This window comes from Delphinus delphis, chromosome 5, assembly GCF_949987515.2.
Source record: "Delphinus delphis chromosome 5, mDelDel1.2, whole genome shotgun sequence".
NCBI lineage: Eukaryota > Metazoa > Chordata > Mammalia > Artiodactyla > Delphinidae > Delphinus > Delphinus delphis.
Genome location: NC_082687.1, coordinates 121,207,301 through 121,351,479, shown reverse-complemented (window position 1 = coordinate 121,351,479; position 144,179 = coordinate 121,207,301). Strand labels below are relative to the sequence as shown.

At 40.5% G+C, this 144,179-nt stretch overlaps 2 long non-coding RNA genes across 4 annotated transcripts; one reads left to right on the top strand and one right to left on the bottom strand.

Moving 5' to 3' along the window:
* Positions 1 to 40,225: 40,225 nt before the first annotated feature.
* Positions 40,226 to 106,903, bottom strand: LOC132426151 (uncharacterized). 3 transcript variants are annotated; one of them, XR_009519615.1, is made up of 3 exons: positions 106,806 to 106,903; positions 100,934 to 101,030; positions 40,226 to 40,459 (listed from the first exon to the last, which is right to left on the bottom strand). It is a non-coding gene; the product is annotated as an uncharacterized lncRNA (long non-coding RNA). The 3 variants fall into 3 exon arrangements; XR_009519614.1 differs by lacking the exon at positions 40,226 to 40,459 and adding an exon at positions 74,635 to 74,770; XR_009519613.1 differs by lacking the exon at positions 40,226 to 40,459 and adding an exon at positions 90,138 to 90,459.
* A 9,141-nt stretch (positions 106,904 to 116,044) lies between these two features.
* On the top strand, positions 116,045 to 117,467 carry LOC132425598 (uncharacterized). Its single transcript, XR_009519464.1, has 3 exons — positions 116,045 to 116,135; positions 116,537 to 116,741; positions 116,833 to 117,467. It is a non-coding gene; the product is annotated as an uncharacterized lncRNA (long non-coding RNA).
* The last annotated feature ends 26,712 nt before the right edge of the window (positions 117,468 to 144,179 follow it).

Sequence of the window (144,179 nt, the reverse complement as noted above, 5' to 3'; positions counted from 1 at the left end):
TGATTTGGTCCAAGAAAAATGGAAAAGTATATAATGCAATTTCTAGTCAGTTCAAGAGGTTTTCATCCAAGAGAAATATGTATATCTCCACACAGATTTCTTTGCTAGTGCAAAAAAGAGAGAGAAAGAAAGTAAACATTTGTTAGTGATGGCCCGTAACAAAATGTTTTTCTTAAAGGTAAATTCAGTTTCTGTGTCTATTACAGAAGAGTCTGTAGACTGGCACAGAAATCTCAGTGAACTCATTGGAAGCCAATTATTGAGTCAAACAAGAAATAGCAAAATATGATGCAATCCATTGCAGAAACCACAGAAAAGGCAGAAAGATGAATGGATTCTGGTCCATCCAAGAAAAGAATTTATTAATGTAGAAGAGAGAAACCTGAATCTAATCCTCAAACGTATGCATATCAAAATATATATATCTCTAATGCCTGTTACTAGGAGTACAAGTTAAAAAGAAAAGTTTAAAATATTTCCCAATATTTTACTTGTGTGTAAATAAGAACTAATTTCTTAGTGGTAAGAACAATGATTTGAGATATAACGGGAACTGTGATTGGCTTCCAGGCTTACAATTAGATAGCTGTACAATAAAGCTTATATCTTTTAACTCAATCAGCTAGTCAGAAATGCAACTCTCCATTTATCGGATGTCTAAAATGTGACGCTGTTCAAAATAACATAGATTCTGAAGAAAACAAAACAAAAGTAGCCCCTCTCTGATGCAGCCTACACACAGTTTGAGGGAAGAGAGCTGCACATTGAACAAACAGTATCATCAATGAATATATGATCATTAAGAGGTACACAAGAAGAAGAGAAAAGGAAGCAAGAGAGGAAGTGATGCTTAATTTGAAACTTGATATGAGGAGTTAGTTAGGCAAAGGGTAAGTAAAAAGTACATTGCAGGCAGCAGGAATTGTATGGACAAAGCCTGTGAGCCTGAAAAGAGGTGTGTTTTAAGAACCCAATGAAGGTAGAGAGAGGTTGACACAGAGGGGTTGGAGAGGGTAGGTCAGGGTCATGTGCTAAGTAGTTCAGAGGATATTCAAAGAACATGAATAACCATCGAAGGTTTTTAATGATGGGAAGACCCGGTAATGGGCACCTTCTGTAGCTCTCCTCAAAACTCCAAAGTGTCCTTAAAATCCAAACTCCTTAATGTGACCTAGGTAGTATAGCATAATTAGAAAATATTGTAACACGAAAAAAATGTCCTAGGACCAACTGCAGTGGAAGTAAAAATAGTCCATTTTTTCCCCTATAGCTGGTATCCTGCCAGTAGTGAAATATGTGTATCCAGTAGGGGAGGGAGAATGTGCTATTAGGAAACCATCTGGTAGCTATATTCCCCATTAGAAAATCAGAACATGAAAAACACAAACATCATAATAGAAACAAAACAAAACAAAAAGAGCAAAGCACATAAAGAGAATTCACAGAAGAGGAAATTCAAATGTAATAAACTTACGAAAAAGGGTTCAACCTCATTAATAATCAAAGAAAAGCAAAATAGAGCAGAACAAGAGGCCTTCGGGCATCTCAGATTGACCGTTTAGATTGGCCAAACCTTTTCAGATGTTTAAGTGCTGTTACATGTGTGGTGGAACTGACACTCCCATGCATTGCTGGTCTGGGATGCAAATTAGTAAAACCTGCCTGGAAAGCAAACCGGCAATGCATGTTATGATCCCTAAAATATTCAGTGTTTCTAAGAGTCTATCCAAGAAAATAGTAAAGAGATATGTGATTTTTTAAATTTAAAAGTTCAATGTAGTATTTATTTTAGTGAAACACGAGGAACCTAAAATTGCAAATGTTTGACTATCAGGTTAATGAAATACTAAAAAATGGAATATCATGCAGCCAAAAAAAATCATAACTGAGAAAAAACTGAGAAAAAAATGTTCAGATAAAGGATTAATCTCCAAAATATACAAACAGCCCATGGAGCTCAATATCAAAAAAACAATCCAGATAAAAAATGGGCAGAAGACCTAAACAGACATTTCACCAAGGAAGACATGCAGATGGCCAAGAAGCCCATGAAAAGATGCTCAACATCACTAATTATTAGAGAAATGCAAATCAAAACTACAATGAGGTATCACCTCACACCCGTTAGAATGGCCATTATCAAAAAATCTAGAAACAATAAATGCTGGAAAGGGTGTGGTGAAAAGGGAACCCTCCTGCACTGTTGGTGGGAATGTAAATTGATACAACCACTATGGAAAACAGTATGGAGGTTCCTCAAAAAACTAAAAATAGAACTACCATATGACCCAGAAATCCCACTACTGGGCATACACCCTGAGAAAACCATAATTCAAAAAGAGTCATGTACCACAATGTTCATTGCAGCTCTATTTACAATAGGCAGGACATGGAAGCAACCTAAACGTCCATCGACAGATGAACGGATAAAGAAGATGTGGCACATATATACAATGGAATATTACTCAGCCATAAAAAGAAACGAAATTGAGTTATTTGTAGTGAGGTGGATGGACCTAGAGTCTGTCATACAGAGTGAACTAAGTCAGAAAGAGAAAAACAAATACCGTACACTAGCGCATATATATGGAATCTAAAAAAAAAAAAATGGTACTGATGAACCTAGTTGCAGGGCAGGAATAAAGATGTAGCCATAGAGAATGGACTTGAGGACACGGGGTGGAAGGGGGAAGCTGGGGGGAAGTGAGAGTATCATCCACATACATACACTACTGAATGTAAAGCAGTTAGCTAATGGGAAGCAGCAGCATAGCACAGGGATATCAGCTCGGTGCTTTTTGATGACCTAGAGGGGTAGGATAAGGAGGGTGGGAGGGAGGCGCAAGAGGGAGGGGATATGGGGACATATGGGGACATATGCATATGGCTGATTCACTTTGTTGTACAACAGAAACTAACACAGTATTGTGAAGCAATTATACTCCAATAAAGACCTATTTAAAAAAAAACAAAAAAAAACAGTATTGTACCGGCACAGACATCTATATGATAGACATATAGATCAATGGAATGGAATTGAGTTTCCAGAAATAAACTCATGCATTTATGGCCAAAAAAAACAAAAATTGTTGAAGCTTGTTTTGTAGCCCAACGTGTGGCTAGTTTTTATAAATGTTCTATGTCTGTTTAAAAAGCTGTATGCTGCTTGCAAAGAGACTTATCAGTTTTCTCTAAAAATGTCTTTATTTTATCTTCATTTTTGAATGATAGTTTTCACAGGATATAGAATTCTAGCTTGGCAGTTGTTATCTCAGAAGATAGAATTCCACCCAGCTAGTGTGTATTCAAGTTTCACGCCTACCTAAGGGTTGCCTGTAGCTACAAATTCTCAGATTTTTTTTTCAGTATCAATATTTGAGACAGATAGTTTTTCTTGAAGCTCCTTTCTGTTCGGGAGTCGAGGAAGACAAGGAAGCCTGTATGTATTCATCTGCATTCATATGGAACAGCCCTTTAGTATCTCAACTTTATGGACACCCTCCTGTTAGTGAACTTGAGTAAGCCCTGGGCTTTGACCTCCATCCCCGGAGCTCAGGATCAGTAATATCTTCAAGTAAATATCTTCAGGGTAGAAGCCATCTTCACTGCTGTGCTTGCATTTGAGTTCCTGTTTCTACTCAGTACCTGCCCTAAATACCCTCTTATGTGCCAGCACATGGACGCATTCAAGAGTATTTTTATTCAGCATTTTAAGTTGTTTTCAGAGGAAGGATTTATTCTGGTTCCTAGAATATCATGTTAGAGAAAAAAATTGTTTCTAATCAGCTTTCAGTGCCCTGATTTTAATATGAATAGACAACCAAAAATCATCAGACGTTTGAAGAAAGTATCTATCATGAAAGATGTAGACAGATTAAAAAAACAGGGGAAAAAAGCAACCTGGAAAAACAGTAGCAGTACAGGCAGCAAAAGAAAACTTCCAAGCTGTTAATATGCTTAGAAACATAAGAAAAGATGTTATATCCATGAAACAAAATCAGTTGAAACAGGTACATCCACAGAACCTAAAAGATGTTGGAGAAAATTTTAAATCTGATAGTAAAAATGAAAATCCTAATAGATATGTTAGAATATAAAGTTGATGAAATCTCTCAGAAAAATAAATTTAAAAAAATAAATGACAGAGAGACTCTGAGACAGAAAATAAGAAGAAAGATAAGAAAATCAGAGGAGCAGTCTAAGAGAATCACTATCCAACTAATAGGAGTTTCAGAAATAGAGAACAAAGAAAATTTACCAAAAGTAAAGCACATGATTCTTCAGATTAAAATATTCCTCTGGGTGCCCAGCAAAACATACAAAACCGATATACCTTAAGACGTATTCTCATAGAATTTTAGCAGACTGAGGACAAAGATTTGGCAGGGGAGGGGGTGAGACACATCAAAAACAAAGAATCTAGAGTTATAATAGCTTCAGAATTCTCTGTTGTAACACTGGAAGCTAGAAGATGGAACAATGGCATCAAATTTTCGAAAAGACAATTATTTCCAACCTAGACTTCTATGCTAAACTCTCAGTAAAGTATGAGGCTGAAATAAAAATATTTTCCAACATACTAGGTCTCAAAATATGTACCTTTCGTGCATCCTTTTCCTAACAGGTACTGAAAACTGTTTTAACAAAAACAAGAGAGTACACCAAGAAAGAGGAAGATGTGGTTTCCAGGAAACAAGATTCTCTAACAACACAGAGAATCAAAGAGAATGATGGTGAGTAATCGCAAATAAGTGCAGTGCCACGAGCCCAGAAAGATTCTCCAAGAAGATGAATTCCATCTATCGTATGTTAGACGATATAGAAAGAGGAATTAGAAAAATGCCCCGAGTCTGTAGTTGATAAGAACGCAGAAAACCAACACAATTGTTAACTCCACAGAAAATAGAAAGCAAGCAAGAAAGAGTAATCATAAAAGATTGCATGGCTCAGTTAGAAATAGCATTTATATATTCATAAGAACGTAAACTCCCGATATAGACCTATGCAAAATTTTATATAACTGTATTGAAAAAATATATAGGACCAAAGTGGGTGTGTGTATGTGGCCGGGGTTTGTGAGAGAGAGTTAAAGTCTCCTCGCTCCGAGAGGGAAATAACAGACAAGGCCAAAACCTGCAATATCAAGAAGCAGCAATAGAAATGTGTCATTTGAAGATGTGGAAATAAATACAAAGAATCAGCTTACTTTGTGGAAAACAATGGCCTCTGAGAAGGGACAAACCGAGGGAAAGTTCAGGAGGCCAATGGTTTTGTGTAACAAAATTCATAGAAAAATGGACTCTGTAAACATCATAATTTTGATGAAAAAAATAAAAGTTAGGAAGATTCGGCCACTATTTTATTTGGGTCTATAATACAGGACACCCAAGCAGTACACGATATAAATAAGATTTAAATACTTTTATTATTCTTCCATTTTCCAGATTAAAACCAATCTAAGGCAACCCCTATGCCAGGACACCTGTATCACAAGGAGCTCAGGTTACCCTGGAAAAAGGGAGGAAAATGAGAAGTGTTGCCACATTTCTCTTGGCTTGAGCAGCCCCTCCTGACATGCTGCCATGAGGCATATGATGATGCATTGCTGGGTCCTTACGCCTGACACCACAGTGTTTATGAGAAATATACAGGGTTTTCCTTTCATAGTGATGTACCAGAATTTTGCCAAGGAAAGGCACTTTTCACCCACTTTGGGCGTCATCATCTCTTTCTCACAGTTTATACCTTTATATGAAACTTCCCTTCTACCACGTTAGAGGTTGTTCTTACCCTATTGTCCTCAAAAATATGTTTCTCACCCACTCCCTCACCCTGATACGACCACCACACGGCATTAGTGAAGCTTTGTGCATAGTTCAGGGGAAGGAGGGTGACAATGCTCTCTGGCGTTTACTCTCCACAAATCATTTCATATGTTTCATATTTAAGGAGGTTGGACTCAATCACTCATTCAATCTTGTAAAGCTCTGCTATGTTCTGGTGCCAGAGCCCATAATTACCATAAAACAGGTTGATTTCAGGCCGAATTGCACTGGAAAATGACATTTTGCATTTTTATTGGCACTTTGAAGAGAACATATTCTTCTCCAGTTATTGTACTTTTAACACATTAAAATACTGAGAAATCGTCTTTCCATATGTATTATAAGAAAAAATATTCAAAATTTAAGATTTATGCTCGTCTCTTATAATTTTATTAGCATTCTAAGCAAGTTCAATGCCCATCAGACCTAGGTCTAGTTATTTTTATTGATGCCATGTAGACAAGCCTTAATCAAAACCACTAGCAAAACTACTATGTCTCCTCTGCTTCTGCCAGAAAATTGGCAGAAAATTCTCATTTAAAGCTTGCAAGAAAAACCCAGAGGAAGCTTGCAGAAATCCTTTATGCTATATTTCCCAGCAACAGAATAGTTTCCTGCCTTTGAAACTCAATTAATTTTACTTCACCAAAAGTGTGAAAACCAGGTGGCACCTAAGAATCCCATCCCTACTCTGGTTGATCCTTATAAAAATAACACCATGATATTTTGCAACAAACAGTATAAACCCCTTTTGGCCACCCTAGGAAACATGATGTCAGAGACCATGAATATGGAATATTGATTTTCCCTTTAAGCGTGAAAAGAAGAAACTTGCCTACAGCCTAAATCTCTCTGTTCTGTGTACTTCACCAAGAAAATAGTTATTCTGCTGCCTAAGGTGCTATCATACCCTTTGTGTTCCAAGCTTTCCTGGGAGTTCTGTTCCCATAAGAGATGCTTTAGTAAGTTCAAGCCACATTTTGAAAGAAAATTCCTCCAGTGACCACGTAAGCTCCTACCTGCCCCTAAACTCCATCTAATTTCTGGGCACATCTGGGAGGGACCTTATCCTTCTCCAGAGAAACCCAGTTACTGTTTCTTTTGTGGGCTTAGAAGAGAAAGCTGTTGGGTTTCGTTTTTCCTTTACGCGTGTTCAATTAATATGGCTCTAACTAGGCCAGTCCCTCAAGAGGCCTGAGTCGAAGAGAAATTATGAAGGCGTCTGGCAGCAACATCAGCTTTTGTAAATCTGAGAATTATCTCGGTTTTCCTTGGTTCAGCGAGAGCCAAAGTTTCATCCACACTTTGTTCTACTACCATGTTGGATCGGTAGCGATAGAACCACAAAGCAAGCCAACATAATAAGCGGAGTTCAGAATTCTTTCAGCAGGTTGGTTAGAGAAACTATGTTTCGGGAGTCTTCAGGGTTTCTCCGGAAAGCCCAGGGAAGTCCAATGGCTGCTCAGATTCCCTTTGAGGGTTAACGGCAGCGCCACGTCAAGAACCCAGTTCTCTCACCTCCCTTCACCGTGTCAGCACTACACTACGACCCTTAGGTGCTGAATTGGGCGAGTCAGAGTAGATCTGTTGCAATCGGATATGGGGCCGGACTCACAGGAAAGGACTGAGTTAGAGGTAGAAGTTCAGAGACACTCAAAGGAAGGTTGCAGCCACTGACTTTCCCAAAGGGGAAAATGTGAATAGGGTACATTTACTACGAAAAAGAGTAGACTTAAAATTTGTCGTTTTGACCGTTTGTGAATAAACCTGAAGGTCCAAGATACATGGTGATTTGACATTTTGCTAAGATTGGAAGATTAACTGGTCTGAGCCTCGCCTCAAGCCTAGCATGCATACCTTAGCAAAACTTTTATGTCCTACGTTTCTCCTCCACACAAAGTAAAGCTCGTAATTTTTTTTTTTTTTTAAGAAGAGAAAGTCAACTAGTTGTGTGAGGGAGAAAATAAAGCAAAAGTAAACATATCTAAAAAAATGATGTCCTTTAAAGGAAACATGAGACAAAGTACATATTGTCGAACTTGAAATGAACAGGCTGATATCATTTAATCAATTAATCAACAAAAAAGTATTATTTGAGTTCCTAATGCATGCCTGGGCTAAGATGTAGGGGGACAGCTGTGAACACCTAAGACACAGTTCATGTCCCCAGTGAATTACAAATAACCAATTTCAAACAAGATGCCTGTTCTAAAAGAGGAGTACCAGGTGCCTCGGGACCATATCACCAAGGAGACTGACATTGTCCTGCAGGTCAGAGAATACCTACCTAAATGGGTGACATTGAAGCTAAGACCTGTACTCTACATGGAAATAAGACAGTCATCAACTTGTTTCAGTATATGCCTAGTCAGCCCCAAAAATTACATTTTATGGAGAAAGTAGCATATCTTAGAAGTCTTTGCAAATTTAAGGATTCTCAAAGTTCTAGAAGGGTTGATCCCTCAAAAGTGTTAATGATAGAACAGCTGAGGGCTGATGCCTGAGACCCCTGTTAGGAGACGAGATGATGAAGATGATGCAGAGATACAGAAGAAATGTGGCCGGAGAGACGGAGGAGGTGAACAATGGTACAAAACACTTCAAGGGGGTTAAGAAGAATAAGAAAAGAGAAACGAGGATGTGTTAGAGATCTTCAGGAGGGTGGTTTGAGGGGAATGGAGGGGTGATGTGATGGCAAGGGCTTAAGAAGGGGTTAGGTGGACGGGAAACAGAGAGAGCCAATAAATGACTTCACTCTTTCCAAGTTGTAGCACGTGTTCACCCTGCCGCACTTCAAGGACCTGAAATCCTACTATTTGCAGGAAATTGTTTTTAATAGGAAGAAGAGAAGAGGAACGCTCTTGTTTGCTTTTCCTCAAACATCATCACAAACTGTCACTAAACGTCAGCATATTCTAAACATTTAACATCTTATTTATTCAGCATTTATTTCACACCATCAGATGCTTTTAGTTGGACAGCAAACTGAGAAAATATTTGTGGTTCGGAGCTATTGATGATAAAATCAATAAAATCACTACTATTCGGGACAATCCAGGAAAACTTAGTAACATAGAGCCTTAAAAGAATGCTGCCTTCAAAGCTGAGCGAGCTCTGCCTCTCACTGTTTGGTCAAGTAGCCCCACTGTTTCCCACACTCAATCTGCTCTGCCTTCACAGCTCTTGGCTTGGTCACTCTCTCCTCTGCTCAAAACATTTCAGGTTTCCTTTATCTACACAAAACAGCGAGCATGTCTTAGCTTATCCTAAAGGGTCCTCTACAATACAGTCTCAGCCAACTTTCCAAAATTACCTTTTAAAAATCTTCCACTTCTGTCCAACTGACCTACTCCCTATTTCTTGTGCCATTCCCTCCTGAACAAAAGCCAGTGTCCTCCCTTGTGTGGACATGTTTCTATTGGATGCCTCTGCCTTGCGCCCTCCATTTGACCATAATTGAGAGAATACAGCTAAAGTATTTATTATAGCGTCCGGCAATAGTGGGTACTCGATACATTTTCTTTCCTATTTTCCCTTCAATAGGCATTTATTAATGAACTGTGAACAACCGATTAGCTGGTTTCTATTGTGTCCTGTATGTCTTGCATGATTTTTTTTTGTCTGCTTATCCTTTTTCAGATTTTGTCCTTTTTTTTTAGTTCAAGATTCCTAGAAGTAGAAATCTGTTTACTGCCATCGTAAAGCCAGCACTTTGAAATTTTAGTCACCCCATAAATACTTCTGGATGACGATGATAGCTCATTTTCTTTAAATGAGTTAGTATATACAATGCATGCAATTAATTGAATTATGAATTTATTACCTATCATAGGATCGGCAGACCAGTAAGTCAGAGGATTAAATTTATGCTGTCCATATAAATATGATTCCACAAGAAAGTACACTTTTAATGTATTTGTTAAAAGTCAATGCCATCTCCCAATAACTTTCCTGTTTCATTCTATTTCATGTCATTATGAAAATTATGCTCAGGCTTCAAAAATATTCTAAACTTTTTAAAGTCACTATTTTTAAAATCTAATATCAAATACAAGTTAGTGACATGCAAAATAGCCACCTCTGCAACAGTTTAGGCAAATCCTATTTTCCACACAATAAAATATGCCTCTGTACCTTAAAGAACAAATGTAAAATCTCTCCTTTTTAGTTTTCCAATACGCTCCATTTTCTGCAAACACTGTGGTCTTATTTCTCTAAGTGGCTACATAACAATGACATAAACATTCCTAACCCACATTTATTATGGAGTAGCACCATTTTCCACACTAAAAGTAACTGCTAGTAAATTTGTGCAAAATTCAGTGATTGCTTCCAAAACTTTTTGTCAACATTTTTCAACTGCTCTGTTTCATGACCATAAAGTTTGAACCAAAGACATTTGGAAAGAAACTGAAACCATGTGAATCAAAGAAGATGGGAACAAGAATAATGAAAGTTGACTTATGTGAAACCCACAAATCTCTCCTAGTTTTAACCCAAAGAGTCATGTAAGATGACTGCTTTCCTCTCCAACCCCTCCATTCCCCGCCCCCCAGCACACCACAACACCCCTACCAGTAGATTTTGCTGTTTTATGTGATTGCTACTGGACTGAAAATTCTTACCTTTATCCCAACTTTTGAGAAAATGAGGAAACACTAACCACCTGGTCTAATAATTACCAGTTCCAAAGAATGATATCCTTTGCAGAGGGTGCCCAATTATTATTGATTAAGTCTACCAACTCCTACTGAGGGGATTACTTTTTCTTGAACATTAGCAAATCCTGCCTCTATCTACACAACACCACAAACCAGTTAATAAGAAAATTCAAACACTTAAAAGCTATTTTGTCCATGTAGTGGTATGCAAACGGTTTTTGGTTTCAGGAGGTTTTGTTCTCTTTTCTCTTCATTTCAAATATTTTTTTTTTTCCACTGAATTGACCCTGAATGGGGTATCATGTAGACACAGATTAGGTCAATAGAAAGTGAGTATCTTTTTGAAGGTCACACAAATAACGGATAGAATTCAGATAGCAAGGCAATAGCAAGTACAGGGGTGAGGGAGGCTACTCTCCACAGAGCACTGCATAACAAACAAGAAATAGGAGTCAAGAATCTTATCCTCAAGGAATTTAACTGGGGAGATAGAGCACGTAAAACCATGACGGGTCTCAACCCTGTTACCCTTGTCTGTTTGACTTTGGGCTTGTCACGTCACCTCTGTGGGCCTTCACGTTAACCTTACCTGTAAAAGTGATAGAGTGGGATTTAATCAATCCAAGTTTAACTCAAGAACAGGGACTAGGAGGCAAAATGTAAGGGGGTGCCCAAAAAATGCAATAATCAGGATAAATAATCGTTTATGTGATTTTGTTAATGAACAAACTATGCCCCAAAGCCTACCCGCCTTTTTTTTAAATAAAGTTTTGTTGGAATCAGGGCCAGAATCAGGGTGAAGTGAGTGAGGCAGAGTTGTTCAAATGCAGGGTCAGATCCTGTCTTTATTGAAAATTTCCACACCGTGTTTATCAAGGGTTTTTTTTTTCTTTGCACTAATTTTGATTTTTTTAAATATTGCATTAAAATAGCATTTATCTTTATTACTGAGGTTTTTGAAACTCTGTTAAATTTTGTGCCTGAGATGAAGGGCTCACTCACTTTACCTTAAATCCAGCCCTTTGAGACTCTAAGAAATACTAAAAATAAAATACTAGGAAAAATATGAAATGCATACATAATAAATTATTGAAATCATTGGCCAGCAAGTACCTTTAGTATCTAATAGATACACATTTTATCTTAAACATACAAATTCCACAAGCAGCCTGATACTATAAAAGCTCAAAGCAGGAAAATTATCTCTACAGGCAGAATGGCAATATATGAAAAAATTTTTATTCATAAAATACTGACAAATCCAGAAGCTAGTGCTTGGTTTTCTTCCCCTCATGGTATGGCTGGGCTGTGTTTAGTCTGGCCATTCCATTTCATAGCCAAATCTCTGCATGTTAGAAAATGCAGACTGAGACACCTCAGCTTCCACCTACTGCTTAGTATTGTTGACCTGAAATAAACAGACTACCAGATATTTCTCCTGCAAAGATGGGTTTATTCAGGATCAACAGAGAATTGCAACTCATGGTCTGCAACCATGGCGAGCCACATGCAAGTCCCCACGTGGCAAGGGCAGGAGAACACTTTCATAGGGAGGAAAAGGAAGTTGGGAGGGTTATAGTAAAGCAGGGTCCATGGTTTTTCATTGGCTGATTCCTTGCCAGGAAAGAAAAGGAGTCTTTCTTCTTCTTCTTGGGCTCTGCTATCATCACAGGGTGTGAGAGCTCCTCATTCTATTTAGTTGGGGTTTCTGTTTATTATTTTTTTTTATAGTATGTTGAGAAGAATAGTCTTTTTAGAAAGGTACAAATAGTGTCAAGTATATCTTTTTTTAAAATTTTATTTATATATTTTATTTTTGGCTGTGTTGGGTCTTCGGTGCTGTGCACTGGCTTTCTCTAGTTGTGGCGAGCAGGGGCTACTCTTCATTGCGGTGCATGGGCTTCCCATTGCAATGGCTTCTCTTGTTATGGAGCATGGGCTCTAGGCGTGCGGGCTTCAGTAGTTGCAGCACACTGGCTCAGTAGTTGTGGCTCATGGGCTCTAGAGCGCAGGCTCAGCAGTTGTGGCACACGGGCTTAGTTGCTCTGTGGCATGTGGGAACTTCCCAGACCAGGGATCGAACCCGTGTCCCCTGCATGGGCAGGCAGATTCTTAACCACTGCTCCACCAGGAAAGTCCCTCAAGTATATCCTAAGTTGAATTTCTCGCCTTTCTTAAAAGGCAAACCCTTCCTTGACTCCTTAGAAATGCCTGATTTCGCTGGTTTTGCTTCTGTCCAGAGCTAGCTTTCCCACCCTGCATAGGCCTGTCTCACAGGCCATACCTGTGAAACTGGTCCACTCAGAAGTCAGTAAAGCATGAACTCTAAGGCCTAACTTAACGGAGGTGTCATGCTCACACTGGAGGGATGGGGAAGCATGGGGTTTGTGAGATGTGAGATGTAGAGCTCTTGAGAACACTGTGTATTTCCCCTTTATATTGATACATGCAAGGCCCCAACTGGTATTTCCCTCTTTTAATTCATCTACCATAGGTATAAGTCCCCTGATGTACAGTTCAAGGTTAAAGAGAGTAGCTTGAATTAGTATTTACTTACTGCATAAACAAAATCAACTCCTGTTGGAATTATAAGCAGTAGAGCATTACCATCAAAATTACAACAGCTTCTAACGAACAAACAAGCATGTGTGAGAACTTACAGAAACCCTCATCTCTAAACACAGTTGAGGGAGAATTAAGGGGAACAGTGTCAGAGCAGATCAGATTGAAACCCCACATCTTGTCACAACAAGAGAGAAAATGTGAACATGTCCTAAATAAAACAGTGTATCTCTTTATTTATTGATTTATTGATGCTTCTTCAGTTGCCATTTTCTTTTTACCTTCTAAATATCTGAAAAGCAGATAATGAAAGAGGTAGAGTGAATAAAGAAGTGGCTGGAGTATATCTAGTTATTGCCAATAGCTATCTTCCAACCTCTTGCTCAACCACAAGTCCAAATATTGGAACAATAATTATCTAGTATTTCATTAGTATACTCTAACACAAATCCCCTGCAAAACTTACAAAGAGTGGAAGGTGAAATAAAATCTTCTTCAAAAACAATTACCATTTCACCTCCTAAAAGATAATTCTTCTATCATGTACAGCTCTCAAGTTCAATCATCCTTACTTTTCCAACCTTACTAAGGTTTATCCTAAGAAATCTTTAGATCAGAAAAATAGTCATCAGTCCCCAGAGAGATAATTAATGAAAACTAAAACATTTTACCTGAGGATACACAGACCTATAACTTTCTGTAAATTTATCTTAATTTTACCCCAATGTTTGTCTTAGATATTAATATAATTTCATGCTTTTTATCTTTATGAATATCTATATGAACCTAGTGAAAAAAGAAAAATTATGGGAAAGGTAATGCATTTGTTTATGATCCTGCTGTAATTATTTTAAATGTCCTTAAAAAGCTTTCCACAACCTAAATGTCCATCAATAGAGGACTTATTGAATAACTATGGAACATCTATTCCATGGAATACTATGCAGCTACAAAAAGGAATGAGGTTGATCTCTGCATATTATTAGTCAGTGATTTCCAGAATACATTATTAAGTAAGACCAAAAAAAGGAGGAAAGTGTGTAGAGTGTATTACTGCTCATCTAAGAAAGGGTAGATATAAATATATTCACATTCCTGAAATAAAAGATGAAGGCTTAAATTATAATTTTTTAAATAAAAACTGATAAGGGAATAGAATTAAGGAGATATGGCACGAAGCTAAATTTTTTTTAATATACTGTGTTTTGGGGCTATGACTCTGGGGCCACATAAATACATAATTATAAAATGAAACTACAGTTTAAAAAATTGCTAAAAATAAAAGGAAACAAACAAATAGAAATTTGCATCCTTTTTTGACAAAACTACACAGAAACTATTTAAAATAACCCTGTAACACAATAGTATATCATCAGTGATGGAGACTCTAGGAATAAACATATAAACATGCAAAAATGAAACCAAAGGTGAGTGCACCTTTTCAATAATAATTTCATTGCTGGTAGGTTGCTATTGTTATCCTGAAATTATTATGTGTGTATCGTGGAATAAAAGAAACCAGTAGTTATACTGGTGTCATTGAGAAGAAACTAGATTTTCAATTTTAAAATATAAATAAAAAGCCCAATCAGAGGCAACCCTGTAGCCCTGATTTTAAATTGCATGTATCAGGATGAACTCACAATGCAGGGTTTTGTTTTTTTTTAATCTAGATTTCTAACTCTGTTTTTTTAAAGTCTAGAAACAATGACCAACCAAATAGCAATGATCACCATAGTACCTAGATTATATGTTCTTGAAATACCATTGACCACTAAATGGAACCAGAGCATCTTAGAAAATGGCTAATTTCAGATATGAGGCATCATATGTCCAAGATGATCCTGAAATACCTGATCGCACACCAGAACGCCGTAACACTATCAGAGACTCGTAGGATCGTAGCAAGAGTGCTCAGGAGATAGTCTGAATAAACCCCCTCTGGCCAAGGATGAACCAATTTGAGCATAAACAAGAATAACTACAATAAATTAAAATGCAAATTATGACTACATAACAACAACAAAAAACACATGAGGATGAGGACGCATCACTTTTGGAGAATGCTAAGGAAACAATTTATTATTTTGACAGCTGATAATAGAGAGTAAGAATTAAAGAATTTTTCTGTCTTTTCTGTATAAACTGAAACTCATAGTAGCAACATAGCTGTTAAGAGGAAGTTTCTCTTTACAAAAATATTCCAGCTAATAAGTAAAGAAAAAAAGAATAGAATAATAGCATTATCATTTTGCAGCCTTTAATGAATTAGTGGGTCTGCAGCTATACTATCCAATATGGTAGCTACTAGACACAAGTGGCTATTTACATTTCAATTTACAGTAATTAAAATTTTTTAAATTAAAGACTCAGTTTCTCAATCACATTAGCCACATTTAAGAGCTACATGTGGCTAGTGACTACTGTATTAAGATATAGAACAGATATGGAGCATGTAGTACAGATATAGAACATATATGTACTGATATGGAACACTTCCATCACCACAGAAATTTCTGTTGGAAAGTCTACTCTACCCCTCAATGAACTTCAATTGCTATGAGACACTGAGTGACAGAAGTACACAATAGCACCTTGCAAAATATTAACAATGACAATGTTCTTCAACTGCTAGACAATGAACTTCAATTGCTACCAGATATTGAGTGACAGAAGTACACAATAGCACCTTGCAAAAAAACAAAAGAATAAAAACAAAAAAAGAACAACAACAACAAATAAAACCTGAATAAAATGAAGCCTCTGGATCTAACTACCAATTTCCTGTATTTACAGGAAACACAGGGGACAGAGGAATGAGTTACACAACACTATGGGGATCCAGTCGGCAAATTCCAGACCGTGGAACCCTGCTCAGAACAAATGATGCACTTTTCTTAACAAAAATAATACCCAAGAAAACGGATGGAGGAGGAAACAAATCTCATAAATTCCATGAAATGTAAGAAACATATCAAACAAAATTACAATCCATAGCCCTCATTAAAAGCCTGTTTCAAACAGACTGTAAAATAAATAATTACAAATTCTAAAACAAGCGTGGAAATTTGAACACTGACTGGATATTTGCTGATATTAAGGAACTATTGCTAACTTTGGGCATGCTTAAAAATAGGGATATTTGAAGCATCCTTACCTTTTAGGTACACACTGAAACACCGATGAAGTGATACAATGCTTGGACTTTGCTTCAAAGTGATCTGGATGTGGGACCTTGGGGAAGTAATAAATAAAACAAGATTAGCTGTGACTTGTTTGTTGGAGCTGGATGATGGGTACGTGGAAGCTCATTATATTTTTCTCTCTACTTTTGTGTATGTTTGAAATTTTCTATAATACAGACTTAAAATTTTTCATTGTGTCAGCCAATTATAATCCACTGTCATATAAAATCTGCTAATTACAGAGGAACTAGCAGAAATATTTAACCGTTCCTCATCTGTGATGAAACAATTTATACTCCAATGTACATTCCAAATCTTGGTAAAGCTCATTGCAACACAAACCTCCAATACAGGATGCTTAAACTTTAGATTAAGTATAAGATTTTTTTTTTTGCAAACAACAAATGAAAATATTTGTCTTAATTAAAACGTTTCTCAGTTAAAAGAAAAAAAAAAAGTTAGACATCACTCAATATGACACCAGTAGGGGGAGATAGATGCTGGATTTCCTCTGAAATTTTTTTTCAAAAAATAACCTAAATTCAATATGATAGTCTGGATTATTTGGGGGTTGAGGGGGTGAGGAGAGAACATTCTCCTGGGTTTTCAGTAAAAAGCATGTCTCCACCCTCAATTCTTTTCCCTTCATTTCCAAGAAAGGAATTGCTGTTCACTCTGCATCATTACAATCCATTTGCTAGCCTAAATACATGTTCAAATTACGGTAATAACACTGTCCAAACTGTCCTTCTGCCACTTTTATCTCTTTAATGGACTTCCTAGATGTTATTTAAGTGTTTTTCAAGTACCCCTTTTACTCTCCCATGTGTAATGCTAACGTTACATTTGGCTCAAACTAGTACTCTAGTAAATAATGTCATTCATCTATGCAATTATCTCTTGAATGTCTACTATGTGCAGGGTACTACGGTCAGAGCTGGAATTATCATGAAGAACAAGAATTAATTTCTACCCTCAAATAGTTTACAGTTTAGTAGGAGAGCACAGTACACAGTAGGATAAAATAGGGGAGTACAGGATTGTATGGGAGCCCATGGAAGGGCAGTTAACCCATTTGGAGAAAGACTTCCCAAATGGAACATACACCTACATCTTTCATTTATTCATCAATTTGTTTAATTACTCAACATACACTGATTTTATCCACCCAATACATGCGTATCGAGCATCTTTTATGAACAAGATATAGTGTCCTCTTGATTCAGACCTCCATAAACTTTTCCTGCTCAGGATACACCATCTTTGACAGAGTGTACCTGCCTGTAACAATATTTTCAATATAAATTCTTCCTTCTGCTAGAAAACCCCAGTGGTATTCATATATTACTTCTGGGAATTGTGACCTAATTTTTAAAAAAATTTTATGTTAGACGCTTATATAAAACTAACCGGATACACTCTTTCTTTACTGATCACACAATTTCTTATGTTCTTTAACCAATTCATTTAAAATATTCTTCTTATAGTATGGTACTGGCACAAAAACAGAAATATAGATCAATGGAACAGGATAGAAAGCCCAGAGATAAACCCACACATATATGGCCACCTTATCTTTGATAAAGGAGGCAAGAATATACAATGGAGAAAAGACAGCCTCTTCAATACATAGTACTGGGAAAACTGGTCAGCTACATGTAAAAGAATGAAATTAGAACACTCCCTAACACCATACACAAAAATAAACTCAAAATTGATTAAAGACCTAAATATGGGCTTCCCTGGTGGCGCAGTGGTTGAGAGTCCACCTGCCGATGCAGGGGACATGGGTTCGTGCCCCGGTCCAGGAAGATCCCACACGCCGCGGAGCGGCTGGGCCCGTGATCCACGGCCGTTGAGCCTGTGCGTCTGGAGCCTGTGGAGGAGGCACAGCAACAGGGGTGCGGAGGAGAGCAGAGGAGAGCATAGCAACAGGAGTGCGGAGGGCAAAGCAGAGAGAATCCCGGACAAAGGATCAGTGCCGACCAGCACTCACCAGCCCGAGAGGCTTGTCTGCTCACCCCCCGGGGCAGGCGGGGCTGGGAGTTGAGGCTCAGGCTTCGGTCGGAGCGCCGGGAGAGGACTGGGGTTGGCGGCGTGAACACAGCCTGCAGGGGTTTAGTGCACCACGGCTAGCCGGGAGGGAGTCCGGGGAAAAGTCTGGACCTGCCGAAGAGTCAAGAGACTTTTTCTTCCCTCTTTGTTTCCTGGTGCGCGAGGAGAGGGGATTAAGAGCGCTGCTTAAAGGAGCTCCAGAGACGGGCGCGAGCCGCGGCTAAAAGCGCGGACCCCAGAGACGGGCATGAGACGCTAAGGCTGCTGCTGCCGCCACCAAGAAGCCTGTATGCGAGCACAGGTCACTCTCCACACCTACCTTCTAGGGAGCCTGTGCAGCCCGCCACTGCCACGGTCCCGGGATCCAGCAACAACTCCCCCGGGAGAACACACGCCGCGCCTCAGGCTCATGCAACGTCACGCCGGCCTCCGACGCCGCAGGCCCGCGCCGCACGCAGTGCCCCTCCCTCCTCCTGCCCTGAGTGAGCCAGAGCCCCCGAAGCAGCGGCTCCTTTAACCCCGTCCTGTCTGAGCGAAGAACAGACGCCCTCCGGAGACCTACACGCAGAGGCGGGGCCAAATCCAAAGCTGAGCCTCTGGGAGCTGTGAGAACAAAGAAAAGAAAGGGAAATCCCTCCCAGCAGCCTCAGGAGCAGCGGATTAAAGCTCCACAATCAACCTGATGTACCCTGCATCTGTGGAATACATGAATAGACAACGAATCATCCCAAATTGAGGAGGTGGACTTCGAGGGCAAGATTTATGATTTTTTCCCCTTTTCCTCTTTTTGTGACTCTGTATGTGTATGCTTCTGTGTGAGATTTTGTCTGTATAGCTTAGCTTCCACCATTTGTCCTAGGGTTCTATCTGTTCGTTATTTTTTTATTATTATTTTTTAAAATTTTTTTCTTAATAATTATTTTTTTATTTTAATAACTTTATTACATTTTATTTTACTTTATTTTATTTTACTTTATCTTCTTTCTTTCTTTTTTCCTTCCTTCCCTCCTTCCTTCCTTCCTCCCTCCTGCCCTCCCTCCCTCCCTCCCTCCCTTCTTTCTTTCTTTCTTTCTACTTCTACTAATTCTTTCTTTCTACTTTTTCTCCCTTTTATTCTGAGCTGTGTGGATGAAAGGCTCTTGGTGCTCCAGCCAGCAGTCAGTGCTGTGCCTCTGAGGTGGGAGAGCCAACTTCAGGACACCGGTCCACAAGAGACCTCCCAGCTCCACATAATATCAAACGGCGAAAATCTCCCAGAGATCTCCATCTCAAAACCAGCACCAAGCTTCACTCAACGACCTGCAAGCTACAATGCTGGACATCCTATGCCAAACAACTAGCAAGACAGGAACACAACCCCACCCATTAGCAGAGAGGCTGCCTAAAATCATAATAAGTCCACAGACACCCCAAAACACACCAACAGACGTGGACCTGCCCACAAGAAAGACAAGATCCATCCTCATCCACCAGAACACGGGCACTAGTCCCCTCCACCAGGAAGCCTACCCAACCCACTGAACCAACCTTAGCCACTGGGGACAGACACTAAGAACAACGGGAACTACGAACCTGCAGCCTACAAAAAGGAGACCCCAAACACAGTAAGATAAGCAAAATGAGAAGACAGAAAAACACACAGCAGATGAAGGAGCGAGATAAAAACCCACCAGACCTAAAAAATGAAGAGGAAATAGGCAGTCTACCTGAAAAAGAATTCAGAATAATGATAGTAAAGATGATCCAAAATCTTGGAAATAGAATAGACAAAATGCAAGAAACATTTAACAAGGACCTAGAACAACTAAAGATGAAACACACAACGATGAACAAAACAATAAATGAAATGAAAAATACTCTAGATGGGATCAATAGCAGAATAACTGAGGCAGAAGAACGGATAAGTGACCTGGAAGATAAAATAGTGGAAATAACTACTGCAGAGCAGAATAAAGAAAAAAGAATGAAAAGAACTGAGGACAGTCTCGGAGACCTCTGGGACAATATTAAACGCACCAACATTCGAATTATAGGGGTTCCAGAAGAAGAGAAAAAGAAAGGGACTGAGAAAATATTTGAAGAGATTACAGTTGAAAACTTCCCTAATATGGGAAAGGAAATAGTTAATCAAGTCCAGGAAGCACAGAGAGTCCCATACAGGATAAATCCAAGGAGAAATATGCCAAGACACATATTAATCAAACTGTCAAAAATTAAATACAAAGAAAACATATTAAAAGCAGCAAGAGAAAAACAACAAATAACACACAAGAGAATCCCCATAAGGCTAACACCTGATCTTTCAGCAAAAACTCTGCAAGCCAGAAGGGACTGGCAAGACATATTTAAAGTGATGAAGGAGAAAAACCTGCAACCAAGGTTACTCTACCCAGCAAGGATCTCAGTCAGATTTGATGGAGAAATTAAAACCTTTACAGACAAGCAAAAGCTGAGAGAGTTCAGCACCACCAAACCATCTTTACAACAACTGCTAAAGGAACTTCTCTAGGCAAGAAACACAAGAGAAGGAAAAGACCTACAATAACGAACCCAAAACAATTAAGAAAATGGGAACAGGAACATACATATCGATAATTACCTTAAATGTAAATGGACTAAATGCTCCCACCAAAAGACACAGATTAGCTGAATGGATACAAAAACAAGACCCATATATTTGCTGTCTACAAGAGACCCACTTCAGACCTAGAGACACATACAGACTGAAAGTAAGGGAATGGAAAAAGATATCCCATGCAAATGGAAACCAAAAGAAAGCTAGAGTAGCAATTCTCATATCAGACAAAATAGACTTTAAAATAAAGACTATTACAAAAGACAAAGAAGGACACTACATAATGATCAAGGGATTGAACCAAGAAGAAGATATAACAATTGTAAATATTTATGCACCCAACATAGGAGCACCTCGATACATAAGGCAAATACTAACAGCCATAAAAGGGGAAATTGACAGTAACACATTCATAGTAGGGGACTTTAACACCCCACATTCACCAATGGACAGATCATCCAAAATGAAAATAAATAAGGAAACACAAACTTTAAATGATACATTAAACAAGATGGACTTAATTGATATTTATAGGACATTCCATCCAAAAACAACAGAATACACATTTCTCTCAACTGCTCATGGAACATTCTCCAGGATAGATCATATCTTGGGTCACAAATCAAGCCTTGGTAAATTTAAGAAAATTGAAATTGTATCAAGTATCGTTTCCAGCCACAACGCTATGAGACTAGATATCAATTATAGGAAAAGATCTGTAAAAAATACAAACACGTGGAGGCTAAACAATACACTACTTAATAACAAAGTGATCACTGAAGAAATCAAAGAGGAAATAAATGACAATGGAGACACGAAGACCCAAAATCTATGGGATGCAGCAGAAGCAGTTCTAAGAGGGAAGTTTATAGCAACACAACCCTACCTTAAGAAACAGGAAACATCTCGAATAAACAACCTAACCTTGCACCTAAAGCAATTAGAGGAATAAGAACAAAAAAACCGCAAAGTTAGAAGAAGGAAAGAAATCATAAAGATCAGATCAGAAATAAATGAAAAAGAAATGAAGGAAACGATAGCAAAGATCAATAAAACTAAAAGCTGGTTCTTTGAGAATATAAACAAAATTGATAAACCATTAGCCAGACTCATCAAGAAAAAAGGGAGAAGACTCAAATCAATAGTATTAGAAATGAAAAAGGAGAAGTAACAACTGACACTGAAGAAATACAAACGATCATGAGAGATTACTACAAGCAACTCTGTGCCAATAAAATGGACAACCTGGAAGAAATGGAAAAATTCTTAGAAATGCACAACCTGTCAAGACTAAATCAGGAAGAAATAGAAAATATGAACAGAACAATCACAAGCACTGAAATTGAAACTGTGATTAAAAATCTTCCAACAGGGCTTCCCTGGTGGCACAGTGGTTGAGAGTCCGCCTGCCGATGCAGGGGACACGGGTTCGTGCCCCGGTCTGGGAAGATCCCACATGCCGCGGAGTGGCTGGGCCCGTGAGCTATGGCCGCTGAGCCTGCACGTCCAGAGCCTGTGTTCTGCAACGGGAGAGGCCACAACAGTGAGAGGCCCACATACCACAAAAACAAAAACAAAAACATCTTCCAACAAATAAAAGCCCAGGACCAGATGGCTTCACCGGAGAATTCTATCAAACACTTAGAGAAGAGCTAACATCTATTCTCCTCAAACTCTTCCAAAATATGGCAGAGGGAGGAACACACCCAAACTCATTCTATGAGGCCACCATCACGTTGATACCGAAACCAGACAAGGATGTCACAAAGAAAGAAAACTACAGGCCAGCATCACTGATGAACATAGATGCAAAAATCCTCAACAAAATACTAGCAAACAGAATCCAACAGCACATTAAAAGGATCATACACCATGATCAAGTGGAGTTTATTCCAGGAATGCAAGGATTCTTTAATAAATGCAAATCAATCAATATGATAAACCATATTAACAAATTGAAGGAGAAAAACCATATGATCATCTCAATAGATGCAGAGAAAGCTTTTGACAAAATTCAACACCTATTTATGATAAAAACCCTGGAGAAAGTAGGCATAGAGGGAACTTTCCTCAACATAATAAAGGCCATATATGACAAACCCACAGCCAACATTGTCCTCAACGGTGAAAAACTGAAAGCATTTCCACTAAGATCAAGAAGCTAATCAACAGGACAATGTTGCCCACTCTCACCACTCTTATTCAACATAGTTTTGGAAGTTTTAGCCACAGCAATCAGAGAAGAAAAGGAAATAAAAGGAATCCAAATCAGAAAAGAAGAAATAAAGCTGTCACAGTTTGCAGATGACATGATACTATACATAGAGAATCCTAAAGATGCCACCAGAAAACTACTAGAGCTAATCAATGAATTTGGTAAAGTAGCAGGATACAAAATTAATGCACAGAAATCTCTTGCATTCCTATACACTAATGATGAAAAATCTGAAAGTGAAATCAAGAAAACACTCCCATTTACCATTGCAACAAAAAGAATAAAATACCTAGGAATAAACCTACCTAGGGAGACAAAAGACCTGTATGCAGAGAATTATAAGACACTGATGAAAGAAATTAAAGATGATACAAATAGATGGAGAGATATACCATGTTCTTGGATTGGAAGAATCAACATTTTGAAAATGACTCTGCTACCCAAAGCAATCTACAGATTCAATGCAATCCCTATCAAACTACCACTGGTATTTTTCACAGAACTGGAACAAAAAATTTCACAATTTGTATGGAAACACAAAAAACCCGAATAGCCAAAGCTATCTTGAGAACAAAAAATGGAGCTGGAGGAATCAGGCTCCCTGACTTCAGACTATACTACAAAGCTACAGTAATCAAGACAGTATGGTACTGGCACAGAAACAGAAAGATAGATTAATGGAACAGGATAGAAAGCCCAGAGATAAACCCATGCACATATGGTCACCTTATCTTTGATAAAGAAGGCAGGAATGTACAGTGGAGAAAGGACAGCCTCTTCAATAAGTGGTGCTGGGAAAACTGGACAGGTACATGTAAAAGTAAGAGATTAGATCACTCCCTAACACCATACACAAAAATAAGCTCAAAATGGATTAAAGACCTAAATGTAAGGCCAGAAACTATCAAACTCTTAGAGTAAAATATAGGCAGAACACTCTATGACATAAATCACAGCAAGATCCTTTTTGATCCACCTCCTAGAGAAATGGAAATAAAAACAAAAATAAACAAATGGGACCTAATGAAACTTAAAATCTTTTGCATAGCAAAGGAAACCATAAACAAGACCAAAAGACAACCCTCAGAATGGGAGAAAATATTTGCAAATGAAGCAACTGACAAAGGATTAGTCTCCAAAATTTATAAGCAGCTCATGCAGCTCAATAACAAAAAAACAAACAACCCAATCCAAAAATGGGCAGGAGACCTAAATAGACATTTCTCCAAAGAAGATGTACAGACTGCCAACAAACACATGAAAGAATGCTCAACATCATTAATCATTAGAGAAATGCAAATCAAAACTACAATGAGATGTCATCTCACACCAGTCAGAATGGCCACCATCAAAAAATCTAGAAACAATAAATGCTGGGGAGGGTGTGGAGAGAAGGGAACCCTCTTGCACTGTTGGTGGGAATGTAAATTGATACAGCCACTGTGGAGAACAGTATGGAGGTTCCTTATAGAACTGCAAATAGAACTACCATATGACCCAGCAATCCCACTACTGGGCATATACCCTGAGAAAACCATAATTCAAAGAGTCATGTACCAAAATGTTCATTGCAGCTCTATTTACAATAGCCCGGAGATGGAAACAACCTGTGTCCATCATCGGATGAATGGATAAAGAAGATGTGGCACATATATACAATGGAATGTTACTCAGCCATAAAATAAACGAAACTGAGCTATTTGTAATGAGGTGGATGGATCTAGAATCTGTCATACAGAGTGAAGTAAGTCAGAAAGAGAAAGACAAATACCATATGCTAACACATATATATGGAATTTAAGAAAAAAAGAATGGTTTTGAAGAACCTAGGGGCAGGACAGGAATAAAGATGCAGACATAGAGAATGGACTTGAGGACATGGGGAGGGGGAAGGGTAAGCTGGGACGAAGTGAGAGAGTAGCATGGACATTTATACACTACCAAATGTAAAATAGATAGCTAGTGGGAAGCAGTTGCATAGCACAGGGAAATCAGCTTGGTGCTTTGTGACCACCCAGAGGGGTGGGATAGGGAGGGTGGGAGAGAGACACAAGAGGGAGGAGATATGGGGATGTATGTATACGTATAGCTGATTCATTTTGTTATACAGCAGAAACTAACACACCACTGTAAAGCAGTTATACTCCAATAAAGACGTTAAAAAACAAAACTAATATTCTCATTGTCAATACCTTAACTCCACAGAAAAGACTTTTCTGTTACAGTTCTTCTGCACTAAACCTGACTTAATTAGCATGGTCACCTCATGGTCAGTAAGGGGAAATTTTCTTTTCAAGGAATTACATCCCTTGGGTTATGGCCTTTTACCACGTTCTGGTATTCCTAAGTATTATCCCCTCCTCCACCCTAGCCTCAGTCCAACACAGGCACATCACTAACGTGCACATAGTCTTTCTATTTTGTGAGGAAATTTGAGTTGCAGAGTAGCCCCTACTTGGCAACAGTCTTGAGTATTCAGAAAGTTCCACAAGGGGCTCTCTTGTACTACTTTTCTTTTATGTCCCCAAAGGCTCCTCTTTCTAGACTTCTAACTTAGTCTCATCTCCCTCCTTCCCTAGGTCCAAGCTGATATTTCACTCTGAGATTTTAGAGGGAGTGAGCAAGGGATCTTTACCCATTTGGCCCCAGACCTACCATTTCACTTCAAGTCAAAATGGCGTCTGAGCAGCTCACCACCGCAGCCTGGGCCAGCATCTCCCTGAGTTGTCTTGTTAAGGAGTCTTTCATTAGCCTTTCATGTGCTTCTGGGCATAAAGCCCTACACTCAGTTTTCCTCTCTCCAAATTCGTTTCCCTCATACCCCTCTTCCTGATTTCGGTTCATAATCTGCCCTTGCTCTCAGTGATGTCAGCCTTCCATTATGGAGTATGCCCATCTCTCAAGCCTCCACCTCTCGGTTTCACTGACATGCCCTCTTATCTTCTCACAGGTCTGTCCTCCGAGCTCTTGAACCTGCTGATCTAGTCTGTAGGTCGCCTCCTCGGACAGACGGTCCTCTTAGTTAGGTTCCCAGATACTCCTTCTCTTGCATAACTTCCAGCAACCACCAGACAACAACTATTTAAGAGGGGTGATTTTCTCTTCCAAAGACCACGCCTCTGAACTTTTTCCTTTCACTCTGGCCGTTCACCACACCCAGCCTGTCTACTGGGATCTAGCACGCACAGCCCCTTCAAGTGTGCAACTGTTTTTACTACAATAAAAAGGACTGTTAGGATTCAAACTATATCCAGATGCGTGAAGTCACAAGTATACGGTTCCGTGCGACTTGGCCTGGCAGAGGTTGACAGCGTTAGCCTCTTCCAAGGCCTCTCTGCATTTCCACCATCGTTGTCTCAGGAAACTCTCCTAGCTCTGATCTTTGGGGCTCACTATCCCCACTGGTTTCTTCTATTTTCACTCCCTGCTGCAGGTCCTGGCATTCCCTGGAATTGTTGGGTCCTTTTCTGCCTTTACTTTAAGGCCGTTGCTCAGCCTTAGGTCATAACTGTCCTTCTCAGATCATATACACTTAGGAGCACCCATATTATTGGTGGTTCACTCCTGGTTCCTTCTGACCTTTGCTCTTCATTTCAACAGAGATCTATTCACTTTCCATCAGTTCATACTGAGACTCTGTCTCACCTCGCTCTCTCCCTCTCCCTTAACTTTTTATTTTTCCTAAAACCTTCACGCTTATTTGCAACTCTGCTGCCAGCATCCCTAACCTCTTGGATGCAAAGTCACCAGGGTCAAACCAGACACATCAGCATAATGAACTTTCAACCAACCTCACTCCTAAATTCTGATCAGGAATCTGACTGTACTAATATTGTTTTGACCCTAATTACATGTGTTCTTCCAAGAGTCTATCTCCATTTTATCACACCTAGTTCATAAATCACAGTGTTTTGAAGGGAAGTATATTTTGATTTTTTAAATTATTTTTGAGAATTCCTTTGCTGTACTTTCATTATGGTGATCTGGGTACTTGGTGTAAATATACTGTAGTTATGCATATTTATTTGGAATAGATAAAGAAAAACAAACAAACCCCGTGGGTCAAAGTCGGCTGTTGCGCATCAGAACCACCTGTGGATCATTTGTAAGATGAAAAAGCTCTGCCTCTCCATCCTCCCAGGGATGCAGACTCAGGAACACCTTGGGGAACCTAGAGCCACTGATGTGATTCCTGAGACAGTGCCATCAATAGGCACAATGAAGATGTGAACTAACGTAAGTGCTAAGATGGGCCTTCTGTGATTTTGCTTTGCCCTCCTGTTGCCTCTCCTCCAAGAAATGCACTTCACATGTTTTTTCCCACTGCTTCCGAGTCCCATCCTGATGTTCCAACGTAAACTAATTTTTTTGATGTGAGTAAATGACCTACTACCCTTTGCCAAAGGGAAAGAAAGTGTGGAGGGGTGTCTACCCTCAGTGCTTACATTCTGTTTTGTCATGCGAATGCAGCTCCTGGGAGGTGTGAGCGCTTCTCTCTGCACTGGATGGCCCTTTAACTTATTACTCATCTGATAGTCTTCTTACGGTAGGGATGGCTGAACCAGGATTGAAAAAAGTGCTGGGGGGAAGGGATCCCCGGCGAGAATGGAAGCAAAGAAAGTTACCAAAGGCCTAACTGGTTCACAGCACGTTTAGTGCACAACCACTTCTTCTTGTCTAGGGAATGTCAGACACCTGTAGCCCTTGACATCTTCTATGGTCAAACTTACCAGCCCTTCATTTAATTTAAGAGTCTGAGTTTATCAGAGAGAAAGGAAGGGGCAGACCTCGTTTCTTTATGCATTTGTCAGGTCCAATTTCTCATTATTCTACTCCTTATCACCCCTATTTTTATCAATTTCTTTCTATGTCATTTGCAGAGAGCAAAAGAGGGAGAACCTCTCTCTCTTTAAGAAATAACAAGGGATCTCAACTAATTATGCCTGTCATGTGACAGGTAATCTTGTTCTATTTTGAGCTTGGCTGTTGGATGGCTGGGGGTTCTGACATTGCTGATGATTTCTAGGTAATTTACATTCTCTGCAAGTTGGGGAAGTTACTCCCTAAACACTTGAGAAAGTACGGGTTAGAGAGGCCTAGAGCAACCAATCTGGTTTAATCCTAGCCTCATCTAACCATCTATGTGACCCAAGGGAAGCCCTATGTGCCTGAGACGCAACTGACCCCTCTATAAAATGGAGATAGAGACCTCCGTAAAAGGTGGGGAGGATTTTACACAATGTCCATTAAGCACCTAGCATAGTTCCTATCTCATGGTCATTCACAAGATTATTATTATTCTCTACAACTCTTAAATGTCAGCAAAAGTCTTTGAGACTCCTACAGGACCAGCACCGTATGCCATGACATTTTAGAAATAAAAGAGATTTGTCAGTAAATATATCGATGGCTCATAGATGAGCACTTCAAATAATCCATCACACAGCCACATCACTCCCTATCGTGCTGTCAAAGAGCTCTTATCAAGCAAGAGGATGAGTCATGCAAAAGATACCAGATACACTGAACCATCTTACACGACTACCCTGTTTTATTTTTACCACTGGACTATTTGTCAGACTGAACGTTTTGTTTTCTGTTATTACTTACAGCTGGTCCAGGAGAAGGAAGAAAGGAACCGTCTTCCTTTAAAAGCTGAAACTTTAACTTGCACCTAATTTTTAACAGAAAGCAAGAAAACATCATTTATCTTCTCAGACTCCACTTCGGTGCACCCCACTTGTCTGAAGGACCCCTTGCCACCATCATCCAGAGATCATGGACCTAGAGTTAGGAGAGAAGAAATCTCCCTAATAGCAGACGTGCCTGGATACAAAAGAAGGGTATATTATAAGTGGCATTCATCCATTTATTTCCGAGTAAATAATCCCCCAGAAACTGGGAGGAAAAAAGTTAACCTACATTCTTTTACTTTACAACATGGTTCCAGATAAGGTTTTTTGTTTTATTTTTTATAAATAAAATGTTCTTAACTGCGTTTCAGTAACAGCATTCATTTGTATGGTTTAAAATATTGATGTTTAGGATAAAACTGATATTTCTATTAATTTCCATCTGTTAGTTGGTTTCGTGAAGGTTTCTTCTAGTTCTAAAATCCTTTAAGGCCTTAGAAATGACTCTTGATACAATTTCTTTGTATTGTCCAGCATGTTAAATCTTCAGGGAGGCCCTTCTCTCTGTCCTGAGAGAAGCTCGTTGGGAAGGAGGTGCTGTGTCGCCCAGAGAGGATCACCTACTGGTAATGATCAGAATAGTAACACCCATGCAAGGAGCACCTAATGCACCAGGCTAAGCATGTTACATCTAGTTGTATATTTACTCCTTCAAACACCCTGTAAAACAGGTTTTCATTTCCACAGGTTACAAGAGAGGCTTCAAGAGATTCATTAAGCTGCTGCAGGTCACAATTTGGTAAAATCTGGAACTAGGAAAATCTGTATCTCCCTGGCTCCAAACCTGTGTTCTTTTCTTTCTGTCAGACCACCTAGAATAAAAAGTAAAATGTGTAACTATTACGCCACTTGACGGCTTTAGAATATAAGAAGCTGCGAAAGGCAAGGTCTACCCGTAGTGAATCAGGGACAGAGCCTGGGGGTTGGACACTAGCGTCCCCAAGCGTTCAAGAGCCATGTTTTGATTGACCTTCACAATGTTCGACTTCAATTCAAATTAAAAATTGCCAACATTTAAAACTATGCAGAATTCACATAAAAATCAGGATTGGGGAACTTCTACTGACAAACCAGAATATCTGGCAAAACTCTCCACATTCCCACATGGTAACTTCGGGGGCAGCTGAGCAGCAGATGCCTTTTCCGACAGACCACTCCCTCCCCTAGACTGCAGCCGACTTAGCTTGTGTGCCTGAGCCCTAGGGCTTTTGAGCTTGTGACCCTACCCCCCAACCCCGCCTCCTTTTCTCCATGGCACTCAGTCTAGAGAAACTAGAAGGGTAAAATGTTCTCAAACTTCGTAAACATACAGTGTGTCAAAAGCTATAAGAAAGGAGGTAACTTGTACCTTTTCCTCAATGGTTTCCTCTTGGGGAAGACCCAGAGATTGTGAAGGTTTTGAGAACAGCCTAGAGCTTTCAATTAAAATGGTTTTGTCTTTGGTTGCTACCGGAATAAACCTGTAAGCAGACAGCTGTTTTATGCCAGCTAAAATTCTAGTCTTGGGTGGGATGGCAGAGGTTTATGACTTCAGATGAGAAACAGGCGGGAACAGATTATATTCCTATGCCAAGTTTCTCCCTTTATTGCCATGGAAGCAAGAAGACAAATGCAGAAAGGGGAAAGCTTTGCTAGACCCGTGTTTCACTGAGATTTTCTGCTAGGCATCAGCAGCTGCACAAGATTTTGCAAACACTTTTACAGGAAAATCATGGCTATAGAAAACCTCTAAAATTAAAACAGAGCTGGAAAAGAATGAAGACCATGCATTTGTCTTTAAACTCAGAAGTGGAACCCCTGGGATTTCGTATTCTATAACAAGACTGGAAACATTATTAACGTTAATAAATAAACATCTGGATTGACTTGCAGTCTAAATTTAAGTGTCCAAAATATTTTGGCTCTATTATAACTATACTGCATTTTCCTAAATTTTCCAATGTTTCTTCTGTCCTCAGCTTACACTTGATTTTCTTCTGACTCTTTTAACTCAGGTCTTGTTTTCCATGAAAATAGACCTTGTTATATAAATGTTTAAACACCAAAGGTCCACAAAAAGATACAGAATTGGTTTTGATTTCATCCCTGTATTTGCACAATGTGGGTCTTTAACACGCTCATGTCCTTTTAATTGGAACCATGGGATCACACCATTTGCTTCTCTTTCATTGATCTAACACTTTGTGCTATATCTAATTCTAAGAGAGCCGAATTTTACCAACAAAATTTTCATTGAGCTAAAATTAAAACTCAAGGTCATTATGAAGCTATCTGTTAGTTCCATTCTTTAATGTAAAATTTAGCCAGTTGTTAGCTCAGTTTTGGACAGTATAAGGGGGAAAACATGTAAAATATGGTGGCATAAACCAGATTAAGGCGTACGCATCGCCAAGTTTCACTTGGATCCTCCAAAAGCAAGAGTCCACGTGAAAGTGAAGGTCAGCAAAACACATCTCCACCAAGAAAAGTGCAATAAAACCAATGCAGAATTAAAATAAGCCAGCTACAGAGAATCCTCCTCATAAACCCAGTGCTTAGACTTGATCAGTTCCTCACCACCTTCATTTGAGTGTTGGTCTCAGGTCCCCGGGCTGCTGTTACTGCCTTGAGCCTTTTTCTCGTTGTAAGCCAAGGGGTTGCTATGCAGAGTCCCAATGCATGGAACCAGAGTTAATCATTCACAGGCCCTTTTGCCTGAAATAAGATGCTTTTCATTTCCCTTGGCTTATGTGAATAATGAAAAAAGAAAACAAACAAAGGAGATAACTGCACTATGTTAAAAGATAATCCCTTAGCATAACTATTGTCTAGAAGGCTGAGCACCAGGGGCAGGCAAAAATCCAGTCTGCATTCAGTGACTACGGTGACATTTATTTATAAGAGATTATGCCATGACAGAGCTTCAAGTCATTTAGAAATACTCCTATTCCCCAAGGCCTCCGCTATATTTATATGCAGGATCCCATATTATTTTTCCTGCTGTTATGGCAACAAAGATTTCAATGTTTACAGAGCTATCAAGTTCTGACAGGCCAAGCTGGGGACTTTGCATCACTGGCTCGAATGAAAATGGAGCAAGGGACCCGGGGAGCCAGCACAAGCTCGTCTGTCTGAACACCGAATACCTGAGCAGAAGGGAGGTACAAAGCAGACAAACTGTGCTAATCAGCCCGCAGGGCCACTCTCCCCAGGGGAGTTTGCCTTCAGGATCCTGCGGTTTCGGGGATACATTACGAAGTACCTGAACCTAGTAAGTCACGAAACCCGAAAGAAAAGCAAACCCCCAAATTCCTACTACAGTTTTGTACTCTGCATGGATATTTAAAGCTCTTTTAAATATGGGATGATAGGGTCCAGTATTAGACCTCTGGGGTAGTGGAAGAGGAAATGAAAATGCAGTGGGTGAAGAAACTTTCTCTGTGCCCACTTTTTGTTTTTAACTACACAGTGGAGAGCATCCCTGCTTACCTTCACACCGCGTTTAATCATTGCCCATGGCTTGGGAGTTTCTAGAATACTCCAGTGCTGGGGCTAATTACCGTATGGAGCCGGCTATAAAAATGTCCTAGAAATACTTGTATCTATCTCACAGACAAGGTTTTCTTGAGAACTTGCCACCTGCCCCATGGAAATAACTGTGTGTAAATGGGACCTCATGGTCTGAGGTTCTCTGCCTCAGAATGAGTTGCTCTTTGGAGTGGACCCAAACTCCTCCATACTCTGTGACTGAGACACTGGACTAGAAATCATGAAAACACAAGTCCTTCCAAACACGCTCCTTGGATATCTTGGTTCTAGTGGAAGCAGGAAATAAAAGTCACAAGCGTAGCCTCGGATGCAATCAGCCACCACTTTCCAGGCCTAGATGTGGACCAGGAAAACAATATCAAGTCACAGTGAAACGGAGCAAGAAGTTCTAGGCCAAGTTCCTTTCTTTTTTTCTTTTCTTTGTGTATGTGTGTTCATAAGGGTATTGGTGTTTATTTGCTTACAAAAGTGTAGGATGGACTTCACAAACGTGTCGAAACTTTTTTTTTTTAATTTGAGGTTTTGTTCTGTTTAAAATTGTAAATAGCAGGAAATATGCATAGTCCCTAATGCTTAAGATGAACATGGCAAGAAATAATAAACTGAGACTTATCATATAATATTGGACGGGTGAAAAAAACTGTTTCCATGATACAGACTTTCAACTTACATAAAATAAATGTTAAAGTATGGAGGAAAAGGTATTAATAATAATTGCGATAAATGCCTCTATATGTCTTTCTTGATAAACTAGAGCTAGAAATGAGTGATGTATGGTCTTTCCCTTTGGAAGGGCTGCTTCCCAAGGCCATTGTAAAGACTAGTTGGAAAGCCTGGGAGAGGAGAGCAGGGCTTTGAGCTCTAATAGACATCAGGCCATCCAGTGGTAGCAACGTGACCACTATTTGCAATTCCTGTTGCCATCAGTGACTTGGCTTTTCTTTCTTCATGAACTAATTTTGCTCATAGTTTGCTCCCTTGGGATCCTGGCCCCCAGACAAGATTATCTGTGGCTGGGCTTCTCAGCAGTCAGAGATTAAAGGATACTGTTTGAAGCTGTGCTTCAGCGTGTCTCTCTGTTTCTTCTGGTCAACCCACTTCAGTCTACCCCACAGCAGCAGGAAAGGCAGCTCATGTTATCATCTTCATGATCACAACAGTCTTCGTCATCATCAAGAAAAGAATTTATTACAAACACAGTTAATGGCCCAGATCTCATTCCTAAGTACTCTTTCAAGATAATTATTTAACCGTGAGTCTTACCATGAGCTCTGCAAACGTACTATTCCTTCGTTTAACAAATATTTCTTAGCCCCTAATTTACGTGTGGCTCTGTACAATACCCTAGAAGTGCGGTGATATGCAAGATAAACAAGGTCTTTGCTTGGACTGAGCTTAAATTTTATGGGGAAACAGTAAATAAACACAAGTAAATCAACCAGCAATACAACTGTTAGCATCAAATATGATAAAAAGGAAATTAAGAGGCTATTACAGTAGAAATCATGGAATATCTTCATATATTGGGTGCTTAAGAACTTCTTCCCTGATTGACATTTAAGAAGGGACATGTTGGATATGAAAACAGTTCTGAAACTAAACACACTGGAAGCGTTCCGCTGATGGTAAACCTAATGATGTTTGGGGCTCTCAGTGACTCTACTTAAAAAGTCAAATAAAATATTTCTGGTACATTTTAAATCTCTCAGTCTTCTGGAAGACCCAATAGGATGACCTGGGGGAAACCTTATGTCTTAGTTTTAGCTTGATACTACATTGTTAACTAATTCCATCTGTTGGCTTCTTGTGGAATTTTGGCTGCCACAACAAAACCAAGATCTTCCTTTAACGAAGGAAGATATAGAAAAGGGTTTTAACGTGGCAGATTAATGAGGGATTTTTCCTTAGTATCTGTCCTAAATTTATTTGCAAAATAAACTATGTATGGTTCATATATACAATTTACTAGTGCGAACATCTTGCACTTTCATCAGATTTTTAAAGGGTTCTGTGACCCAAAAGAAGGACATGGCCACTCAGACAGAATGGATCTAAAGCAGTCCATTGATCTGGAATCTTTCAAAGAGTTGAGTTTTTCTATCCAGGCCTTCAGCTGATTGGATGAGGCCCACCTGTATTACAGAAAGCAATCTGCTTTACTCAAAATCCACCAATTTAAATTTTAATCTCATCCAAAAACAACCTCACAGAAAAATTCAGAATAATGTTTGACAAAATATCTGGAACCATGGCCTAGAAAACTGACACATAAAATTAACCATTACAAGGTATATACTGCATCCTGAAAGGCAGAGGCCCATACTCACAAGGTATCATTTCAAAGCTGATGCCTTAGCTATACCTATAAGAGACGATACCAAAGTTTTATCAGGCTGAAGCTTCTGGGTGATGGATGATGTAGTATGTGGTAGGATGGGGTACCATGGTCATTTATCTTTTGCTACACCTCCTTTTCTGTAAGGTGGGTCCCTTGGTTCAAAGAAATGTCATGCCAGATTTCATGTCGATAAATCAGATAGTCTGTGAGCCCTTGGATAGCAGAAAAGCTGAGGAACTGCAGGCAGGAAAGAATATCCATACCTGGAAATACATGCAAATCCTAGTCACAACAGATCACTGCCCTCTCCATGACACAAAGTGTCCAATGTAAATAACTTGCCACTAAGAGGCTTGTTGGCTTCCTTGAGGGATAGCATTACATTTGGGGCTCAGCATCGTATTATATTAGGAGTCTCTTCTGCTGACAAGTTGCACATTCAGCAGCAGTAGCTAGGAGAACATATGCTTTTTGTCTCTGCCACCATGTCTACCCAGTTCATGGGCACATTTTGGTAGCCAAAGACAAGACACCGGGGTAGCCAAAGGCAAAGGATGGCTGGCTTCTCCTGGATGAATCATCCTATCCACCTGCTGCTCTACCATTGGATGGTCTCTGGTGGGCATTAACATGCAATAGGAAGACTGCTTTGTGCCCACTCCCATTAAATCCACCCAACTGCCTCTCACCCGATCTCCTTGTCCCCAATCTTCCAATCTTGCTGCTTTCAAACTCCTGACTAAATAGGCAAACCAATCTCCACTACCTGGGAGTTTGTATATATCCTTACATTGGGCTACTCTTCTCTCCACACAAAAGGGATAACAAGCTACCCTGCCTGGAGTCCTGCCCACGGGAAGAATTTCTTTCCGCCACTGTCCTTCTGGGCCACCCAAGAATAGGCTCAACTGAACTAACGTACTGAGCTGACCTATCTGTGAACCAAGCTCAGGATTTTTTCTTCTTCTAGCAGTTGATTATGGAGCTGAAGGTGTAAACAAAGGGAGAAGCATCGGTGCCATGGGGGTAGGTGACATGGGGATTTGAACCACCTATTTGTCAGAATTACATGTGCCTTTAGGACCTGCTGGCACCTGATTCTGGATATACCACTTTCATTGTACAATGGATTGTTGCTGGGCCCACCTAAACTTACGACCTAGTGGGTCTGAAAGCAGCCAACTCAGGATGGGCAGCTCTGGTCGGGTAGTCATTTGATGTCCTGTGTTTAGATGGCCAGTACCTACCAGATCCAGTAGCAGATCAGCAGCTGCTTCGTGAATGGTGTATAGTACTCAGTTGTAGATGGCTTCTCCAGAAACTTGGGTTCTGCCCTGTGATTCTTCTACTAGAACTTGCCAGAGACTCCATATAGTGTCTATATTAGTGTCGTGTAGGATATATAATGTATATTTATATTCAAATATGTATATTCAAATGCTAATCTCATCTGGAAACACCCTTACAGAGATACCCAGAAATAATGTTTAATCTGGCATCCCATGGCCAGTCAAGTTGACATATAAAATTAGCCATCATGAGTCTACCCCTTGTCAGCTTGGCAGTCATACATTTCTCCTTAAACCATACTTAATCTCCAAATAAAGACAATAACAAAATCACATTTCTGCCCAACATGATACAACTATCCGGCCTACAACCAAAAACATACTAATCTCTTCCCTAGAAGAAAGACGTAAAGTCCTTCAGTGATGCTTGCTCTTTCCTTGACATCCTATAACTTAAATGCTATGAGGTAAAATTAACAATACTTAAATACTGTGATATAAAATCAACACATCTTATATTACATAACAAAGGAGTAAGAGAGAAAAGAAAACAAAGGTCGTAGCTGGTATTTATAACGACCTTCTTCCACTATCCATTCTGTATTCCCTTTGCCTTCAGCAAGCACCTCAGCTGATCATAGTTCTTTACCTGGTGGGGTGACCCAAGCCTTCATTCCTGAAGGATCTGGGCTCTTGGTAGTCCTGCCTGGGTCGGGTCGTTGTATTTTTCCATTGACCTTAATCACTAGGCACGGTAATACTAAGAGATGTCCTAAGGGATCTCCTGTATCCCAGACACACTCTTCCTTACCTTCACTGTGGAGTAGTAGTCCAATTTCCTCTTGGTAATCAGGATCAATCACCCCAGCCAGCACAGTAACTCCCTTCTTTGTCTGTTGATTCAGAGGCATCGGGAGCCCACAGTGGCTGGGCAGCGATCTTAACTTACAGTTCAATGGAACCATTGTTGTGTCTCCTGGTGGAATCATTCCTCCCTCTGGAGCTAAGAACTTTAGGCCAGCAGAGCATACAGTTGCAGAAACAGGAGGCAAAAATTTTGCTAGTGGGTCACTAGATATAGTTGTAAGTGGTACCACTCCCATTTCCACTCCTTGATTCCTGGACCTGTGAATCCTGCCTATTGGAGAAACAGCAACATATACTGGACACCGATTCGGAGCTTATACAGCCTTCTGGAGGACCTTGCCCCAAACCTGAAAGGTACTTCCACCTAGTTGATGCTGTAACAGAGTCTTCAAAAGGCCATTTCACCATTCTTTCAAACCAGCTGCTACAGGATGGCAGAGAACATGGTAAGACCAAGGAATTCCACGAACATGGGCCCATTGCTGCACTTCTTTTGCTTGTGAAGTAAAGTCCTAGCATGTCCCAAACTGGTGGAGCCTTAAAACCTTTACTGGAATGACAGGCTCCTGAATCTTTGTAGAGTTTCTCTCAATCTCTGGAGTACATGTGTCTTCCCAGGGCATCCCAAGTACTTGCCACTTCCTGCTTAGGTATGATTAACTGCCGTCACCAGTATACAGGACCAAAGTGGTATTTTGTGGAATGACCAGAAGATCAAGGTCCCTTCAAGCTACATTGTGACAGAGCAGGAGAGTTAACTTGGGCCTAGGGCAAGCCTGTGAATATACCCCATTGTCCACCCTGGCGAACTGTCTCTGATCCTCATTCATAACAGGTATTGGAAAGAAAACGTTTTCCTGTTCAACAGCCGCATACTACAAATGAGAAGCAGCGGTAATCTGTTCTAGGAAAAATACCACATGCAGCATAGCAGCCACACTGGGGATGCCACTAGGTTACGTTTCTTCTAGTCCACAGCCACCTGCCGTGATTCATCTGATATATGCAGGAAGGAAAATGATGTGTTAAATGGGGATAGAATGGGGTTGCCCATCTATGCTGGTTTCATTAAGTCTTCGAGGATGGTGCTAATCGCTGCCAATTCACACAGGAGTTGGGGGACAGAATTATTTTTGATTTACCATCTTGGCCTGCGTGACCTCCACTTGGTCTTTGCTACTACAATAGCTCTTACTCCACAGATTAGGGAACCAACGTGGGTCTTCTACCAGATGCTAAATATGTCCACCCTGATTATTCAGTCAGGAAATTGGAAAATGACTACCAGATGAGCCCAGAGGCCCACTGGACCCAATTTGAGTTGGTTCCATTGACCACCTGACCTCTATTCTCCCTCACTGTGACAGACAAGGCATGAGAGTGTTCAGGTTTCCCAAGGACAGTGTCTTATCAAATCCTCTATCCATCAGCCGTGTAAAATGTGTGTATTCCCCAGAATGTGAGACAAACATTCATGAGCAAATAACTTATTAAGAAAGTACCCTCAGTTTCCACTCCTGGGTATATACCTGAAAAAAAACAAAAACGCCAATTCAAAAAGATACATGCACCCCAATGTATACAGCAGCATTATTTACAATTGCCAAGACATGGAAAACACTTAAGTGTCCATCAACAGATGAATGGATATAGAAGATGTGGTATATATATGTATATGTGGTATATATATGTATATATATGTATACAAGAAATAATTATGAAGAATAATTATTGGCAAAGTAGTTAATAATATAAGATATACATTATATATATATATATATATATATATATATATATAAAATGGAATACTGCTCAGCTACAAAAAAGAATGAAATTCTGCCATTTGCAGCAACGTGAATGGACTTGGAGGACATTATGCTGGGTAAAATAAGTCAGACAAATAAAGACAAATGCTGCATGATGTCATATGTGGAATCTAAAAAGTACAACAAACTAGCAAATATAACATAAAAGAAGCAGACTCACAGATATAGAGAACAAACTAGTGGTTACCAGTGGCGGGGTAGCGGGTGGGTGCAATATAGGGGTGGGGGGTGAAGGGTACAAATTATTGGGTGTAACATAGGCTCAAGGATGTACTGTACAACACGGGGAATATAGCCAATATTTTGTAATAGCTGCAAATGGAAAGTAGCCTTTAAAAATTGTAAAAAAAAATAAAAATAAAAAAGTTAAAGTGCCCTCAGAAAGAACTGCAAGGGGACTGGCAGAAGTAGAATGAAGAAACGGAAGAAGTGGAGGAGATGTGTAATTGCAGGCAAAATCCCAGCCTTGGACTAGTCTAACAGGAGAGCTTTCAAGTGGAAAATTATGACTGATGTATCCAGATGGGAGGCAAGGGGGCTGGCCTGTCATATTCCTACATCAGTCAGTCACTGGTTAAATGCCACTGGGGGCAGGAGGAAGAGGGTCAGTGTAAGCTTCTGGACACCTCTGCTCTCTTGAAGTGGAGGCTTTGTGGCAGTCTTCTAAAGAGAGCTGCAGGTGTGGCTTCTTAGCAGCCAATGCACACACAGGCCAGGGAGGGTGGAACACAAACGAAAATACAAGAGAGCCAGCAGTTTCCAGTGACGCATGAGCTATATCCACTACAGTAGTTAAAGGAGCAGACAATGGCCAAAGGGCAAGAAAAGGAGAAAAGGATGAAAAGGACAAAAACCTGGTGAAGAGGAAAAGTTAAGATAGGGAATGCTACGTCAGTGTAAACGGACGACCTAAGACAAAAGGAGAAGTGAGATCGGATCCCGATAGTCCAGAACGTTCACATCTCCCCTCCGCTTTCCCCAGCTGCTACAGACATGCCTGTGCCCCTCTCCCCTCCCCCGCACATACAACCCCTTAGAAAAATTAGCAATCAAACAAGCACTGGCACTGTATTATCCCATTAAACTTGTTTCATTGGTTTACTTGCATCTAAAGAGGAAACACTTCCTCAGTAGCATAGCAGAAACCCTGGTTTTCGGAAACTGAGTGGCCTTGTGCAAGTTGTTTAACCTCTTCAAGACTTGATCACATATTTTTAAATGCGGATAATAATACCCACAATACAAAGATTTCTGTAGATTAATTTTTTAAATCTACCAAGAAATTGCTAGCACAATGCCAGGCATACGATAAGTACTAAATAAACAATAGTTTCCTTCTTCCTTCAGATATGTTCCCAAACTAGACTGCACTTTTTTTCTGAAATTCTTGAGGACAACTGGATTCTTGGTGTTACAGTCCTAGCCTATCAAAAAAACAAAAAAACAAAGCCTGAGGAGTGCAATCTGGTATAACGCTGGCAGATCTCGCAAAAAGAAAGAACGCGTGGTTTTCCTTTAGTTCAGTTTCTATAATGAGAAAAGGCATACTTTTATAGAGTATTTGAACAGATAGAAGTGACTTACATTTTAAATAGGTAAAGCTGATTTCTTGTATGATTGTGTGTCGTAACCTCTGATATTTTAGACTGTTACCGTTGTTTTCCATTTGGACGTCAGGATGCTAAGTTTCAGCACATAAATGTCTAGGAAAGAGGTCTTGTAAAGTGTGGAGACGTGAGGCTGCTCTGACAATCTTCCCTAGGAATCTGTATTTCTATCTTAGTTAAGTATCTAAGTATCCGTTAGCAGTGAAGCAATGGTCCCATCTATAAAATCAGTCCTGAGAGAAAAAAAAGAGAAAGCACGTGACAAGGAGATGAAAAGTAAAAGTGTAAAAGACATACGGGGGGAAGGAACAGAGGAAATTGTGTGAATGAATAAGAAATAATTATGAAGAATAATTATTGGCAAAGTAGTTAATAATATAAGATATACAATTCAACTTACTACTTGTAATTTCTAATCTCAAAATCAGTCTGCCAGGGTGGATGAATGGATGGGTGGTAGATGGACGGAGAGATAGGCATGGATATTAAAGATATAACCATTGATGAATAGCTGTTGAAATGAATTATTAAGGGGGAACATATTCCAAATTTCTAAACGGTTATGCACTACAGTTCCCAGATGGAGGCTTTATTTTTCCATGTGTCTTTGTCATTTTCCTTCTCTGTATGACCACCTGGCACCCTTTTGTTCCCCAGCCTGGCCCCATAAGAATGCAAGTTGCTTAGCAACTGATCCATCCACTCAAGTGTCTCAAGGAAATAACCCCTGCTCCTAGGATGGGGCATGATCCGAGTTATTATAGTAAGCTCTAGTGTTTACACCTAAGCCCGAAGAGATAATCCTTGTTCACGGTATTTCCATTGCACTCTATGAAAACCCATGTACAAGCCAAAAAAGGTAAGTGAGAGCTACATAACCTGTTTTTTCTTTCAAGAACTATTAATTTGACAGTATATGAATAGGTGCTGGTGCAAGTTGGTTGAATGCTGAAATATTCCATGGTCAGACATAACCAGGAAAATGTCTGGACATTTGTAGGCAACCAACATGACAATGATTAGGTGTTTCCAATACCGTCACTAACAGATACCACTTAATCCATAAAATGCAATTGAAGTGCTGTAGTTTTGTTTGGAATCTTCAGCCTTTCCAACCCAAATCTTACAAACACAAATATATATACACACGTACACTTCGAGCTGAAGTTGCTGTTTTTCATACTTTTAGAAAACGCAGTAAAGCACACAGAGGAAAGTGGTATGTTGGCATTTGTTTCAAAGGTTTGAGGGCTCATGAGCTAGAGACAGAGGTGTTCTCTTCAAGAGCTACAGGCACGGAAAACGGAAAGCATCCATTTGTTTATATGGACATATTTATTAGCCAAAAGTACATAAATCTGCACAGCAAGACACAAGAGGATGACTTAGAATGCTTCTGTCCCATTACAAAACAAATTATGTTTTACTATCCTGGAAGGAAAGCTCCCACACATAGCACAAGGGCCAGTCTCACCCCATTATACACATTACAATTAAAACATTGTCTATAAACTTATTCTTTCCCTTAAGACGCATGTTACTACGTGCAGGAACTCCTTATAAGATAATTATTCTCTTTCACCAAAAGTTAAGCATTAAGACTCTCATATATCAAGCTTTCTTACAGCAAAGTACATATATCCTTATTATTTATTGTTGGTTTTTTTTCAAGCACAAGGGATTGAGTGAATAAAGCTCTACAAAAGCTTGTCCAAAACTAATGGATGCACAGAAGTATGGGGTCACTTGGAGGCAGTCTCCAGAAGTGATGTGATGAAGTTCTATTTTGGGAGGAGTAATTGTTTTATTTTTTATTTTATTTTTAACTAGGATGCAACAATGAAGTTTCCCTTATATTCCACGTGAGTAATATGATCCCGGTTCACCCAGAATCTAACAGAATCAGGACATTTCCGAGAAACCAAAAAGATTAGCATTTCCATGTACTATTAATAGAAGTATAATTCGATGTAAACTTTTTGAAGGAAATTTGTCAATATACATCAACTTTTTCAATATGCACATATTTTAATCTAGTAATTCTCTTTCTAGGAGTTGACACCTAGCAAAATTGGATACTAATAAAAAGCTGCAAAGATGTCCACACAAAGTAGTTTACAATAACAAAAGGGAACAAATTATAAGTGTAATAGATTTGTTCAGGCATTCATTCAACAGTTTTTTTTGCACATACACCATACTTCTGGGGCTATAGCAGTAAGTTAAAAAGTTATCTGCTTCCATGGAGCTTACATACAATGAGGGAAACACAATAAAAATCATATACAATTTATGAAAAAGACAGGAGCTGTTGATGCGATTGCTGAGGGGTATAAGAGAGGATTAGAGGGTGAATTCGAAGATCGTGGCCTGAGTAAATGAGTGAACAGCACTGGTGAATCTTGAAGACAGAAAATATCACTTCATCCCACCCGATGCTGTGTCCCCAGGAGACAGGGGTAATGAAAACCTCAGACAAGTTTGAGGGGGATCTAAAGAAAGAGGAAATGTGTGCCTAACTTCAGGGAAGCTGGCGGAAACAAGCTCCATAAGGAGGGTGATGAACAAAAGTGGAAAGGAGCACAATAGAGGTCAGCGGGTGCCCACGGAGGACAGAAGAAGGCTGTGGACGGAAGTCTGCTCCCCACTAGTGTCCTTGCACAGGAATAAAGACAGAAAGGACACCTGGACCGTGCTTGCCCCTGGAATGCCTGAATATCATTGAACTGACAGTTTACCAGAAATAAACCAGATCTACCATTCAGAATAAAGGCCCCAAAGAGACTAGATTAAGTTACAGAAAATTAATATTACTCCTTTTCTCTCCTTCCTTTCTTCCTTCCTTCTTTTCTTCCTTTCTTCCTTCCTTCTTTCCTTTTTCTTTTTTTTTTTTCTGTCTTTTTGCATGGCTGAGTTGGAGGCTGATAAATCTCTACCAAAAATATAAAATCCAAATGTCCTCTGGGTGCTCTAGCTTGCAGGCCCCAGGAGGGACCTGTTCAACAATTATCGCCTAAGACAAGAGTAAACAAATGTTGGCGAGGATGTGGAGAAAAGGGAACACGTGCACTGCTGGTGGGAAGGTAAACTGATACAGCCACTATGGAGAACAGTATGAAGGTTCCTCAAGAAATTGAAACTTGAACTACCATATGATCCAGTAATCCCACTTCTGGGTATTTAACCAAAGGAAACAAGACCATTATCTCAAAGATATATCTGTACTTCCATGTTTATAACAGCATTATTATTCACAATAGCCAAGTTATGGAAGCAAGAAATGTCCACCAACAGATGAATTGATCAAGAAAATATTATATATATATATATATATATATATATATATATATATATCACATTATTCAGTCTTTAAAAAGAAAATTCTGTGATTTTCAACAAAATGGTTGAAACTGGAGAACATTATGTTAAGTGAAATAAGCCAGACAGATAAAGACAAATACTTCATGGTATCATTTCTATGTGGAATCTTTAAAAAAACTCATAGAAACAGAGAGTAGAAAAGTGGTTGCCAGGGACTGGGGGGGTGGAAATAGGGATATATTGGTAACCTGGTATAAACGTCCAGTTTTAAGGTAAGGTCTGAAGAGCTAATGTATAATATGGTGACTACAGTTGATAACACTGTATTGTATAACTACAATTTGTTAAGACTGTAGAACTTAAATGTTCTCACCAGCAAAAACAGGGAGGAGGTAAATATGTGAGGTGACGGATGTGTTAATTAACTCAATATTGGGGAATCCCTTCAAAATGTGTACATATATCATCACATTATACATTTTATATATCTTACAATTTTATTTGTCAAGTATACCTTAATAAAGCTGGAAGTGTGGAGAGAAAGAAAGAAAGAGAGAGAGAGAGAGAGAAAGGAAGGAAGGAAGGAAGGAAGGAAGGAAGGAAGGAAGGAAGAAAGGAAGGAAGGAAGGAAGAAAGAAAGAAAGAAAGGAGGGAGGGAGGAAAAAAGGAAAGAAGGAAAGAATCCCTTAACCCTCTAACTCTTCAGGATCAACAGTTGTACTTCCAAGTAGTAAAATTTAAGCCCATGCCCATCTGAGTCTTTGGGAATTCCCAAGGAGGTGGCACCATGACACCAATGTCTATGCAGCCCTCTGCCCTGGTTGCTGCCCTCACCACACTGCACCACTGATCCCTTGCCCTTGACCCATCCAATCCAGTCTCAGTAGGGCAGTGTCAGTGCTCAGTTGTCTGTGTGCTTCTGATAAGGCAATGTTGGAATAGGAGGGAACTTTCATGACTCAATACCTGAAAAAAAAATAGACTGATTCATACTAGGAAAGTGTCAACATCCTCAACACAAACTATAAGGTGCTTCTGCTTCTAGAGGATTTTCCCTACTTCTTCAGTATATAGAACGTCTATGGTGAGAGGGGTAAATTTTAGGCTGTAATAGGTTAACAGAAATTCTCCCAAAAGACACCCCAGTGTTTTGGCTCCAGCTCTATCCTCACCTACTATGAGGCAAGACCTTGCCCCAAGGTCAGATGTGCCTCCACTTATACATTAGAAAAGTGGGATTTTGATTTCTCAGTAAATCACTAGTAGAGTTAGCGACCATGAACAAATCCCTCAGAACCCCCGTTTCTGCAGAGCCAGAAACATCTGCAAAGATGAATACCAGAATGACCCACATCTGTCTTAGCAGTCAGGCTTCCTGGTACTTCACAACGGATTCTCAGAAGTTTTTGGAAAGGAAAGGAAAATGGAGCCTGATGGAACACCATCTTGAAAACAGCCTTTGAGCCGTAAAAGCCCTGGAAGTTATGCCAATAACAGGCCTAAAGACTAAACACAATTAATTACAGTTTTGAAAGTCACAGACCCCAGTTCCCTCACCCAACTGTCAAAGACTTGGCTTTCCTAACCTTCTGAGAGAAAATGTGAAAAGTTCTCAAAATCTTAGTTTTTATTTCTGAGTTGATTACTCTAAAATCTCATCACCAAAAATAGAAAAGCATGAATGCTAGAATAGTATAGGTGAGTTGCACATCTTCCAATAACTCTGATTGCATTTTCACTCACCACGTATTTACAATTTGTAATTTTGTGCCAGATGATTCCTTTAGAAGGAAACAGATGATTATATAATCACTAAACCCTTTTTCCAACCTAGTATGAGATGTTCAACCACTTTAAGTTTATTTGGGGTGGGGTGGGGATATTTTTTTGGATTGATATTTGCTCTGTGCATAGCGTAACATTCTTTAAGCAGAACTTTCCACATGTTTGTTTCTGAGGTCCTGAAAAAGTAGAAAATAAGATTTGAAAAAGGTATCATAGGACACAGCTATCAGGAATCCAAAAATCACTTTGTACATATGTAGCACAATTTTTATAAGTATTCAGTCATATAGTCTGGTCGATGTTATAAGACTTTGTAAACAGTACAACCATTGGAAAGTTATGTGCTGTTGTGTGGTCTTCATCACAGCTGTAATAAGTTGCATATAGGTATTTTTTGTTTGTTTGTTGATTTGTTCTTTTCTATCTCAGCTCTAACTTTTCATTTAAAGCCAAATAAGGACATCGAATTAAAACATTAACTTAAGAGACAGATCAGGCAGGAAATTCCAAAGTTAAGTTTCCCATTGTAATTTTAACTTTCCCATGATACACATTTTCCTCACTGGTTCGCATCTTGCATGTGCAGCTTTGTATAAAGAGCCAGATTCTGACCTCAGTCACACTCGTTTTATTTTTACTGAAAATGTAAGAGGGAGCAATGAAGAATCCAAGGAGGGCCAGAGGTCAGTAGACTGGAAAGCAAATGCTGAAGAAGAAGGTTGTGGGAAGCAGGCGAATATGGGCGGCTGGAAAAGGAAATACAAGGTGCAGGTGGAGTTGTGTTAGTGGACGCACAACTGCATGTCAAGATTTCTTAATATGCATGTCTTCACATACTTCTTTTCAAATATCTGTTAAACAACAATTAAAACCACATTATTTTTTTATTTATATAGAACTTGAGCGTTTGGTTCTCTTTGATTTCACCTCTTGCTTTATAAATCTTCCAACCAGTCATTAACTGCTTGTAAAGCCCTGGCACCTCATATATTGTCACTTAATTATGTTATGCTACAGTGGGCTTCCTAGGAGGCAAAAATTCTACACAAAAACACTTATAAAGAAAGCCAGGGCAGACGGCCTGACTAAGCCAGTAAGAATAAAAAATTGTTGCTGACAAGGGAATAGAATTGACAACTAAAGCTTTCTGAACCAAAGGGGAAAATGAATAGCAAGACATTTGAATTGTTGAAGGAAAGGATGTTTCAGATCTAGGCTAGGGGGAGGAACAGATCATAAAACTGGAAATAGAAGATTAACCACTAAGCCTGCTCAGAATGAATCATAAAGAGAGAAAAGGGATTATTAGCCCAAAGGATCTAGGCAGGAAGGGCCCAGGGCAAAGTCTCCTGGTGCATCCTGCCTTCAAATCTAAGATGTTGAAAACTGTACCCTGTTGGAAGAAGGGCTTCATTGCTGTGAGCCTGCCCAAGACATGAGGGAATAAGAAGGACTGGAGAAAAGACAGATTCAAATCACAGGGCACTATTAAATTGAAAAAACTATGATCATTTCCGTGATAACACTCAATGCTGGTGAAGATGTGGTAAAACTAGCACCCACATATTACTGGGGGCAGCATCAGTTGGGACAATTCCTTTGAAAATTAATTAAATAGCATATATCCAGAACCATAAAACTACTATTAGCTTTAATATAGAATGTCCTTTTTTGGTCATTTATCTTAAAGAAATACCTTAAGATACAGAAATATAGAAAAACCTCTGTTCATAGAAATAGTTAAGACAATACTATATATAAAGTTTTAAATGGAAACTAATTAAGTATGCAATAATAAAAGACAACTTAAGTATAATATTGTTGTATATACACTCAATGAAATAAAAAGTGACCATAAAATCATGATTATTGAAGTATACAGAAGTATGAAGTACTTCTGAAGTAAGTATGAAATACTCCTGCCCCCCCAAAACAAATTGTTGAACTTTAATCAAGCTTTTAGACAAAATTTCCAATTTACAGGAAATACCAGTTGTGAGGAACAACTTAAACTGTCCATAAGTAGGCAATCCAGAATTATCAAAAATTGACCCAATTTCTTCAATAATTCAGTGATCCTGGAGTAAGCAGGGTAAAGGTTCATCTTCTAGAGCCCAATGTCCAACAGAACTCTCTGCAATGATGGAAATGTTCTCATATGGCAATCGCTAGACGTGTGTAACTACCGAGCACTTGAAATGTGGCCAGTGTGACTTATGATCTGAATGTCTTAATGTCAGTTAATGTTAATTAATTTAAAATTTAAAAGCCACTTGTGGTCAGTGGCTACCATTTTGGATGACACAGTTTTAGATTAAAAACATTTAAGAGACACACAACCATATGCAATGTGTGGATTTTATTGGATTCTGAAAGCTACAAACCAATTTAGAATGACCTATCTGAGTCTTTGGGGGAAATTTGAATATGGCCTGAATTAGATGTTAGTTTTGTTCATTTTGATAAAGGTATTGTGGTTACGGTGACGTGGAAAATTATTTGGGAGACCCATGTTGAAATGTTTATGGATGAAATGGCAAAATATCACAATGTCTGGGATTTGCTTTAAGATGCTTCCACCAGAGAGAGAGAAAAGAGAGAGATGAAGCAATTGTGACAAAATGTGGATAATTGTTTAATCTGGGTGAGAGGTGTGCAGGGTTAATTATATTTTCCTCTTCTGTGTGTGTGTGTGTGCTTGAAATACTTTCAAAATAACAATTTCTAAAACACATAATTACATGGAAAATTCTTATAAATAATATTAAATGAAAAGACAGAATACAAACTCGCCCATTCAGTTGATGTTGCAAGTAATCTATTAAGATATTCAGATTTACAAATGATTTTACTTCTATTTACTTCTATGATTTTACTTCTATTTAATCTATTAAGATATTCAGATTTACAAATGATTTTACTTCTATTTCAGTGAAGAGGTAGAATATAGTCAACATATTAGGAAATGCTTATAGGAATATTTAGAACATGGTTAAGCAAACGTCCATTAAGAATGGCAGGAAAGAGTAGTTTGCGAGTCACTGTTACTAACACATACACAAACCCATACATGCTCATACACAAAAGAGGCTGGATGGAAATACACCATATAGTTTATTCCACAGTGGTGGTTTTGTTCACGTGATTGAACTGAGTAAAGAACAGAAAAATTTTTGGATCATGGTTCTGTTACTTTTAAAATGAGATTAAAGCCACATTCAAAATAAACTTTTTAAAAAGTAAGATCTATGGTTTACTACATGGAATTATTCTTAATAGCCCCAAAACCTTTTTCTGCCAAGACTCAAATCCATGCCTCCACACTTCACTGTCTTTTAAGTGTTTTCAGTGGCATGTAAATAGAATAAAATAAAGACATTCACAAACATTTGCAACTGTAATGTGAAGAGAAAATTTAATGTAATGTGAAGAGAAAGGGGCAATTTATTCTGCCTTAGAAGTGGAATAAATTTCTCCCTTCTTCTGACTTCAACAATAATATTTAGTATTATTTAATAATTAACTAACCGTCATTTTTAATATTTGCATTTATATAGCATATAATATACTGAACACAGTGAGGTGCTGTTTTAAGCACTTTATTTATTATTTATAGTAACTCTCACGACAACCCTTTCCGTAATGGGATATTACTGGCCCCATTTTGAAGCCGTTGACACAGAGCTTTAGAGACACAGAGAAGTTAAGTAGCAAGTAAGTAGTGGAACCAAGATTTAAACCCAAGAATTCTGCTCCAGAGTCCATCCTTTTAAACACTGTACCACGTGAGCTCAGGAAAGAGCTCTACTGCCTTTTTTCATTTACAAGGAGAATCAAATATCTTTGTCTCTCACTGCAACCCACCCTCCCCTTTGCAAGCCAGGGAGCTAAGGACCTTCTGGCATCTTATGAAAAGCAAAGGTAGTGGAGTCAAAGAGACATTAGCTTGCTATTATCCAACTTACATCTGAATCAAATTCCCTCTCAGCGCTTGTAACTAAACTTCCCCTTCATGGGTGATCATTCTCATATTCTCACCCTCAATGAGCCCAGGCTGTCCTTGACAGGTCAGTTCAGGTGATGCAACAGAGCAGACCAGCTTCTTGAATATGCTGGTTGCAGTGGTTTGTTTAGAAATAAAGTACTAATTTCAAACCTGGTCGTGCAATAGATATTTCGCATGTGGTGATTTTATAAGAACACCTTAAGTCAACCTCACTGAGAAGAAAGGTTTTTGGCTGACTCTGTTTTCTCAATAACTGAAGTTCAGTCCTTGAAGGAGACCCAATTCTTTTAGGTACATCTTTTTAAAGGATAGGAAGCAGAACACTGCCTTGTTAGACAAAGTATGTGGAATATACTACAATCTTATCTTATTACTGAGGTCATTTTATAACAAAATATGCAGCATTGCAGCATATTACCAATTCTTGGATTAGAGAGACACACGGGGTATTTCAGCCCTACCTTGCATGGTCTTGGGCAGTTGTGTTTTTGAGTTCCCATACCTGTCTCTTGTCACAGTTTTCTGGTGTCCTCAATGGAGCTTATCAATCGACATTCTTACTGTTCTTTCCCTAGCAGTCATCCCTCACCTTCTAACTTCCAGCTTCTAATTTGCTGTGGTTTTGAAAACCATTGATGTCACAAGCATGAATCTGTGAATGTACTAATGTACTAGTGAATTTATGAATGTGTGTATACATATCTCTTTCTACAAAGGATTTGTGACAGCTTTTTTAAATTATGCAATGAAAAATGTAATGATTTTTGAGGGAATTTGAACAAAAGGAAAATAAGAATAGGCAAATAATAAAGCCAAGAGTCAGTAACATGCACAGATTGCCTTACAGTTGCTGGCACTAGGTAGCAAGTAGAGTTCTAAGCTTCCTGCAAGCAAAAGCAAGGATGGAAAGGTGATCAATTAGTTACAGGTTTACAACCATCAGAAAGTAAAAACAAGCCAGCTATATTAAAAAAATGCTACCACTCTTTTTTTTTTTTTTTTTTGCGGTACGTGGGCCTCTCACTGTTGTGGCCTCTCCCGTTGCGGAGCACAGGCTCCGGACGCGCAGGCTCAGCGGCCATGGCTCACGGGCCCAGCCGCTCTGCAGCATGTGGGATCTTCCCGGACCGGGGCACGAACCCGTGTCCCCTGCATCGGCAGGCAGACTCTCAACCACTGCGCCACCAGGGAAGCCCAAAAAAATGCTACCACTCTTGACATGAAGACCGAAGAGAATTTTTCTCATGGTGTTCATAATAAGGATGATGTAAGATAGAATAGATACCATCTTCAATGGTATTCTGACAGTTGCTAGTATAATACATTTCAAAAAGTGTTTCTTTTAAAAAGCCCTTAATATACGCCAAAAGCAAATACCCAAGCAAAAAACCGTGTCAAGTAAGAGTGAAAGCAATTGGACTAAGCAACTATGAGATTCTTAGTTAGGAACAGGCAAAAATTTTAATATGTGAACTTTATGGTAACTATTTTCCTTGATCAAACATTGCGGGCACCTGCTTCCTGATTGATGGCCATGTTCCAGGTACATAGGTTTATAAACATTTATACATGTTTTATGGGGAAATCTATTTCTTTTAGGTACTATCTAGTTAGAAACCATTAAATACCCCCGGGCATTAGATTTAGTTAATTCTTAATTCCAGCCTTGCTGCTATCTTCATTCTATTTAAAGGGACAAACAAGTCTTATTTGAACCCTCTTTACCGTCGTCAGCTTCCAAATGTTCAATAAAAAGATAAGATTGCCAGATTTTTAAAGAAAATTTCTAAACGTGTAAATTAGCAAGGTGAATTGAATAGACATACTCTCACACACTAACTAAAAGATATTCTTTCATTTTGAATCCTTCTCTGAAGTGAATTTAATCAAAGTTTATTCAGTGATTTTCAAAGCAAATCCACCAGCCCACTTTACTTTCCATTTAGGTCCCTAACAACAGGATTTGAGGACTGTTCCTTACTTTCATTCTTTACTTGTGCAGTGCCTACTGTATGTAGAGAATGTTTGCAAGTTTGGACTCTGAACAACACAATGAATTCCCTCTACCATGCCACAACACAATTGCTCAGCTATCAAGTAAAGCTTTTTTATCCTGCTGAGTTCAAAGTTCAAAATTTATTTCTTAGCTTAATGCAAGGCTAGTGCAAGTGTGTTTAATATATTCATTCTAAATGCCATCAGAGGACGGTGGTGTCAACATTTTGGCTTTGTTTGGACAGCTTTTGTGCAAGTGCAAACACTGAGTGTATGAAATCTAATGAGATTAGGCGCTTACTGCAAAATTAAAGGCAGGCGACTAGACTTCAAAGATATTACCGCAGCGCAAATTCCTTACTATATTTCTTAGGCCATTTCAGCAAACTAAAGTTTGAGAATCACCTTTACCAAAAGATTTTCTTCATAGCAACCCTTTAATAGAACATTTGATATTAAATACCTCCTAAAGGGTACATGATTTTTTTTTTAGCTTTTTTTTTTTAACCCTCATTAAAAAGCACTACAGTTAAGGTGGATGAAATTGAATCAAGACAAGTAAGAATTAACCAAAAGCTCTTTTACAGACCCAGAACTAAACATAACTCCTTTAAAAGCTGTGGATTTTGAGTGTGGTTTTGTTAGGTTTTGTTTTTGCAGAAATATAGAAAACAGCAAAAGAAATTTGACCCCATCACGTGATAATGAATCTTCTCATTTTTTTCAGCATAATTTACATTTTAAAAGGGCTTACTATGTCCCATGCACTGTTCTAAGTGATTTGTATGTATTAAATTAATTCAGCCACTACCTTATGAGACTGTTAATATTATTAGTCTCAATTTACAGATTAGAAAACTGAAGCTTACTGAAATTTAACTGTGGTTTATTATGCTAAAATAATAGACCCAGGGTAGAGTAGTAGACCTATGCTGAAACACTGAGCAAGAAAGAACCTTGCATCTAATCACAAGTATTTTTAACTTCGAACAAGAGATACAAAGGGCCCTCCAAAAAAGTGACAAGAAACAAACCCATATTACCCAAGAATCAGCGCTCCTGGACATAAATCAGGTTATACAAAGGGGTGTGCAAACTTCCTTATGGCATTCCAGGGATAACGTGGTTAGGAAGAAGGAAAAAACCAGAGAACAGCTATAAGCCTTCTTGCTTGCAGGGGAAACAGAGGAGGAACAGAGAGACAGATTGAAGAGAGTTCTGCTGCTACCCGTGTCTCCAATGTAACAAACCACCAAGCATCCAGAACTGCAATGGGAGTAAGAGGCTGGCTGGAGGAAATGAAGGTTGGGAGAAAGCAATAACTTCAGTTTCGGGACATAACTATTAGGTTGAATCATATAAAATAGTTCTTTGACCGTTTTTCATCTACTTTGGTTGCGTGGTACAACCAAAGGTTTTGAGAGATCCAAATGGCGAGGTTTCCGATAACAGTGTATTACTCTGGATATATGTCTGTTACAGTAAGAGCTGCATATATGGATTTATGAGTCACCGAGACATGGCAGATGACTTGAAGCCGTGTCAGACGTTGTATTTCCTAGGGTAGAAAACAAAGAGGATGGCCAGGGATACTCACAGTTTGAAGAGAGAAAGAAATCAGTAACATGTGAGGATAAATAAGAAACTCTGCCATCACTAATGTTAGGCCAGAAGTGATTAACATTTCGAAAGGTAAAATCAGAAGCAAAAACTTTGGGCACAGACAAAAGATGACGATGGTATAAGGGATTTCTGTCAAATGGCAGATTGTAAGGGCTGGGGGTATGAAGGGTGGATAGTAGGGAAATATGTAGGTATAAAATGTATACATGCATTCCATGAGCTTACTCTTAGGAGGGAGATAAATATGCTTTTTTCTTTCTTAATGAGATGACATTATAAATAAGAAAGTGTGGAGATTGCTTGGTACTTTCTCGAAGACAAAAGAGACCCAGGTATTTTTTTTTTTTTTTTTTTTTTGCGGTACGCGTGCCTCTCACTGTTGTGGCCTCTCCCGTTGCAGAGCACAGGCTCCAGACACGCAGGCTCAGCGACCATGGCTCACGGGCCCAGCCGCTCCGCGGCATGTGGGATCTTCCCGGACCGGGGCACGAACCCGTGTCCCCTGCATCGGCAGACGGACTCTCAGCCACTGTGCCACCAGGGAAGCCCGACAGTGGTATTTTAAAACATAATACCAGACGCCCATTAAACTACAACTCCCAGCCCCCAGAAGGCAGAGGCAACATATCCTGTCACCTCCATGTGAAACGATCATGTTCTTACCTGGACAGGAAAACACATTCTTCACCTCTAGGCCCACCAAAACATCAAATATTTAATTATTTCACAGCTCTCTACTGCAGCTTCTCAGATGATGTTCAAATACCTCATAAGACTGAACTAGCAGCTGGGAGACATAACTGAGGAAGCAATGACCCTCCAGCCAGGAGATGAGAATGATCAAGCTCAAGATGCCAGGCCCTATAGGTGCACATCTAGTTACAGAATCCAAGGTCATTGCAAAAGGACTGTTGCATTTTAACTTGAAAAAAAAATGGATGAGTGGATTCTGCCCAGTTTGCCTGAAAACAAAGCACCTGCCCCCAAATGAAGAAGTACCCCACAAAGATAAAGTTCTCTTTTCTTCCAATGAGAACAAAGAATTGTAACTCTACCATATTTTTGGTATATCCTTATAGCAACACTATATTTAAGTGTAACCGGATTACACCTAAAGACTGTTAAAGGTTAACTGTCATCAACCAGAAAACTATTATTATTCTTGTTGTTTCCCACCTTTGAGCTCCCCCAATAGCTTAGGCTGGCTGAAATGTCCAATACTGCAACAATTTCTTTCAAGAATTCCAAAGCCTTTTTAAAACCAGAGGTTATTTTTTCTTCTCATTAGCAGAAGGGAAATCCTGTCCTTTAGTCAAAACCACAGAAAAGTATTTGGTGGATCACCATGAAACACAAGAAAAAAAAATGTAATGATTTCTCATCTTCAGAAATTACTTAGCATTTTGCTTACAGTTCAACTCAGAGAGAATTCTTTGCAGAAGAGCATAGGACAAGAGGTATATTTTCTCAGATTAACAGATGGAGGGGTGGGGGGGGATGCATACCACTCGTGTGTGTGTGTGTGTGTGTGTGTGTGTGTGTGTGTGTGTGATTTAAAGGAAGTCTCACTTTCACAGGAAAACCACCCGCGGTACTAATGATGATGACTCTGACCCACCAGGTTGGCAGCTGGGTGCCGATTCCTGGGAAACCAGTCTCTGTGGTTCACCTCACTCTCTGATAATGACAGGCCCTTGCCTTACTCTCAACCCTGAGAAAGAAAAAAGTCAACACTCTAAAAATAAGAAGAAAGAAAAGGGGAGTGAAGTTCTTGCCAATGCTAGTAACCAGGAGGTCTAGAAAGAGGCCACTGGATACCCTGCTATTTATTGCCCATTTCCACCCATAGGAAGCTGAGCTGAGAGCTTGCCAAAGGGAAAGAAAAAATGAAAATGTTCTCCATCCTTCCTGTTTACATTAATAGAACAGAGTCACGTACAGCATTCCAGCTCTATTATTTTCCCCTTCTACACAGAGCAGCTTTTTTAGGTCAAAGTTTTTAAGAAAAAAAATGTTAAATAATATCTTCAAGTTTTAAAACCCTACCTTTCCTGTATCTTATACTTTCTTCTATTACTCAGTTGAATTTATAGAAATAAAAGGTTGCTTTCATCACCTTATCTAAGGGGCCATGTTTGCTTATTTTAATGAATATAAGTTAAACAATTAGAAGTTCCCCGAGTCCACTGTTCCAGAGTGAACCAGCTAGTTAATGAAACTGAGTTTACACTTTTAAAGAAACTTCTTCCCAAAGGAAAAATAAGGTCAAATTCCTAGGATAAGAAACCATAAGAAATGTAACTTCACTGCCCAAGCCAGGGGTTTGAGGAAAGCTCAACCCAATCCCCTAAATCATTATATCTTTAAAACAAAGAAAGTAAACACTGTTACTGATGCACAATTATTTGTAGAAATTTATAAATTATAAATTTCTGAGTAGAAATTTTACCACATGGAAGGATTCCCCTAAAAACAAAAGAATTTGACTTATTATAGACTGTAAAGCCTACAGAGAGATGGAGTGCTATCATGGGGGGCTTCCCAAAACTTTTTGTATATACAGTATAATTTCCCCCAGAGTCTCAGGGCTCAGCCTTGCAGCCTTTTAGTCAGGTGCTGCACAGCATCTAGATCCTTGCTTCTAGAGGCTTTCACCACCCTGTTCCCTCAGCCTGGGTAGACCTTTCCTTCCCCCTTACCACTCCCTTGGCTTCTCCAACCCCTCTTGTCACTTCCTCAGAAAATTCTCCTTTGCCTCTCAGACTATATTAAATCCCAGGCTGCCCTGCCCTCACCTCCCTCCACCCCCCGCCATTCTTTGCTCTCATGCACTCTCACTTAGGGTCCAGAGCCCTTAAAACATTTGTGATAAATTAGTTCTTTGTGTAATCATGTAGTTAATGGCTATGTAATTTTTATGTAACGCCTGCCTTCTGCTCTTAATAAGCTCCCACGCAGCAGGGGCTGTATCTTGCTTGGTTATTGCTTGAGCATAATAGAGACACTCAGTGAAGTGTTCTGAATGAGGGACTGAAGTTTTGAGCAAAATATTCATTACGATTCTATCAACTCCGTATCCTTTTCAATTTTCCGGAAGCCCTAGAGAATAGGGTTGGGAATACTTCATCAGAAATCATCCTGTCTGAAGCAATAACATGAAAAAAGGAAAACAGGGCTTCCCTGGTGGTGCAGTGGTTGAGAGTCCGCCTGCCGATGCAGGGAACACGGGTTCGTGCCCCGGTCCGGGAAGATCCCACATGCCGCAGAGCGGCTGGGCCCGTGAGCCATGGCCGCTGAGCCTGCGCATCCGGTGCCTGTGCTCCGCAACAGGAGAGGCCACAACAGTGAGAGGCCCGCGTACGGCAAAAAGAAAAAGAAAAAAGGAAAACAGTCCATGAATCTCTGACCTGTGGAAAAACAGGATGGCCAATAAAATAAACCTTCCTGAACAGAGGGCCACTGATTGGGATGGATGATAAAGCTACAAATGCAAGTTGGGGGTGGGAGGGTCAGCTTATGGAGAGTTAAATTCAGGCTTGAATGTAAACAAGCAAAAGTGTCTGCATAATAAAGTGACATGATAAAGTTGTGAGGTTTTTCCAGAGGTCAAATACAATATTGACTCAAGGGGTAGAGATTAAAGGCAGCAACCCATTAGGAAACTAAAATAGTCTAAGTTTGAGGCAAATAAGAACCTCAGTGATGGTGGCAGGTGTGGAAATGGGAAATAAAGACTGGATTATGAGAGATCATGAAAGAAAGACTGATAAGACCTGGTGAGGGAAGAGGGTGCAAAGTTCCTAGAGACATCAAGCCTGGGTGCCAGGGAGTGGGGATCCAGCACACAGAGGTCTTCCCTCCGTTCTCAACTCCCTGGGTAACCTTGAACAAGTCACTTAACCTCTTCAGCCTCATCTAATTAATGAAAAGATTGGACTAGATGATCAGCAACATTTCACATTCTCTGAAATCAGCTATTCACGGAAACCAGGGGACAGCAAGGGTCCTGGGCTGGGAAACAAAAGATTTGTGTTTCACCTTAGCTATGTTGAGCCCAAGGTAAAGTGAGACAGCCAGAAAAAGATCTCCATCAGGCAGCTGGGAATACAGGACAGATGAGCCCGGAAGGAAAGCAGGCTGGAGACACCGAGTTAAGAGTCAGGCGCCTCAAGTTTTAGTTGAGGTGATGGGAGTGAAGAAAGCCGCAGAGGAAGATTTTGAAGAGACAGGAGAAAGTACCCAGCTCAGACCCTCTCTAGTCCTAGGAACCTCAATCTCAGGTCACTTGTGGCCATAAGTCTCTCCCGGGGGTTAAAGGGTTCATTTCTGCTCCAGGAATGGAAAGGTCAGGACAGGTCTTCTGAGCCCACTGTACACTTGGACCTGGTTTAATTCAGACAGGTAGTCAACTGTAACCCCTAAGTAAGGTGGGGTAGGGGGAAGAGGTAAGAGCTTGCACACCCTATTGGTCCTGTAGCAAGTGGAGAATCCCTGAAGTTGTGTTGCCAACGCAAAAGGGCTCTGTGGCCTTCAGTGCTCTCCACCAAAAAGCCAGTGAGCCATTGCGCCTTCTCGCTCCTGATGCCCCTGCCTGGGACCACTTCAGAGTGACCCAGCGGCACACCCGACCGTGGGGGAACAGCGGTGCGCGCACAGCATTCCCGCAATGCCGAAGGGGCAGTTCTGGGAAGAGAATCCTGGTCCTCTGCCTTTCAATCCAATTCTCTTTTCCAGTAATCATCCCGCCTATTAAAACCATATGTGCTACACCTTAAAATTCCCATTGCCCTTAGCTGTGAATAGGGTTTCATTGTCCGCTGCCATCCTACCAGAGAGGGAGCATTGTGCACTTTGACAAAACTCGCACCCTCGAGCAGCTGAGGGCTCAGTTGCCTCCAGTGATCCGCAGGCAGGCGATCATTGCCAAGGGCATGCTTGTATATTGGTTCTCCTTGAATTGAATATAGGAATATTGTTGCTATGTGGCCCGAGCCAAACAGTCCAAGTCACCTGACATCCTCCGTCCAACATCTAGGAGTCATCAAACTTAATTTCCCCTTTGTGCAATAAAACACCAAGAGGAAGTTTTAATAGATTGTATTATGTAACGGTTCTATAAAAATAGCAGGCCAGCACTGGAGCACTTCCTTCCTGGGGCCCAGTAACCTATGCTGAAAGGATACACACTGGTTGCCCAGGCAACCATGAGAGATGACACTAGGGAAAAAAACAGCAACAAAAGGACCATTTTTTGGCTCAGTCAAATGAGGTCTGGCTTCAAGCTTGTGATACAGTGAATACAGACAGCCCAGCACAGAGAGAGGGAACCAGTTAACAATTCTACTCAGGCACCAGTAGCCTTGCAAAGCGGCCCCTGCTTTCATTTTTTCTTTTTTTTTTTTTTTCCCTCTTGTTTCTTTAAAGAGAAAAAAAAAAAAAAGCCTTCCCCTAGTAATTTTTTTTTTAACTTAAAAAAGCAAAATCTTTGAGTGGAGTTGAATTGTAGCAGTCAGTAAACAATGATTATACTATTTTTTCTTTCTCTTCCCAGGGGCTTAAAAAATAATTCCAATGACATGCAATTGTCTTTTCTCCTAGATTCTTGGGGATTTGATCATGAAGGAAACAACTAGTTTAGTGGCAGTAACCCTTATAAACAACCTCTAAATAAAAAAATAAATCAAGGACACTCAAGGAATAATGCATGATAAAAGTGAGAACCATTTCTGGAATCCCTCTTCACAGTAGACATCAAAGGACTGTTTTAACAGACTATAATCTCCTCTCTCCTGCTGTACTGAATTAGAACCCCTACATTTTATTAGCATCATTATCATCATCATGATTGCCTCGAAAAATGGACTGCCGTTTTCATTTCAGAAAATTGATTTTCCCAATATAATGAGACTAGTGGCAGAAGGTTCGTAAACTCCTGACATGCACCTAAACGTTTTTCCTCTTACACAGAGGAAATGGACCCTGAGGGATTTACAAACATGATTTGGAACCTCTGGAAAATAAAACCAAGGATGAATCAAATGGGATTAAGTTCAGATTTCTAATATAAAGCAACATCAATAGTTCTTTCAAAATGATTCTTGAAATCAGTGCTCATAAATATGTAATGCACTTTTTATCCAAAAGACCTGTTTAAATCCTCATATAGTAAATGATTTATTTCAAGATTAGGCACTCAGCACAAAGCAGGCACCCTCTGATCAAGTGGGAATAAAAATCTGTGAAAGCGAGTGGTAAAGCATTATGTAAATGTAAACGGCTGTGATGATGATTATCCTGTGAACTGGTATGTTTGAAGGAAGAAAACCAAAAAAAAAAAAAAAAACCAGCTATGTATTCTTCAGAAAAATATTCACTATCTGTCCTTTCTTTTCAGGCTCTGTTCCTACCTCTTGCTGCCTTTCAACTCATTAATTCAAACCCTTGCAGCGCCTTTTAATCATCTGCCTATTGGCAATTAACTAATTTTAAGACTGTCTTTACAAACCAAAGGGAAATGGAGATTTAGAAATTATTCACTTATTTTTATCAATGTATGTTGCCAAACTGGAGATTTTTGTCTCCGAAGGGTAGGATTTGAGGCAAAATTCCAATCCTTCCCCATAAAGTTGGTTGAATCATCTCTATTTACTACATCTGGGCTCTCCTCAGGATGGATTTAGAGACAGATTAATCTTTAAACATCAGATGCTGTTGAAACACAAAACAGCCTTTATTATCAAAGTTGCAAACTTCAGGCTTAAGTCTTTTAAGACCCGAGACCCTGTATCTTTGGAGAAAACATATGCAGAATGCATGTGCCTTAAGTTACTTAGCCTTATTTTCCTTTTGTGCTAAGGGTTTTGAAATCAACAGGATTAAGTTGCAGATAGTTGGGTTTTATCCAGATCTTTATTTCTGACTCTAAAAAAGGATTGAAGAAGGCTTTGATGAAATGGACATAGAGTTAGCATTCAATAGGGCCTCAACTCCAGGGGAGAAGCCTGACTTCGAGGAAACAGAACAGTATATGTTGCTTGATTTTCTGGTCCGTGATTTCAATTCACTGATGCTTAAGCACATGCCACAAAATAAAGTGTACAGGAGTTACAAATCTTGGTATATGCCGTTAAATCCATAAATCCTTTTCAGTTATTGAAGAAATACTAAATAACATGAAGCTAGGATAAGTATTTCCCAAGCTTCAGGTTTTCAATTTAGCGTCTCCTCTGATTGCTTCCTGAATGGACTACGTCAACATGAATAATGATGTTAATCATATGGCCATTCCTTTCAGAGGTTACAGAATCTACAGTACTCTACGTGTATTTATCTAGGAGGAAAAGGACATCATAAAGTATGAGATAAAGCGCTAATGTTCATTGAAGCTTGCTGTACGCAAGGCTGTTCTGCCTTGTAGGAGTTTACAGTGTAGATTTGGGTTTGGCACATAAACTCATACAAAGATAACTTCCACTACTAGGCACTCGGTAAGCCCTAAAGAAGTACTACAGCTAACAAATGCCAGAGGAGCTTTTCGGGTAACAGAGATCTCTGTGGGCTGGACGGACCAGGGAAGGCTGAGAAAAAGATAGAATCTAAGCAAATAAAGAGTCGTGAGAATGGGAAAGGACAACATACTAACAAAGGGGCCCAGATACTCACACTCATGGCATACTCAAAGCACTATGGGGAGACAGAAGGTGTGGAGGTGAAAATACAGGCCTTGAGGGAGACAAAGGCAGGAAATAGCATTAGTTGAGTTTATAGGAAAGAAAACGTAGACCATTCACCATGTAATACTGAGCTCCAAGGAAACTGAGAAATCATTTTCATGTAATTTGGGGCAAGAGTCTTAACCTGTGCTTGCCTCAGTTTCCTTGTCTAGAAGACGGAGTTAATAACAGTCATAATGACACTATCTTATAATGCATTAAACAAATATTGGTTGTCATCTTACCCAGGCCCCTCAGCTTACATTTTCATTTCATTTCATATACCATTTCTGTGTTGATTTAATCAGTCTCAACGTGCCATGTCTACGCAGTGAGGCTAGTACCCCCGAATCCAGCCCACAACGTGTCCTCTTTAAAAGGAATTGAAGGCAGTAAATTCTCCCCACTGGCCGGGAGGAGAGAAGAGGCCCTGAGAGAACAGGGATCCAGTTTCCCAGAAAGATCACACCATTTACCCACTGAGGTTCTGATCCAAGGGTGGCCATGGGAGAAAAGCATCATGGCATCAGATCAGAGGGAACGCCCACCAGCACCTCGTCTCCCCGCGGCCAGCCAGCTCTCTGACTTACAGTTTGAGGTTGCTGATCAAATAGACCAAAGGCAGTGGATGCCTGGAACACGGACTCCCGCGTCTCGGGCTCCTCCAATGGCTCTGACAGCAGTAAAGTTACTCATTTTCCAACCTTGGCACCCTGTCAAGGGCCCCCAACAAGAGAGGAGACGCCCCTTTGCCCATTTCTTTCAGAGCATCTTGATTTTTTAGTAATGCCTCTCTCATCCCTGGAGCACATCAAGCCACAGACTCATGGAACCGCTTCCTTGCAACCCACTTCTTTTTGTTTACTTAAAGATTGTTTTCGTGACTTTTAAAAAGCCATGCTTGCATCTGGGATTTGTAATTCTAAGTCAGAGAAAGACAGTTGTTATGTATTGTTTAAAAGTTGTTTAATAAAAAGGAATTTCTTTGAAAACATCAGGCCAAGCTTATGATGTAAATTTACTGTCTGTAAATTTACAGTGTAGTGACAGAAACTATAACACAGTATGTTAATTGATCAGTGTTGTAAGAAACGTTCACTACAGCAATGAAAGAGTATATGGTGTTTTGTTTAAAAGATATTAACTCAAGATGAGAAATAAGATGTTTTTCTTTGGGGTAATTTTCCCTTTTATGGTTTTTTTTTTCTTTTTGTCCATCTATATTTGCTAACTTTTCCATAACAAATATAAATGTCTTACATAATTAGAAAAGAAAAAGCAAATAAGATGTTGATAATACGACTTCAGACTACCCAGCAGGTGATCTTCAACTGAAAATTAGAAATTAATCCTGGCCTTTGGCAACGGTTCTTTAGAAAAGGAAGTGACATTTCAAAGGAGCACTTCTCTTGATGCACCGAGTCCGCAGTCTAGATTTCCATATGGCTCAAGCAAAAAGACAGCAGGAGACAGTAAGGTCTTTCAGAGACCTCACCTTGGTTCTGCATTACGTAAATGCTACCTAAGACTTTCTTTTTTCTTAATTTATTTGGTTGTACCAAGTCTTAGTTGAAGCACGCAGGCTCCTTGTTGTGGCATGCGAACTCAGTTGCAGCATGCACGTGGGATCTAGTTCCCTGACCAGGGATCGAACCTGGGCCGCCTGCATTGGGAACGTGGAGTCTTAACCACTGCGCCACCAGGGAAGTCATTCTACCTAAGACTTTTCGTCATATAAAAGCAAATCCTGGGACTTAAAACCTAAAATGCTCCCTAGCATTGGGGAGAAACCACTTGGCATAGTCCTCTATTCAGTGAAACATGTACTGAGGATCTATGCTGATCATTGTAGGGAAAGGAGGGCAGAAAACACAGCCCTCATTCTGAAACCAAGGAGGCTATGTCATAGAAGGGCAGATAAAACATGAACTGTACCATGAGAAAATGGCCCCATGACACAAGGTAAGACCATGATTAGTGCCATTCCCAGATGACTCTGGGCCTCGTTCTTCTGAGCACTTGGTGGGATTGTTCCTCCCTGCCTCTTTGAAGTTAGCTGGGGCATGAGATTTGCTTTGGCTATTGAAATGCATATCACTTCTGAGCAGCAGCTCTAAGAACTAATGCACAACTCACTCCATCCCCTTCCTCTTGCCACATTGACTGTGCTATTCCAGTTAGTGACAGTTCCAGCAATATGAACATTCAAGGTCCCTGAATGTGAACATTGTAGAGCAGAGTTCCTGCCAGCCTGATATGGACACGGAGTGTGAGCAAGAAATAAAATTTTGTGGTTTTAAAACACTAAGATTGGGCTTCCCCGGTGGCACAGTGGTTAAGGATCTGCCTGCCGATGCAGGGGACATGGGTTCGAGCCCTGGTCTGGGAAGATCCCACATTACGTGGAGCATCGAAGCCCATGCGCCACAACTACTGAGCCTGCGTTCTAGAGCCCGTGCTCTAGAGCTCGCGAGCCACAAGTACTGAGACCTCGTGCCACAACTACTGAGCCCTCGTGCCACAACTACTGAAGCCCGCACGCCTAGAGCCCGGCTCCGCAACAAGAGAGGCCACCGCAATAAGAAACCTGTGCACTGCAGCGAAGAGTAGCCCCCACTCGCCGCAAGTAGAGAAAGCCTGCGCGTAGCAACAAAGACGCAACTCAGCCAAAAACAAATAAATTTTTTTTTAAAAAAACAAAAGACACTAAGATTTGGGTTTGGTTTTTCCGGTAAAATAACCTCACTCCTCCTGATTAATGCACAGTTAATTGTCACACCAATTCTGTTAGTTACTCTTATTATCTCCATGTTACAACTTTAGGAACTGAGCCATAAAGAAAAGAAGCTTCCCCATGGGAGGTCAAATGGGGATAGTTCCGAACCATAACCCATTTCATATTTAAGGAAACTGAGCCTTATATATTAAATGGGCTGCCAAAGGTCACACAGACAATAAGTAAAAGGGTCATAGTCAAACCGGTTCTCTTCTCAGTGCCTCAAAGTAAGTGGTAAGGGCCAAATGATTGGTTTAACAAGAGGTGGCCTAAGTAAGAAAGACCTCTAGACCTCAGAAATACGGCAGCTTTAGAAAAGAACTAGGATCTGAACTGGAGTCAGAATGGTCAAGTTTATTAAGCAGTGAACAGGCAGGAGAAACAGCGTCACGCCCAGGTAGAGATGTAGGGAGACCACTTGGCAACACTGGATCCAGGTCCCGATATAGGGGTGGTGGTAGAGGATTCTGAAAAGGCAATCTGGAGACAGATTATATAAATCCTTCAGTGCCGTCCTTAGGAGTTTTGACCTATTTGCTGGCAACCGGGAGACACTGGATGACTTAAGGGAAGTGGTGGTTCAGTATATTAATTTACCAGTTAACCATTCAAGTGATACGTTTGAAGGGCCTGAATAGCATTTTAGCTTTTGCAATAGAGAGGAGAAGATCAATCTAATATACTTCATGGAGGAGGAATCCCAGGACCAGGCTAGTTGACTGATTAGAGGAGAGGCAGATGGGAATGAGTATGTAAATATCTGTGTTGAGTGGAATGCTGCTTTATAATTGCACCCATGGGGAATTTACTTAAATATCTAAGGCTATAAATTTACCAGATTCATCTATTTCACTAGCAGCTCAGACCTAGGAATTCTAGAAAAACAGACTGTAGGCATGGGTTTTCATGAAAGATTGGCTTGCCACTTACTACTTGTGTGACCTGGGAAACTTGGTTAAAGTTTTACAGATCTCAGTTACTGCATCTTTAAAATAGACGTAGTAAGACCACCTCAAGGGATTAAATACACAAGTACATATAAGGACCCTGCAAGGTTCCTGGTTCATAGCAGGCAACCAATAAACATCAGTTTCTTTCATTAGCATTCCAAACTAGATGGAGGTCCATACTGTTATCCAACATTGTTTAATACTCCCTAAGAACCCACAATGTGGATTTTATAAATCTTGACTCAGCTAAACTACTTTGCAAAATTCTACTCATTTTTCTTAACTTATTTTTTTTTTCTAAAATCTCTTACTATTAACTTACTATGACTATTTATACTTTAAAAATGGAAAAGTTTAGACATCATGGTAAAGTTGCTCCTTGACAACTTGGTGACATAGAAAGAACTGAATTAAGAACTACAAAAGGTCATTAAGCCTTTCTCCAGTTTAGAGGATATTCCACAACAGACATTGACCATCCTGAGCAGAATGAGGACCTAGAAGAGGCTAGAAGTCCTACAGCTTCCTTCAGCCACACATTCAAGACTAACAATACGGGGCTTCCCTGGTGGCGCAGTGGTTGAGAGTCCGCCTGCCGATGCAGGGCACGCGGGTTCCTGCCCCGGTCCAGGAAGATACCACATGCCGCGGAGTGGCTGGGCCCATGAGCCATGGCCGCTGAGCCTGCGCGTACGGGAGCCTGTGCTCAGCAACGGGAGAGGCCACAACAGTGAGAGGCCCGCGTACCACCAAAAAAAAAAAAAAAAAAAGACTAACAATACTTCACTGTGAAAGATCAATCTCTCTCCAATATTTATGATAACCTATTACTGCCACCTCTTTCCCCAGCCCTGATGCACATTAAGTTGGGCAGAGAAATGTTTAAAAGAGTGGTGGTCACACCATAGCAAAGGCAGCTAATACTCTGATCCACTACCATATTATCACACACAAAACCTCTTTCCAAGGAAGTGGTGTCTGGGGAAGACAGCCTTTCAACAGGAGAGACATACCTCCTGGAACATACTAAAACGCCTGTGCTAGAGAGTGAGTTCAGGCTTACATGTACTGAACATTAAGTAAATATACATTGTAAATATCTTGTTTTCCTATGCATTTTATTATTTCTCATAATAACATCAATAAATAGCTGCTATCCATGTTTTAGACACTATTTTTAGCACTTACAAAGTAAACATACTTTTAAATTCTTTGGTATTGTAGGAAGGATTTCCAGAAATTATGCTGACCCTAGCACTGTATGTTGCTCTGTTGTATCAAGTATAACTTTCTCAAAGCCTTGAGAAGTTCTCAGTTTCTAGGGCTACAGCATAAAAGAGCGCCAAGAAATATTACAAGCTTAATTCATTTTTGAGCGATCAGTTGACATGGAGGTAAATAATTTTGCTAACACAATAATTTACAATAATTAAATAAGTTTATAATAATTTTATAACACAAATTCCCTGGCCAAATAAAATAAAATAAATAAATACCTCAAATACATTTCCATGCCTGAAGTTAAAAAGGCAACCAACCGCTATGGTGCATGCACCCAGAGATTCACTCACTGTGTGCATCTTACATCTTAGAACTGAGCTGCAATCTTGGTGCTGAGCTGCAATCTTGGTGCTGAGCTGCAATCTTAGTGCTGAGCTGCAATCTTGGTGCTGAGCTGCAATCTTGGTGGTGAGCTGCAATCTTAGAGCTGAGCTGCAATCTTAGTGCTGAGCTGCAGTCTTAGAGCTGAGCTGCAATCTTAGAGCTGAGTTGCAGTCTTAGAGCTGAGCTGCAGTCTTAGAACTGAGCTGCAATCTTGGTGGTGAGCTGCAATCTTAGAGCTGAGCTGTACTCTTGGTGCTGAGCTGCAATCTTGGTGCTGAGCTGCAGTCTTAGAGCTGAGCTGCAATCTTGGGGCTGAGCTGCAGTCTTAGAGCTGAGCTGCAATCTTGGTGCTGAGCTGCAGTCTTAGTGCTGAGCTGCAGTCTTAGAGCTGAGCTGCAGTCTTAGAGCTGAGTTGCAGTCTTAGAGCTGAGCTGCAGTCTTAGAGCTGAGCTGCAATCTTGGTGCTGAGCTGCAGTCTTAGAGCTGAGCTGCAATCTTAGAGCTGAGTTGCAGTCTTAGAGCTGAGCTGCAGTCTTAGAGCTGAGCTGCAATCTTGGTGCTGAGCTGCAGTCTTAGAGCTGAGCTGCAGTCTTGGTGCTGAGCTGCAGTCTTAGAGCTGAGCTGCAATCTTGGGGCTGAGCTGCAATCTTGGTGCTGAGCTGCAGTCTTAGTGCTGAGCTGCAATCTTAGTGCTGAGCTGCAATCTTGGTGCTGAGCTGCAATCTTGGTGCTGAGCTGCAATCTTAGAGCTGAGCTGCAATCTTAGTGCTGAGCTGCAATCTTGGTGCTGAGCTGCAATCTTGGTGCTGAGCTGCAGTCTTGGTGCTGAGCTGCACTCTTGGTGCTGAGCTGCAGTCTTAGAGCTGAGCTGCACTCTTAGTGCTGAACTGCAGTCTTAGAGCTGAGCTGCAATCTTGGTGCTGAGCTGCAATCTTAGTGCTGAGCTGCAATCTTGATGCTGAGTTGCAGTCTTAGAGCTGAGCTGCAATCTTGGTGCTGAGCTGCAGTCTTAGAGCTGAGCTGCACTCTTGGTGCTGAGCTGCAATCTTAGTGCTGAGCTGCACTCTTGGTGCTGAGCTGCAATCTTAGAGCTCAGCTGCAGTCTTAGAGCTGAGCTGCAATCTTAGAGCTGAGCTGCAATCTTGGTGCTGAGCTGCAATCTTGGTGCTGAGCTGCAATCTCATCTTTCCTCAGCACAACAACGTTTTCTTCCCTAGACCCCGACGTGTTGAAGAATAAAGAATCAGGTCACCATTTCCTCTGAATACCAAAATTTCACAGCCTAGCCACTCTTGTTCACTGTGGTCCAAAACACAGTTAGAAATATGCAGCAAATTTTATCAGCATTTCACTCAGACATTAGTCTCCTCACTACTTAAAAGAATGAAACTGTCTTAACCTGGAATTCACATGACAGGAAAAACAAAACAGTTCTGAATAGCCAAGCGAGTTATCCAATATCCTTATTTAAAAACAACAGCAACAACAGCAATAGTTAGGGAATCTAGTTAATGCAGGTAAGAGCATATTCTTTAAATTGTAAGATTCTTTTGCATAAACCAATTGCAGTTTAATGAGGTTTCCCTGTAGTTCATTTCCAGTGAGTTTATTATAAAAGAACATCTGCACTATTCCTACTTTTTAAGAATCCAATCGTTCTTATCTCTATCAAGTTAGTTGTTTGTTATCATAAGTTTACCACTTTTTTATTAAAGATAATTGCAATAGAATTATTTCTTGAGAAAGGGAATAGGAAAAAATTAAATCCCAGGAGGAAAAAAGATTCTATCTGACTAACAGCATTATTATTAATAAAGCATGCAACAAGGAAACCAGAAAACATCTTGTTAATTAGAACTGCTCTCGAGTAAGAATTTTCCAAAGGATGTCATAGGCCTCAGTCATGACTGGTTCTTAAATTATATATGTTTACATGCACTGTGGTATTTTTTTAAAGTTTACTAATAACCCAAAAAGCTCTGGGCGCATATACAAAAAATAATTTTTTAAATACCACAATTAAATTAGATTCTGTGGTTAAAAAAAGAAAATCTAAACCTTAAACTACCCCATAAAAGAGGAGGAAAGAAAAAATAACCCCACTGGATAGTCACAGAATGCCAAACCAAAACTAGATACTTTTGTCCCATGCCCCAGATGTCAAAAAACTTGGGATGAAAACAACCACAACCAGCCCTCATGCCACCTTCTATACCCAGCCACACTGCTGGCACACAAACCCCGCATGTGATGTTCCAGTGATAACCATATGTATACATCTGGTCAACTGCTTTCCAAACATAGGAATGACCTATAGACTTTATTCCATCTTTTCTGAGGAGAGAGGCAACATCCAGCTCTGAAACCACAAACCACACCCTAGCCACTTCCTAGCCTCAAACCCGCTGGCCAGCAAAACCTTTGGGAAATGGGCCAAACGGCTATGGAAACCGTACAACTTCAATGTTCTCTTCTGGTCCAGTCATTTACCAGAACTCTAACCCAGTAGCAAAATGCACTGGTTTGAGTCTCAGCATTTTTTGCTTTCCGTCTTCCACCCTCTGGTAGAGATGCTAAAGAGCAATCAAATCTCCAAGAGGCTGCCAGCCAGATAACAACACTGTCCCTCAGATAGTCCAGAGGTAACTGGGGCTTCTGGAGACAACAAAGGACATAAGCACACAGGATCCTACAAGAACAGGCTACAGCTGCAGCAGGACGTGAAACATCTTCGAGAGGAGATCACACCGTGGCACTGGATATCGAAGGAATAAAATACATGCATTCTAAATGCCAAGAGTCCTTTCAAATATCAGATCAAGGTGTGACACGTCATCCGAGTTCCCTGGGGCTGAGGACACAGGAAAGCAGAGTGAAGAAATCTGGTAGTGGACAGCCTTCTTACATCTACCTTTCCAGAGTATAAGACAAAAATTGCTACATGATTTGTCCTTGATTTGTATCGTGATCAATACAATCCTGTAAATAAAGCTCTGGCACCACCTCTGGCTTAGGTAGGTGGTCAATAAATGATATCAACTTGATTTATTCATTTCACAACTCTGACAGCACCTACTACCTACCTGGCAGTCCGTTGATCACCATGATTACAGAGACTAAAATACCTATTTCTTACCTTCAGGGATCTCCTCAGCTCTGTGATGCTAAAGGTCTTCCAGAGCAAAACCAGAAACTGGAGAAGGGCTGTAGAGTATGTAACTATTCCACCAACAGAGAGCTCGCCATCCCACAACTTGAATCCTCAACAATTCCAAAGAGAGTGTGAAAATGGCCAAACTCCAAGATTCCAGGAAATTCAGTATGAAGATGCTACTCAACAGAACAAAGGAGGAATCATCCCAGCACCGTCTGACGGTGGTGCATCTCAGCGTGCAAAAACCATGTCTTTGTTGATTAACACTCCTGATAGTGGACTACAAATATTTCCTTTCATACTTCATGGCACTATACAAATTCAGAAGCAGGAGGGTCCTAGAAATTTAAGTTCTCATTTTAGAAATGAGACTCAAAGAAGTAAACACCCAACCTCAAGTACCTGTTAAGCAAGTGCAAACAAAGGAGTGCAAGGGAGGGAGATAGGAAGGGAAACAAATAGTATTTGCTGAGGGCTGACTGTTTGCCAGACCTTGTTATATTATAAATGTCCACTGCTCACAACCAAATACCGCAAAGTAGGTAGGTATTCGTATCTCTGTTTTACAGATGAGGAAACTGAAGCTCAGATAGGTTAAGAAACATGCCCAAAGCCACACAGCCAACAAACAGGAAAGCGTGTTCATTCAAAAACTCATGGCGCTGTCACAGGCCCCCTTGATCAAGGCTGCTCTTTTGACAACTGCCTCTTTGGAGTAGAAATCAGCTTATCATCCTTGGTAAACTCCCAGCTGCAGCTGACCCTGAATCTTGAGGACTGGTGTGATGTAAAAAAAGGAAAAACCATCCACTAAAGTTTAGTGATCTTTCCTCATCTAGAAAAGTTGATGTTGTTCGGATAACTGTCTCCCCTATAGGCTATCCTTCACAAGGTGTTCTATCTAGGTCTAATTTTCATCTTCACGGTCAACCTTGATATTCACCACGTGCAAGTATTTAGCTTCTAAACCACAAAATTATCAATCTCTAGCACATTATTGTTCTTCAGCTGCCAGAAATCTCTTCAGAGGCCTTATCAGAAGTGGTGGTAATCCTTCAAAATGCCACCTGGCATCTTTTCCAAACTGTTCTGCAACGTTGTCTCAAGCAACATCCTCTCAAGCCACATCCTCCATGAAGACCTCCAGGAGGTAAGGTCAATACTTTACTGAAAGTCTTCACTACACATGTGGAACTAGCTACAGATGAGGGGCTGTAATATATTTAAGAGGTCACTGTAAGTGCAGAAAGGAAATAGCTGCGTATTCTACTCCCAAGACAAAGTCTGTTTATAGGAATTATTGATTAAAACTATTAAAACAACTTGGGTATCACAGAGTACCTTCCTTTCAGTGATAACAGTCACCAATAAAATTGGCGGTTAAAAGCTATCTTAAAATACGTCCCATGTTTAGATTTGAAAACACTTTAAGCAGAGCAGGAAATGTTGAATTGTTCTTAGGGGCGTTAAAAAGAAAAACCAATAAGAGGGTCGCATAGCGAGATTTCTTACCTTAACTGCCATAAATGAGACTGCATCTCAAAATCTTTTTTTTTTTAAATTTACCAAATTGCAGGGAGAATGGAGAAACTAGGACTCTGTTGTCCAGATTCTTAAACAACCTGTGCTGCAGTCATCAATGAATTGTTTAAGCCTCCACTTCCTTTGGTCTGGGTGTTGTTGGGTTGGGAGGGGAAGGAAAAGAGAAAGGGAGCACATCGAAAACAGATGTGGAAATAAATATTTATCAACACAAAATCTTGGCAAACCTTGATCTTTATGTTGCGCTTGCACTGTATCTTCCAAGTTCCCTAGTTCCCCCAATCCCCAAAGCATTTATAGCCAGAAAGGAAGGTCAAAACCGTTTATAGGTTTTCCACAGTGCGAGGGAAGCTTCTTTGGCGAATTCTGGATGCCTCTCCCTTAATCTAATATTAATAAATATTTTTGACCCAAGGAATTCCTGCCAGAGAATGGGAGGAATAAAAGGTTCATTTAGCTGGGTTGTCCTGTCCTTGGACTTCCAGGCAGAATAAACAGCACCTTGTGACAAAGGCGGACCACACGCTGGCAGAGCTCCAGGCAGACACTGGGGGATGCAGTCTGTTTATCAGGCAGCACATTGTCTTAACCAGGATGTGGTCGGCCTTTGTAACAAGAAGTATGCAAATGAGTTTCCCAGGGCCCCAGCACCCTGCCCCCCCCCCACCACCACCCAACCCCCCATCCACTTGTTCCTTCAGTAGACACAAGCCAACGGTGGCCGTCCTGAGAACAGAAGACAGAGCCACAGAAAGACAAGGGAAGAGGAAGCGGCCAGAATTAACCAGATTAGCCCAATGGCACTTTTCAAGAAACACACGGCAAAGAATGCACCTCCAAACCACCCTGCTTCCAAAAAAACAAAAACAAATTTTAAAACAGGATTGCGTGTTTTTTAAGGTTCAGGAACTAAAAGCATTCTGAAGCTGGCTGATTTATTCCCGGGGCAGGGGAATGCAGTGTGGCTTTAAAATGCTCCATTTTCTCGCAGGAAAACTGCGTCACCAGACTCTTCGCAAGACAGCTGCAAGGGCATCCCTCTCACCTTCAGTGGCCTCGTATAGAAAATGGTGCTGAGAAGAGTACCTGTGATATTTGGTTGCTGGGAGGATTAAAGGAGGTAATTAAAGGGAAACAACTTTTAGCACAACGCCCAGCACCTAATCTGGGCTCAGAAAATGTTGCCACGTTTTATATTATGCACATTGTTGAACCATGTATCATAACAGCACAAAGAGTGAGAGGAAAGTACCAAAGGAGAACAGGGGTGGGGAAGGCAATCCTGGAAAGGGAAACAGTACTCCGCCTTCTGGTTTAGAGAGTTTAATGAGTTACTAGCGGGGATAGACTCTGGATCCAGACAGGCCTGGTTTCACATACCCTTGGGAAAATTCCCTAACCCTATCTGAGTCTCAGTTTCTTGACCTGTAGTACGAGCACAACACTTCCTTCACGGGGTTAAACACATGAAAGTGCCTAGCGCTGCACCAGGCCAGTAGGAGCCACTCCACTGTGGTGATTATTTGCTTGTTTTAGTGACACAACGCTATGGTTGGGTTCAGATTCACACTCCGTAGCTGTGTGATATTCAGCAAATGGTTTAACCTCTCTGGGCCTCAACCTCCTCATCAGTAAGCCAGGGAGGATAATAATACCTACCTCACCAGGTTTGCAGTGAGGATTCAATAAACTGCAAGGCCCTTAGACTAGCTCCTGGCACGAAATGAAGGCTGGCCATTCTTGGTGGTGATCGTAGGCTAATTTATTACTTGACATGTACAGTTAATCTCATTTTACTGCTAAATTCATCGAGGCATGGGATGGCTACTTGGCATACCTGTGATCGAGCTGTCATTTCTGGCCATTAGAATTGCACCAGGTATCTTGGCAAACTTTCACATAATCCTAAACACTGACATTAATTATGCCTCATTATTTCAAAATGGTTTCTTCAAAGCAGGCAAATATCCTGATGGTTGGCCACACTGTCTTTACGTCCCTAAAATCCCCTTTCATCTTCTAAAACATCTCTCTCTTAGCCAGGGTCAAGGAATAGGAAAGCAATATCAAAATCATTTTGGAAAAAGAGTCCAGTCTTACAGACTTCTGTTTTGCAGTATGTTTTATACTGGAAAGCGTTTCATCTTGCTACCTCCCCGTTTCTACAGGAACGATGCCGGATACCTTTGTAAGCAAATGTAGATGACCCAACAAACACACGAATGAAGGTATTTCAGAATTTTCTAATGCATTTTAATAAAAGAAGATGTCCCACGTATATGCTTTCCTAGCCCCCCTTTGATGCCTGGAATATAAAACTTATCAGGCTTTATTGTGGTTTTTCTTTCACTTGCCTATCTTTCCAACTACTGAGTATTCAAGAAGAGTGTCTCTGCCTCATTGGGATCTTTTAACTCCTGAGACTGCATAGCAGTGCAGAGTCTTTGCCGAGGTTCAAATCCCAACTTTATCATTTAATAGCCATGTGACCTTGGATAAGTCACTGAAATTCTCTGTGTCTCAGTGCTTTCAACTATAAAGAGAGGATAACAAGAGTACCTCATGAGATTATAAGGATGATTAAAGACCTAATATTCGGAAAGGGCTCAGAACAGGACTAGACTGAAGGATCATAATAGATGCCATATTATTTTGCTGATATTATTAGTATTATTACTAGTGATAACTGACAGACATATTCCTACTCTCATGCAGCTTACATCTCACTGCTTGAGACCAATAAAGAAATATATCAAAAGAGTAATCAGGTAGTAAATGTACGGTAAAGAACATAAAAAGGGGTGTGTGATAAAATATCTTTGGAAGACTACTTAGATTGGATGGTCAGAAGACACTCTAACGACGTGACAACTGAAAGCAAGACCAGGGAGGAGCCAGCCTTAAGAAGTCTTGGAGAAAGAGCATTCCACAGATGGGGAAAACTAGCCCCAGAGCCATAGGCAGGAAGGAGCTTGTCTAGTTCCAGAGCAGAAGAATGTCAGTGTGGTTTGGCTGGAGTGTGATCAGCGAGGAGGAAAGGGGCAGGAGATGATGCTGCAGAGGTAGGTGTTGGCTAGAGAACAGAGCCCGTGTAGAATCAGGGAGAGAATCGGAATTTTATTTCAAGTGTAAAGAGATGTCTTTGTTGAGTCTTGCAGACTCACATGATCTCATTCATATTTTTAAATAATCACTCTGGCTGCTCTGTAGATTAGAATCAGGAAGATAAATTTGGAGGCTCTTGCTTCAGACCCAAACAAAACAAACAAAAAAGAAGGTAGCTTATATTAGGATGGTAATGGTGGAGACAGCCTAGATGGTGTTGGGATAGGTTTGGAAGATAAAATCAACAGGATGTGCTAATGGTTCAGCAACACAGGTCATTGAGGTAAATATACTTATTAAAGGAAAAAGATGTTCAGGTTACATGGTACTTTTCTTTAAAACTCTGCTTTAGATTTATCTCTGACTTAAAGCACAAAGCAACTCAGAGAGTCAAAATTTCTAAAATGGACATTAAAAAGGGATAAGGCTATAAAAGCATTCTAATAAGTACGAGGAAAGCTGTAAACACCAGGGCTAGCAGCCCTCTTCCCCCGCCATGACCTACAGAAAGCTGCAGGCCTCTAGGAACACGCCCCTCACTGCCTAGTGCCATGTCAACATGACATGAGAAAATTGGCAACATGACTGATTGAGCGGGGGATGGTGGGCGGGGCTGGGCCCAGCAGCCTAGGATGGTGGTGTTTCCTCGAAGTCTGCATATAGCTCGCAAGGACCAAGATGTTCCTATGTCCCCTAGTAGGGGACCCAGAAGAGCTAGACAGGCCAGTGGAGCAACAGAGATGGAGCATCAGAAAAAGTAGAGGCCACGGAATATGAAAACTTCTCACCCCAATGCCAGCACCCCCAAAAGCCCAGAGAACACCAGTCCTACCTCATCAGACCCTTGCAACACAGACCAATAAGGATCCGGAGAATGGTGACGGATCCTGCCAGGTTCCATAAAACAGCCTCTTACACCAAGATGCCGCCTTGAGGACATGCAGGGAGAGGCGAGGGGCATCCGAAAAACCTGCGCATTTACCCAAAAGAGCATGAGTAAGCAAGGGGCCTGGGATACCATTAATTAACAAAGTTCTGGTTTCCTTCCTTTCTAGCAGGGTAAATGGCCTATGAAGAAAATTAGCTCAGGTGTGGAAAATAAAGGAGCTATGGTTTTCTTTGCTCATCTAATTTATAATTATTGCATTTGTAATACAATCATAAATGTTGGTCACAGTATCAGTACTAGGTAAGACTAAATTCAATCAAACATGTTAAGCAAAACAAAGAAAACTTTATGATAAAGAATACAATCGACAATGAGAGTATAGTTTAGATGCACAAAATAGTTATTTTAAATTCATATAGAGACCATGAGAAATGCAAAGAAAAATAGACCAAAATATAAGATTAGGGGACTTTAAATCACAATTTTAGTCCACGGAAACTCAATTAGAGAAAAAATAATTAAGCATGTTGGATGTCAATTAGATAACTGATGAACATGAACATAATAGATATATAGAAATTACTATCCTAATTTTTAAAAAATACATCTGCTTTACAAGAATTTATGGGACATTTATAAAATTCTGACCATAAATCAAACCAAAAAGAAATAGAAATAGCACAGAATACATAATCTGACTGTGACCTCCAGTGATATTAAACTATAAATAAAGAGGAGGAAAAGGAGAAAAAGAAAAGAAGGACAGGAAGGAGAAAAAAATTAGATCTCATAGAAATTAAGAAATTTACTTTGAATCAACACTTGGGTCAAAGAAAAAAACAAAACTAAAATTTCGAAATATCTACAAAATAATAATGAAATACATTACATACTAAAACATATGTAACAACCTAAAACTCTTAGGGTTTAAACCACAGTCATAAACACATTGTTAAATAAGAAAGAATGAAAATAAATTGAGCGTTCAAGTCAATACACTAGAAAAAGAACAACAAAATAAAATTAAGGAAGTGTAAAAAGGATGAAAAAAGTGAATTAGGGAAATTAAATTGGTTAATTTTACAATACTAAAAAATAAGAGTACTAGTGATAAATAAATCAAATATTTATCAAAAATATTTATCAAATCAAATAACTGATTCCTTGAAATAACAAACCATTAGCTGGCCTAACCCAGAAAAAAAGAAAGTTAACAAAATTAGAAAGAAGAAGAAATAGCCACAAATATGGAGAAATTTGAAACAATCATAAGAGACACTCAGACGAACGAATATGTATTTATTCATACTTTTGGAGTTGGTCTAAGACACTTCTCATATACTGCATTTCTTTTTGGTGTTCCTATTATCAATGTCAAAAAATGTCATAGCAAGGCAAAAGAATTTTTACATTATTAAATCAAGAAAAACTTCAAGGTTGTTTAAATAAAACTTTTGTGGATTTTTGGTTTCTGCTGTTGTCAGCGGCAATTTTTTTTTCTCAGAGCATCTCTCCCTGACTGGACTGATTACTTCATGGTCATAACAATGATTAGGTTACATTTCTTAAGTGATTTTATCCTAAATATAGAATTCTCTGATGGGGCTAAATCTTAGCATCAGCAGGAAATGATATGCTAAGTATATTCTCAGCCTCCAACCATCCCCAAAACTACCGGTCAAATAAATTCCACCAATTTACTCTAATTAAAGCTAAAAAGTGTCGTGTGTGCTTTAAATGTCAGTCAATTTTGAGGTAATTATACCTGAAAGCAGGAATCCATCAGGGTCTCTTTTTTTAGAATTAAATTCAGATGGGAAGTAAAGGAGTCAAGGGATGTTTGCACATAATTAGTTCCATTCCCATCTTCCTCGGCTGTTTATTGACAGTACAAGAATTGGTGCATTTTTGGAAAGATATATAAAGGTTTTTTTTTCTCATCTCCATTCCATTTCCTTCAACTGGGTCAATTTCATCGTGAATTTATATGAAACTGAGATTTCAATTTGAAGGGGAAAATGCAACCTAAAATATGGGAATAAACCCTTACACTTGTAGAATGCTTTACAGTTCTCAAAGTGCTTTCAGAGACACCATCTCATTCCATTCTCACAATAGCTCTTAAGGTAACATCATCTTTATTTCAGATAAAGAGGATCAGAATATGCCACCCCAAAACAGCCCACTTTGGCATAAGGATTATTTTGTGCTGAACACAATTAAGAAACAACAGACAAGGAGGAACCTCTCTGCCCTCCCCCTTATTTCCTAACAGCAGAGCATCAATTTGTCTTTGCGAAGTTGTCCTCCTTCCCCTCTCCCGTGCCAGGAAGAGGAGAATTTCTCAGTCACTGAAGATGGCACCCTTGAGTCTGCATAACAAGCCTTATTAAAATAACTCTTATCTTCCATTAGTTTCCCCCATATATTTACCTTCTTACAATTTACCGCCCCCTAGAAGCCCAAATCCCTTTTCCTTTGTCATTACTTTCCACAATTTACTGCCCTTTGTTAAATGATGTTTAATCTCCCAAGCCTAACCACTTCTATGGGTTTTCACTTCTTTTCTGTGAAGCTCCCATGTGCATGCAAAATAGACCTTTTCTCCTGTTAACCTGTCTTCTGTCAGTTTAATTCACAGGCCCCATTCACTAAACTTAAAAGGGTGGAGGAAAGGATCTTCTGCAAGATCAAAACACTTGCCACAAGATTGTGCCTCAAGCAAACTTACTGTGTGCACAATTACTTCCCCCTCACGCACCTACAGCAGACATTACTAATTCATCAAGTTGCTCTTTTCTGCTGAGGCCAAACATTCCCAGAATCCTCAACAGTTTCCATGAAACCCCTTTGCTATGCCTGCATTACGATTCCTAATAATGTTCACAGTGTATTGAACATGACAAGTTTTCTTCCTTGCTCCAGGGAGAGCCCTCTTTGACAACAGAAAATCATCTCTGAATCTCCTTCCTTGAGAATCTTTATCCGTATCATTTTGTTCTAAAGAATTTTCTGAAATTAAAAAGACGTAATATTTCCTACAAACTTGGTGAGACTCCTAGAGTCTCTCACCCAGAATCCGTAATGCACCCTTTTCCACAGAACTGGCATGAAGCCAATTCTTGGGCTCTTTCTCTTTGAAGAAACATCCTTTTTCCTGGTTGACCATTTTCAGTGTTAGCCAGGGGCCGTTCTCTTGACTTCTGGGGAAAGCTAATGTGGTCTGGCAAAGACTCTTCATAGAGCGATTCTCCCTTGAGAACTTATCAATTTACACATGTCCCGAGGTTTGCCAGTACAACAATCTCAATTTCTTCCTCTCGGCTGTCACACCAATTTCCTCAGCACAGAAAAGCTTAAGAATTGAGGGGGAAAAAAGTGAATCAGACCTCAACACTACTGACAGAGTCTCTTACTGTAAAATTGTTTTATCTTTAAATGAGGTACATCAAAAGGTGAAATAAAATTCATATAACCTTTCCAATCATTTCTACTTTTTGATATGTTCTGATCGGCCACCAGAAAAGAACTTTTATCCAATGAGTGCAGATGAAGTCAGCTGTTCTCATTACTGAAGTTTCTTCGGCATCAAGACTACACGGACTAAAAACAAAATTTGAGAAAATGAAGCAGTTTATTATTTCTCTATTTTTTAATTGATCAGCATGTTCCAGAGATTATACATTGAATTTGTTGCAGATTCCAGAAAAGGGTTGTATTTTCAGTGTTACTGAACTGGAGTGAGAAAATGATATAGTAAAAGAGAGAACAAATCACCACTCTCCTTCTTTTTAGAAGTATCTGTCTGGGGCTTAGGACTCTCTCTACACCGTGATATAAGCAAGTTTGTGATGAAACATTAATGGCCAATAATACCCCTCTACCACATAAAATACATGTATTTGAATATGTCCGAAGGAAAAAAAAATGTGAGTTTTCAAACACTAAAGAAAAAAGATAATGTTGCACAATAGGTTCTTTCACCACCCCTAGAATCTTACCCTATGTGTAGGTCTATCGCTCCTAAAATTAGAGCCTCACTAGCAGCCAGAGTGTTGAAAATAATCACATCCATGAACCACAGTTTTGTTTAGACTTCTATTATGAAGGACAACTGGAGTCAAAAACAAAGATAAAAATAAGCAGTTATACTAGGACTACAGGTCCACCCATCTCCTGAATGGCCTGAAACAATGAGAGTTTAATTTCATCTGTGATCACCAGGAAAACTGAATGTTCAGGCTTGAAAGTAGAAACAGGAAAAATGGATCCAATAAAATTAATCTTACCTTATCTTGGGTTGGGTCAATCCCGTGATGCTAGAGAAAAAAGTTAATATACATACCCTTGTTTTTACAAACATTTGCTCATTTCAACATCAACCATAAGAAAGAGTCGTGGCCTAGCTTAGAATGTTTGTCACCTGACATCTCAAAAATTTTAAAACATGCTGTAGGACCAGCTGGATGTCTCCAAAAGAGAGCTTGAATACTCAGAAGTACTCAGGAGTTTGATTTTAATTTCATAATTTGGGCGGGATATAGAGTAATACAAAAGGGAAAGGTACATAATAATTGAAAAGGTATCAATTCCTGCAGATACTTTAAAAACTTTAGGTACAGCTAAAGGTACACCTGCAGAATCAAAAGAGAATCTGTTTTGATCTTCATTACTATACATTATCAGTTTTCTCCTTTAAAAACTGGTCTTTTTCTGATGGGTGAGTTGATACCGAGTTGTGGGCCACAGGTGCTCAGCCTTCCTTCTCAACTTCAACACTAACTCTACCATAAATTGCATAATAGAGGTGCAAGATGTTTGTTATTGATAACGATGTGGGTGATCCCAGTAATTTAGATCAGGGTTCAGGAAACTATGGCTCCAAATCTAGCCCATGGCCTATTTTTCTAAATAAAATTTTATTGGAACACAGCACACCTATTCACTCATATATCATTTATGGCTGCTTTCATGCTACAAAGGCAGAGCTGAGTAGTTGGGACAGAAATCTCATGACCCACAAGGCATAACAACATACTTACTATCTGGCCCTTTAGCAGAAAAAGTCCTAAAACTCTCAACCTAAAAGATCCCTTAGGAGTCATTAAATAAGTGGTAATTGTCACAAAGTGTTTTCATGTACGACAAGTCACAACATAAAAGTGTTCTTTAGAATTTGGTGTCTTGTAAGTCCGTCAGTCTCACCTTCAACCTCCCCCTGTGTCCAAGGCCCTGATCTCCTTGTTTGCCTCCCCTCCCTATCTGGGGTTAGTCACAGAAGAACAGGACATAGGGCGCCATAGATTTTTCTTCCTTAGTAACCACAATGTAATGAATATTGAGGGAAAGGCAATGCTAAAAAGGTTCTTAAAATGCATTAGAAGTAAACAGCAGGGATTGTAAGTAAACTTTTATTCTCATTTTAGATGGGATGCTTGACATAACCCATTAAGCATCCCTCTGTGACATACCTAAAGGCTGTTGCTTTGAAAACTGAACTAGTAAAATCCAGGATGAAATATGATATACAGTTCAGCCTATGATCAGAAAGGCTTGCACTTCTGCCTTAACTAACCTGTCCCAGTCAAATGAATGATAGCTGATAGCAGAACCAGAATAACACAAAACAAACAAAAATATATTGCTTAGAATATCAAAGTCAAATGCAACACAAAGCCAAGGATAATGTACATTCTCTCGCAAGAAATCTTATCCCTGAGGTGTAGTAACTTTCCACATGATATTCTGGAATTCAAGAAAAATCTAAATATTGATTTTATGGGGTGAATAGAAGGTTTTCTTCTTTCCTCTGCAGTTGTTCCATTTGACATTCAAAAAACTCTCGTCCTTCTCTCAGAAGAGTTGGAAAATATCAGAATTTTGAACCGGAAGAATCTTCGTCCAACCCTCTGAATTTGTCTGATGAAATTAAGGCCCAAACCACACAACTAGCTAGACATGGAAAGTGAACTAAAATTCGGATCTCCTGTCTTTAGTCAAAAACTCTTTTCTCTACATCACATTAGTTTAATTTATCTTCGCCTCTTGGATGGGGCAGTAGGCAAGTTACTTGGTGAAGAAAGTCTAAGAGGAAGTGTTGTTACATAACGCTTCCTCTGCGGTGACGTAAGTTAAATTCTGGGCCCCCAAGCAAAACTTTTAGAAAAGGTCCCATCACTCTTGATTAACTGCAAAATAAGTGAAGAGTAAACAGCTGTGTAATGAAAAGTCCTCCCCACACGGCTGACCTCACTAAGATGCAGACACCCGTTCAGGCAGTAGTTACCACCATCTGCCTTTGGAAAAAACTTTCAGTTCTTTTTCTGGTTACTGTCACGGCCCCTCCTGTTCTCTAGAGTGCACGGTAAAGACTAGATGCCTTCTGTATAATGACTGTGGTCAACTATAAATATAAGGAAAATGAACACGCGCCATCTTGATGTCAAGCTAATTTTAGCTTAACAGTTTCATTTTAAGGATGCCCAACCTAGACTGGGCACATCATGGCTCAGCCAAAGAAGTTTTAAAAATGGAAATTACAAAACCACAGCGTGGAACCAAAATTGTTCAGATGGTAGTAACAGTGATTGAGATGCTCTTAGCAATGTTGCCAAGAGGAGGCCTCTCGGTGCACAGCGGTGGGCTCTTAAACCACACGGATAAATAGATTCGGTCATCGCTCTGAGGTGAACAATAGATCCTGTGTTGTGGCCTTGGCATTGTTGTAATGAATGTAAATAGTTTCTCACCATTCAGATGTGTTCTAGAGCACGTGCCGCGGGCAGGTGTGATCAAGGTTTCTTACCACGTCGTACGTACTGTCTTCTCAATATTTCACCTTAGCTTTAAGCGTCAGCAGCGTCTGACTACTGTTTTCAATCCACAGAACAGCTACAGAATATGTCTGAAGATTCCAGCCTGTTATTTTTCTTCAAATCTGGGTTTCAATCTTGGTTAATGTTTACCCAGAAATATGTAATTGCGGACTTCCTCCTCATAAACCCTTCCAGAGCGCTGGCTGCCCGCGTGCATACTATTATTATCTCTTTGCCTGGGGGCTAACGTAGGGTGTGTCCACATAGTCACAGGATGGATAACCTGCTCTCTGCCAGGAAGCCTGTATGGTTAGCAGCTGCAGCTAAGAGAAAACACAGCTTGCATGTTTCCAATAATATTTGTTTTTCTTCTCCTTTGGATAAACAAAATGGAACTGGTTTCTTTATTAAAAACTCACACTTGCCTTTCCCTATATTTTTTGGATCACTCCTCATTTACTCTGTTTCCATCAGTCACTGTGATTTGGATGTACTTGACCTACTCCCTCTCCCTCATTCAACCCATCTTCCTGGGGAACTTTTTTTCCCCATCCATCACATGTAGCTTCCTCTGCAAGGCCCTCCCCGCTTACAAGCTCCCATCCTCAAAGACGAGCACACACACAGACACTATTAGAGTTTATTGCAATCTTCTGTGTGCTACCCGAGCACTCTTACACCTCTACTTAAAAAATCCTGCTCTAACTTGTATTTAACTGTGTCCATCCAATCTCCTTCAGCCAGACTGATCTTACTGATCTCTTCATTCTCGGTGTTTAGCAGTTATCTCAGTCCTAGGATGAACCTAAATAATTTTTTAGTTTTGAATTTAGGTACAACTGACCTATGTAAACTTCACCCTTTTTAGTATATGGTTCTATCATGCAGTTTTGGTAAATGCATACAGTCATGTAACCACCACAATCAAGGTATAGAGAAACTCCATTGCCCCCAAAACGTTCCTGTTCCCCATGTAGTCAACTCCTCCCCTCATTCCCAGCCCCTGGAAACCACTTTTCTGTTTCTGTACGGTTTCTGCAGGCCCACAAATGAAACAACACAGTTGCAGCCTTTTGAGTATGGCTTCTCTCACTTAGCATAACGCGTCTGAGATTCTTCCACGTTATTACTGTGGCCGTTCATTCCTCTCGATTGCTGAAGAGTATTCCATTGATGAATATACCACAGTGTTTTTACCCATTCACCAGCTGAGGGACATTGGGTTGCTTCTAGTTTGGGGCCGTTGTATGTAAATACAGCAGCTACAAGCATGCACATCACGGTTTTTGTGTGAAGATAGTTTTTATTTTATATCATCTGGATAAATAATTAGAAATAGGATTGCTGGGTCGTATGGGCAGCGTCTGTTTTACTTTATAAGAAACGGCCTGGCTATTTGTCAAAGTGACTATTTCATTTCACAATCTCAACAGCTATATATGAATTCTAGTTTCTCCACATCCTCACCAACACTTGATATTGTCTCTTTCTTTCTCTTTTCACCATCTTAACAGGTGTGTGGTGGCATCTCATTGTGGTTTAAATTTGCATTCCCCTAGAGACTAATAATGTTGAACATCTTCTCATGTGTGTATGTGATAGCCATACATCTTTGGTGAAATGTCTATTGAAATACTGTTCATTTTTGGAGGGTTGTTTGTTTTCTTATTATTGGGTTTTGAGAATTCTTTTTATAGTCTGGATATTAGTCTTTTATCAGATATGTGAATTGCAAATATTTTCCCTCAAACTGTTTAATAAATATTTTTAAATAAATTGAAATCTCATATGGAAAAAACAGTTCTTTTGAAAACGGCTTATGAGATTTAAACCTACAAAAGATGCAGCTTTGTACCTTCACCTCCTCAGGTGAGTCAACAAGACGCTTACAATATTGTAATAGAAAAGTTGGTAGTGGCCAATCTAAATTAATAAGTCTGATTGGAAATTATTTAACTGCAGCACACAGGGAGATTTTATCTAAGGGTTATGGACATCCCCCAAATCACTAAAAAAATGATTTATCATTTAAGGACTTTTTTTCTTTGAAAGAAAGTCATAATAGAAAATATACATTATGCACATTTTTCTGAGCAATTAGGTATTCGTTTTTCAAATAATTTCTACCATAGAAATCAATTCTTAGAATAGGTATATACCTCTACCAAGACAAGCCTGATGGGTAAACCACTCAGTATTGAAAACTTCCTCCTCACTCGCATTGAAATCAGTCTGTTGAAAAGTATATTAAAGGATTATGCAGTCAACTTTTGTGCATAGATACGTATAGGCTATTCTTTACTTTGAGGGCCACGGACTTAATGTTCCTAAGAGGATCTTCAGTCCTATAATAAAATATTCCATTGTCATTCCTTGCTTGAAGGGAAAATTTTACAGGAATGGGAGGAAGTTTTATTACTATTTCTGGAAATGAGGTATTCTAACATCGAGTGAATACCTGCTGGGTGAAAGGACCCACAAGTGCCGCAAAATGCTGCATTTTTCAGGCATATTTATTCCCAACCAATCACTAAGCATATACTATTTGTTCCATATTATGGACATCACAGAAGAACTACTAGATATAGTTGCTACCTTCAGTGGGAATTCCTCCTAGTGAAGGAGACAAGAAAATAACACAAAATATTAGCAACAACACCAGACAGTGTTGATTATTAGGTAAAGACCAAAGATAAAGAGAACAAGGGGAGTCCGCTGAGTGGAAGGAGAGGAAGCTATCCATACAGACTAGATATTTCTCTACTAACGATTCAAAAGGGCCACCCAATACTATTCTACTTGCGACAGTTCATTGGGACAATGAGGTTCAGGTCTAATGATATGAAGTCAACTCTTAAATCTTAGGTTTTCACCACTCATTCTGGCTGTAACTAATGTAGGGGTTCAGAAGAGGAATAAAACCAAAACCTAGAGGCATCAGAGAAAATTTCATAGAGGAAATGGGATCAAAGCTGAACGCTGAAGCATGGATAGATTCTGCTTAACAGAAGAGAAACAGGAGAGCAGTATGAAGGAACCAAAAGGGCAGCTGTGGAATTTGTCATTCTTGGGTCTCCCAGCATCTAATGTCCCTGATTATCATAGAAGGTAAAAGTGCCAGGTATTTGCTTTCTGAGTCTCCCCGACTAGCACATCATGGCATAGGCTCTGCCAATTGAATCACCTGCCCCAGACTTGGAATCACCATCTGGTGCTGTGTCGGGAGGAAGTAGGTAGCATGCAGCATGCACGTGGACGATGTGTGGCCGGATCCTCATCCCAGAGGCAGCCAGAGCAGGGGCTCAAATAACAGGACCCATGTCAGTGAGGCCAGTGGTGTGGTTAGCGGCAAAGAAGTGTCTTTAGTGGGTCCAGCCCACAGTATGATTTGGGGCATTGCTCCTGGATACGTGGCCTCCAAGCCTAGGATTTTTCTGGAAGTCTGTGAGCCGTTCAGTATCTTTTTAAGAATTTTCTTTTCTACTTCAATCAGCTAAAATCACTTTTTGATACTTAGAGTAGTAATGGGCATTATATTCTAAGAAACTGTTTATCAATTTTCATGTCCCCGTGTGAAGCATCCATTAGGAGTCCACCTTCATTTTTCTTAGCAGGCAGCGTAGCACAGGAGTCAAAGGCATGTCTCTGGAGTCTTGTGGCCCTGGGCCTAAACTCCAGCAACATGTGAAAACAAGTCTGTGGGAAATTCTGGGGCCCTCAGCAAGCTGTATGACCACATCATATACTTTCACACCTTCCTCACTCGTTCCCAGTAAATATGTGTTTGTTGAATATGCATTCAAGGGTCCAAGATCCTTTCCATTCATAACTTTCATTAGAACCAATATAGATTTTCTGCCCGTGCATAACAGAATTAAAAGATAATAAGATCAAACTCAGTGACCCTTGGTATAACCCACCCTTCTAAGCTCATTAAAACATGGCCCAAGGGGCTTCCCTGGTGGCTCAGTGGTTGAGAGTCCGCCTGCTGATGCAGGGAACACGGGTTCGTGCCCCGGTCCAGGAGGATCCCACATGCCGTGGAGCGGCTGGGCCCGTGAGCCATGGCCGCTGGGCCTGCACGTCCGGGGCCTGTGCTCCGCAACGGGAGAGGCCACAACAGTGAGAGGCCCGCGTACCGCAAAAAAAAAAAAAAAAAACATGGCCCACATTTAGCCCGCATTAGCACATTGCATTTCTTCTAGTGGTATTTAACTTCTTGTTCGCTATTTAACTTCTCACCAATTGCCTCACAAATAAGCTTGTTTCCTGGAAGACAAAGACTGTCTGTATCTTTGGATTTTACCGCTATACCCAACACAGGGCTGGGCATGTAGAAGTTACTCAATACCTATTTCCTGAATGAAATAAAGTCTGTGGAAGTACCTCGGAACAACCATTTTATTGTTTCTCACGATTTTGTGGGTCTGTGATTTGGGCAAGGCTCAGCTGGGTGATTCTTCTGTTGCATGTGTATCGATGTAGGTAATTCTTTGGTGTCCAAATAGCAGCTGGGCTTGTCTGCTTAACTTCCATGTCTTGCATCTTGGCAGGGACAGCTGGAAGGCTGAACTCAGCAGTAACTGTCAACCAGAACACTTAGGAGAAGCCTCTCCAGGATGACAGCTGCAGAGTGGTCACCTCTTGCTTGGCAGTTCAGGGTTCCAGAGCAAGTGTTGCAGTCAACAAAGCCAAAACTGCCTGTTCTTACAACACCTAGCCTTGGAAGTCTCACAGCATCACTTCTTTCACACTCTGTTTTTCAAAGCAGTCTTAAGTCTGTCCAGATCCAAAGAGAGGGGACGAGACCCCTCCTCTCAATGAATTTGCAGCCATGTATTAAAACTGCCACAGTCCTCCCTCTGGCCACAAATGCCAACATACCTCCCACATTAAAAACAGACTCAACTCCCTCCCAAAACCCTCCATTATGGCACCAGATGCTGGCCTAGGCTCAGGATAGAAGTCCAGGATCTCACCATCAAAATCAAGTACTTATCAGGAGTTTCCTATAGGCGCCTCATTGATAAATCTTAAATCTTGTTTCTATGAACTCAGTTGAAAGTCAGGGATTAATCTGAAAAGTAAACTGAGAATTATATTTTGCGTAAAAAGATGGAAGAGACTAGAAAGAAGCATTTCAAGGAATGCTTTCAATTTACTTCAAATAATATATCAAATATTACCAACAATAAAACTCAAGGAGCTAAGGTCTCCCCTGGGCCTGGCCATAAACGAGGCACTTAGAAAAGCACAGTGAATCTGGAGCCACTAGGGGATCATTTGATGTTCCATTTAAGGCACATTCCTAAGCATCTTTCTTATTCCCAGGAACGCTGCTCATCAACTAACATTTATTCAGTGCTTAAAGGTTCTGACCTGTCGTTGGAAGTGCTATGGGGGTTCATTCAAATATGTTTAATCCAAACATGTCTACATTCTCTCCTTCGCTCAGTGCCAAGGACCATGAACAAGTGACTCATAATGCAATTCTCACACTGCCCGTAGAAGCTGAAGTAGAAAACAAAGAGGTCTGGGGGATTTTTAACATTATTTTGATTAAAATGATGAACAGCGCACATCCACAAACAAATGCATTAAATGGCAAATTAATGGGTCATCAAGGACTGCTGAAGCAGGAGAAAAAAATGGCGGGAAATGGACCTGGGCCCCAGAAGCATGGATTTAGTGTCTGATTTCTGCCACCTTTATACTCTGAGCAAGGCTTTCCCCCTCTTTATGCCTCAGTTTCTATAAAATGAAGACTCTAGAAAAAAAAATGAAGACCCTAGGAGTTACTTTACCAAACCCTTCTAAAGATCAAATGAGGTAAAAAGGGGAATAAATGTTAAAAACTGTGAAGTGCTGAAATAAAGTGTCATTAGGGTTTTTTTTCTTAATTGGAGTATAGTTGATTAACAATGTTGTATTCGTTTCAGGTGTGCAGCAAAGTGATTCAGTTATACATATACATGTATCTATTCTTTTTCAAATTCTTTCCCCAATTAAGTTATTACAGAATATTGAGCAGAGTTCCCTGTGCTATACAGTAGGTCCTTGCTGGTTATCTATGCTACCTATAGCAGCGTGTACATTAGGTTTTGATTGACTTTAATAATCAACTTTCACTTAAAACTCCACACAGGTATGTAAATTTGTGGTGGCAATCTCTCCTCCCAGCGACCTAATACACATGGATATTTATTGAACACATTTATTCCTCATTTAACCTTGGACTTAATGTCAGTCCTCCATTCTTTCTATTAACAGGCACACAGATCCATTTGGTGACGTATGTCACAGTGTGTTACAAGTGCATTAAGTGTAATGTGGCAGAATGAGGGCAATCTGTCTCCGTGTGCTTCCTGTCATCACTTCCCCCCAATTCAAACCTCATCACCTCTCCTCTAGATCACTGGCCTCCTCAGGAGTTTTCCAACATGTGTTTCATCAGATTAAAATTGATCCACATTGCCAAAAATTAAGTACCTATTCCTTATTCTGGCACTCAAAGCCTTCCACATATGTCCCCCCAAATACCTTTCCAGTATTCTTTCTCAGAAACCCCCTAGAGAACACCTATACTCTAGTTAAACAAATCACCTGGCTTTTCCTAGGACACGCTCCGCCTCATTTTCTTGCCTGCGCTATTCGCTCCACTTGAAAACCTCTACATCCGTCTCCTGTTAAAATCTGACCAATACTTTAAGGCAACTTACAGACTTGGGAAAAATAAAATGAAGCCACATCAATAATGATAATACTCATACAGAAAGTCACAGGAACTAATCTGGTGTGCCAGGCAAGACCACAACGTACAGACAGCTATAGAACTGGGAAGATAATGTCAGTGTGTTACAGCTGAAGTTTGCATGGTTCCTGCCATAAGAATTTTGGAAAAGTTCCTCACCCCTGGGACTTTACTGTACTGAACAAGTAGACGGTACCCAAAAATCTGTCAACTATGACAATAACTGGCTGTCTTTTATGTACAGTTCTCATCACATAAGCCCAACTTAATGGTGCCAAAACAATCCATCATTTTGTTTTATTTGGTATTTTAATGCAAAACAGGTCTCCCAAAAATCTATCCAAAAGTTGTATTTTCCAGACCTTTGACAAAGAAACTTCTTGGTTGTTTTGTTTTGTTTTTATGTCTTCTGAAACCTTGGTAAAGCGATTGCAAGCACATATTATCTTGCATTTTTTATCTTCACAGAGGCTTTAACATTTTTTTTAACTTCTTAGCTTTATAAAGTTTGAGCAAAGGATCCACACACAAGTAAAAGTGAACTTAGATCAGATTTGCAACCACCTATGACTCGCAGAGAAATTGCCGTCTACTGCCCAAGACAGATTTATTTCAAAAAGGTTTCATTGGCTCCAACCATTTAAGAGTATGCTAACAATTGGAGAAAATGTCTGCAAATCACACATCTCATAAAGGGATAGTACACAGAACATATTTTTTTTTTAAAAAAAAAAACCTCTTAAAACTCAAAAATATAAGAAACAAACAAATAAATAATAAAAGTATGCTAGCACTGAGTGGTGAACTCAACGCATAAAGTACTACAAGCCCATAAAAGTAACCCTCAAACAAAGGCTACATGACAAAAGGCCATCCTCTGATGTAAACTAACCAGAATCCGCAGAAGATGGTTGGAATTAGTGATCCGCTGCTGAGCCACTCAGCTGCTGAGGCGGCACAGGGAGTCCCAGCAAGGACCACTATAATTTTTAAGCCTGTAAAATTGGCCAGCAATGACAGCATAACAATCACAGCCCTTCTCAGAAAAATAAATGAGCTTTTCCTTTCCTCTCATGGTAGCTTTTATATTACATACAAAATATTGACAAGCACTGATTCGCAAGATGACTTCCCCGAGGCAACCCAACCTACAATGTGCTTTGGAGATAATTTGCCACCAACAAAAGGATCTCACGCTGCATCATCAAGGAAAGGCCCCCCTAATATGAAATCAATTACCCAGTGCGTCCTGAGGGCCTATTATGTGCGATGCCTTACAAAGAAGATTAAGACAAGACAGGCAAAGAGGTCAGCCTTTACTCAGCACGTGGTACTAGGTATTCAGCCCAAAGTGCTTTCATAGCTACATCACTCAATCTCCATGAAACCCTGGAGTTAGGTATTATTACTCATATTTTTACAGGTTAAAGAATTGAGGCTCAGAGTAATTAAACAACTCTCCCAGGTCACAGACACATAAATTGTGGTCAAAAGTATCCACAGTTTGAACCCAGGCCTCTCTTCCTTAAAACGCATGCCTCTTCCAGTGCACACCTGCTTTCCTGAAGTACAGCTCTTGCCCTCAAGGAATTTACCTTCTGGTAAATCTGAAACCTTTGAGACTCACAACATGTAAAGCGTGTTGGAATGAAACAGTTTGGTGGTCAAATGATATAAGCAGAGGAGTACCTTAAATATAAAAGGGGGAGAAAATAAAGAAATTTAGTGGTGTTTTGCTGACACTGTGGGTGACAGAAATGGTCTTCTCAAACTCGCTCTAATTAAAATAGATTGTCTACTTGACAAGTATTTCTATTTAGTGGAGAAAACTGATTCCAGAGAATAGCAGAGCTGGAAGAAAATATACTTTTAAAACCATCCAACAAAACTTCAACTATATTTACTATATTTCTAAGTGAGATTCTCAAACAGGAATGCATTGGTCAGCTGACCCAAACATCCAATTCATCAAGAAGTTAGATATTGCATTATAAATTCATAAACTGACCTTTTAAAAAGTAACACCTAGTCTCAAAAATTATATAAATAAGACTTGGGCTTCCCTGGTGGCGCAGTGCTTGAGAGTCCGCCTGCCGATGCTGGGGACGTGGGTTCGTGCCCCGGTCCGGGAGGATCCCACATGCCACGGAGCGGCTGGGCCCGTGAGCCATGGCCGCTGAGCTTGTGCGTCCGGAGCCTGTGCTCTGCAACGGGAGAGGCCACAACAGTGAGAGGCCCGCGTACCGCAAAAAAAAAAAAAAAAAAATATATATATATATATATAAAAGTAAGACTCATATGCCCCTGCCCTATTATCTCTGGAAAAAATAATAAAGTCAAATATCCAAATCTGCTCAGTAGTGACCCCCACCAAGGCTCAGGAGTCTAAGCTCCACCAGGCAGAGTCCCAGCCTCAATTTTCTTGCTTCCTTCAGCACTGTCAAGGTACTCCGTGGAATCTAAATCTTCTCCTAGTTGCAGGGAGACATTCATGCACAAAGGAACAAAATCATCTCCCAATTAACATTCTAAGAACCTTAAGGAATGGGTATGCCATACAGAACACTCTCAGTGAGGGAACAGACACTTAGAAGATCATATATAGGGTTGTGGTTTAAATCAGGATATTATAATTTTCTTTTCCAGTAGAGTGCATTTCCTCACCCATTTGTAACAATTTTTACTTGACTGTACTCCCTCTTAATTTCACACTCATAAGAGCTTGGATCCAAGGATGGCTGCTGAACATGGCTTTAAATTAGAGAGGCTGAACAGTATGAAATAGCCAATAACCATTTTTACATACAAAAAAAAAAAAGCAGTATCATATGTACAAACTAATAGAATGAAAAATCCCAAGGGTTTCCGGTGTGCTAAAGGGTCTTTAAGTAGAATCTTTTCTTTCTCTGGAGGATTTCAATGTTTCCCTGAAAGGCATCTCTAGGTTTCTTCCAACCCTCATAGCTATTTGTCAAAAGTCAATCCTCTAACTGCCTTGGGAGGTTTTGTTTCAGAGAAATTATACAGCAGAAAAATCCAGGCTTCTTTCAGAGGATAATTCCGAAACCATAGGAAATAATCCGATAAAAATATAGGACCTTTTAATGTGTGAAGGCAATAGAAATGCTTTCCGAAGTGTAAACAGTTTAAGACTCTGTAATACCTGGTTCTTCCACCTCAGCAAAGGAGTTTGTTCCATCTCTGCTGAAGAAAATCTCCATCAAGACATTACAGGTGATTTAGCTTGCAAACTAGTTTAGTCCTGTATGAGCTCCACCAAATTGTATTTATGGACTTTCATAAAGTGAGAGCAACAAAGACGCTTCACCTGGGTCCCCAAGCTGGGCTGGCACAGGGGCCAGTGAAAGCAAATGCCTTATTTTAAGATCCCTACATTCACAGCCGTGCTGCTCTCCACCTCTCCCAGCCCCACCTCGCTGGGAAGTGTAGATGGAAGGATTTGGTTTTATCCCCCAGGAGGCCCAGTACAGACACACAGCATGAAAATAAAGCATACAGGATAATATGCTTATTCTCTGGGCGGGTAAATGTTTACACTACACTTGCTCCTTGCAGATCCTGCACTTCCTCTTACCTGCCCTCCTCAGGCCAGCATGCAACAGTGCTGCCTAAGAAGATCGCCTAGGCCTTCTCTTGCAACAGCACAGAAATAACTCATCTTGACAACAATACGGATGTGGGGATGCAGGCGTAGGTAGACATAAGAACGCGTGTGCATAATCCTTTTTTCTCTAGGCTATCCCGCTTCTGGCCAGGATTGTGAAGGTTTGGTTACTATTTATAGAAGAGGCGACAGCAAAGAGGGTAAGAGGTCTGGCTCTCCCCAAAGGAAGCAATGATCATCGGTGACCGCTAAGATCACGAAAGGGAGACAACACTTACTAGGCACATCTTCTGAATTATTCTTGCTGAAAAAATATAATATCTAACCTGAGTGAGGTCAACCTCTAAATCTAACTACCAGTTCACAGAAAATAGAGAGGGACAGAGGAACGAAAAGTAAAGCCACAGGTCCGACGTAAGCAGGAGGGTAGATGTGATGGTGGCAGCACGGGGAGTGCTCTTTACCCACTAGACAAACTAGATGCCCAGCACGTGGATCCCTCTACGGTGTCTTGCCGTGCGGACATTCCTTCACTCTGTCTAGAGGGATCCCACACTTGGGCAGATTTTATTTTATTTTTTTTTAACATCTTTATTGGAGTATAATTGCTTTACAATGGTGTGTTAGTTTCTGCTGTATAACAAAGTGAATCAGCTATACATATACATACATCCCCATATCTCCTCCCTCTTGCGTCTCCCTCCCACCCTCCCTATCCCACCCCTCTAGGTGGTCACAAAGCACCGAGCTGATCTCCCTGTGCTATGCGGCTGCTTCCCACTAGCTATCTACCTTACGTTTGGTAGTGTATATATGTCCATGCCAGTCTCTCACTTCGTCCCAGCTTATCCTTCCCCCTCCCGGTGTCCTCAAGTCCATTCACTACGTCTGCGTCTTTACTCCTGTCCTGCCCCTAGGTTCTTCAGAACCTTTTTTTTTTCCAGATTCCATATATATGTGTTAGCATACAATATTTGTTTTTCTTTCCGACTTACTTCTCCCTGTAGGACAGTCACTAGGTCCATCCACCTCACTACAAATAACTCAATTTCGTTTCTTTTTATGGCTGAGTAATATTCCATTGTACATGTGTGTTGGGCAGATTTTATATCACCCCTTTATTTCTTCCTCTCATTGAGCAAACGTCTACCTCTTTTTGTGCTGAGAGTGCTATAGTCTACGTGGTTAGACTGCCAACTACTCTGCCCGGATTCTCTTCCCTCCAGGGTTCTAGGTTGGAGTCACCAACAGAGACTTCGGACAAGACCTGAGAGGCACAAGTGAAGTCTTCAGTAGGACGTGGTGACAGAGGAACAAGTCCCAGGGGTCCTCGTCCCCTCTTCTTCACATGTAGCTCTTTTTCCCAATTGTGAGCCCTGCCGAGCACCAGTGTCCCACTACCAATCACGTGGTCACAGACCCTCTGCAGCTACCCAGAAGCAGCAGCTTCCCGAGGAAGCTTTCCACCAGTTCCCCCTTCCCAGTCCCACTTCAGCAGCCACATGGCCTGTCTCCTCAGATCTCCCCACAGCTCTGACTTGCCCCCTGGGCCAGTACTCCGCCCATTTCTTAAGGAAGTGACTCCTCTGACCTTCCAACTCCCCTTTCTGGACCTCCCCTTCGCCTGACCCTCCCACAGTGTGTAAGGTTTAATTCCCATAATAAATACCTCAGCCCACACTCAGAGGGCACTGTTTCCCCGGGGAACCCTGTATGACACACACCTATCAACTCCAGGAGCTGGATCGTCTTCCCAGAGCCTCCCAAGGTAGACAGTTCTAATCCTGCTTCAGGAGAGCCTGTGAGGCCTGGAGGGTGCCGGTGATTTCTCACCATCGACCTCACTGCTGCCGGTGATCACACCCAGCACCTCAGCGTTTCTGCTGGGATGCGGTTTCACCCCTCTTACATCAGGTCACTCTCTCTCCGAAGACCACCCATGGCATTTAATCGGTTTCTTTTGTTTAACTGGAGCTCATTTACTCTAGCTTTTAGAATCATTTTTCCAAGTGCTTTATTCCACACATTCAGTGTTTCTTCTAAATAGTCACATTTGACCAGTACGTGTTTACATCTTTATCTAATCCATTGATCCGTGGGAAAGGGCCCAGGACAAATTGCTACTGTTACAGACTCCTCTCAAGGAGTCTCTTTTGGATATGACTGTCATGTCCAGGTTTCCACGGAACCCCAGGTAAATCAACATCTAATGCAGGAGACTTGGTCAAATTAGGTAGTGTAAAAGTTAAACAAATAAAGAGATATACCAGTGGCTTTAAACGTGGGAAAATAGTGCATCACTGAAAATAGGAAGAGACAATAGGGCAGGTGTTTTCACACTGTATGCAAGATATCCAAGATGATACATTTAATTTTAGATGCCTTAGGTTGGAGGTCTGTGGAGAAATACCTGAACTCAAATGGACACTTGCATAGGAGTGATACTGTATTTGAATACACAAGGGTAGATTCATTCTTTAAAAGGTAATAAATAGGTAAAGACAGAAAAAAGGGGGAGGCCAAAAATAGTACATTAGTAATGTCTGTGTCATATGCACATATGATCTCCTGAAAGTTAGTAGCTGCTCCTAGCACATTTCCATTTACATATGTAAATATGTAGATACACGGAAAGTTAATTTACATACTTACACCAATTTGGATCTCCAGGACTAGGAACCACATGGAGAGTTAAGAAACCCCATGATTCTCCTATTATCACCTCCTGAAGCCCAGTATTGTTGAACAAGGAAGGTTCTCTTAACTTATATATACATGATGACCAGGAGAGTGACCCAAATTGTAGAACACATTTTATCTAAGTTTGCCCCTTTGCTGGAATGGGACTTTTTCCCGCCACTTAAATATCTTTAAACTTTGATCCACATATGGACAGAACTGTGAGACTGCCCATCACTCGGGGACTGGTTGAATAAACTCTGCAGCTCTCAAGGGGATGAGAAGCGTCTATATATCTGCTAAGTAGTGACCGTCAAGATACATGGCATAAAAATGTGAAAAGCCAAGGTAGAGGAAAATATGTATCTCAAGCTAACATTTATCTAAGAAAGTGGAGATGGAGGAGATACCCGTCAGCTGCAAATCGGCCCTCGCCATCTACCTCTACAGGGATTAAATCACGTGCTGCTGCAGCTGCTGATTTTCAACACCCCCTGAAAGGAGTTCAGGGTGGAGAGCAGAAGTGAGGCACTCTGTGCTCTGGGAAAAACTGGCAGAACAGGTCTTCAGATAGATATTTTCAGGAGAGGATTTTATGAGCCCAATTCTTGTATACTCATATCTAGAGAAGCACTAAAATCCTTCATGGTGACATCTGCTCCCCGTGACTAGCAGTAACCTTCATGACACTAGCAGAAACCTCTGCAAAAAATATGTGCCTGATTGCATGCACTCCCCATTCACCAAAATCACCTTCCCCCCGCCTCTTTGGAGCAGTTTCTCTGAGCTATCTGAGATGCTGTCTCCCAGGCTATAGTCCTCATTTTGCCCCAAATAAACCTTAATTCACAACTCTCACATGGTGCATTTTTTTTAAGTTGGCAACCAATAGCTACACATACTTGCTCCTATTAAAAAAAAAAAGAATGATAAACAATGAAATTTTAAAAATTACTTAATGGTGGATGGGGAGACAAAAATGGAAGCCAGACGTCTCTGAATAGACCTTGTTTTACATGACTTCAAAACAAAATTAAGAGAAATTTAACATAACTACACTACAGCTCTAAAGCAGAATGAAACAAATAAATTTAACCACCAAGCACATTTTTAGATTGTACAGAGAACAATTCATTTCAAGTGACTTTAAAAGACAATAATTTGACTGTACATCCCTAGTGGTATATACTCTAAAGATGAATTACACAATAAATTCAAACTGGTTTTGATAATCATATTTTAATACTATTTTATATTTTTATTCTGAAATATTAATTATATATATAGTTATATATAAATTTATAAAGAAAGAGAAAACAAATAATTATTGGTAACAACTCAATAAATTGAGTTACACAATAAATTCAAACTGGTTTTGATAATCATATTTTAATACTATTTTATATTTTTATTCTGAAATATTAATTATATATATAGTTATATATAAATTTATAAAGAAAGAGAAAACAAATAATTATTGGTAACAACTCACTATTTAGTTTCTCTTTATAAAGAAAGAAAAGGAAGAAAGGTGCAAGGGGGAGAGAGGAAGGAAGCAAGGAAGGAAGGAAGGAAGGAAGGAAGGGAAGGAGGGAGGAAAGAAGGAAGGAAAGGAAACAATGACCACCCTAGTAGCAATAAGCACCCCCCATACCCAGGCTGTGGTCTCTAAATAATACTGTTTCCCATGAAGGAATGCCAGCTCCTTGGAAAAATGCTTAATTCCAGGGTTAGGGCAAGAAATACACAAGATAAGCCTAGAACATCTTGTCGTATCAGAAAATAAGGGGGCTGCTGAATATGACTGAAGGACTCATAAACCAAACTTGAAGAGGCTCCCACTGACCCAAACGGGACAATCTGAGCATTGATAAGAAAAATGCATCAAAGAAGTACCAAATATGTTTACTACAACCATTAATATGTTTAAACATCCGTAAGTTCAATATGCTACTTTAAACACATGAAGTGATCAACTTCGGCTGATGTGAAAAAACCAACTCACTGAAACTAGTAAAGAGAGAGAGAGAGAGAAATAGAGAGAGAGGCGCTTGTGAATCTAGCATCTATCTGGGCTTTCCTGTGCATACGATACATCAGGATAACCAAACTGTTGGTATTGGGAAAGTATTACAGTAAATAAATGAAGAAGAAATGAAAGAATATCACAGATCTAGACAATCATCTTCCAAGCTGTTAATGTCACAAAAATAGAGACAATGTGCGTCTTATGGAAGAGTGTGTTTTTTTTAAGCCATTATTTTTTTAGCAGTACTTACTAAAATATTTATGGATGATATGTTAGGATGTCTGTGTTTTCTTGAAAATAATCCAGGAAGGGGGCTGGGAGACCACTAAGGAGGTTGAGATACAGATAGAACAAAATTGGCCAATGGGGCTTCCCTGGTGGCGCAGTGGTTGAGAGTCCGCCTGCCGATGCTGGGGACGTGGGTTCGTGCCCCGGTCCGGGAGGATCCCACATGCTGCGGAGCGGCTGGGCCCGTGAGCCATGGCCGCTGAGCCTGTGCGTCCGCAGCCTGTGCTCCGCAACGGGAGAGGCCATGACAGTGAGAGGCCCGCGTACCGCAAAAAAAAAAAAAAAAAAAAAAAAAAAAATTGGCCAATGGTTGTGACAGCTGGGAGATGGTAAATGGAAGTTCATTGCACTGTTCTCTCTACTTTTGCATATGTTTGAAATTTTCCATAATCAATTTTTTTAAACTGATGAGGCTCTGAAGCCAAACTGCCTGGGTTTGAATCCCAATTCAGCTACTTAATAGAGATGTAATCTTGGGAAAATTATAGCAAGTTGTGTAACTTCTCTGTAACTCGCCTTCCCCATCTGTAAAAAGGGATGATACAAATGGCCCGTTATGAGGATCAAATGATATAATACATATAAAGTATCTAGAATAATTCCTGATACACAGTAAACACTTAAATGTTAGCTATTATCATCTTTAGGATCCACAAAATTGGATGAAGTCTGGGCTTAGAGTTTCTGCATTGTTAAATGGTTAAGATTGGCTCATGAGAAATTGTTATTGCTTCTTCTTACTGAGGAGCAAAACAGGCATCCAACAATCCCCTTTCCTCCACACAACAGTAAATAGACTCCAAAGATTGACCAATCTTTCAGTCTTCACCATTCTGATGCACTATCTGCTGCTCCCAAAGAAGGAGCGGCTTCAGGTCAATGCCGCCACGTGCTTCTCTCCACTCCCCAAGGGACTCCTCTTTCTCTCCCAGCACCATGTCCAGGGCCAGCCCACAGTCTCTCGCTGAGACCTCTAGTGGTGGTGCAGTTTAGCAGAAAACCAGTAGACTGGAGTCAAAAGCCCTGGATCTTCATCTTGTCTCTGTCCCTGAATAGCTGTGCAACCTTGGATAATGGCTTGATCTTCCCAGAATCTGGGCAACAAGATGTTGCCAACATTTTTGGAACGCTTGTCTTGAAACTCCCTTTGCAGACTATTAGAAAGTTCTCGTGAGCCCCCTTCAATGACAGCAAACCTTCAGCCTCTGAGGGTAAAATCATAACCATACACAGCCAAGATGATGTGAATGAAGTACGTCATAAAGCTGGCTTTGGTTTAAAACCTGATGTAACTATTAATAAGGGAGATCAAATTTCCTTTTAGGAAGCATATACTGACTTTTAAAAACAGTCCTGAAGAAGAGCAGTGACCAAATTCCCAGATTAAACATAAATGGCTTCTTCAGAAGATGTCTGCCTTACAAAACTTTCCTTGCGCTATGTTTGCTAATTTTTCTTTAAGCCAACTTTGTTACTTTTAAATCTCACCTTAAAAAGAATCATAGTCATGCCACCTACAAAGTACTTGAGTGTGTGGGCTTTGTCCTTTGTATAGATGTATTCACGTAGGTAAATTTACAAGTCAAAAAATCATAAAATGATTCCTATTTCAAGTTAACAGCTTAAAGAAATTCAGTACCAGTGGGAGCTTGATTGATTGTGTTTCATCCTCTGTAAAATGGGGCTCAAAGTAATATGCCTACCTCATAGGGTTGTTTTAAGGATTAAGTGAGTAAATATACGAAAAGTATTTAGACAAACTAGCTTATAATAAAAGCCATATATGTGTTAGTTACTATTATCCTTATTAATGTTTCACTGTTTCCAGTTCTCAAAAATAAAATGTCTCTCATTCAGTTTCATTTTTCATTCATCCTGTTTATGGCAAATGTATTGATAGATTCATACCTGAGTGCACACACATTTCTGAGGATTTGAAAGGCTCTTAAAATTTCTTCCTATATTTAGGCAGGCATTCTTATCTTGATAGATAAGCTTATATGCAAATACATGGGTTTCTACATAAGGGCTCCAACACAGACACTGATTGTGGGATGACTACCTATTTCTGGTTTTCAGAAAATACCTATACATATCTATCAATCAGCAAATATTTACTGCATGCCAACTCTACCCAAGTTAATGTGGTAGGAAGTATGGAAATACAGGGAGAAAAAGGCACAAGCCTACTCCTGGGGAGGACAGTATCCCAGTTGAAGAAGGAGAAACATTTGCATATGAATCTGGTGCACCAGTTATGGTTACAGGTCACCTGTGAGTGCTAAGTGACTGGGGCAAAGGTAATGATGTTCTTCCACCTGCAGTGGAAGAACAGGGGTGGGGAAAAGGCAGAGAAGGCTCTAGCGACCAGGATAGTTCAAAATCCTTTCGGAGAAGATGGACCTGAGCCGAGGCTTTAGCGATGAGTAAGATTCAGAAAAGGGAAAAGGAGGGGGAAGGGCATGAACAAAGGGAAGGAGAGATTCTGAGTGGACACTGGGACGATCACACAGACTCAAGCAGAGAGCTGAGGTAAAGAAATCGTGGCAGAGAGAGTTAGCACAGGTATCCAGACTCTGACACCAGCCTAAAGAATTTCAACTTTATGTCGGAAAGTGAAAAACAAATACCGTATGCTAACACATATATATGGAATAGAAAAAAAAAATGGTTCTGAAGAACCTAGGGGCAGGACAGGAATAAAGACACAGAGGTAGAGAATGGACTTGAGGACACGGGGAGGAGGGAGGGTAAGCTGGGACGAAGTGAGAGAGTGGCATGGACATATATACACTACCCAATGTAAAATAGATAGCTAGTGGGAAGCAGCCGCATAGCACAGGGAGATCAGCTCGGTGCTTTGTGACCACCTAGAGGGGTGGGATAGGGAGGGTGAGAGGGAGACAGAAGAGGGAGGAGATATGGGGATATATGTATATGTATAGCTGATTCTCTTTGTTATACAGCAGAAACTAACACATCATTGTAAAGCAATTATACCCTAATAAAGATGTTAAAAAATCTAAAAAAAGAATTTCAACTTTATCTCATGAGTGATACAAAGGTTATAAGGGTTTTGAACAAAGCTTTGACATGAGTCAAGTAGTATTTTAAGAAAATTTCTAGATTTGGGTCCAAAGAGCCTTCTGTGGCTGAACTATTTGCAGATATGGAAATTTGTGATTCCTTTCTCTCCCATTTTCAAGAATTCTGTGGCCCATTTGCCTGTGTTTACCACACTGTCGATTCGTATAATCCCTCAGAGTTGAGTTCCCCTTTCCAAAACAGGACAAGACTGAGGTAGCAAGCACGTGATTTGCCAAAAACTAAATCCATCTCGTACTCAGACTGCATGGCCACGTGATCCTTCTAAATTGGGTACTGACAACTCCTCAGGCTCTGAAACTGTTAGAAGAGAGACACATGCATTCAAATGCCGGCTCTCTTCCCTTAGTAGATTGTTATGGAAATAGAGAAGCATTGCTTTTTTCTTTTTTCCTGACAGTAAAAATTTTTTCTTGTTTTTCCTGATTATATAAATAATACATGCTTACTGTCAAAAATTAAAATACATCAAAGAATAAGGAAGAAGTCACCTGGAGTCCCAATCCTTCTGAGACAACCATCATTAATATTTAGAGATTCACTTTCTAAGCACCTCAACGTGTACAAATACCTAAACCCACATATTTTGTAATTTAATCATGGTTTTCAGTAACGTGCTGGTAATGTAAATGCCTTACTATTTAGTCATTTTGTTGCCTTTCAACTTTCCCTTCTTCTCTTTCCCACCCCTCAGTCCTGCCCTTCCTATACCCAGCTTTATATACTTAGTGTGTATCTTCCATAATTTTATGCCCTTATAAACATACTACATATACATATATAGGATTTTTACATTTCATTGTTAAATTTATAAAAGTAGCAGCCATCAAATACATTTCTCTGCACATATGTCGCCCACTAAACAGTGCATGATGAAAATTCCTCTGTTAAGTGATATTTAATTCATTCTTTTCAATATGTCATGAGATAATAATATTTATTGAGTACTCACTGTGTGCCAGGGACTCTTTCCATATTATGTTGCCACTTTTACTTAATTCTCACAAAAACCTTCTGAGATTGGTATCGCTGTTGTCCTCATGTTATGGCTGAGAAAACAGAGGCATAGAAGCTTAGCACCATTCCCAAGGCCATTCATCATACATGTAAGAGGAATATAGGGATTAAAGCCCAGGCAGTCTGACACAAGAGCCGTGCTGTTCACCCCTATACCACACGGCTGAGCCAGGCATGGTGGGTCTCCCAACCAGCCCATCACTAATGGGCATTCTCTTGATTCCAGTTTTTTGCCACTACAATAATACTTCAATAAATATCCTGATCTATGGGTGCTTTATTTCTTTTATCCAACAAATATTTATTGAGGACCTACTCTGTGCCAGCAACTATTCCAGATGCTAGAGTTCCAGTGGTAAGGGAAACAGGTGCAGTACTAGTTTTCATAGAGCTCATATTCTTGCAGGAGAAGACAATAAATGAATGAATGAACAAACAAGTGAACAAATGAACAAGAAAAATAGGAGATGATGCCATTGAGTCATATGTAGAGAATTAAAATAGGGTAATGTGATAGATAGAGAGCCACTTGGTGATAACTACAGATATTTCTTGTATGACACAGATCCCCAAATGGGAGATTGCTGGGTTGAAAGATATGTTTTTTTTTAACTTTAATAATTACTGCTACTTTGCTTCCTAAAAGGCTTATTTCCAATAAATCTCATTTCTAACAACAGAAATACAGATTTAAAAAATAAACTTTTCTTGTCTTCCTTTTTGACTCACTAAGGAAAGTTTTTAAAGATTTTTCTTTCTCTGCTAACTATGCTGACCTATTTCAAATTCAACGTATATAAATGTACATCAGCTACAAGGTAAACATCAAAAATTAACTTTATATTACTTTACGTACTTTTTAAAGCTTGTGTACTTTTTTTTCACATCTTTATTGGAGTCTAATTGCTTTACAATGTTGTGTTAGTTCCTGCTGTACAACAAAAGTGAATCAGCCATAGGTATACATATGTCCCCATATCCCGTCCCTCCTGAGCCTCCCTCCTACCCTTCCTATCCCATCCCTCCAGGTCATCACAAAGCTGTGTACTTTTATATCATTTTGTGTATACTTTGTGTACGTGTGTATGGCTATTCCTATGAAATCAAGAATATGGGTCTCAGAGAACACTCTCAAAGGAAACACGTGGATTTGTCAGTGAGCTGGGGGTGGAAAACTGTCTTGCTCCTATTCTTAATACAGATAGTGAAAGCAAACATTTTTAAAAGCTAGTTGAACACCACTCAGCTTTACAAAATAGCAAGGAAGCAAGTCTCGTAGATTGAAAAGAGACGCCTATAAAAAAAATCTTGATAAACATTAAAAAGCAACCTTGAGGGGCTGAGGTATTTCAGGAGCAGCAATCAAAAGAATACCACTGAATCCGCCACCCATAGCCTAGGGAGCTAGACTTTCCCACCACATCCCTTTCCTTATTTATAGGCCTGTCTGGTTATCACAAGTTCTCAGGGACTGTCATTATTTAAAAGACTTATAAATATGCAACAGGTATTTCATGGGAGAAAATGCAACTGAATAACTTCCAATCACCCTGAGATGCAGGAAGGAGGAGAGCCTGTCCTACTGGCTCTCACCAGTTCCATGACCCCTCAGCCATGCCAGGGAAAAGTCAACAGCACTCGGATACCTCCTTTCTGCAAAATGCCCTGTCGGATCAGAGGGAGGGCATGGCAGCTTCCATACCTAAACCCAGCCCCTCCATTTTAAAGGGCTACACGCTCTGATTTGTGCCGGAAAGCAGGGTTTTAATTTAACCGTGTTCCGTAAGCAAAAGAAGTGGAAAGAATTCTACGCCTAATCGTTGTGGGGTTTTTTTTTCCTCCCTTGAAATTTGATCATATTCCTAACTTTAGTCATACTGCCTGGTTTCCTTTCCTTAATGGAGTGAAATTTATGTCTGTGATTAGAGAATTGGCTTGGGAAAACCATTTGAGTTTTTAAAGTTACATGTTTTAACAATAATAGATATGGGAACCCTGGAAGAAAACCAGTATGTTTTGGATGTTAATTCAGACATCATAATGACTTGCTATTTCAATCCACAGTTAGTAGGTAATGGTGGTATTAGACATATTCAAGGGGGGAAAAAATTGAGTTGAAAGTTTTCAGAAGGATAGCATAGTGATAAATTTAAAATTATAGCCTAGATGTATAGCTTTTGGGCTAAAATGTCTGGAATTATTTTGAAAATAAAGAATAAGGCGACATGCATTAAAAGAGTAGCTTTTCGGGAAGTGCATTTACTACAAGCATGACATGAATTCTAACTTTCATCGACACAGGAAAAAAGAAATCAGATGTTCTTTGCTTTATGCAATAGATACGTTCCTTAATTCAACCGTATTTTTCAATGTATCAGGGAAACTCACTAGAAATGAAACGATGTGGTCAGACCTTTAGGGGAAGACGAGCAAGGCCACGAAATGCCCTTTGCCCAACACAAACACGCTAAATACCTCCTGGCTGGAGGCTGCTGGGGGTGTCTAGGAGCTCTGTCCTCAGAGCTGCACAAATCTGCATGTAAATGTCTCTACCTTCTTGCTGTGTGACTTACTGAGCCTCATCTACAAAATGGGGTGTTAGCAGTACCTCAACTTCAGAGGACATTATGAGAATTAAATGAGATAAGGTACTAATGTACATAAAACAGAGAAGACGTTAATTACATTTCAGTTCCTTCTTCCTTCCCACCCAGTTTTTATGTTGGCTCTGCGATACTTGAGTTGGAAGAAAGGACTCCCAATGGAAAAAAAAGAGGTGGATGTAGGGGTGAAAAGGAAGAGCTGTCTGGGAGCGGCCTGTACTTCACTTGGAAAAACAATCTCAATTAAAGAACCAAAGAAACACCACCCATATCTGAAGCATAACCTGTGGACAACCCTCTCTTGTAGCACAGAATGCTTTTTCTATATGAATAATTGCCTCCTAATGCTTTTTTTGGTTTTTTGGTTTTTTTGGGTTTTTTTTTTTGCGGTACGTGGGCCTCTCACTGTTGTGGCCTCTCCCATTGCAGAGAACAGGCTCCGGACGCGCAGGCTCAGTGGCCATGGCTCACGGGCCCAGCCGCTCCACGGCATGTGGGATCCTCCCGGACCGGGGCATGAACCCATGTCCCCTGCATCGGCAGGCGGACTCTCAACCACTGCGCCACCAGGGAAGCCCGCCTCTTAATGCTTTTAGTTTCTAAGTCTTTCTGATCAAGGCGTACTTAGTCATTTACATAGCTGAGATTTAATAAATATATAATTTATGTCACCCACTTCAATACTGTTCATTTAAATGCTACGGGTCTAGGATACTGTTTGTCCCCAAACAAGTATTAAAATAGTTATTAATTCTAACAGCATGATAGCCAAAAAAAAACTTCCAAAATATCATAAGCATAGCAAAAACGAAAAGCCAAATCTATGCTCGCAAGCGGTTATTTAACATACAAATTCTAAATTCTTAAATATCACTACAGCATATAGCATTCTCCATAACATGTAGGAAAGTACATTCGAGAAGTCTAAGTGACTCCTGAGGCTTCTTAAGAGGTTAATGACGTTAAAAATACAGGATTAAAAATTGTATAGAAGTATTTTCTGACTAAGAACTTTCATTTTCGTAGACCCTCACTTGCCGTTTCCATCAGTCTCTCGGGTGACTTTGGGTGAAGGTCCATTTTTCACAAGGGACCAAATGTTGATCACTTGACAAGAGTTGCGGGCTGCCTCTGTCGGGACATGTGAAGAAACGCAGAATCACCCTGAGGCGCTGGGCACTTTATTCGCTGCAGAAGCCACTTGTTCCCACGCACGGGATGAAATGTCAGAGCTTTGGGCCTGACGGAGATTATACAGCATCATGGGCTTTTAGGATACCTCGTGAGTAGGTGAAATTGCCAATATTATCTCCCTAAATGCCAAAGGCCAGCACTACAGATAGAGGAATCAGGATGCAATTAATCACACCTAGCACAGACAGGAACTGAGAGCAAGAAGACATGTTTTAAATCAACTTTAAACCTAGTGTCTTTTGCAGGCATCTCTCTTTTTTTGAACGCGGATGGGTAATAGTCAGATACCTGTGGGCCATCCATGCCCTGCCTTAAAGAGACCGGTCTGATGATAAAGCGGTCTTGACTTCATTCAACAATCTAAATTACCCAATCTCCTTACATGGTGTGAGAAGTCATTTGGCAAGGAGAATTTTCAAGTTCATTTCTTTCTTTGTTCTCCATGTCCCTGAGATCTACCTACAGAGCCTGGTTTTCTAGACAATTTGCCACAAGTTGTTTCTCTGTGTTTGTCTTGGTTTTTTAATTATAACTAAAGACTACTGAAATATTTGAGACTCTTTTTATTCCACATTTAAAAAGAAATAATCATTCACGTAAGTTACAAAATCAATTCAGTAAAGAGGGGGAAAATTATACAAACTCGTGATTTGCGTAACACAAGTCCACACAACCAGACTGTCTCCCATCTTCTTTTAAGCTTTTAACTAGTTCCTTTGGCATCATATTTAGATGGTTTTACATAGCACCAATCCTCTAATTAAAATATTTAAATAAGATTTCATACTAACATGGCTTTATCCTAACATTTCTTAAACGAATACAGAAAAAAAATCCATTAGAGTCAATTCTCGGCTCCCCATTTCCACCAACATCCACTCCATCACCACTGCCAGCCCCAAACTGCTTTATTGCAGTGGAATTATGTTATAATGTTAAATTGCTATAATTCAAGTTTCCAGACTAGAGGAAAAGCAGCCTTAGAGATAGTCGTTCTCAGGCGAATTAGCAAATGAAAAGAAGTGTGTTGAAGGAAAAGTCAGGGAGCTGGGGAAGGAACTCCCACAGGCTGTTTCCAGGCCCTTTTACCCACCTCTCACCCCCATCCCTCTGTGTCTTCCTGGGGTTTTGTTGTTGTGGATTTAAGCGTGTTTGAAGTAGTGGGAGGACGATTGAAAGGTGATGGCCACTTGGTGCTGGGGCTAAAGAACCTTGAAGAGTTCAACTCGGGCTCCCACTACTGCCCACTCCGTCTCTCTCCTCAGCTCCTAACGCCCTCCATGCTCAGCTGGGTCCTTTCCAAGTGAAGAGTGGCTGAAGCAGGGACCAGAGAAAACATTTCTGGAAGATAATTCCTTGCTGTAGAAAATGAGCTGTAATCAAATCAATAAAGCATCATTCCTATGAGCCTCTACCTGACATAGAAATTACATTGTTCTACTGAACACTCCTTTGAAATGAGATGCCATCGCTCCCCACATCCCTTCATTGAATAAAGATTCATTCAGAATTATTACGTGTCAGGTCCTCTGCCAGACACAGGGGGGAGACACAAAGATGAAATGACAAAATGATGAGCCCTGCCCTCAACGTGCTGGGAAGGGGGTGGTGGAGGGAAGGAGTATAAACCCTAACTTCTCTTTGTAGCTCTTTTTCCCCTTTAATCAAGCCCACATGTTTAACGCAGGGGAACTGAATGTGGTGAGGAGGGAAGGATTATAAAAATGTTCACTTTCATCCTACAGATATGAGAAAATAAGAACATATTGCCATTACTCGACAACTTTATGGCTCCGAATAACGCCAGCACACAGTAAATCAAGGCAGCCTCGCATGGGCTTCACCGAACGGGCACCTCACGTTTGCTCGGGGAGGGAGCCCTGGTGATGCCAGCCCAGTGCCCGGCTGCCCAGGGCCCCAGACGGGAGGAGAAAGGGCCGAGGAAGACAGGAGCCCCATCTGCTCTCAGAGCCAACAAAAAGCCCACCAACCCCAAGGCCCTCCACAAACCTTCCTTCTCTTCTTAAGAAATGACAGAAATCAGGAAATATTACTTCAGCTTGCAGGCTTCTGTCCTGGCCTATCAAACCCACAGAGAAGTCCCAGCAAATTACTGGAAACTGCACTTTGAACTTAGCCCCTGGCAAGGAGCCCAGTCAAACACAAATGTAAAAAGTTCCTCTCCTCCGAGGGGCCCCTGCGCCAGGGTGTCCCTATAGACACTCGGAGAGCTGATTGCAACAGGTTGGAATGAGGCCCTGAGTCAGGAAAACAAGCCCTGACCAGTATGATTTCCTACTGCCTGTGTTGTTTCTCAAAAAAGTTTTTTTTGGCTTCCTCTCCCTCGTTTGTTGGACTGGGTTACAGGCTCAGGTCCCATCGAGGAAAAGATTGGCACCATTTTCACAAAAATGCTGGATCGTGTTTGGTTCCCAAACTGCTCCATCAGCCCCGCTGGTAAGTCGGGTAATGTCAGGGGACAGCAGGGGTCGGGGGACCGGTCAGGCCAGTTGCTAAGCAAATTCTCTGAGCTCCTAGGGCCTCCAGAAGTAATTAGCTGGTAAACCCTGAGGATATTTCCACCTCCCACAGGGAGACAATCTTCCTCTGACCACTAGACTTCACTCCACGGTGTTAAAAGACACCAACAACAGGGGCTGTCAGAGCACAAGCACCTTCTGCGGTGCCAGGTCCCCTGGCGGCTTCTTCTTCAGAGGAAACGACTAAAACATGGGCCTCTTTCTAGCTCTGTTCTATTTCTAAGAAAACTCAATTTGCACACACAAATAAACTGACTCATTATAAAACTAAGAGGTCAAAGAGAGACAGATAACACTGAAGGTTAGACAGCTGGAGAAACAAGCCTCTATTCCAGCTGCAGTGGGAGCTCCTTGGAGGAAGCAGTAAATCCCCGGGGGAGCCAGCAGCGACCTGCGAAGTGGAGAGGCTGCCCTCCTCCTCCACTTTCTGTCAGATCAAACATTCCTTTCCCCGGTACCGAAGCGGATGCAAATCACCGTCAGATCGGCCAGCAGTGACCTAACGCTCCTAACGTGCAATTATTCTAACTGCTTTCTCATAATGGGGCTTTTCCCTATGATACTTGTATTGTTTCATAGGCAGGGTATGAAGAGTGCAGTGATCTACTCTTCTGATAATTTTATAAAGAAAATTCCCCAAAACGTGTTTTTTAAAGCCCTGTGTTCTCTCTACGGATCTCGCAGGGATTGCTAGAACTGCTTGTTCCATCTCTAAGCCCACAGCTTCCCCCCTTCCCTGACCTCTGACTGACCCAGTGCTACAATAACCAACAGTCAATGAGCACCACACCATTCCCCCCCAAAATGCTATTGGTAAAGTCTCCCTTATAAGGCACTCCTGGCTGGCCCTGGCATATTCCAGGGTGCTTCCCAGAGCTTGGGCACTGTGATTGTTAAAGCTGAACGCTACCATTTGCTCCCCCTCTCCTACCTCCCAGTGGTTCTAGGAGAAGTAACTCAAGAAGAACAATACACCCAGATCCCATATAAAGTCTATCAAGATGGTGCGTTCAGGTGAATCGCCCTCTCATCCATGCACTCAATACGTATTTATAATGATTCTCCCTAACAAAGCCAATCTTACCACGTAGATCGCTCTCAGGCGCTGTGTCCTCATCTACAAAGTGACCTGGGAGAAAAGTACCTAACATTTCGGGAGGTTGCCCCAATAGATGGCCAGGGTGAGCGGTCACACTCAGCATAGGGGAGAGGCCCAGGGAATAGCTGGAAAGAGGAGATTTGACGCAGGACGGGAAGGGAGCCTCTGGTGCCTCCCAGGAAAGTGAAGCCTGCCAGTGTATGAACCTCCCCCCATGAGAAAAGGGCAAGAACCAACAGCAGTGTCAGGAACTGAGTTTGGTGGGTATCAGGCATTAGAGCAGCGTGTCTTGAACTCAGGTGTCACGAGAAGCCCCAGGAATGCTTGATCAGCGGGCAGACTCCTCAGCCGTCCCCAGCTTACTCCCAGAGGTTCTGATCCACTTGTCTGGTCAGGCCCCAGGGGTGCTGATGCTGGACATTCATAAACCACAGTTTGAAAAACACGAACTTAGAGAATGAAAGGAAGAAGAGAATCAGGAAGGGTGAAAACAGAGAGGCGTGGAAGGCAGCAAGAGACAGTCTAGAAAACGGAAGAACCAAGATGGTGTAGCAGTAGTTCAGAATGGAAAAAGAAGACAGGGGCTTCCCTGGTGGCGCAGTGGTTGAGAGTCCGCCTGCCGATGCAGGGGACACAGGTTCGTGCCCCGGTCTGGGAGGATCCCACATGCCGCGGAGCAACTGGGCCCGTGAGCCACAACTACTGAGCCTGCGCGTCTGGAGCCTGTGCTCCGCAACAAGAGAGGCCACGACAGTGAGAGGCCCCCGCACCGCGATGAAGAGTGGCTCCTACTCGCCGCAACTAGAGAAAGCCCTCGCACAGAAACGAAGACCCAACACAGCCAAAAATAATAAATAAATTAATTAATTAATTTTAAAAAATCTTTGCATACAATGTGATTAAAATAAAAAATAAAAAAATAAAATGAAGAGAGTTTGCCAAGAAGCTGGGGCAGGGGGGCGGTGGTGGGAGGGATAACGGGGTGGCCAAGGACTTTTTTTTTTTTTAATTTATTTTTGGCTGCATTGATTCTTCGTTGCCACACACGGGCTTCCTCCAGTCGCCACAAGCCGGGGCTACTTTTTCTCGCATGCGCGGGCTTCTCATTGTGGTGGCTTTTCTTGTTGCACAGGCTCTAGGCACGTGGGCTTTGGTAGTCGTGGCGCACGAGCTTCAGAGCACAGGCTCAGTCGTTATGGCGCACGGGCTTAGTTGCTCTGCGGCATGTGGGATCTTCCCGGACCAGGGATCAAACTCGTGTCCCCTGCATTGGCAGGTGGATTCTTAACCACTGCACCACCAGGGAAGTCCCCCAAGGATATTTAGATCTCCAGCAAGGCCTGAGTCTCTATAAGACCAAGTCTCCATAAGACAAAGATAGGAAGTAGATTATTTTGGTTTATTCTGTTAAATGCTCAAAAAAACAATAAACAAACAAGCATTCTTAAATTTGTATGATGCCAATATGATGTTCAAGTGAAAATATTCTAAAACTCAAATTAACTTTTTCAGAAAAACAGCTTTATTCAAGCAATATGGACAGCTGGCTGCCTGGAGGTATACAACTAAATCACCAGGATCTGTATACTAATAACAACAGGTGATGCAATTGTAACCATCCACTTCTTCAATTCATTAGTTACATTAAGGACCCAGACACATGTTCTAAGCCAAGGAGACACAGAAAGCTGGAAGAACTGAGGTTGCAAAGAAGGCCTCCGTCTCCATTCAGAAATCCAAGGAACCAATGAATTTCAGTTGTGTCAAATCACATGGAAGACTAGAGCCATGTGGCTGGGTGAGGACTTAGTGAGGGGAAAATTCAGAGGGCTTCCCCACCAGAAAACGTCCTGGTGCCAAAAAGCCTTCCCACCCTCCCCCACTCAATCTCCATTCATTGGACCACAACCACCTTTTGATGACAATAGAAAAAATTATTTTTACTTACCCTATAAAGAAGGCAATACAAAGATCCACAGAATATAAAGCAAAGGGATGAAAAACAGGAGAGAAAAGATGTCCAGGAGATCCACCGTGCGACTAATAGGAATTCCAGAGAGAGAGAACAGAGAATGTAGCATGAAGAAATTATCAAAGAGATAATACGAGAAAATGTCCCATACCTGAAGGACACAAGTGAGGGCCCATGAAGGGAGCATCACACTGAATAATAGAAGATTTACAGCAGAACACGTCAGTGTCAAGTTGAGAAGATCCTAAAAGCTTCCATAAAGAAGAAAAAGGTCACAAATAAAGGACCAGTGGTCAGGATTGCTATCTCACTCCTCAGCAGCAACACCTTCACCCAGAAGACAAGAGAACAATGCCTTCAAAATTCCGAAGGGAAGGGATATCCAAAATCTAGGTTTATAGAACCAAGCATACTAGTAACTAACACTCTATAGGACACGGAGGCTGGGTGGACAACCCTCTCTTCTGTCACTGAGCACGGCTTTTTTAAGGCCCCCCCCCCAGGGATTATCTGGCCCAGGTTTTCTCTATTAAGGAGCTGCTTTTGCCCAGGCAAGGTGCACTGAGAGCTCTCCCCATAACACCTGATGCTCAATGGATTTAAACTCTGCTGCCTGACCTCACAACCCCTTGCCTTAATCTTTACTTTCTTGACCACCTTTACTAGTAACCTTGCTATCTGTCCCCGCTCCCCATGCAATTTGGGCCCTCACCTCCACTTTTTTTTTCTTTTTTTGGCCACACCATGTGGCTTGTGGGATCTTAGTTCCCTGGCCAGGGATTGAACCTGGGCCCTCAGCAGTGAGAGCACAGAGTCCTAACCACTGGAGTGCTAGGAGATTCCCTCCACATTTTCAACGTAAGCTTTTCTCCAGGACCCAGAGGTGCTGCACACGGCGCTTTACGTACACTCCTCCTAAATGCAAGGGCCCCACTTAGCCTGTGCCGCCCTAACAGTGGACCTAAAACAGGAAAGGTCAAGTGGGGCCCAATGGAGGCTCAGAGCAAAAGGGAAATAAGAGCATCTGCTACTAAGACATGCCCCGGGACAACAATGGAAGAGTGTTGTGTTTTGTCCGTATTTGAGCTCTCCAGTGTGGAAGAACACACAGGGATTCTGGGAAGAAGCTCTTTTAAGAAATAGGTATTTTCCCAGAACGTCATCCTTGTCATAACTCTCAGGATCCTTAAGCCTAACGATGGAAAAGAATCTCTGTGGAGCTCAGGTTCAGGAGAGAAGACGTAACCCCGTTGCCTTACTCCATCATATTAACAGAATGTCCCTAAATAACAACATGTGCCCCAAAAAGCATCTGAGGCTTTAGGACATCCTAGATATTAGAATTTTAAAAAATTAGGTGAACTTCCTTTCTATTTGGAAATGTACAATACAAATTGCCCCAAAGCTCCAGTCCTGGTGTACCACCAGCGCCATGCTCCACCTGTCCAAAACCTGATTCATGACCTCCTTCCCTAAAACTCCTTCTCCAACTTCCTTATTTCATTTACTGGCATCACCAGCATCCCTTTCATGTGCTTCTAAAACTGGGAGTGTTCTTTGCATCCTTCCACGTGCTCCCACCCAGCTGATGAAATCCCGTCAAACCTGGACAGTCCTGTTGGCCCTCCTCTGCATGAGCTCCCCCTCATTCCCCTACCCGCCTTCCCAAGGTCACTCCAGTTTCAGGTTCTCGTTCCCTCCACCTAGTCCATAGCTTCCCAACTACTGCCACTAACTAAATGAATCCAGGGCAGAGTTCTGATCATTTTCTGTAGCAGAGACCACACAAAGCTGCCTTCCAATATCCACTTTCCCTTCTCTCTTAGTAACAGAACCCCGACTTTCAGCTAGTCACATCCCTGCCCAGAATAAAGTGTACATTTCTTAGGTTCCCTGAAACTAAGTGTGGCAATAAGACTCAGTTCTGGCCGATGAGATGTAAAAAACTGGGTCGTGAGGGACCGCTGAGAAGGCTGATTAAAGGGAGCTGACTCAGCTGGGATGCGTGCCCTTTTTCCTTTACACTCCTTCCAGCCTGCAATGCAAGCATGGTGGGTGGAGCCCAGCACCCATCGTGGGCCATGAGGTAACTGTGAGAAGGAAAGCCTGCTTTGCTAAACGGAAACGCAAAACACTAGGAGGGGTCTGGGTCCCTGATGGCTGCATGGAGCTCGCGTGCCTGCCCCAAGTTTGCCAATCTTGAAGGATCTTATAGAAGGAAGTAACTCTTCTCTGCTGAAGCTACTATTTTTCAGGTCTCTGTTACTCACAGCTGCATGCAAAACATAACTGACCAAATCTTGCTCTCAAAAATCATTGCTGGCACCTGAATTCCAACGAAACAGTGTCCAGATTGGCCAAGCTCCCATGGCAATCCCAAATCTGGACTGAAACTTCTTTTCCAGCCTTGTCTTCCAACTTCTGTCCTTCGTGCAATTTATAATCCAGCCAAACGAAACAGCTGTGATTCCCAAGGAGCAGGGCCATTACCCACGGCCTTCAAGAGAGCTGTAGAACTTTAGAGCTGAAGACCTCAGCGAGCCTCTAGAGCAGTGGGTTTGTAACAGTTGTTGTCGGTGAGTCTCCCTTTCCATTTAGTAAACAAATATCTTTCACAAAACTGCAATACCTAAAAGATGAGAGCAGAGCCGCTGTGATTTGAAAACCACTGGCCTGGTCCAAGTTTTTATTTTTTTAAAAGTGAGGAAACTGAGACCCACATGGATGGGAGTTGGTATCACGGGTCCCAGGCTGGCTAGCAGCAGGTCCGAAAACAGAACCCAGGCTTCCCAGCACCTACTCTGTTCTTTTCATTATTTTTTACCAATAGGTGATGCAAAGAGAGGTGCTCAATAAAAGCACAACAAAGTGTAGCGAGTTTTCAGATAACTATTATTTCCGGTTAAAGGAAGACGAAATTATACTAAACAAGGATTTCTGGGCCTTCTCAATCCCCATCGACTAGGTTGACTAGGGATAAAGAACAGGGGACCCTGGGTTAATTCCCGTCAATCTGGAATTTTCTGAACACCATGTTTCCCATTCGGACCCATGGCCAAAGGAGCTGCTGTAATTAGCCCAGCGCCCAGAGATGTGGGATTATACACCAGGTCAAAAGACGTGTCTCCCCGTGATACTCATAAAATCCCATGGACCAGTGTTTTACACTATTAGAAATAATCAAGATGCTGGCTTCCCTGAGAAAGCCACATTCTGTTTCGTCCTTTAGTCCCCATGAGTGGCAAACTGAGTTGAAGATGCTAAACTGTGAGCCCCTCCTTTGCCTTTGGGGTACTGGTAAAACCCTGACTCTACCTGACTGTGTTTAAGGAAGGTCACTGCTCCATGTAAAACAGAGAGGGAAGGAATCACTGAAAGGAAGGAACCTCAGAGACCATCAAGTTCCGCTTCATTGAGGTGAAGTTCTGCTTTGTACACTTACTCGTTTTGAATTAGGTCCCTTCTCTCTACTTGGATAATAAAATCACGGGGGACAAACAAGAGGCATGTACAAGGTTAATGTCGCCTAAGGAAGAAAGAACTGGGCTGTGATTGTTGAGCAGGAAAAGACAGAGGAAGGGGAAGAAACAGAACTTGTGTAGGGTCCCAAAAGGTACTGGGGGCTAAAAACGTTCCTCCGGGCAGTTTGCCTGCTCTCCAGAGAGAGGGCAAGGAGAACAGTCTCGGAACCGGGGCGGAGAGGATGAGGCCAAATGCAACGGACCGCTCACCATCACTGCATGTTCAACAGACTTGGGTTTGCAAACGCACCTCTCTCCTCCGGAGTCGCCAGATCTGATGCACACACAGCCTGACTGCGCACACGGTGTGACCGGGGGCACGTGATCTCGCTAAAACATCTGGAGATGATAACACAGTACCTATTTGGTGGGCTGTTATGAGGAATAAAGGAAAGTACCACACAGAACGTGGCACACGGGAAGTACTCAGTAAATGTTAGCTATTACCGCGTCGTACACTCATATATATTCCATCTCCCCAGCTAAACCGTAAATCCCTTAAAAGCAGAGACCATGCTCTTACTTCTCCAATGCACACAGAATCCACACTTAGATGCTTTCGGTGTTGGTTGATAGATTAATGGGCACTGGAAGAGGAGGCCAAGCTCATTAGATTACATGTGACAGCATGTTTCTTCGAGAAACTCCCTATCAGCCCTTTATTTGGGGGAGAAAGCTGCAAATCCCCGCACCTTTTAAAAAATATCAAAGTGTCCCCTATCTTCTCCTATTTTCCAGATCAAAGAAGAGAGCTGTCAAGGGCACGCTAGGGACGGCAGAGCCGGGGAAGTGACGGAGGCACGCGGTTCCAGTCCGGGGCCTGCAGCTCAGGCTCCTGCCAGGGCGGCTCGGCCCTCCCCGCGTGCAGCCTCCGCGTCCAGACTTGTGCCGCAGCTCCTGGGACACCCGCTCGGCCTTCTCCTCCGCAGACCGCGCTGCCTTTGTCGGGCAGCCCGGTTCACGCCAGAAAACCCCACGGCCGGCCGTGCCTTTTCACTGGTAATGATCAAAGTGGAGGCCGTCGGGGTCGGAGGCAAGCACCCTTTCAGGAACTCTGCTTCAAATTCAGATTCAAAACAGCACTCCGGGCTCAACCTTCCCGAGTTTTCGGAAACAGGGGCGCCTTCCCGGGGTGGCAGGTGAGGTCACGTGGCTGCCTTCCCAGAGGCCCTCGCCCCTCCCGTCTGGGGAATCTGGTTACCTGGAAGGTCGGGCCACTTCTCCCAGTCTGGGTAGAGGCCGGAGGGACTGGGTGCAGGGGGTGGAGAAACCAGAACCCTAGGAGAAGGGAAACAGGTTTCCTTTTGGGGGGGCACCCGTGCTGCAGGCGCATGTGGCTGGGAGGAAGAAAAATGCCAGTTACCTTTGTTCGTCTTGAAACAAAGACAGAAAGGGGGTGCTTCCCCGCAGCCCTGCCTGCAAATGCAGGTGACATGCGTACCTGAAGGTGTCCTGGGTGGGCACCAAAGACGCTGGCAGCCACACGCTGATGGGGCAAATCACAGGGTCATTGTGTAAGCAGTGGCTACTGAGGATGGCTATATAATGGAAAGCACACCTGGCTCCTGCAGAGCCGGGGAGTGAAAAATTGCTTTTACGGAGCCATCAAGTGAGCAGTAGGCTGACGGGCTTCCACTGTGTCAGAACGAGGTTGTGCACCGTATACAATTGCAGGTATCGTGCGAGGTCTTCACGGAGCCCCACGTACGAACGAGTGTACGTGCCAACCGTATGGGTCTTAGGAATATCCCCGCTATTTTTCCTTAAGACAAAGGAGGAACCATTTCCCTCCACTCCAGTATTTGGGGAAATCAGACTCTGCCAGGCCAGTTCCTCCGTCGGTATCTTCTGAGTTTACAGTCAGCAATCTGGAAGTTTACCCTCTAGGAAGGCAGACACCTCCACAGGGGAAATGGGACACCTTTGAGATTAAAACAACCAGAAAAGGAAGAAAAAGCAGATAATATCCTTTCTGCCATCCCCTAATACCTTGAGGAGTTCAAAGGTTTTCCAAGCCTGCGGGCACTTGGCAATTATAATTACACAGTAAAATACCTAAGGTTAATGAATAACCTCTAAAGGAAGTTACTTCACATAATGACAGCAATTTCTCTGAACTAAATGTTAATAATAAGGCCTGTAATACTATGAGAAGGAAATGGTGGCAATTGGCAAATGGAGCTATGTTGCTTGGTAACAAGACCTGAGGTATGAACATTCTCTTTACCTCATGGGAAAGGGGTGGGTGGAAAGATTGCAGCTCTAGCCTGAATGGTTTGAAAGGCAGGCAGTTTATGAAGCCACCGGCTGTCCAGGGGTACGTAAAGTGGAAGCATATGTGGCAGATCACTCTGTTAGCGGAGAGAAGTTTGAGGGGGAATAATTCCCTGAGAATTACTTAGCAGCACAGTAAAGGAAATGGGGTGTAATCTGCAAAGAGACTGAGGGCAACCTAGTTCACATTACCTGGTACAAATCGCTGCTACTCAAATAGAACAGTTCAGCGAAATCCACCCAAGAGCTAAATCTTCTCCCGTGCCTCTCTGCCCCTGTTTGCTCCAGCAGAGACATACACTTTGATCCTCTTGTTTGTTTTTTCTGTTTTGCAGCAACTGTGGCATTTGAGAGATGAATTAGGAAAGGAATGCAATTAAGGCAACCTAAGAGTGCAATGTTCCTCACAGAGGAAAACGGGACACATTTGAACTGCAGGCGTACCTTTAGTTGGGTAATTATTGGCAGTCTGAATTGAAAGATCCTAGAGACAACTTCTTCCAGCTGGTCATTAATCAACAGGAAAGAGCCTCCAACAAGGTCATTATTACCTTAAACCATTACAGGAGCATATTCAGTGAGAGGCTGAGATAAGACTGAAAGTTTTAAATCCCTGTTTGTTTTATGGCAGTGGTTCTCAGATCCGTCAAAGGCCCCATATCACCTGGACAGCCTTTAAAAATACAGCTTTCGGGCCTCCCTGGTGGCGCAGTGGTTGAGAGTCCGCCTGCCGATGAAGGGGACGCGGGTTCATGCCCCAGTCCGGGAGGATCCCACATGCCGCGGAGCGGCTGGGCCCGTGAGCCATGGCCGCTGAGCCTGCGCGTCCGGAGCCTGTGCTCCGCAACGGGAGAGGCCACGACAGTGAGAGGCCCGCGTACCGCAAAAAAAGAAAAAAAGAAAAAAAAAATACAGCTTTCTGGGGGCCCACGCCTGGATATTGAGAAAGTAGGTCTAGGATAGTATCTGAGAATTTATACGAAATTCTCCATGGTATTCAGATCATTGGCCAAGTGTGAGAACCACTGCTCTATGTTAGGAGGAGTTTCTGGCTGGACAAAAGACAGAACGTGAGAGTGTATACTTTCTTGCACTTGGAATTTAATGCAGTTCAATTATTTCCCTAAGAGAAATTTTTAAAAATTTTAAAAGAAACTTAAATATACTCATTCTAAATGCATTGTTTCATCAAGTTTCCTTTTTTTAATATTAAAAACGTTTTAGAACGGATTGTAATACCAAAAATAAATTTGCTTTCTGACTATACCAGCATTTAATTTGTGGCCATTTACTGTAACTTCAGTAGCCAAATAAAATCATCAGCCCTATCCGCCTTAAAAGGCTCACCCTATGCAAAACCATAAAACGGGCCAAGTTTGCCCCCAGCCTTGGTTATTTTTTCACGGGGTTCCTTATCAAGAGTTGGCCGGTGCTTTCTAGAAGCCCTCAGCAGATTTCCCTTTCCCAGATTTTCCTTCACCACATGCTCCCTCTGACCTCTACCTTGGGATCTCTGACTTCTTTAAAAGCAGGAATAAGCCTATGTTATTTAGCTATGGTTCTTAGTGGGCTAATGTTACAATGGCCAAATTACACAAACATATATTTACAAAAATTGGCGGGTGGGGGGAGAGAGGACTTCATTCAAAGGACTCTTGGATAGTGAGAAGATGTTTGAAGTAGATTGGGCTTCTGGCCCTGAAAATGACACTGTCTTACACTTAGATGGAGCCCTAAATCCTTCGAATCTCTGCATTTACTATGCACGGTGCAAGGAATCACATACGATTCAGACTTTCTATGTTCAAGGAAATTAAAAGCCATCCACTAAATAATCAAGAGAAACACCATCAAAACAATTAAAAATAAGCACCAGTGGAATGTCTGGATCTCTTGAACCACCAGAAATGTTCCCTCACAAAGCGTGGACTTGACAACTAGACAAAAGCCATTTCCGCATCTCCCAAATTGCATAGGGGTCATTAACATGATTGTTCTGAAGCCGGAAGCAGTTTTACCTTAACCTCAAATTCTAATTTATTGGAAAGTTCTTTAAAAAGAAATCACTAGCACCATTACATCCATATTCTGGGATGAGTAGGAACCTCTGGAAAGCTCCACTGCGGTGCATCTCTTGATGTTTAGAAGAACAACACCTCTCAGTCCTGAACGCAAGGACACATGCCTAAAAGATCACAGGGACGTGCTGATTCACCAGCCAGCTTGAATTGAGGTCGCCTAATGTAGCTGAAAGCTGTGAGAGCTATTTACCCTCACGTCTCATGGTCTGAATAATGTCGGTCGTACAGAAACGTGATGGTCAGGCAAAAGGAAGCTACGCCTTCCCTGTAACACTGCCACCTCCCCCCTCCCCCCTGCCACCTCCGTCTACGCTCTGGGCACCTGTGCATGACTCCAGTGATGCCTTTGCCACACTCCCATGCTCATGTTGACCTATCTGTCTTCTGTGATGGAAGACAGGCTCGCTGAGGGCAGGAAGTGGATTTTACTCAGTCTCACTTTGCAGGGTTGAGCACGGTACCATAGGTACTGTCGGGGCGGTGGGGGGGGGGGGGTAGGAATTTTACTTCTACCCTCTTTGAGTCCCTGGCTGGGCCTGAGAATTAAATTGACATAAGATAGATTAACGGGAGAAAAGCATACAGGTTTATTTAATACAAGCTTTACAGGATACAGGAGCCTTCAGAAGGAAATGAAGACCCAAAGAAGAGGCAAAACCTAAGTGCATTTATATACTAGGTTGAACTAAGAGGCAATTGTGGAAGAATAACTAAAACATATGGGGAGAGCAAAGGAAGATCAGAGTTATTTTAACAAGGTCTGTTTGTACAGAGTTCTCTTGGCCTCCACTCCCCGCCTCTGGTGATAAGAATGTTCCTTTCCTTCTGGTACCGGGAGGGCATCTTTCACATGAGAGTTTTATCTCCTGCTTTGGGCAAGAAAAAGGAAGATCAGAGTGTCCTTCTTGCCCATATGCCCAAGTGACATATTTTGAGGAAGCACATTCTGCCATCCTTCAGTACCAGGTACATTCAAGAGTTAGGCACCAAAGACTAATGAATGCATAAAGATCTGTGCTGCTAATGGTCGCTTTCTCTGGGTTAGCCATTGTCCTCTATCTTTTTTTTCTTTTGAAAATAAAAAACGTTTAGCGATGCACTTAGCAGTTAAACCTTGGTATGAGCCATTACAGTTGGTGATTCTTGTCCAGATTGGAAGCACTGATGGACTTGAAAATATAGGTAGAGAACAGGGAAACCAAAGTCAGAGTGAAGAACCACAACTCTAAGGGGAAACCTTTTACTAACATTTCACTCTGTCCGCTGGGCGATCCTGAAGTGTGCCCATTCCAGTGCCTTCCCAACCCAAAGCAGAGATGGTGATGAAGTGGCTTGGTGACTAGCTGAAATGAGTTTGTCTCGTGAGCTACCTCTAGGATACTGAAGATACAGTGAGCGTCCTAACTGAGGCCTGAAATGGGTAGCAATAGTTTCTCGGTGAATTACTTGTCCTTGCAAAAACGCACCCCTCAGAACCATCCTATGGCAATCCTGGTGCGCACTTGTAATGGAGTCACATGGAGAGGGAGAGAGGTGTGGGCAAGGTACAGAGGTTTGATCTTGGAATCTGGAGTCAGAGAGACCTTTGTTAAATTTCTTGTTCCGTCGTTTACCACTTGGATGACCTTAGACAGGTTATCTAAGCCCCAGATTTTTCATTTGTAAAATGGTAATAGTAATACCCTTACTTTCTTGCAGAATTGTTGAGAATCAGAGATTGCATATGTAAAACAACAGGCACCCAGGCACATAACCACAGTAGGCATGATATTACTATCATGTGCTTCATGAATGTTCATGAAATGGAATGGAATGGAACGGAACAGAACGTACTTTGGAATCCCTCTGGTCCAGATGCCGTAACCCATGGCTTTTACTTCTAGGACACACAGCCCACTTTAGGCTTCCCATTCTTAATGCATGAAAGAGTGTTAAGTTTTGCTAAAGACTGAGTCTTTGTAACACAAAATGAATAAGAGATTCAAATATTTTCCAGTTAATTTGATCAGTAAACATGGTTAGACCACATAATTCAAACTCTTTTTTGGTGTGACTGATTGAATATGCTCAAAACTGTAAAACTGCATCTGCTGGTGAGCATAGGGACATAGCACTAAGAAACCTTATTCTTTAAAAATCATGGCCCGGGCTTCCCTGGTGGCGCAGTGGTTGAGAGTCCGCCTGCCAATGCGGGGGACGCGGGTTCGTGCCCTGGTCCGGCAGGATCCCACATGCTGCGGAGCGGCTGGGCCCGTGAGCCATGGCCACTGAGCCTGTATGTCCGGATCCTGTGCTCCGCAACAGGAGAGGCCACGACAGTGAGAGGCCCGCGTACCGCAAAAAAAAAAAAAAAATCATGATCCTTGAGAAACCTCGCTTTTTGAAATCCTATCTGGGATTATATGACCAAAATGAAACAGCTTTAAACTGAGTAGAGGCTAAATCAGCCCAGCTTTGGCCCAAGAGCCGATCAACATTATTCCCTGATTCTGTTAGAATTAATAAAAAGGTTTCTCTCTTCTCTTAGAACGAATCAAAACCCTCTGTACTCACACAGAAACGTATATATAACTCCTGCTCAAGCAATCTTCAAGTAAATTGTGTTCCAATATTCTACCTACCTCCCTTGCTCAACAAGATAAATTCAGCTGCTTTCTCAGAATTGACAGTCTTATTATCTGAAACATAGAGCCCATAGGATTTATAGTTCTCAAAGCCTCTGTGAAGACACCCTGATCTTCTGAATGTCCATTTTTAGGTAACTTTATGCCATTATTACCTCAAGAATTGAGGGGTTTCTCCTCCAGAGACCATGCTCCGGAAATATTCTTATTCCTATGGCACCTACCCCTGTACCATGTCCTCATATGGTCACTGCTTAGAGAAAATTCTGAACACTGAGGTGATATCACAGGATACAAATTGGGTAATTTCCAGATACCTAGGCTTATTGAACTTGACCTAGGCAGGCACACATCAGGATTGTAATGACACTGGTTCACCTTCAAATCTACTTCCCAAGGACTGAGCATGATTCTCTTGGTCCTCATGGCCTCTGGAGGGGGCTGGGAGTGAGGGATAACTCTCTGTACCTCAATTCCAGGCCTACCCCCTTGTTTCCAGTTGAAACCATCTTTCTTCTAGCCACCCAAATCAAAACACCCAGTGGATAAGGGGGACAGAGATAAATTGGGAGACTGGCATTGACATATACACACTACTATATATAAAATAGATAACTAATAAGGACCTACTGTATAGCACAGGGAACTCTACTCAATACTCTGTATTGACCTATATGGGAAAAGAATCTAAAAAAGAGTGGAGATATATAGAGAGATATCTATATAACTGATTCACTTTCCTGTACACCTGAAACTAACACAACATTGTAAAGCAACTATACTCCCATAAAAATTTTTTAAAAAAGAAAAAAAAACCTCTGCAGCTTTCCTGGGTTACAGTCATTTTTCCATTTTTCAGGAACAGAACTCAGGTCTATTACCAATGCTGCCCCTGCTGCATGGCTTCCGCATGCTGTCCCTGAGCCCAGGTTCTTTCAAGCTCCAGGTCCCACCCCCTACCCCCTGCCCCCCAGCTCTTCTCTCCAGTCACTTTCCCACCATCACCTGCCTCTAACCCCTTATCTAACGTTTTAGTCTCACGTCTTTTTCCTGACTTTTGGGAACCACTTCTTTTAAGGAGATTACCAATATTAGCATAAACGTTTCTAAAACTGATGACAGTATTAGCATAAACATGACTAAAACTAGTCACATTTCATTACTAATCAAGGATGGGTGACTCTCTAACTCCTCATGCTTTTTAAGCAAAGCCATGATCCTGCTTTCCTGAATTGCCAGTGGGTACTGGTAGTTCCAGGTGGTATCCCAGATATAGCAACAAAATGCCACCTAATTCACTTGCAGGTTGTTTGCTAAAGTCAACATAAGAGGTTTCAGATTTCCACTTAGTGTCTTGCAGACATAACTGGTATCAACACTGACTAAATGAAACACTTTTTATCTCTTTAAAAATAATATATTTTGTCATTTATAGACAGTTATTGTAGCTGATGCTGTTATTAGAGTGCTTCATCTTCAAGAAGATTCACAGGAAGGCTACAGAAGCAGTTACAACAGCTCCATATCAAGATGATGGCTACTCGAGGATTCAGGGATTCCAACCCTCTGACTCGAAACAAGAAGCTGTCCTGCCCCTGGGGCCCCTAGATCAGCATCCAGAGATTTTTACTCCCTGACAGGCAGGGTTGACGTCCCTACTCAGCCCTGAAGCAGCTACAGAAGACAGACCGTCGCCCCCTCTGCTTCCCATAAGGCTATGGAAGTAAAATCTCTGAGGGGGGAATGAGACAGGAAGGGGGCAGGGCACAACCTTTAAAAGAATGACATAGCCGTTGAGGACACGACATAAACTGATTAGAACCAACTAGGTCCAAGATGGCAGACTAGTTGACTTCCAGTAGACCTTGAGCCTCACTGTAATACATCAGCTAAATGACACACCCACAGGTGCCATGACAGTTCCAAGGCCGACCATAAAAGGCCAAAAAGTGGGCAGTGGCCCGATTCCTGGAAATCCCGCCCCTTCCCCAAAATAGTTGGAATACTCCGCCCACTCATTAGCCTATGAAATTTCCCACCCCTATGAAAACTAACAACCCTGTACCCTGGGGCCTCTCGCCTTCTCAGATGGCCCATACTCTGTCTATGGAGTGTGTATCTCCCTGAATAAACCTTCTTTATCTTTAAAAATAAAAATAATAATAATATATTGGGCATATGCTGCATGTAGCACACGGCAAGCTGTGTGTAGGTGAGGAAAAAATCCTTTCCTGTACTCTCTCAGGTGCAATGACTAAAGTCTGAGAATTAAACTGACAAAAGACAGATTAGTAGGAGAAAAAAGGTATTATTTCATGTGCATGTGGGGACTTCACAGGAAAGAAGAGAAAACCCCAAAGAAACAGTTACACCCAGTGTCTTATATACCATTTTAACAAAGGGTGATAAAGTGGGATGAAGGGAGTAGACAAAAAGGAGAGGGTGGCCAGTCTGGGCTTCTGGCCTGGGGGTATGTTTTAGAAGACTAAGAAATGTATGATAAATAAGGGTTGTTTAGGAAGGTTTGTTATGCAGACTCAAGTTATCTGAGGTGATAAGAGTTATCTCCAGAGATTTACAAAAGAGGAGAATAACTTTACAAATGGAAACTTGCTTTACAAATGGAAATTGTCTTTACAAAGGGAGAATTTATGCCCTGCTTTTAGACAGAAAGGGGGAGGGCGGAGAGATCTTCTCGTGTTCTCTGTTTCTTAATCACCTTAAGCTCAAAATGGTCCTTATGCCAAAATGGCATACTTGGGAGTGGCATTTTCTGACCCCCTTCATATGCAAAGATGACTAGCACGTTGGCCTTCCCCTCAAAGAATTTATGCAAAACTGAAATCATTAAATTCCTTTGGATTAGATATTCTAGGAGAAAGAATGATGGGGTATGGGGCATCACACATAATGCACTATACTTCAGCTATGAGGCATTTGCTGTGCTTTAGTCAAAATAATACCCTATTTTAATTAGGTATTAATTAATGGAATTAATGCCTCATTATCCAATCCAGGAATGCCTCATTATCCAATCCTGAAAAATATGTTGCCTAGTAAGTTTAATGCTTTCCCCAAAATGGGTTAGTTAGTTTTTGGATGATAGGAACTATATACATCCATTAGTTTTAATATGAAAAATAATATGTTCCCAGTGTGTCTGAAAAGCCCAACTAATTTTCCCAAACATCACTGAAACACTCTTAGACAGCTACATAACAGTGCATCAAGGGTTCCTGCACGCTACCAAACGTGTAAAAACACCAATTATCTAATTATTTAACACTTAATGAACTCATTAGTGGATATATTTGTATGCAGTACTCCCTGATATTATACAGAATCAGATATGAGTTATGTTTTTCCTTCTGTGCTGCCACAAACATGCAGTGTAAGCTAAATGAACAATGAAGTAATACGTTAAAGATACACAAAAGTTCAAATAAGACTCAGCGAAATAAAATAAACAAGACAACTACTTTGGAATGGCTACTGCTTGAAGGTTTGGTGGCAAGGGGTGGAAGGCAGTCTGTGGTTGCCATTGCTTTTTGGAGGTAAGAGAAGGTGAGAAGGGATCGAGAAGGCATGCTTCATCACATGAAGCTTTTCTCCTAAGATATAGCTTTTCTAGTCTTCTGGGTCTCAACCAATTTCCTCATAGGCTTTTGCACTATCTGGAAAGATATTTCGCTTAATAATGTGGTTAAAGTGAGAGCAGTAATGCACAGTACGTTTCATCGACACACAGCCTGATTCTCTTGAGAGAACAGATGAAAGGAGTCTCGCTCAGACTCCAGGACAACTTAAAGTGTTGCTTGCTTCTCTGTGGACCGATTATAGCAAGTTGTAATTCAGATAATGAACTTCCTAATGCAGGAAGTTCTTAATTCAGGAAACAGGAGTTGGTGAAATTGAAACCAATTTATTAAATAAAAGGAAAAGCACATACAGCCAAGTACTTAGAAGCTAGAACACTCAGTTTTTAAGGTCCGAAATAGAATAGTGTGGGAACTAAAATTCTTCAGTTTTTATACTGTACTATCACTCTGATAATTTGTTCTAATCCTCTGAAGTTGTTTAGAAAAATGCAACAGAGATCTGGAGAAATCTGTATTTTTAAACTTTAGCTCAATGTTTAGCTATACACACAGATATTTAATGGCATAAACTGGTAACAGCCTACATAATGGACAAGGCTTATATTTACCTAGAGAGCACCATATTTTCCAGTTTTCTGGGACGAGCCTCCCCCAACTCCCTACGAGGAAAAACTGTGCCTCCCCCCCATTTGAATGGGTCTATAAATCCCACCTGTCCCCTTGACCACAGGGAGGTCCATGACCAAGGCCAAGGCAATTGGAGTAATGCCTGCTGGCACTAGCGATCGGTCCAAGAGTGAGCACCTGCCCAAAGGTGAGCCTTTCTGTTCCAGAGATTTCCCCAACCTGAAGGTGAGAGAAAGAGCTTCCTCTCCTCTGGCATTGTTAAGGCTTCCCCAGGGACTGTCCTGTAATTCTGGAGCTGCCTGTGGTCGGCTGCATTCAAGGAGCCATCTGAAGTGACAGAGAATGACTGTACCAAAGAAGCCAAGACTTAAGGCAGAGAAATGGAAAGACAGTCCCGATACTTCCAGTTCTGGATCCAGATGCCTCTGAGGCCAACCCTACCTCTTCCCTCCCTATATCAAGAGACACCAAATTCCCCTTTTTGGATAAACTTTTGATATCAGTTTCCAAAACTGCAACTGAATGCATTCTGACCAATACACCTATATGTCCAACAGGATTGGTTAAGCAAACCACAGACTCAAAATTGTGTGGCCATTAAAATTATCTTACCAAAGTGTAACTCAGTAAAAATTAAATGAATAGATGGCATGCAAAGATGATCTGGTATATTAAGTGAAAAAAAGCTAGTTATAAAACAATATTCATAAAATAGATGAACAAGGCCTACTGTATCACACAGATATATTCAATATCTTTTAATAACCTATAATGTAAAAGTATATATATGTATATATATATGTATATATAACTGAATCACTTTGCTGTACACCTAAAACATTGTAAACAATAACATGTCAATTAAAAAATATTATTCACAGTATCAACAAATTATGTTCAAAATAGATGGATAAATAAAGATAACATTTTAATGGTGGCTTTTTTTCTGAGTATTGGGGCATATGATTTTTTTAAATCACTTTCCTTATTTTATAAGTTTTACTTTTAGAATAAGAAAAATTATTCTAGAAACTAAGCCTTTGGTTCCATCTTTTTACAGGTCTGTGTACAAATTAAAACATAATCACCCACCGATTCACTCTGAGCTTTACCATGTCCCTTTGTTTCGAAAGAAGCTTCCTTTAACATGGTGACACAGCACCTCTTTTCTTTTTCAAGCACTGGGACTTTAAAGATGACATTTATAAGGACGGTAAATAACCAGCACCGTCCACCAGCATAGTTCATTGCTTTGGCGCTAGTACAGCAATGCACAAAAGAAACATTTTGATCTAAATGAAATCACTCCGTAACTTTCTATTTTTCTCCATAGTAACACATATAAAATATGAAAAATGTTTATTCAAGTTTTTTTCTCCTCTTTCATAACTATTTCAAAAGGCCTTAAGTGTGTTTTATACCTCCTTAAAAATTTCACCTTATAGATGGGGTTCCTTTTAACACTGAAGTCTGGGGCTTTGCTCCAATAGCTTTGACTCTATTACTGCATTCCTGATGAAAAGCACTAATAGCTTCAAATGTTTCTTTATTGAATTTTTTCTTACGAAAATGACTCTGAAAGCTTTGGAAGGCATTTCTAAAATACGATCATCCGAAAAGTCAGCCTTTTATGCGACTTCAGACCGCAGAAGAATCCCATGGACTTTTTACCTAATATAATTTAACCCCTTCATTCAAGCACTTAAGAGCTGGAGTGTGGTTTAATAGGTAGATTTAGAGGATTCTGTGCCTCCGTAATCCTCCTTTCATCAAAACAACGGCTATAGTTCACATTTATGATTTTGCCTTTCACATCAAATGACTTCACATATTGTTACCACAGGACTCATGACACTCACCAATGATGTGCTGTAGAGAAAATTACAATCACCTCAAATTTACTTCATAACGATGTGGCTACAAAGGAGGGGTGGAGATGACTTGACCCATTCAACTCCCTTGTCACCCAAAGAATGACTCACGAATAGGACATCAATCAGGCTGAGTCCCCAAAGCCTGCCTAGCAAGATCACATTTTTTCAGTATGTCCTACTGTGATGTCATACAGGGATGTAGGCAAATTACAGCCTGGGGGCCTCTGCCCTCAATCTTATACACGACCTCTCACTTGACACCTCCCTACTCCCTTATCCCCCAGTGAATGAATTTAACATTTTTAAAGTATTGTTCTTTATAAAGGAAGAAAGGGAGGGAGGGGGGAGGGAGGAAATAAAGAAAGAGAGGGAGGGAGGGAGGGAGGAAAAATATGTGGCAGAAACTGTATGTAGCCCGCAAAGTCCAAAGTATTTATTATTTGGTCCTTTACAGAAAAAGTCTGTGACCCCCTTAGAATCTAAGGCATGTGAGAAAAGTCCATCTATAAAACGTTTGCAATTCAAGCTGTAAACATTGTCTAACATTCATGAGCATGTCATTCAGGAACCTGGGCTTACTGCACACATAAATAGACTCTGTTGGAGCACATTGCAGGTATCACTGGACTTTTTTTTTTTTTTTTTGGAGTCAGCACATTGCTTTGGATGAGGGGATACAGACTAACAAAGATTAAGTTCATGTACCAACATGTATATATGAACACTAAACACACACACAGGATATTCATCAACAACTGGGATCATCAAGTACTCCTGTTGGATTACAGCATCACTCAACAATAGCCCTGAAAGGCAAGAATAAAAAGGAACAGAAACCCAGCTGCTGGTGCACATTCGGGAGACCTGCAGGCAAGACTGAGCCCATTCAGGTCATGACTGGACCAAAGAGAATGCCAGCGAAACAACAGCATGAGAGCTGTACATCTTTTGTCTAGCTTTTTAGCTAGTTTTATCAGCTATTTATCTGATAGTTATTCAGAAGTCCAGCCTATCCTTACCAACAGTGAAGTTATATTATTAGGTTCCAAATTTATTAGTAACAAATGTTTTTTGTTTGAGGCATTGTGCTAAGTGTTCTACATATATTATGTCCTTTAAGCCACCAATGAGACAGACGTTGCTGTCCTTTTACGAGGACTTTTAGTGGCACACCCCACACAATGGAAACCATCTGAAGTAACTTTAGCGAGTCTCCTGGGAACAGCTGCTGATTCATGTCAATCTTCCTGCCAAGTTCATTGGACATAGATCCCACATGACAGATTTTCCATCAAGAATCCCAAATAGTATTGAAAATTGAATGATACAATTTAGAAATTGTTCCTTGTCATCCCTATCTTTGGAAAAGGACAGTTTGAAAAAAAAGAAAAATACTTAACCACAAAAATGTGGTGAAAATGCTATTTGCATCATGATTTATAAGCCCATGCTCCTCTAACCCTCCCAGTGGGGACATGAGCAGATGACTAAAGGTGAACGGAAGTCCGAAGAAACTGAATTAAACACAGGACCAGAACCAAACTACTAGAGTTTCTTACATACTTTAAGGGGACCTAAGACCAATAGTTTGTGAGTGTGAGTGAATACCCACTGACCCACCCAGTTTCTGCTGTTTCTCCTATACAGACATATGTCAATATTCACATGCATGTTTGCCACACACCTGAACAGCACTCCGCATTGTGAAAGTGTGGTCCGTTTCTTACTCTGGCATATTAAGTGAGTCTTTGTGCATCTCCATGCCTGTGGTGTGCTGCCCAAACATGATACCTGCTATGGTGTTTGCCTGTTTTCAGCTGCTACTGGATAGCTCTTCAGTTTTCATGGGGAATTCATACAGAGATAAGAGTTTCTTCAGTGACATGGGAGATTTGGGGGTTAGCTACCAAATTCCTATTTAATTCATAATTTAGCTGTCCAAGAAAACGAAGAATAATAACAGGAATTTTTGACTTTTAGAATTAATGCTACATCACTCAAGAAAAAACAAATTTTAAAAGGGAAAGAGATTCCCCCCACCTTCTTTTCTGAACATGAGGCCAGTACAAAGGAAAACTCTAAAATGGGCAAAGCTTGCTTTGACAGACACACATCATCCTTTCTACAACCCCACCCACTTCCGGAATACTAGCGTAAGCCTCCTCACTCTGAGGCTGCCATGTTCTCCAAAAGTTCCGTTTTCTCTCCCATTAACTCTGAGCTCCTTAAGAATAGGGACCAAGTGAGAGGGTGGGATCAAGACGGTGGAGTAGGAAGATCCTGAGCTCACCTCCTCCCATGGATACACCAAAACCACAGCTACATAGAGAATAACTCTCTCTGAGGATGACCTGAAGACTAGCCGAACAGCTCTTCTACAACTAAGGATGTTAAAAAAAAAACAAAACACCATCTGCGACAGGTAGGAGAGGCAGAGACACAGTCTAGTCACCCCCACTGTAGCAACCTACAAGTGGGAGGGGATATCACAAACTTGGAGGTCATCCCTAAAGAGTGAGGGGTACAGCCGCACAGTGGGTACCCCAGCCCTCAGGACCAGCACTGGGAAGATAAGCCTCCATAATTGGCATTAAAAACCAGTAGGGCTTACAACCAGAAGAGCCAGAAGTCTGTAGGAAAGCAATTCACTGCTTTTAAAGGGCTCGTACACAAACTCACTTGCCCTAAGTCCCAGTACAGAGGCAACAGACTGAAAAGTGCCTCACCCTCTAGCTGGCCTGCCAAGACTGTCCCAGCACATCCTTAGACCCACACCTGGCTCCACCTCCAGCCCTCCTGCTAAGGCAGTGGCCCCTGGTGCACCCTGGGAAAAGCCCCAGCCCATGCCCACTCCAGCTCCAGCCCTTACACCAAAGCCACCAAGCACACACAGTCTACATAGGGTCCTCTGACACAAGACCAGGAGAGGTAACTGTTTTGCCTTTGTTTCATAGAAACAAAGACAAAGTCTAACAAAATGAGAAGGCAGAGGAATTCGTTCCAAACCAAAGAACAAGATAAACCCCCAGGAAAAAAAGAAACAAAAAAAAAACAGTCTAACGAAACAGAGATAAGTGATTTAACTGATAAAAATTTTAAGCCAACGGTCACAAGAATGCTCACTGAACTTGAGAGAAGAATGGAGGTACACAGTGAGAACTTTAACAAAGAGTTAGAAAATATTTTTTAAAATCAGAGCTGAAGAATACAATAAGTGAAGTAAAAATACACAAATTGAGGGAATCAACAGCAAATTAGATGATACAGAAGAATGCACAAGTGATCTGGAAGACAAAATCACCCAATCAGAAGAGCAAAAAGAAAAATAATTTTTTTTTAAATGAGGATAGTTCAAGGGACCTCTGAGACAACATCAAATGTACTAACATTTGCATTATAAGGGTCCCAGAAGGAGAAGGGAAAAACGGGCAGAAAACATATTTGATGAAATAATAGCTGAAAAACTCCCTAACCTGGGGAAAGAAACATAATGATCCAGAACCTATGGGATGCAGCAAAGCAGTTCTAAGAGGGAATTTTATAGTGATACAGGCTTATTTCAGGAAACAAGAAAATTTTCAAATAAACAACATCACTTTACACCTAAAGGAATTAGAGAAAGAAGAAAAACAAAACTGAAAATTAGTAAAGGGAAGGAAATAATAAAGATCAGAGCATAAATAAATGAAATAGAAAAGATCAATGAAGCTAAGAGTTTGTTCTTTAAAAAGATAAACAAAATTGACAAATTTAGCCATCAATTAAAAAAGATAGAGGGCTCAAATAAATAAAGTTAGAAAGGAAAGAGAAGTTACAACCAACAACATCAAAGAAATACAAACAATCACAAGAGACTACTTAGAACAATTATATGCCAACAAATTGGACACCCTAGAAGAAATAGTTATGTTCCTAGAAACACACAATCTTCCAAGACTGAATCAGCAAAAAAATAGAAATCCGAACATACTGCTTACCAGTAATGAAATTGAATTAGTAGTCAAAAAACTCCCAACAGAACCAGATGGGTTCACAGGGGAATTATATCAAATATTTAAAGAAGAGTTAATACCTATCCTTCTCAAAGTATTCCAAACAACTGAAGAGAAGGGAACACTTCCAAACTCATTCTATGAGGCTAGCATTACCCTGATGCCAAAAACAGGAAACACACTACAAATAAAGAAAATTACATGCCAATATCCCTGATGAACATAGATGCAAAAATCCTCAACAAAATATTACCAAACCAAATACATTAAAAGGATCATACACCATGAATTTATGGAATGTATTCCAGGGATGCAAGGATGTTTCAATATCCACAAATCAATTAGTGTGGTACACCACACTAACAAAATGAAAGATAAAAATCACATGATTATGCCAATAGATGCAGAAAAGCAATTGACAAAATTCAACATACATTTATAATAAAAACTCTCAACAAACTGGGTATAAAAGGAATATACCTCAACATATATGACATATATGTCATATATGACAAACCCACATCTAGCATCACATTCAACAGTGAAAAACTGAAAACTTTTCTGCCAAGGTCAGGAAAAAGACAAGGATGCCCACCCTCACCACTTTTTTTTTTTTTTTTTTTGCGGTACACGGGCCTCTCACTGTTGTGGCCTCTCCCGTTGCGGAGCACAGGCTCCAGACGCGCAGGCTCAGCGGCCATGGCTCACGGGCCTACCCATTCCACGGCATGTGGGATCTTCCCGGACCGGGGCACGAACCCGTGTCCCCTGCATTGGCAGGCGGACTCTCAACCACTGCACCACCAGGGAAGCCCCCTCACCACTTTTATTCAACATAATATTAGAAGTCCTAGCCACAGCAATCAGACAAGAAGAAAATAAATAAAAGTCATGTAAATTGGAAGGGAAGAAGTAAAACTCACTATTTGCAGATGACATGATACTATAAAAGAAAACCCTAAAGACACCACCAAAAAAAACTATTAGAATAAATGAATACAGTAAAGTTGCAAGATACAAAATTAATATACAGAAATCTGTTGCATTTCTATACACTAATCAAGAACAGAAAGAGAAATTAAGGAAATGAGCCCATTTAAAATTGCATCAAAAAGGATAAAATACCTAGAAATAAATCTAAGCAAGGAGATGAAAAACCTATACTCTGAAAACTATAAGACATCAATGAAAGAAATTGAAGACAACACAAATACTGGAAAGATATACTATGCTCATGGTTCAGAATTAATATTGTTAAAATGACCCTACTATCCAAAGCAATCTACAGATTCAATGTAATCCCTATCAAAATACACATGGCATTTTTCATAGAACTAAAACAAATAATCTTAAAATTTGTATGGAACCACAAAAGACCACGAAGCAATCTTGAAAAAGAACAAAGCCTTGATTTCAAACTGTATTACAAAGCTATACTAATCAAAACAGTATAGTATTAGCACAAAACCAGACACATAGATCAATGGAAAAGAATAGCAAGCCCAGAAATAAACCCACACTCATATGGTCAATTAATTTATGACAAAGGAGGAGGGAATATACAATGGGAAAAAGATGGTCTCTTCAATAAATTGTGTTGGGAAAACTGAACAGCTACATGTAAAAGAACAACACAAGGCTATTTTCTTACACAATACACAAAAATAAGCTCAAAATGAAGTAAAGACTCTGGAGCCAGATGCTGGAGGTTGTTTTAGCTCTGGGTGCCTTCAGGGTTCATGTCAGCACAGCCTTGCCTTGGTGCAGGCTGGTTTCCTTCCTGAAATAGACTTTAACTTCCTTGGAGGTATACAAAACCAAGCCAGATTGCAGGAAAGGAAAGGTGGTTTCCTTACTGTCACCTTTTATCATGCCCTTCCTTCTCATGCACATCATGCCCCAAGTTGCTTTTGCACAGCAAAGGAAATCATCAACAAAACAAAAAGGCAAGCTACTGAATGGAAGAAAATATTTTCAAATAATATGTCCAATTAGGAGTTAATATTTAAAATATATAATACAATTATAAACATACAATTCAATAGCAAAAAAAAAAAACAATTAAAAAATGGGCAAAGGACCTGAATAGACATTCTTCCAAAGAAAATATACAGATGGCCAAACACGCATGAAAAGATGTTCAACATCACTAATTATTAGAGAAATGCAAATCAATCTGCAATGAGATATATTACACCTGTTAGGATAACTATTTTCAAAAAGACAACAAATAATAAGTGTTGGAGAGGACGTGGAGAAAAGGGAACCCTTGTGCACTGTTGGTGAGAATGTAAATTGGTGCAGCCACTATGGAAAACAGCATGGAGGTTCTCAAAACAAAAAGTTTTTGACTACCATGTGACCCAGCAATTCCACTTCTTGGTATTTATCCAAAGAAAACAAAAACACTAATTCAAAAGTTCATTCACTATATGCACTCCACTGTTCATTATAGCATTATTTACAATTGCCAAGATATGGAAGCAACCTAAATGCCCATCAATAGATGAATGGATAAAGAAGATGTGTACACACAAAAACACACTGGAATATTACTCAGCCATAAAGAAAGAATGAAATGTTCCCATTTTCAAAGACATGGATGGACTTGGAGGGTATTATGCTAAGTAAAACAAGTCAGACAGAGAATGACAAATACTGTATGATTTCACTTACATGTGGAATCTAAAAAAACAAAACAAACAAACAAAACAAAACAGAAATATACTCATAGATACAGAGAACAGCTGGTTTCCAGATGGGAGAAGGGTGGGGGATTATGTGAAATAGGTGAAAGGGATTAAGAGGTACAAACTTCCAGTTATAAAATCATTAAGTCATGGGAATGTAATGTACAACACAGGGAATACAGTCAATAACATTGTAATAACTTTGTATGGTGACAGATGATGGTCAGACTCATTGTGGTGATCATTTTGTAATGTATAAAAATATCAAATCACTATGTTGTACGCCTGAAACTAATATAATATTGTAAGTCAACTATAGTTCAATTAAAAAAAAAAGTTTAGTTAACATCCATCATCTGATATAGATACAGAGGAAAATGAAAAGAATAAAGACCAAGTCTTATCCACCTTTGCACCCCTAAAACCTACCACAGTCATTAGCACACAATAAAATTGATTTCCATTTCTACATTCCACAATCAAACTTACCATTCTTTCAGTGATGATATGCCATTGACCTAGATATAATGGAAGGTGAGGTGGTTACACATAGTAAATTGATTTGTGCTAGACATGGGATTAACACTTTAAAATCATTACCTTATTTAATCCTTTTATTTGTTACTTTTTATAATAGAAACTTTTAAACATAAACAAAAGTAGAGATAATAAATAATGAACCTGCCATACCCAATATCATACCATACCTCTCCCCAATACCTCTCCTCTCCCCTCTTGGTCCAATAGTGTATCTATATCTCTTACTCTCCCCACTCCCCTTCACAGTAAGTTATTTAAAACAAAATCCTAGATACCACATCATCTCATCTATAATTAATTATCTCCCTCATTTTTTGTTAACATTAGGCATTGATTTGTAAGTTAACTATAGAACTGGTTCTTTCATTCCAACTGCTATGAATTTCTAAGTATACAGTACCTCAGTCTTCAGTTATCAAGGATTAAGATATAAATACAATTAAGTTACTTTTAATCATCTCACAAATAAGAGGGATAAAAAAATTTTTGCTTGTATGTAACTGCCTAAATCTGAGATTTCACATTTTCCCATTACCACACTAACTTTACATTAGTTTTAAAGCTATTGTACAAATGTGTTTATTTTTAAGATAGGGAAAGAAACAAGTAGTAAAACAAAATGGGGGCTTCCCTGGTGGCGCAGTGGTTAAGAATCTGCCTGCCAATGCAGGGGACACAGGTTCAAGCTCTGGTCTGGGAAGATCCCACGTGCTGTGGAGCAACTAAGCCCGTGCACCACAACAAGAGAAGCCACCGCAATGAGAAGCTCGTGCACCACAGCAGAGTAGCCCCCGCTTGCCGCAACTAGAGAAAGGCCGTGTGCAGCAACGAAGACCCAACGCAGCCAAAAATAAATTAAAAAAAAAAAAAGGCTTAAAAAAAATGGATAATACTATCTTTTATATACAAAGTTTTCACTTGTATTTAATACTGTATTTTAATCTTACATTCTAACAATTTTCTGGTGGGGAATTCCATTACTAAAGTTCATGATGATAAGTATAATATCCAACCTAAAGAGACAAAAATAAAAGGCACAGAGCAATAGTCTTTTCAATGTGTCAGATTTAAAAGCACTTTAAAATGCCTAATCAGAAGAATTTAAGCCCAAATTAAATTGTCATTTTTATATCTACAATTCCTTAAGCTTTGAAAGTTATTTTTAAAGGCCAATAGCTGAATTTTATTCACATGCTATTCAATATACTTCAAATCATAAATACTACCTCATAACCACCTGTATTCATTCTCTAATTTTTTTAAAAAAGGTTTTATCATCCTGGTTTTACAAAAGAAGAGAGATGCTCACGTGAGTAAAATCCCTCATTATCACATAACCATTATATGGTGGAAACAGATTTGAACCCAGGGTGAATCAGGAAAAAAATCCTTTTTTGTCCACAGGCTGATGATTCCCCAACCTTCCAAGAGCCGGCTGCTTCCTTAAAATATACTCTTTTCTAATCTAAATAAATCTCTAACTTGGCGGATCTACTTTCTCTTCCCAGGTCAGTTCCTTTAACACCATCTCACTTCTGAACCCACAGATTTTCCAGGATTCTCCAAGTTTTTCACCTAGAACAGAAACCGTGGCAGGAGTTAAAGCCCTTGGGCAGTTGTGGTGGCCTTTCCTGTAAATACACAATCCCACAGGTAGGAAGGGAAAAAAGCCTCATTCAACAGCTATACCTACAGAGGATTCAAAATAATAGGATTCACAATCAAAATTATAAATTAAGCAAGTCGTCAAAGCTGAAAGTACTGGAAGAGAAAAATTCATCGCAAAGGAACTAATATCTTTAAAAAATTAGATTTATTTATGCATCTAATCTAACCAAGCGTCTGCTCCATGGTTACATCACGAATCCTCGACCTGCTCCAAAGCCCAAGGTTGCTAACAACCCAATTCCATCCACAGTAGAATGGATTAAAATTTATGGCATATTTATACTGTGGAATATTATGCAACTACACACAATAAAACAGATGAATCTTACATAATGTTGAGCAAAACCAGAAAATCAAAAACAGAAGCATAATTCATTATGATTTTTCTTGATAGAAAGTTAAGAGCAGGCAAAACTAAACAATGGTAGAGCAAGAAAGAAAAGAAAGGAAATGATTACCATCGAGTTATAATGGTGGTTACCTTTTGGTGGCAGGAAGAGGATTGCAATTCCATAAGGACACATACACGGGAGGGGTGAGGATGGGGTGTTCAGGTGTTAGTAATGGTCTGCTTCTTGAGTTGGATGGTGGTTACAACAAAAGTTCACTTTTTAACCATTTGTTAACACATACATACGTATTGTGCTCTTTCATGAAAGTATTTTATATTTCACACTGTAAAATGTTTAATTTCCTAAACTGCAGGATTGTTTTCCCATAGTTTGATTCTATAAAGCTATGGAGCAAGAAAAAGAAGTAAGTTACTAAAAATACTCCCAAGGCAAAGAAACTATGAACTATGTCTCTGTTCTCTTCCCTAGAGTCCAAGTTGCACCAGGGCTCATGGTTGCAATTCTTACCCACGGTGGACGTTAAGTAAATATTTGATGATGTTGAGGGCTTAAGTAATGATTTATGTAAACATCAGGAACTGCTGCACAGGACATATTCTCATGGCATAGTTTTAAGCTGACCAGAGGGATCTCACTGTGGTATGTCTCAGACTAACTGTAGAATATAAGAAAGTCCCATTAACTGGTCAAGTTGACAGAGTTTGGGAGCTTGTTTTGCTGTTGCAAACCCACTGTTTGCAAAATGAGCATTCTAATATATGGTCAGTGGGTCTGCAGATTAGCACAACGTTTAAGAAGGGCAACTTTGGGGACTTCTCTGGTGGTCCAGTGGTTAAGACGCCACACTCCCATTGCAGGCAGCCCGGGTTCAATGCCTGGTCAGGAACTAAATCCCACACGCATGCCGCAACTAAAAGATCCCACACGCCTCAACCAAGATCCCACGTGCCTCAACTAAGACCCAGCGCAGCCAAATAAATAAACATTTAAAAAAAGAAGGGCCACTTGGAAATACTCATCAAAACCCTTCAAATTAATATGTTTTGATATTACACGTCTAAGAATCTTTAAAAAGTAGTCATGGAGTTTGTATGCAAATATTTAACTATGAGGATATTTGGGTTAGCATTGTTTGCCAGAGTAAAACATGGGAAGCAACATAAATGTCCAATGATATTGGAGTTGTTAGATTGTGGTTCCCCTTCAATGGAATTCCAGGCAACCATTAAAATTGATGTCGTAGAGGACAATTTTAAAACATGAAAATATGTCCATAATATACTGTTATTTTTAAAATCCTCTGTGCACAGTTACAAAGCTCTGTGCACAATTTTAGATAGATAGATGATAGATAGATAGATAGATAGGTAGGTAGATAGGTAGTACATAGATAGACAGACAGATAGAAACAAACCACTCCAAAACTTAGTAGCTTAAAACAACTAGTTTGTTCTCTATTTCTTTTCCATTGGTTGCCTGGGATAGCAGTTTTTGTGTTAGTCTCACTTTGGAGAATACTATAGGCAACAAACTCATCCTGCTTTGCCCAGGACTTTCTCTGTTTTAGCACTGGAAGTCCCATGTCCAGGAAACTCCCCTCAGTACTGGACAAACTGGGACAGTTAGTCCAGGCTAGCTGCCACAGAGGTACACCCAAAATGACAACAGTGACTCTAGGTGGTGGGATTATGGGATTATGTGTGCTTCGAAAACAAAAAAAATAAAAATGAAATTTTAAACTAAAACTCTATTACCTATAATTCCAATCATTTATAACCATTTTAGTTCAGCAGCCGGCTGAAGGTTTCTTTTGTGCCACATAGAAAGAAATTGAATGCTACAAATCAGATCGTCTGGAAGATGTTTAAAACTTTCCCATCTGGGTCAGTAGTTCCCAGTCTTGTTTCCTGCCCCACCCAAGTGCAAGTCTGACACACTCCCATCAGTAATCAGCTCACCTGGCAGTGATTCTAAACCACGTGCAGGAGGGTGGAGGACTGCCAGGTTAAAAAAGCCCCTAAATTAAGTCCAATGTGTTCTGGCTCATGTCTGTTTAGGCATAATTAAAGCATGTTTTTTACAGTCAGTTTTATCTAGTTTTAAAAATAGTTTTTAAATATGTTTTACTATTCATACCAAAGTTATTCTTTCTTAGTTTAAATTTATGAAATTTTACTCTATTTTATGTACTAGCACATCTCATTCTAAGACTTCATGTCCCACAATACAAGAATAAAGAATAGGGTAATGTTTTAGGTACATGGGCTGACTGGGGTGAGGACTTCAGATGTTTTATATAGTTTAGCATACTTGTTATATGCAGTCTTCTTTCACCAGTTTGAAATTATCCTATTTTCGTTATTCATTAGCTGAGCAGCCATGGGCTAGACTTATTTCCTTTCTATAATGAATGTTCTTATAAGTTGAATCAGTCTAACTTTTTGATGACACAGGTGCAGAAATTAAGATAATAAACTTAGCTAGCATAATCCTCTCTTAGCAAACAGCCTTCAGCCTTGTCTCTCTCCTCTCCGAATTATGTGCAAACATACACACACAAGATTTTGTTTTCTGGGAACTGGACTTTCTGCATAAAGACTTCTGCCATAAGGCAATTGCATTGCCTTAAGAGAAATGCAATAAGAGTGAACGATAAGCTGTGATGGAGATGAGGGGAGAAGCAGGCATAATATTCTGGTTCTACGAGTGAACTAATCATTTTAGAGGGCATGAGCAATTTGATGCTAAAGCCGTGGTCTGTTCAGAATCAGCTATTTCCCTTCCTATGCGGGCAAGTCCTGCATAGGAAGGGAAATAAAACTCCAGGAGGAGCTTCAACATAAAGATACCGTATGCCAATAATTTAAAAACTAACAGCAACGTTGTTCCTCACTATCAAGGCTATGCAAGTTGTACCCATGTGGCAAAGACATGTTCAACATTATAAAATGGAATGTTCTCTTCTCCAAGGTCCCTGAAAGAATTTCATTCCAGATGCACCGTTAGCTTCATTGGGGTTCTATCCTTATTGCCCGGGCAACAGAAGGTTAAATTAGAAAACCGGTATTTTTTTAAGTTGACCCTCCCACCTGGAGTTTTATTTTACACTGCCATGTCTTACGGATCTAATTTCCACTAACACAGAAAACAGGTCCTAGCCCTCTGGAAAGGAGCAAATAGAGGAATGATATCTCCTTCCATGTGGGCTTTGGCAGGACAGTCTGGATTTGCTCAGGCTTGGGCCCTCAGCCTCCTAAGGTCCCTGATTTGAATCCGGATCCTGAGGTTTGCTATGACCATAACTAGGTCTAAGCAAGGGGTAGACCTAGTAGACCAACATTTTCAAAAGTAATGAGCACTTTCACTTTGTTTCACAAAAACCTTCTGATCAGCGTCAGTGGATCAGCCCCACCCCTTTTCAGGTGGTGGGTTGACACAACAGAGAGGAAGGGGGTTGAGCCCTAAACTCTGAACCATTGGATAAAGCTTATCTTAAATGCCCTTAAACTTTGTGTAAGGCATGGGAATCACATGTAAGTAGGACAAATATAGACCGTGAAGGGTAACACAAAGTCAGTGGGAAGAAAACCAGAAACAAAGAAGAATGACTAAAATGTTGGTTTCCTTTATAAGAGGTTTTCAAAATGTGTTAATTATTTTCCTGGATTGACCTTCTCTATCTTGAGATATTTCAAGACACATACAGTTGGGCCTTCCGTATTAGCAGATTCCACATCCTTGGATTCAGCCAACCGTGGGTCATCTCTCGGATGCTGGAGCAGAGGATGCCAAGGGCCAACTGCTCTAGAGCATTTTATAAGAGGGATGGAGCATCCGGGAATTTTGTTGGGGGAGAGGGCAGGGCAGGATTGGCTGGGTGAGGGTTGGTCCTGGAACCAATTCCCCCCGCACCACCCCCTGGCGTGATACCCAGGGATCATTGTATTTGCCTGTTTTGCAATATAAGCTCATATAACCTTAGAGTTGAAAAAGATCATACAGGTCACCTATATGAGTATTTCACAAATGCTGATGCACGCCAGAATCACCTAGGTGAGCTTGGTCAAAATACAGATGCTCTGGGGCCAGGACGTCTGTGAACAAGCTCCACCGCAACATTTGACACTCACTCATCTAGTCCCAGGTCCTATCTCTCGCAGGAACCTTCATACAGTTACTGAGAGGCCATTCCTCACTGGCTCTAGAGGACAACTTCAAGAAATGTGAATTAATAGTGGATGGTTGGTAAATAATGGAAGTTCACAAAGTAACCTACTGTGCAGGATATGCCTTTCCTGCTAGGTATGTATACGCCTAATGACACCTTCTTGATATGACTAAACAAATAGAAAATTATTTAAATGAATAGAATATGTATGAATTGTTTTTGGTTTTACTTTTATTTTCAAAGCAAATCTGTTCTTTTTTTAATTTATTGTTTTATAGAGCAGGTTTTTATTAGTCACCCATTTTATACATATTAGTGTATACATGTCAATCCAATCTCCCAATTCATCCCACCACCCCACCACCACCACCACCTCTTTCCCCCCTTGGTGTCCATACATTTGTTCTCTACATCTGTGTCTCTATTTCTGCCCTGCAAACTGGTTCATCTGTACCATTTTTCTAGGTTCCACATACATGCGTTAATATACGATATTTGTTTTTCTCTTTCTGACTTACTTCACTCTGTCTGACAGTCTCTAGGTCCATCCACGTCTCAACAAATGACCCAATTTTGTTCCTTTTTACGGCTGAGTAATATTCCATTGTATATATGTACCACATCTTCTTTATCCATTCGTCTGTCGATGGGCATTTAGGTTGCTTCCATGACCTGGCTATTGTAAATAGTGCTGCAATGAACATTGTGGTGCATGTGTTTTTTTGAATTATGGTTTTCTCTGGGTATATGCCCAGTAGTGGGATAGCTGGGTCATATGGTAATTCTATTTTTAGATTTTTAAGGAATCTCCATACTGTTCTCCATAGTGGCTCTATCAATTTACATTCCCACCAACAGTGCAAGAGGGTTCCTTTTCTCCACACCCTCTCCAGCATTTGTTGTTTGTAGATTTTCTGATGATACCCATTCTAACTGGTGTGAGGCGATACCTCATTGTAGTTTTGATTTGCATTTCTCTCATAATTAGTGATGTTGAGCAGCTTTTCATGTGGTTCGTGGCCATCGGGATGTCTTCTTTGGAGAAATGTCTATTTAGTTCTGCCCATTTTTTGATTGGGTTGTTTGTTTCTTTAATATGGAGCTGCATTAGTTGTTTATATATTTTGGAGATTAATCCTTTGTCCATTGATTCGTTTGCAAATATTTTCTCCCAATCTGAGGGTTGTCTTTTCATCTTGTTTGTAATTTCCTTTGCTGTGCAATAGCTTTTAAGTTTCATTAAGTCCCATTTGTTTATTTTTGTTTTTATTTCCATTACTCTAGAAGGTGGATCAAAAAAGATCTTGCTGTGATTCATGTCAAACAGTGTTCCTCCTATGTTTTCCTCTAAGAGTTTTATAGTGTCCAGTCTCACATTTAGGTCTCTAATCCATTTTGAGTTTATTTTTGTGTATGGTGTTAGGGAGTGTTCTAATTTCATCCTATTACATGTAGCTGTCCAGTTTTCCCAGCACCACTTATTGAAGAGACTGTCTTTTCTCCCTTGTATATCCTTGCCTCCTTTCTTATAGATTAGTTGACCATAGGTGCCTGGGTTTATCTCTGGGCTTTCTATGCTGTTCCATGGATCTATGTTTCTGTTTTTGTGCCAGTACCATATTGTCTTGGTCACTGTAGTTCTGTAGTATAGTATGAACTCAGGGAGTCTGATTCCTCCAGCTCCATTTTTTTCCCTCAAGACCACTTTGGCTATTCGGGGTCTTTTGTGTCTCCATGCAAATTTTAAGATTTTTTTTATTGTAGTTCTGTAAAAATGCCATTGGTAATTTGATGGGGATTGCATTGAATCTGTAGATTGCTTTGGGTAGTAGAGTCATTTTCACAATATTGATTCTTCCAATCCAAGAACATGGTATATCTCTCCATCTGTTGGTATCATCTTTAATTTCTTTCATCAGTGTCTTATAGTTTTCTGCATACAGGTCTTTTGTCTCCCTAGGTAGGTTTATTCCTAGGTATTTTATTCTTTTTGTTGCAATGGTAAATGGGAGTGTTTCCTTAATTTTCATTTCAGATTTTTCATCATTAATGTATAGGAATGGAAGAGATTTCTGTGAATTAATTTTGTATCCTGCAACTTTACCAGATTCATTGGTTAGCTCTAGTAGTTTTCTGGTGGCATCTTTAGGATTCTCTATGTATAGTATCATGTCATCGGCAAACAGTGACAGTTTTACTTCTTCCTTTCCAATTTATATTCCTTTTATTTCTTTTTCTTCTCTGATTACCGTGGCTAGGACTTCCAAAACTATGTTGAATAATAGTGGTGAGAGTGGACATCCTGTCTCATTCCTGATCTTAGAGGAAATGCTTTCAGTTTTTCACCATTGATAATGATGTTTGCTGTGGGTTTGTCGATTATGGCCTTTATCATGTTGAGGTAGCTTCCCTCTATGCCCACTTTCTGGAGAGTTTTTATCAGAAATGGGTGTTGAGTTTTGTCAAAAGCTTTTTCTGCATCTATTGAGATGATCATATGGTTTTTATTCTTCAATTTGTTAATATGGTGTATCATATTGATTGATTTGTGTATATTGAAGAATCCTTGCATCCCTGGGATAAACCCCACTTGATCATGGTGTATGATTCTTTTAATGTGTTCTTGGATTCTGCTTGCTAGTATTTTGTTGAGGATTTTTGCATCTATATTCATCAGTGATATTGATCTGTAATTTTCTTTTTTTTGTAGTATCTTTGTCTGGTTTTGGTATCAGGGTGATGGTGGCCTCATAGATGGAGTTTGGGAGTGCTCCTTCCTCTGCAATTTTTTGGAAGAGTTTGAGAAGGATTGGTGTTAGCTCTTCTCTAAATGTTTCATAGAATTCACCTGTGAAGCCATCTGTTCCTGGTCTTTTGTTTGTTGGAAGATTTTTAATCACAGTTTCAATTTCATTATTTGTGATTGGACTGTTCATATTTTCTATTTCTTCCTGGTTCAGTCTCGGAAGGTGATACCTTTCTAAGAATTTGTCCATTTCTTCCAGGTTGTCCATTTTATTGGCATAGTGTTGCTTGTAGTAGTCTATTAGGATGCTTTGTATTACTGCGGTGTCTGTTGTAACTTCTCCTTTTTCATTTCTAATTTTATTGATTTGAGTCCTCTCCCTCTTTTTCTTGGTGAGTGTTGCTAATGGTTTATCAATTTTATTTATCTTCTCAAAGAACAACCTTTTAGTTTTATTGGTCTTTGCTATTGTTTTCTTTGTTTCTAATTCATTTATTTCTGCTCTGATCTTTATGATTTCTTTCCTTCTACTAACTCTGGGTTTTGTTTGCTCTTCTTTCTCTAGTTCCTTTAGGTGTAAGGTTAGATTGTTTACTTGAGATTTTTCTTTTTTCTTGAGGTAGGATTGTATTGCTGTAAACTTCCCTCTTAGAACTACTTTTGCTGCATCCCACAGGTTTTGGATCGTTATGTTTTCATTGTCATTTGTCTCTAGGTTTTTTTTAATTTCCTCTTTGATTTCTTCAGTGATCTCTTGGTTATTTAGTAATGTATTGTTTAGCCTCCATGTGTTTGTGTTTTTTACATTTTTTTCCCTGTAATTCATTTCTGATCTCATAGCGTTGTGATCAGAAAAGATGCTTGATATGATTTCAATTTTCTTAAATTTACAGAGGCTTGATTTGTGACCCAAGATGTGATGTATCCGTGATCTATCTCAAGTTCCGTGCGCACTTGAGAAGAAAGTGTAATCTGCTGTTTTTGGATGGAATGTCCTATAATTATCAATTAAATCT